This window comes from Lepeophtheirus salmonis, chromosome 1 (assembly GCF_016086655.4).
Source record: "Lepeophtheirus salmonis chromosome 1, UVic_Lsal_1.4, whole genome shotgun sequence".
NCBI lineage: Eukaryota > Metazoa > Arthropoda > Copepoda > Siphonostomatoida > Caligidae > Lepeophtheirus > Lepeophtheirus salmonis.
The window spans coordinates 42,348,718-42,492,896 of NC_052131.2; the positions used below are offsets into that span (position 1 = coordinate 42,348,718).

Here is a 144,179-nt window from a genome sequence, read left to right on the forward strand (position 1 = left end):
TGATGAATTTTGATATAGATCAAGAATAATCAAGTAAAAACCCAGCGATAAATAGAGGGAGTTCTCCTTATCCGGCTACTTCATTGGAAGTCATCTATACTTCGCATTCTACCCTAAGAATATTTTTTTTGATCGATTTGAGTCCTTCATATACCAAAACAAAACAAATAAAAAACAAAAGCAAACTAATCATCTGGAACACATTAATAAGTGATATCAATTCCATTTATAAGGTTGAATTTGTCTATTCAGTTCTTATGGACAATTACAAAACCGGTACACTTCAATTCTGACTTCGAATTCCCTAATAGTTATTACTTCGATTTGTGAGACCTCTTTTGTCATTGAAAAAGTAGAAAATGATATTAGACTCTCAAGGTCATTACTAAACAAATGGATTGGAAGTATTAGTAGAAGGTGACCATTGCATTTTCATGATTAGTCTATTACAACATTTTGACATAGTCTTCAGATGAAATATTGTCAAACTGGATTTATTTTTATTCAAAAGACACTCAAAAGAACAATTAAGCTATGAATGATCTGAATCATTTATGAATAGTGCTCAAAATTATCAAGTTTACGACTCCTTTCACTGAAATTGAAGATGGAAATAAACGTAAAAATAATGTACAGACTCCAAAGTTATATTCATATCAGTGTTGAAATTAATTTAATAATTGAAGTTATTTTTTTTAACTTTTCCTACAACAGGCCTGAAATTGACGACTGAAATTTTTTGTAAATCTTCATTTATTGATTTTCCAATTGAGCCCCTATAAATACTAGGTCCTTGCTGACCACCATCAATTTGTTTGAATGCCTCCTTCAATATCAATTCATTCATGTGAAGCTGACACACCAGCCATTGAAGGGGTCTTTGGAGGGAAATTTCAAGCCTCCTTACAATGCCAGACCAAATTCCTATATTTGTGTTGCAAACATTACATATGATAGCAACTGTGGATTCTAAGCTTTAAATGATCTTCTAGAACCGATAGTATTTCTCTAGCTTGATCCTCCACTTTCTTACTTCTTGGTGAAACATGGTCAATGTAATCATGTTGTGGTTCTTAAATAGGGGAAAGACCAACATTAATTTGTTTATATAATTTTAAATTTCAAAAAAGAATAAACAAGTTTATTCTTGTTAATTTTAATTTTTACTTCCAAAGCATTAAATTTACAACTCCCCACCCCTATATATTTTATACGAATAAAAATTAAAACAATTTCATGTTAGAGTACCTTTAATAATGCTCCACTTTTTCTGTGCAAAATATATTTTTTGGTAGGAAGCTGCCATTGCTTCTCTCTTGATGTTCAACCCTTTTAACCATTTTGGCAAGGTCGATCTTGCCATCAAAACCAACGCATTTGATTTTCATGGATTCTTCTTTTGAAGATTTTGCATGAATTTTCCTGAACTTCTGTCTTTCCCTTTTAACTTTTTGCCTATCTAGTATATTTGAAGGCGCAATTAATTCCCTATATTTGAAAAGAGAATTACATATAGCAGCTACTGCTGCATCTGACAACCAAAATCTGTCCACCATTATTGCAAGGATAGAGTAACTCCACTTATTATGGTCAGATTTTTTGAATTGCCTCACAGATTCTTCTTCAAAGTTCAAGTTCTCTATAGATGGGAGAATTGCTGGATTTAGATCATTGGGCTGTCCAAATGCAGAGTTAAGGGATTTAACTTTAGCAAAAAATTACATATGGTGCAATAACATTTTTAAAGCACACAAAGCTTTTTTATAAATAAGAAAAAAAATGTTTATTTCTGAATTATTTTTTTTTACTTCATACAAAAACCTTTCCGGACCAAAACGAGGGGGGGGGGAGGGGTAATTTTTATTCTCCGGGACTTATTTTTAGTGAAACGGATTTATATTTACCTTCGCAACTTTTGAGGGATCATAATGCGTGATAGCTCAATTTTGTGCTGCCGTGATACCCCCTAAAGTACTGTGCAAAAGATGATATTTTTAAATACCGGCAATTGAATTGTATAATATGAAATTCGAGTATACGAATACCACGCTCTCCATACAATTAATGATAGTTATTGAAAAAGAAAGGAGAGATTAAAAATTAAGACTAAGTACTTTCGTATTGCGCTGCAATAAAGATTGAAGGTGCAAATGTCGGGTTAAAATTGATATACGTCGTACCGGATTTTTGGAAACTTTACCATATACTAGATAAATAAATTTGTTATTGTCCATTCTAACTTTTATTTAATCCATTGCCCTTTACACGCAATTTTAAAAGCTATCTTGAAATGACTTATTTATATCGAATAGTGCGATTAAACGAAGCAACGGATTGAAAAAAAGGTTAAACTGGGTGAAAGATTAAAAATTTATCTACATTAAATATAAATGACATCAAATTGATTTCCCCAATTTATGTAATACACATGCAGCATTTCTACAGGGATCCCCAAAACACTTCTAAACTTCCGCATACGCCTTCTGCAAGATATTCCCACTCCGTAAATCGGCATTATGTAACGTACCTAATTTATGATTGCAAATAAATTACAAAAATGTATCCCAAGAAATAAAGACAAATAAGGTACAAGAATAAATAAAACTTCAAGATCTAAACTTATATTTAAAATAAAAATATCCATAAAATGATTAATACAATGGTTTAACTATGAAATATTATTCATTGACAAAAGAATTTTTTTTTAAATTTTCGTCCTTTAAACTTTGGTATCTATCTTTAAATATTTTACCACCTTTTGAAAATATTCGCTCAACGGTACCTGAGGACGGGAGTGTTGTATTATTTTGTAGAAATATTTTTTGAATTTTTTGGAAAGAGTTTAAAAGGTATTGTGAGTTGTCTGCTAAATTCATAAAATTTTCTAAAATTTCAGGGGCAGTTTTATTTCTTTTGTATTTTGCTTCATTGGAAAGAAGCTTGACTCAATTTCTACAAAATCCTCAGGATTTTCACTAACAATCTCAGTTTGGACGAGAAGTCTAATTTCATCCACTAAGACTTTTTTCATATATTCTTGTAATTCTGGAGAATCACTAAAGCATTCCAAATCTTTGAATAATGGATGAGTAGCTGTAGCTAACGAGTGGATCTTATCCTTAAAAATGTGTCCAAATCTTTTTTCGATTCCAGCTAATAGAGGCTTGCTAAATTTAAGACTGGGTATCACAATTTTTAGTTTTTTCTTCACCACTGAAAGCGAAGGCAAAATGTAGCCAAGAAACATATTCTTCTCACCTTGCAATATATCTATGGCAGCTGCAAAATCCTGAAAACACAAAATGTATTCATTAATTAAGTCTATCTCTGCTTTGGTGAAATAAATCAATCCAAGATTGGCAAATAACTCATGAAGTTCATCACTACTTTTTTCAAGAGCTCTGGAAATGTCCAAAAATTTCTTGCATTGTCGGTAATGGTCCTCAATCACACTTATTTTGCAAGCCATAGTCGAAAATAATGGTTTTTAAGGCTTGGGCAATTTTATCGTGGCTGTCTTTTAATCTAGAGCATGCTAATACTGCTTGACCACGAGAAAAATCCGATTTTATCCAATGGTAAGTTACACCAATATAGCCACGCTTTGCAGCTGACCAACAATCTACTGTCAAACAGAAACAGTTAATATTTGAGAAAGTTTGTTTCATTTTTTCCTTCATGTTAATAAATTGATGATCAATATTTTTCATGAGTGTTTCATAAGAAAGGACATTTAAGCTTGGACCAATTTCTTGAATGAGTCTATTAAAATGTTGACGGCTGAGATGACTTAAATTTAACGTTAAATTCAGTTATTAACGAATTTAAATAATTTTCAGAAATATGAGCTCTAGAACTTGAACCTTTAGTTTCGAAATAAGATTGGAGTGAGGCTTAAGATTCTGAATATACTTTCAACTTTTTTTCCCTTTATCGGATTAAATGATTTTTTCCAATATTTCAAGGACTACTGTACCATGGCGAGACTCTAAATGACGTCGTAAATTGAATTTAAATCTTTCATTCGCAGTTACCTCTTTCCCACATTTTCCAAATTCGCAATGGAATTTATAACTTTTTTTTAACACGTAAAAAATTGTTCAAAGTTCCAGTCACATTTCAAAGATTATTTTTCTGTTTTCATTTTTGATTGATTTTATCACGATTTTTTCAAAATGTCCTCTAATTATTTCTAATTCATACCAAAATTTAACTATATAGACGAGTGTACTATCAGAAGTCTAATAATTAGTATTTTTCACTAAGGGTGTGTTATTAATGTTAAACTCGATCACGCCCTCGTTTAATTTTGTTCTAGATTGATATGTTTCATTAATGAAGTACTTTGTAACAGGGAAGAATAATTATCCATAATTTATTATTACGTTTTTTCCTTTACGGCTTTAGTTGAATTTGAGCATATTTATTCTTTCCTTTTTACAAAGTACTTCATTGGTACAATAGAACAGTCTACATGATTTTTAGGCGTCCTTGTGAAGGGATATTCTTGCATTGATGGATTGATGTACAGCCATTTTAATTAATTGTCTCCTTTATTCACAAATTGATATAACCATATTATATATATTTAATTTTGTAAAAAGTGATGGAGAATGCATACATACTCTTCTTAATGTATAAGTTGTGTAGTTGCTTTTCTTCTCTTCCCAATGACTAAGAATGTTCCTGGAAAATATATCTAAAAACCATGATGGATAACACTTATATGAATTATATTTTATTCTAATATCTGTTTTGTAAAATATTTTTTAATCTTAAAACGATAATAAATAAATTGAATAATTATTTATTATTCATATGAATGTATGTATAAATCAGAAAGGAACGTTTGTGTTGATTAGATCCAAATGCAATTCTGCCAAATATTCAAATTACTATTAAGAACAATTATTAAATTGATAGAATTAACATTACCACAAGCAAAATCAGATAATATTAAGTGCCGAAGGGAAGTGGTTCCCAAGCGGTGTATCTTGAGGCAAGTTCAAGTGTGCCGTACGATTTACAACAACCGTACATTATTTGCAATAGCCTATAATAATAAATATGATTGGTTTAATTAAAATAGGCTTGTCAAAAAATGTTAATCTGTCTTTTGGTGTGCATTCGGCACAAAAAGTTTGGGAACCACTGTCTCAGGGGAAATTTAATTACGAGGTATCGTGAAATTTCTTCCAGTCAAGTCTGATAATTAGTTTGAGATTAAACACAGGGTTCTCAAGTTTTTTACCATAGGTTTGCGTGAGATTTTGGGATCTTATGTCAATTTACAACATAAAAGTACTAGAAAATCGTATTTCAGTAGGGAAAATTCGTTTTACAAAAAAGAAAGATTTATCTTCCAACGTAATTTCCAAACAAGAAGATGTCTGAGTCTTCCTAGAGTGACCAGCTACATGAGAGGCAAACTCGTCGACCGAAGACAGCAGAAAACCACAGATACAGCATAATAATAAAAAATTAGCTTTTCTTGAAACATAACTTTAACCGTATTTTCTTGTATAATCTTTAAAATTATTTTTTAACTCTCAAATTTGTCGATGTTATATTATAAGATGCAGAAAACTGAAAAATTAATACAAATTTATATAAATGAGCGAAAATTCGAGCGATTTTTTCGCTCTTCTAAAATGGTGAGAGCGCTCCTGCTCTCGCTTGTTATTCAAAACAATGAGCGCACTCCCATTCTCGCTCAAGAATTTGGAGCGGCGCTTACTAATGCTTCTTTAGCTTTTCCATGAGGTAATAATATAAACTCTTCCAGCACAAATACATGCCTACATATTATCTACTTATGTACATGCATATATATCTGTATGTAATAAAAACACTCTTACTTATAATTTCACACATGTTATAACTTTTTTTTTTTTGCAAAAAACCTATTATCACACATATTTATTAACAATAGCCATATAAAAATGATATAAAAGTTCATTTGATTATATTTTGTATTTCGTTATAGTCTTATTTATGGATATATGTGGCATGTCAACATAAAAAAAATCTTGAACAAAATTAAAGAAAATGAGAAAAACCCAAAATATAATTTTCCCACATCTTATTTAACTTATTATATTTAGTTCATTATTGGTGACATCAAATCTTATGATACGCCGTTGTAAAGCCACTTGTATTGTTCTTGGCCGGTTCAGTGTCGGATTATCGTAAGTCGAGTATGGAGTTCATAAAGGAAAAAAATCCCCATATTTTACATTTTTACTATCTGAAAAGGAAAAACGTGTCGAAAGTGACAAAGAAAACTTATAATGTATACTGGGCTTTTTCGGTTCCTGTTGCACAGCAGTGTTTCGAGAAATTTTTTAACGCTCAATTTTGCCGTCTACTGTGAACAACTTGACTGTTTGAATATGGCAATCAAACAGAACCGGCTTAAATGATGCGCGAGAGGCTATGAGAGCTCAGATTCTTACCATCCACCCTATAGTCCGGGTTTAGCAAAGTGACTACCACCTGTTCTTATCTTTGGCCAACGTGCATGACGGTGCAAATTTGGCCTCAATAGAGGACTGTGAAAATTGGTTTTCTAGATTTTTGTTAATAGGGACAAGGGCTTCTACGAGAAGGTTGGATTCTCGTTGGCAACAAGTTATCGAACTGAACGGAAATATTTGGCTTAAATCGGATGATTGTAAAACTTCTTATAAAGTATTGAAATAAAGTGAAAAATGATCAGCTATTCACTGAAAATTAAGTTTTTCATAAATAATTTGAATAATGAAATTAAATTTTTTGGAAAAAAATTTGAATATTAAATTTTCTAGTAAAAAAAAACAAAAATTTCTTAATTTGGGGTTCGGATCCTCCTGAGTTTTGTTTGATATTGTAGTGATACGGGAGTAACAATGAATTTAACTGATATTGAAGCTTGTATTTTCAGTTCCACTACTTCAAAAAATTGAACAGCTGATGACGTAACAGCTCAAATTTCGCCTCATCTACACATAATTGTTCTTTATAAAAAGCAAGAATCAAAGTGATATTTTATACAAATAGAAAAATAATCAGATTTCTTTGTTAGACCCACTCAAAAGAAAAAAAAATCTTACGGGCGCCCCTCTATGTGATTGTCAATATTTTTAGTCGAAAAAATATTAAATATCGATACCCATATTATTACCAAAACTGGTATGAAAGGGTTAGTATTTTGACAAAATGGGGAGGGGGATGTTAAAATTAAATTAAATTTTAGTCCTAATCTTTGGATACTAAAGCATATTCCATGTACTCAAGAAAAATAATTTTGAATTTTTTGCCAATTGTATACAATCAAAATCCAAAAATGTCCAAAATATATACATAAAATGAATATTGAAAATACTACAATTTGTTTTTCTTCAAAATTTATCACTTGAGAAAAGAAACTTTTGAAATTCAGCATTATAACTTTAAAATTAAAACAAAAACAGCAATTTAATACTGAACTTTTCAAGCATAACTTTTTCATCAATACACAACAGAAAATCAAACAAATAGATCACTCCAAAAATGGGTGACCCTTTTTCACACAATGAAATCAACTTTTTCTACATTTTATTTATGTGTGTCCTTTGATCTTAAAACTATACTATTTAATTTCAAATATTATAAAGCTACTGTCTGAATAATAATAATATTAACGAACTTTTCTTATTACTATGAAAATTTGTTTAAAAAGGCACGCATTCAGGATCGAAAAAGTAGTTGTAAACGGTTTGCAATCTACTTCAGAAATTGATCGATTTTAAATCGATTTGGCAGTGACTAGATGATGGAAATTAGGCCTATTAGATTTTTTAAATAGGTATAGCATCTCTCTTCCTTAGAGATATCCCTACTCAACGAGGAGCAACGGGCAAAGTAGAACTATCCCTAATTCCCCTATGGACCCTTACTTATTATTTGTATCATTTTTCGTTTTGTGGTCGATTTTTCTAAATGTATTCAAAATCAAAAAAGCTATAGGCAAAAAAGAAAGTGAAAATTGCCGTTTTTTTTGCTTTTTTTTTGAAAATATTGAAATCTGAACACTTACTAGTTCAATCATTAATGAAGGTTGTTGATTCATTGAAATTAAGTCCTATTTCGATTTATTAAAGCATAAACAATTAGTTACAAAACAAAACATAACTAAGCTTTTGCATTCATGCACTCCAAGAAGTGTGTCTCTAGAATCACCTTCAATAAGTAAGAAATGTAGGAGATGAAGAAGGGCACTTTTAAAAAAGGACTAATTGGACCAGGAGTAGTTAATGAAAAAAGTCGACGCCAATCACGTAAAGTCTATAGGGGCTCATGAAAGAGATCTTAAGGTTACACACTCGACTGTCTAGAAAACTATCTAAAAAGTGGATGGAAAAAGCCTTATGATGGTGGAGAAGCCACTTTTGACACCAGTCATGGAAGAACCTATCTCCTGCTTCGCAAAACTCTTTTTATTTCTTTGGAACTCTTTTTTGACACTTTTAGCCCCTCTACAGCCATGATACCAACCCCATTGACTACATCCTTTGGGTGTATGTCAAGAAGAAGAACTGCAGTGTCCTTCATCCAAACACCGAGGCCATCAAAGCTACTATCCTCCAGCACTGGGACGTAATGATAGAGGACTACATCTGCAGTAGTAGGCTATTTATAGTATTAATTTTCTTGAAAGATCTAATTTGTAATTTTAATTCTAATTTACAGTTATATGTTGTTCAAGTTTAAAATTCAAAGTGCTCAGATTTGAATGGACATGCTATATGTGTATTTCCTTCTCTAGGATCAATTTGATATCGAACCCACGGATATTGATGTCAGTAGAATATTTTTACTAAGGTACGTCGCTGTATTGAGAAAAATATTATATTTATACTTTAAATTATGATTGATTAGTAAATCTATTTGGAGGCAGGAGCCCATTTTATATGGTTTAGTGATAACACAATAAAAGTAAGAAGTAAACGGTAGTTGCCTGTGATTTTAAAAATTGACTGTCCCACCATTCGAGCCGAGTCGAACAATCATTAACTCAAGTGGAGTCGATAATTGTTCAATTTGACAAAACACTACTATCGATACATAAGAAGATAGAAAAGGGGCTGAATAGGAAGAAAAAGCTCCTTGCTAAGTTAATATAGTATGAAATGGGTTCATCTGTTTCTGAAATGAACACACTTTTTTTCTTTTCATAAAATAGTATAAATAATTAAATGAAACTTTCCTCAAAAGGAAACAACAGAACTAAAGAAACACTTTTTCATTTTTAAAGAAATGTATTATCATAATTATTTCCAACATTTTACAAATCAAAAAAATTAGAAAAAAATGATAATTTTTAATATACATTTATAAAACACTACAATTGTTCATCAGTAAAAAAATACTCTAAAAAGGGATTTAATAAGGTAAGGTATAAGTATATTTTAGATGATACTCAGAAGACTTTTATTTAAAATGATGTCCACTCCCTATTAATTTCTTACAAATTATAAAGGATTGAAGGCAAAAAAAAAGTATGACTTCAAAATGAAAAAAAACTTTCTTTTAGAGTTTATAACATTTCAAATCTTCAGGAACTTAAAATTCACATAAATGAGATTCATTTTTTCATAATAAATTTTTTTATGTACTTTGAAAAAAAAATCATACAAAAGTGTTTTTTACAACACTTAGAAAATAAAAACTATCTTCCTCATTGCTTTTAAATAAATAATAATTCAATAACAAAAACATACCAAGCAAAAAAATGGTTGTTATCGATAAAAAATAAATAAATAACAACGATATAAGGGGTATTTTGTTCACAGGGTCATTAAAAAGATTTTTTTAAATGACTAATTTGCTAAATTCTCATTGCTTTAGAATAAGAACAAAAAAACAACAACAAAACAATGGATGTATCTCAAAAAAAATTGGAAATAGTGAACACAAAAATCTAATAATTATATTATTAATATTTGGAGAAGAAAAAAATATCAGTGAGACTGTTAAAAAGGAGATAGCACTGACTAAAAAAACAACCAATACATGTTCCTTCTGCTAAATGGAGATGGTTATAAGGTAAGGTTACAGATATTGAGAACAAGGCGTGATTGTACGTACAAACTGTTTACCTAATGAGCAAGGTCGGTTTTAGTGGGATGTAATTTAAAAAATTTGAATTTTTTTTAATTTTTTTAAAGATTTTTTATGTAGAGATTGTGGGGAGGGGAACAGCTCCTCCAACCCAACCCCTGCGGGACACCCTTACTGGGAGTCCCGAACTGGATATATATTTCTAATAGTTTAATGATTATCTGTGATAATAATTTATAAAAATGTCATTAAAAAGGTCATTTATTAAATTTCTTATTCTAAAAAAAAATATCAAAATTTATTTAAAAAAAAAATGAAAATCAAATTTAATAAAAACAGGAAAAATTTATCTTTGCCATGACCACGCCCAAAACCAGGCCTGCTTAGGAGTAGAACTATAGTGGGAAAACATTTAAAATGATTAATGATTGTAGTCACATGGATCCTGCATTTATTCCTACCTTAACCATGTCTCCAAAAAAAAAAAAAAAACACACTATATATATATATTTGTTGACTAAAAACATACATTTCATTTTTCTGCTACACACTTCATTGGTCAATTGAAAAATAAGTATAATGATAGAAATAGGTACGAGATTACGTGTTTATAGTATGTATGTATGTACATAATCAAGTGTGTGACTTTATGTATTTAACTAGGTAGAAATTCAATTATTCTAAGATGCTAAAAAGTAATAATAATTCCTAATGGTTTTATTATCATATTATTAGAGAACTATCAAAATCTTTTGTGGAACTGGAGCCAGTGGATGAGTCTACGCCCGAAGTAGAGTCCGCCTCTTTTTCTTTCTCTGTCAACATATTATCACCAACAGAGGAGGAGTCCTTTCGACTCTCTGAAATATTTTCTTTTTCATCAATGTCAATTAATTCTTCCTCTGTTTGTTCTGGATCTTCCTCAGCATTAGAGGCCGAATTGTCAATGGCAGTTGTTGAGTTATTATTGTTTAGTTCTTTAAGGGCCTTGTTGTTTGAGTCTGAATTGTTTTTTCTATTTGGATTAGCAGCACGACATATTTCTTCCTTTACACGAAGAATGATTCGATGGATATCACGATTTGATGGAGCGATTCTAACAGCTTCAGTCAAATCTGCTAAAGCCGAATGCAGATTCCCTGATTCACGATTTGCTTTGGCTTTAGCGTAGTAAGCTTCAAAAGATCCGGGATTAATTTTCAAAACCTTATCAGCAAGATCAATTGCCTCTCTAAAATGCCCTGTTTTACGTCTACACCTCGTTAGATTTAAGAGCAGATGTACGTTTAGCTGCTCGAAAGTCTTGCGCAACTTGGGATCTGATATACTTGAGACTGTAGGTAAGCAAATATTAGGGATTCTTCTTAGGGCATATTGATAACGATGAGCTGCATCTTGTAGTTTTTCCTTTCTAAATAAGGTGTTTCCATCCTCCAGAAGCTTGTTCAGCAAAAGCAACCTAAATAAATTTAATTAGAAAATAATTAAAACAATATGGACTTCATAGAGAAAATGAAAAAAAAAAAAAATACATTATCTCGGGTTTTCCGTTCGCTAGAGTCCATGTAGCTGGACCAAGCCTAGCTCCTTTCTTAAGGAAACATTGGACTACAGATGCATTTCTACAGGAGATGGCTCTATCTAATGGTCTCATTCCATTTATATCCGTATGTTCCATTGAAGCTCCCTTTTCAAGTAATAGAGTGACAATTTCAGAATTCCCTTTAAAGGAAGCTAGATCTAATGGCGTCCTTCCGGTGTTGTCTGCAACCGATATATCACAACCTTGATCTATTAAATACGAAACGGCTTCACATTGCCCTTTGAGACAAGCCCAACCGATACAAGTAATGCCATCACGATCTGCTCTAGTCATATCTGCTCCTCGAGAAACAAATAGCTCGACAAGACCTAGGTGCCCCTCCATGCATGCAATTATAAGAGGGGATTTTCCAGTGGAGTCTACTTGTTCAATATGAGCACCCTCTCTTAAAAGGAAATCAGTAACATTCCAATGACCATTTTTAATTGCAACATGTAGAGGAGGAGACCCAGATAGATTAGCAGTTAAGGCGCATCCTCCTCGTCGAATAAGTATTTCACAACATTCTTGTTGTCCAGCTGAAGCTGCTGCACACAATCCTGTTTCTCCATTTAAAGTTTCATGAAAGTTAACTCTCACTTCAGCCATATTTAAGAAAAACTCTAATGCCTAAAATAATAATATTAATTTGTACATGTTCAAAGAATATGTATACGCGTGTACATACCTGTGTTCGTCCTCTAGAAGCTGCCATAACCATGGCTTGTTGAGCAGCTTCAGCAAGGGTCAAATCATGGTCATTATCCCAATCATATTCAATGAGAACTTCAATAACTGCTAAGTGGCCGTGTTGCGCAGCATAGACAAGAGCACATCTATCATTCCGATCCGTCTTATTCACAGTTGCTCCAGACTCTAAGAGAAACCGAACGATATCTAAATACCCTTTCATGGAAGCAAACATAAGGGGCGTCACGCCCATTGCGTTTGCACTGTTGACATCTGCTCTATATTCTAAAAGAAGTCCAACCATTTCTTCGAATCCTTCGTGCGCATAAACACCTGCAAAAGAGAAGAGATACATTAGAATCAAGTTTGTCAATGAATCATGATCCCTTGCATACCTATAAGCGGAGCCTTCTTGAGATAGTTTTGCACAAGAAAATGGGGAGATGCACCAGATAAAAGTAAGAGTCTGGAAACTTTGGCATCAGGAGAGAAAATATTCTTTAATGATGCTAATGCATGGGAAATAGTTTCGGCGGGCTGAGCAAGCCAACAGGCTTGAAGTTCTCTTGACGCAGCTCCGGCTAAAGAAGTATTATCCTCACTAGGATCATCACACACATGTGCTTCTAACATGTGGTAGGCTATTTCGAGAAGAGTTTCAGGCTCAAATTGTCCTTCTCTACGAATAAGATTGAGGCCAATTCCAATATGACCCACACGAGGATCACATAGAAACTTTGTAGAATGGTCATCGACGCTTCTATATAGAAGCCACTCTCGGAAAAGTGGGTGATAAAACATTATAGACTCATCACCTCTTCGTATAAGATAACCCGAGAGCATGTTAAACTGATTGACAAATTCGGGCCAAGGAAGAACTTCGTTCACTAAAAAATAAAGCATAAGTATGTAGGTTGTGGAAATCTAAGTTCTATGGAGTAGTTACCTAACAAAGATGTGACGCAAGAGTAAATTTCATCTAAGTTCATGGGATATCTTGATGTTAAACAAACAGAGAGTATATCTGCAATTGATGCAAAAGACTGAGAACTTGGAAATTTAAGATTGAATTCCAGAAGAAATATTTCCGAGAGAGAAACAGGCAAAACCTTGAAGGATGACGATTTTATGACCAAGTTACCTCTTTCCACGAGGTCCAGTGTTAATTTGGCAAAAAGAAAACAACCCGACGTTAGTTCCATCAGATAATCAGTAAATCTCTGTATGGGTGTACCGTCGGAGGAATCTTTCGAAGGTGACTTTAAGGAAGGGGTTACATTTGCTGTTATTTCCTGACTATTGGAAATACGATAAGAAATATAGTCCATCATATCCTTTCGTACTCTTTCATCGACGTCACATTTGTCCAAACTATACAGAGAAATAAAGAAGAAAAAATAACGATGTTTATTTATAAATTCAAATTAATGGGTAGTAGGAATTTCCGTTCAAATAATGAATCATTCCTATCCTTGCTATTAATCATATGAGCAATATTGACTAACAACTTGTTTTAGTGCACAAAAAGAGAAAAAAATCCCCAATATTTAAAAAAGAATAATTACTTAATCTGATGAAATGGCAGACCCCGAGTGCAGCCTGTCATATCGGATCTAACAGTGCAAACAATTTTTAGCCAAGGAGGAAGAGCTTCAAGATGTTTAATTAGGAAACTTCCAATTGTATCTCCATAGTCTGTTTTCTGAAATTCTGAGTCACAAAGACCATCGATTAGAATGATGCATGTTTGACCTTTGATGGCCCCTCCTTGCATTGCCATCATTTCTCCATGAACATAACGCAGAGGTTCCAAAATTCCTTGAACAAATGAAGTATCTGGATCTGATAAACACTCTCCAGGGCTCAGTTTAGCTCTTATATCCGAGTTCAGACTCAAATAATTATTATAAAATCTAAGCTGTGGACTCTGTGCTAGCTGTGCAGCTAAGGAATGGACAAACTCAGGAACTGTACATGTGTTACGATTTTCTGTCTGACAAAATTGATAGGCTACAACCATTGAAGATAATCTCTTCATTGCATTCATGGGCTGTTTTCTATAGGTGTTTTGACCTGAGTTAAAGGCGCTATCTATAAGGGGACAAGATAATTTAAAATACATGTTAAAATACAAAAATATTCATTTTATTCAAAAACCTACCATTGTAAATAGGCTCTGATCTCCCAAAGCAGCTGTGCTCCACCATCTTTAAGATAATCGATGTCTTTCCCGTTCCAGGTGCTCCAGTAATAATCACACCTCTATTGGTTGGAAGTTCTGAATTTAAGTGGTCAATGACCTCACTGTAAAGCCATTGTCTTCCAATGAAGGCTGGATTCGGTTCTCGCTGAGGAATTTCAAAATACAAGGGCTTAAGAGTCCACTGCTCTTTAGACTTCTGACAATATTGAACTACATGTACAACTAATTAGAGTATGAACTTAAAGAGAGAAAAAAACCAACTTACTTTGTTGCAATTCATATGGAACAAATGACCCGGAGCGATGAGAGGAAGATCCTGCAAGTGATGAACGGCTTCCTGTCAAATCTCCATTGGATGAAGAATCGTTAGATCTTTGATCCATCATGACAACAACGCCAGAATCAGCAAAGGATCTAAGCCCTTCAGAGGGAGGAGTAGATCCTTCAACAAAGGAACACGTCGATGCGTTGGAAGATGCCGAATAACAAGACACCGGAGGTTTATGATGTTGTTTCGGAAGTGTACCAAATGAGGGTGATGATCTAATTCCAGAAGATGATTCAAAGTTATGTGATGAGGGAGTTACAGAGGATGCTCTCAGTGAGGAACGGATAAAGGGATTCGGTGATATTCCACTACTGCTTCGTCTACTTACGAGTCCACTATTAGTACTACTAGTACTTCCACCAACACCACGTGTAGTAATAGATCCGGTATCATCTGTTAGTCAACAACAAATGGGAATTTAATAAACGATATTAGAATATGCACACATAGTATATTACAATATATATGTATATGTATATTGATAGAACATCATTTCAGGTAAGGAAAAAAAATTACACAAAACTTCGCAGGCACTAAATAAATACTAAAAGGTTTCAACTCATGAAGAGATGACCTTACTTTAGAGCAACAATATACTTAGGTAGTTACATCTGAGTCATAAAATACGCCTGCCTTTTTCTTCATCAACAAAATGACAAACATTCAAGTAGTTTGGCAAAGAAGACTTTAAAAGGAAGAAAACTTCTGCACCCAAAGGGGAGGAATTTTTAACATTTCTCAAAAAAAACAAAAACAAAAAAAAAGCATTTATTCATTTAAAGAAGAATTTGACAAAAAAAAAAAAATAATGACTCAGAAACAAAAAATACAACATACCTTTTTCCAAAAAAAAACAACAGTTTTATATGAACATGCTATAGCTACAAATCATAATACGAGGAGTTATTATTTGGAAAAAACAAACATTTGTGAATACGAGTCAGTCACACCTGAACATTCATACGTTTAAAAGATTGATAATGAAGAGCAAATAGAAAAGCTGTTAGTATATAGAACGTTATATAAAAAGATATTAAAAGGATAGGTGGAATAAGTGGGTTAAATGAAAATTCAAGCGGAAAATGTTAAGGCTTTTTATAAATAAATAAAAGTATAAGATGAAAATATAGAGTTCTATGAAGAAAATAAGTCTATATATATATATAAAATCATATGAAAAGATGGGGCACCTATTAAAGGTGTCAAAAAGACTCATTTAAGAACATATAAGGGGTGTCCACAAGATTATATTTAGACTGGGGGGGATTTTTTTTTCTTCAAATATACCATTTTATGGGGAAAAAAATTCAAAAATCTATAGCTATTTACAGAAAAGTTGGGTAAAAAATTTCAAAATCTACAGCTGTTTATAAACTATTTGGAGAAAAATTAAGAATTAATTGTCTGGATTTTTTTTGGTGGGGGACTATAGCCCCTCCAGCTCCAACCCTGCGGACGCCCCTCACATACCTCTTAATAGTAAGCCAGAGTAAGGAATAATGAACGAAATGAAGTGACGATTCCCAAATGTCACCCCATTAGTAATATATTGCTGTCAGTAGTCGATTTCTCTCCTAATCGGTACTCTGAATGTTGATTGGATGAAAAATTTGAATTAGGTCAAGTGTTCAGCTACTTTGACCAATTTCGAACGAATATTAATCAATAACAATTTATTGGTCGGGAAGAGGAATTGACAATCAACTGATTTTGGTCCACTTACTCCGCTGTTTCTTTTTGGAGGAGGAAAAGTTGTGAGAATCAATTCATGCTAAGAACGTGTTCTATGTTCATGCATATTTCAAAATTCATTGTTAAATTGTGAGGAGTGGTATCCTTTAGGCCACAATGGGCAATACAAAACCATCATTCACATAGTGAAGAAGGTGCTAAAGCTAAGTTTGAGGGATGTTGATTCTTTTCTAACAATAAGAGTTTCCTTCAACAAAACGAAACAATAAATGGGTAATGACATAAATCATCAGATTTGACTCTGCCAAAAACAAATGTATGATCTCCTCTATTTTTAGCTTTTTTTTTCAAGAGTAAAAGGCTCCGTCCCATCCAAAAAGAATACTGATTACATATACAGATATATTTGGCCACCACAATAGTATATACAAAAGATTGTACATACGCTTATTTAGAAAAAAGTGATTGACTCTCTTTGTCGATAATAATTAAGTTTCTTTTGTGAACTCACTGAAGGATCATGTACAATATACATACGTAATATATTATTATAGTTTTAGAAAGCTCTACAAAAAATGACTTTTTATAAAGAAACATTTATATTTAAGTAAGAAAATAAAATGCAAGCCACTCAAATAATTTCTAACTTGTCTAAAAAATATAAGAAGAAGTAAAATAAAATTTTGTAAAAAAATAGTAGTAAAAAAACACACAGAAAACAAAAATGATTTTTGATTTACCTATACCCCACATTGATTGAAATTTATTTCTCATACTTTGAGGCATTTCGGCCGAATGTAGAAGAGCTATTGGGTTGCATATGATAATATACAATAATAATTATTATTGTGTCAATCAACTATGTCAGAAATTGTCGTTTAAAAAAAAAAAAAAAAAAAGTATTTTATTGCAATTCCTTATTATTTTTAAATTTTTTAGGATGGATAGTCTAAAGGAATTGCGGAACCAAAAGTTTTATGTTTATAGTAAAGACAGTAAAAAAATATATATATACGAAAATGAAAGAATTCCATATTTTACCTGACAAGGTATTATCGTCAATGTTGACAGTTTGAGGCCTTTTTCCGTGTCTTTGCATCCACGAAGGCCTAGAAGGCTTAGGACTGGCAAAGAATCGAGACCTTCGGGGAGGTGGAGTGGCTGAAACTGAAGGGTCAGTAATTTTACTTTATTAACTGTTAGATGAGAGTTGTAGTAGATGTTTAGCCCTTAAAATTATATTCTTTTCTGTTTGTACGTTGAAGCTAAATCTATGTTAAATTCCTTTGGGAGTTTTTCCTCCCCCTAAAAGATTTATGGGGAAGGGGTATGTGTAATTCATAAAAGATACCATATGTTGGGAAAACTCACTCCAAACGGATTGTCATGAGTGATCTTTTATTGTATAATGGTTTTAAATGAATTGATTTATTTAGGCTATAAAAAATTTAAAAAAATGCGATGTAATATAATAAATCAATTGATTTAACGAAATAAGCGTACAGTATTTTTTTTTTAATTTCCTTACTCCAATGTTGATTATATTTGAGCAAAAAATGGAAGTAAACGAACCGGCGTTTCTCTTTACAGCAAGTATTTTTTTACGTATTGAGTAAAACCCCACTTCCATATTCTGCAATTACATCTTATTCTAAAAATATAAAGATTATTTTACAATACAACCGCAAATTCACTACATCCTAAGGAATTGTTACAAAAAAACAACATATTTTGTTATTCTTTTAAGTATTAGTAAGAAAACTGTTTTTAAGTATTAAAGGATTTGGTTGCAATGTAAAGGCCTTTTCAAAACTTAGTTTGAAATAAAAACATTAAAAAAATGACGCAACAGAAATATATATTATAAGCATTAAATGGTTGAAATGGAAACTAGGACAAAGGACATTTTGAGAAAAAAAAGCAACTCGATTTTGGTGCCGAATAAGTGAACTGATCAAATCATGCAGAGCACTCAACTGAAGAATATATAGTAGGAATGAATATACCTCTTGCATTTTGAGAGATGGGTGGAAGAGCATGAGAAAAGGCTGGACTAGCTGGACGTGAGCGAAAGGATGCAGAAATTGTGGAGTTTCTATAGCCATTTGGAGGAAATTCATGACAACTTCTGGCTGGTGATGGAAGACCTCTACTACTTCGTCGTAGAGGACTACAATCTGCGGATCTGAAGGAATCCAATGTTGAATTGTTTGAATGGATTTGAGATGATGGTGTATCAAAGAGATTAGGAGTGTTGTTATAGGGTAGAGGATAGAAGGAGTTGATGGAGGAATTGGAGACGGCTCTACTGTTGTTCATGTGTCCGGATAACATATCTGGAAAAAAGAAAATATAATCAGTATAGTCAGCGGATGGATGAGAGGAAGGCATATGCATCAATCGAGCTTTTCCACACGACAACAGATGCCATGTATGTACATATCAGATAAGCACACATTCATTAATTAGAGTACGTATGTAGGTAATACAGTTTCCTAACAGCTAATTTATTTGAAATAGTAAATTGCATTATAAAGGAAATCTGATAATAAGGAAACACTTGATCAACATATTGACGGATATCGAACATATTTGTCAATTATTATTGACACCCTACTACTTTTCTTAAATTACATACTACTTAGATTCAAAATATACAATGAACTAGAGAGATATCGGAAAAATAAGGAGATTTATATGCAAAATAATACAAGAGTATGAGGCAAAAATATTGTTGGGGTTTTTAATGGAATTTAAGATATTTTTCCCTTCCATTTATAAAATAGTTATATGATTGGTAAATATAGATTGCCTGAGGGTATTGTAATTGCATTGTTTTCATATCAGTTGTTGCAGGAGGAATTTTATGCTCCTAAAAACTTTAAAAATATTACAGTACTACAAAAGGCAAAAAAAAAATCAGAATAAGACTCATTCATGAATTACTCGGCAACAGCTAACATGAAATCTTGCACTAACAGGGGTGTCTACAGGGGGTAGGCTGGAAGGCTATAGCCCCCACCCCCCAATTTATGAGTTTTTTCTTTTTACTAGAAAATTTAATATTTAAATATTTTTTTCCATAAAATTTAAAATTTGAACTTTTTTTTTTCCAAAAAATTTATTTTTTATGAAAAGCTATGAATTTATGATTCTTCTTCCAAAAATATAATTTTTTGTGATTAGCTGAGGATTTAAAAAAAAAAATTGCAAAAAATTTAATTTTAGAAGTTATTTTCCAAAAAATTTAATTTTTAAATAAAATTTCCAAAAACCATGCCCCCACTCCCCCTTCCAAAAAAATATAAATAAAATCCTGGGGACGCCCCTGTACTATAAACGACGCCTCAAAAAACGGAGTTCCATTTTATTTAGGACATATGACATTTTACTTGCTAATAAAGTTTTCTATGTTCCTTTTGTGGCTAAGAATAACAATAGATCCGACAAAATAACAAAAAAAAAACCGAAAGAAGAGACCTAAACTAGGGAGTCATTTAATAAAATATTAATATATTTTTTATATTTGTATAACTTAAAAAAAAACAAAAAACCTCTCATGTACTCTGGATATTATTATAGCATATGTGCAGTATACTCTACTCACTTACAGATGTGGTAAGTTCATTATTTCCTGAGATAAGAAATAGAAATTTATATCTCTCTCTATCCATATACATTATTCGAGATAAATAATAACTTTTTAACGACAATTATATAAACAGAGTAGTACTCTATTACTATGAATTATTAGAGTTCGTTTGTAGGACTAAAACATCAATGTGTCACTTTCTCAGACTCTTTTGGAGTTGTATCATGTGTCTACATGGAGCATAGGACTCAAATGTATTTAAATAATGTGGAAGATGAGTTGTGGGATAAGTGATTTATTAGGTTGTTTAATGAGTTGTCGTCGTTGTTGTGAAGGCGTGTATATCATGATTTGCATACACTGGGATTTCATTCTTTAATTTGTTAACAATATATATACATATGTAATATTTATGTTCGATAAAGTTGAAAAAAGATGTATAAATCATTGTCAATAGCAAATATTGAGCAAGCGATATGAAAGACATATATTATAATGGTTTAACTATTACTATATATATATATATGGGACGGTAGGGTATGGGGGTGTTCCGCAGTTCGGTTTGTTTTTAAGTTCGGTGTGGTAGTACATATATAATCACATATTAAATATTTTAATATTACAAATTTTGGTCATTTTTTAATAAAATAATTGAGATAAGATTTTAATAGATAGGCATTCTATTATATAAGAAATAATTTATGTATTTGCTTATACAAGAAAGAGATAAAGACTTTCAAATGGATAAAATTCATCCCAGTAGACGAAAATCCAGTGTTATGATGAAGGGATAGTTTGAATAAATTTTACAATGTTTCCAAGTTAGCTGGTTGATACCTCACAACCACAGGTACATCAATATCAAGCGAAATCATTTTTTCGACAACTTGTGATATTGGGACTGCTAATCGTTCTTGTTTATTACGGGAAAATGTAGACGAGGTCATCTTTTTCTATATAAAATAATAAATTTATATATATATAACCCGTGTATATTTTTTTTTATTCTTTTTTTTTAGAGAAAGTTTATATGTAACAAAAATAAATTATTAAAGAAGAAATATCGAAAAAAACTTGAAAAACTACAGATATTGCATTAATTTTTTTTATTTATAAAATACCATACCGAACTGCTTACCATGAAGGGTGTACCGCAGTTTTAGCAAACCATGGGTTTAGCGTACCGTCCCAACCCAAGTATATATATATATATATTTCAACTCGTGTTGATTGGCAACCCCGTACTAAAGTACTAACACATTTATAAGGAGACTATACTAAATTGATATTGGAACTGTGTCTAACAGCCCCATTCTTATGTTATAAACAAATTGTCTTGTCAATGATGTAACCCTATTTTTTTACTAGAAAAGTGTACTAGCTAAAACAAATAATTTAATAAGGTCATCAACATTCTGAGTGAGTCCTCTTTCCCAAATAAAAATTTCGAATAAAATTCCAAAATAAAATAGGAGCATGTTAATAATCCATAACAACATTTTAGTTCTATATTTTTAGTGGGGAAAAGTATCGAAACTTCATTACTAACTTTTGTATTGGAACCGATAAATAAATAATGGAAAAACGTAGCTCAAAGGCCAACGCGCTCGGGAGAAATTATTCTCTTGAACTCAATGTGAGTAGGTTAGCACCCCGGTTGTTCCTAGAGAAGGAAATATACTCTATGTATATTGGATATGGACTTCAAAGAAGATTCCTAGGTCAGATGGAGTAATTATAATACTATTATGTTTACTAATATTTAACCAGTGGAAATCCATCAGATCAATTAAAAAAAAAAAACATTAAATATATATATATATTGGTATCGTGACAACACTGATTTCTACCATGACAATGCATCAGATAGACTGGTATATAAAATTCCTACATGACACATTATTATGGTTTCGTTGAGTTTGCCTATGTAAAATGTTCTATTTATTAGACTGTCTAAACTAAGGTAAAAAACACTGTTCTCTTTTTCGCAGACCTGTCCTCTCTTTACATCATTTTTCGGGTAAACTGGATACATATTATATATTTTACTTTTACCACTATTCAGTGTTCTGAATGTAGATTAGTTGAATTCGAATTAGCTCAAATGTTTCCTATTAAAGATTAATTCCATAGTTGGGAAAAATTGGCTAACTGTTATCAACTGATTTCTAGCCTGTTTCTTTTTTAGTTAAAAGGTTGTAAGATGGAATAAAGGTATTTACATATTGAGAGACAAAGTATTACAAGATGTGTTAAGGCCCCGTTCATAGAGAAAGAAATACATAGAGACGACGAAGGTTAATAAAAATACAAGTTTATACCATAACGCTTTCCCAACTCATGTTTGACTTCCATTACGTTTTTTATTTATTATTTTTTAAATATTGTAATTCGTAGTATTATATGTTGTTAATATACCATTTTTATACTCTATGACGTCAAAACCTGTCTGTCTTGCTCAGCAGTGTGTACCTTGGAGACAAACAATTGACAGTTTGGCATAGTACGACAATAGCAGATTAGAATATTCAGTCTGCTGATCATTGAATCAGGGCATAATTATGTCTTATTTCTTCAAATTCCTCAAAAGGAAATATGTTGATTGGTATTCTTTTTATTACACAATCATAGTCAATTAAATTTAAATATAATTTCCTTACTTAGAATTGCAAATTATTATATCATTGAAGTTCGTAATATGTAAATGTTAGATACATATACTAATGTAGCGATACATACCGTTTGTGTCAGCTGAGGTCAATCATTTACACATTTTGTCGCCTCTATGTATTTCTGTCTTTATATTCCCATGATTAGTTTATTAACTTTTGATAGCCTAATATATGGATAGTTATTATAATTTGCGGGCTTTAAAAGACAGGGTCACTCAACAAAGTGTGTACACATATATCTAATATAAAACGCACTGGAGAAACGTTATGCAATAAAAAAAGTTGAGAATAAACAGACTTTCCCCAACTCATTTTCCTACATACATAAATACATACACTAGAGAATAATATGAAGTATCTCTATTCATAGCTGATGTAACAATAGTTAAGTCAATAAATCTTACTCTCTGGAGACGTCAGATCTGGTGGAAGGGGTGTGGGAGGTGGGGGCCGTCCAGTACATAAACTACAGACTTCATGTGCATACAAGCATGAAAAACATCTTTCATGCCCACAGGAATCAATGACTCGTCTCTTCTTTCCTAGATCAAATGGACAACCACATGTCGGACAAACGTTCTGATTGATGAGATTAAGTCCTCGGGGATCTGGAAAAAATAAAAATTAGATATAAATAAATAAATTATAATAATTAAAAAATACAATTTAAATGGTTAAATGTTTCTCCTTCATCCATCTTAGGAGGAATAAAACAACCTATAGTTCGATCCATCTTTTTGTTTTAATTAATAATAATTATGAAACATCTTTTTGAATATTATGTATATACATATAATAAAAATAACAATTGGAAGTACCTCGTTGAGATTTGTTCCTATAAGATATTGTATCACATTTATCTCTATTCACAACATTGGAACTAAAAGGGTAGCTAAGTCCCATTTCATCAGGTTCTGGTAGAATCCAATTTTGATTAGATCCCGCATTTTCGTTTTGCTTAGAACCATCTTTAATGATGTTGAAAAATTGTATTAAAAAACGTGAGAGTGATTAAAAAAACAAAAACTCTCCAAAAAATGGATTGGTTCAGCCATTTTTTTTAATTTTTTAAATCTCTTGCACTATATATTTTGTAGATCTTAGATATTATAAGAAGAACTCATACTTGATGTTTTTTTTTTCATAAAAAGTATTTTTTAGAATAATTATTCACATTAAAGGTTGTTGAGATTGCTTTAAAAAATGATAATTATTTTATAGAGTAAAACGTTATTTACAGCTTTAATTCTTTATTTATGTACAGAGTGCGGGAGGTAATAGTCATTTTCTCGCCATCATCACCTGATTTCAATCCTCTACAGAGCCTACAACGCGTGGAGCGTCGTAGAGGCCAAGGTTGGTAATGCATCTCACTGTAATGTGGACACTTTGAAGGCTCTAGAGCAAGATATTTAAGAAATACGTCCAGAAGACCTTCCCCAGGCTTCGTTCTCGTTTGGAGAATGTGATTGCTTCTTATCAAGGAGGCCCCATTAAGGGATACAAGAAGGTATTAAATAGATAAATATTTTTCCATTAAAATTACTTCTATTTTCATATTGCACACAGCTTCTGAATGATTCAATGTAGCAAAATTTTTCTCCTGCACTCTGTACTTCAAAATAAGTAATTTGTAACTAAGTATTTATATATTATAAATTCACTCTCCGTTTATGGTATGAAGGTATACCCAAATTACGGGATTCAGACTCTGGTATGGTTTCGTAAATATGTTCCAATGACTTCTTCATATGTGCAGATACATTATAGTATGTTGCGTCAGGTGTCTCTTGAGATTCATTCATGTTTCACAAGTAAACCAACCAACAACGTGTCTGTGCACGATGATAATCCACATACAAAAATGTACTTTCACAACTGCTAAGCTCCTTGAAACTACACTCAAAATTTGAAATAACTACCTTAATCACAAGAACGCGAAGGAAGGAGATGAAAAACTGCAAAAAGCAGGCGTGCAATTTCTGTGGTATTTGCAATATATATAATATAGGTATACCTTTAAAAAATAGTTCAACATGACGTAGATGTACAAACAAGATCTAATTTACCTTAGAAAGACCATAAGTAGTGAGTTAACGCAAAAACCATCTTGAACAAATATCAAGAAAAGGAAAAATGCCTAAACATCATATACGGTATATTTGTTGTCCCGATATCAATATTTTTGCACCGTTTTCGGTATCAATATGAGTATTGGTATTTTGATATTTTCCAACTACAAATATAAAACATAACTAGGGTTAAGAGCAATGTACAAGTGGGTTTTTGTTTGAGATGGGAGGAGTGAGCTAGTTGAAAAATTTGGGGGTTACGCCATCGGAGGCACTGCAAGTACTGGTTCCAATAACAGTTTAGTATAGTACCGTACCATAGTACTAGTAAGACTATTGTATACCAAACAATACGTCATATACATAGGCAGGAGTGTAGTTTACTTTCATTTTTTAGGTTAAGAGGGGTGGGGGGTTAGCTCCAAAAATGATCAACACCCTAACACAATTACTTATATATATGATAATAATTTGGGGATTGGGGGATGGAGCCCCTCTAAAAATAGGCTAGCGCCCTACAGCTCAATATTTCATAGATATATCTCGGTCAAGTATAGGCATTGCATTCAAATTTCTGGTACGACTTGAGATACCCAGAAGAATGTTAACTTTATTTCAGAACGTTCATTTAATTTATATGACTTAATTGGGCCCCATCATGTGGCTTTTCAACTAAAATATATAAACCTATATTAAGCAGTCAGACACGAAAAAACTTAAAAAACGACCGCTTATTTAAGGGGCTCTTTTTTTTAAAGTTTTTGAAATATGCCATTTTTTTGATAAAATATGAGACCTAATATTTTGCAAATGACAGTATGTGGAGACCAAGGCCTATTAGACAAAGGCACCGAATCTCAAATCACTCAGAGCTTCCCTTGATGAACATTGGAATGCCATTATAATCATCCCTCAGAGCGTACAGCGGGTCATGAAGGCCATGGTCATTATAACCGATTGTTTTTTTTTATTCGGATGCCTTTTCAACGAAATGTCCTTTTTTCTTACAATTTGAGAACTAGATATGGCCACTTAGTGCAGTGACACGATTAAAACTGGTGGTCATAAGACCAGATTTTACCCTATTTCATAGTGACAACGATTTTTTGGAAGCTTATGTGCAATTTGGATGCCTCCAAAGGATGTATCAGAATCCAGACTCAATTTCAAGAATAATCATTCTTACTTAATTTTGTATTAGTGGGGCTACATAGATGATAGTTCATAAGTTTCCTTCTAGTTAAAAAGCAATCTATACATTATATACAAACATTTTCTACAAAAAACAAATATAATTCAATTTTCAATTTCTTTAAAAAAAATCATCTCCCTCCAAAATAGTCATGCCTTGGCAAAAAGCAAGTCCATTCGATGGTTTTATTACCTGAATTTTTTTTATGCCTACATATGTATTCAAAAATAATGATTTTATAATTTATAAACAAAGTTACGACTTTACTGAGAAGAATTATTACAAGTGTGACATTTAGTAAATCATTATAAAATATATTCGCAAGGTATGTTAGTGCATTCAAAGAAAAATACCTGCTATCAAAAAGGAGTACATGATACGCCCCAAGAAGCCTTCACAGGAAAAAAACGTTCATAATTTAATATTAGATAAATACTTATCAACATGTTTCATTGTACATCATTTATATCAAGTCCAAGAAAAAAAAAAAATATCAACATTAATTTTAAATATTTTTGGACATAACCTTTTCTTTGTGGAATGATTCAATGTCCAGGTATATAATTTTATGGCTGTTCCTCTCATACTAACATTAATGGTTTTAAATATTATTTTGTATTAAATGAAAAACAAAACTCAGAATATTTCTTTATATCAATAAAAGGTGACCCATTATCTACAGAGTTGATTTGATCTAGTGGTACACATTTCATTATTTTCAATTTTTCAAGAATGAAGAAGAGAGGTTGTGTCCGGACATTTATTTAATAAAATCATCTGAAAATAGTGATCGGCACATCCTTTATTCAATATCAACATTCTATAGACTGTTTGCACGGAGCTCTAATAATTGCCTCAATACGAGGCCTACATCCCTTGCAGATCTTAAATATGTAGTCAGACTCGAGCTTGGTCCAATCCTTGATGGAAGCCTCTAGAGACTAGACACTTCTATGAATAGTAGCACACGCACTTAGATAGAGTAGTCCAAAGGGTTTGCGTTTGAAGAAGAGGGCGGCCACATGTTGAGGTCACAAAAGTCTGGAAAGTTCTTTCTCAGGAAGGCCTGGGTCTTAGCAGTGAAGAGACACAGAGCACTGTTTTGAGTGAACACAAAGTTGTTCTCGAATTTTTCTATAGACCAAGGTAGCACTTTCTTATCCAGAAGTTCGATGTAAGCATCTGCATTGAGCCGCACCTTCCTCTTCACAAATATGACGTGGCAGATCTCGCCTCTGCTGGCTACTGGATGCTTGTTCTCAAGACATGTCTCACTGAAGCTGAAACATTGTATGGATGTTCGGTTGTGATGAAGCGGCTGTTCTGCTTATTTACAGTGGCATCAACGCTGAGAATTTTGAGCAAAACTTTGCCTCAATATTTGTTAGCTATGAGAAAATTTAGAATATTCTTTGCTATTTCCAACTGTCGTAGTTCAGAAATCTCTACTCAGAAATAAGATGTCTTGTTGTACTCCTCCGTAATTTTACACCTATGTCACTTCAGATTGAAAGTAATAAAATGTGTACCACTAGTTAAATTAAACCTTGTAGATATTTTTTAAGAAGGACTGCTGAAGAAAGTAAAATCAAAATCTTTGCCATGTAATGAGTCATATAAATGGCATCCTTCTTCTGCTCGCTAAACAAATATTTTAATCATTTGCAAGATTTACCTATGGACAGTGTATGCAAGATTGTTGATAATTGTTCAAAACTACTAATGAGTTTAAAAAAAGTGAATAATGAACGACAAAAAATAATCTTTTAAATCGTTCATTGTTTATTAAGAAAATATAATCTCTTATTCCTATATTTTTTTTTTCAATATTTTCTATAATCCAATTCTTTATTTATTTTTCATGAAAAACTTCGATTTCTCTCGATAAATATATTTTCTCACCTACTTAAATAATTTCTGAGTATGCATATTATTCAATTCCTAAAAACCTAAATACATCTCTTGATGTTGGAAATTTGTCGATTTACTATGATTTAATTTAATTTTTCTGGAATTTGTCAAAACAAAACGAAAAACAATTCAAAAAGTGAATGATTCAAGTGAATGAATTCAAGGTGAATTATTTAGTGAACTAAAGGATCAAAAAAGGTAAACGACAACAAGCCTGGTATGATGTACCATCACAGATATTTGTAATAATTATAAAGCATGGTTAGCAAAGGGATTTCATTGCATAGTTTATCACCCCTTTATATCAGCATAATAATATATTCTTCATGCTTCAAAGATTCGAGCCAATTATCATTACATAACTACCCCTTTTTCAAATCCACTTAGGCAATAATAACATCTACATTCGACATATTATGTAGAAGGGAATGGTACCTATAAAAATAAAATTTTGACTATGTTAAGTTCAAACATATTTAAATTGTACAATTGTATCCTCACACGCGTAAAAATGCGCGCATTTTCATATTTCTACATATGTTTGATGAAACAAGAAAATAGTAAATCATTTAGCACATCTTGGAACTCTTAAATTCTTTAAAGAGAGGTGTAAAATATGTTTACCTGTACCGAAATGACCGTAGAGCTCAAACTTTGCCAAAGTCACTTTTATATTGTCCTCAGCAGAAAATATATTTGTGCAGTGAAAAAAAAATATCAAGCCAAAAAGGGATGTCCAATATTATAATGATATATACTTGGGCCAATATAATGTTGATTATAATTAATGTATAACATTTGGCATCTCTAGAATGATACCCTTACAAACATAAATTAGAAGAGTAGGGTAAAATAAAATAAAATGCAAAAACAATTTAGGAAGAAGCTGCTGATTGTGGCCATGAAATTTAATCTTTATCTCATTAATATGTAGGTAAAGCATTGGTCTTTATAATATATGTATATCTATAGATATATAAAGAGATCGATATCATAGGAAAATTAATATCAAATAGACATGCCTTTTCCACCATGAATCTTAAGGAAAAGGTAAGCACAATGGATATAAAATATGGGGTTTATGAGTTCCCTTCATTCTCCACGCCTCTCATTACCATGGTTGGTTTTCTTTTCTCATAACAATTAATATTTTTTTTAATGAATATCAAAAAACTAATATCAATGAAATATAATATAATATATCCTCAGCGTCTAATGAGCACACCCATTATCTATTCTCAAAAAATAAAAACAAAAACAGACCTCCTTCGCCTAAGTATAAAAAAGGTAGGTAATAATAAACTCATCACTTTTTCGCAACTTTTTTAAACATATCACAAAACCTCATCTACCTCAATGCATATGTTATTTTTTCTATGTAATTTCCGGCCTTTAATTAAAGGATACTGGACACGTCGTTACCTTTATTGTATCACAAAATCTTACATCCAAAAAGGAATAGAAAAACGCCCGAAATTATCTTGTAGTTAGCCAACTGCTATTTATCTTTTCATTAATCCCGAACTATCAATGGTTTTTATTACTTAAATTTTTTTAAATGAATCACATATATATTTATATTTCATAATATTAACATACATAACTACATAGTACTTTATTCCATATATTTGAACTAAAAAATAGCTAATACTACTTAATAGCATTAAAAGTAAAGAGTAGTTATACATTTGCATTTGTATGTGATAGCTACAATTTCTTCAAAGAAATAATAAGAAATATTCAATATATACTTGAACTTTTGGAAACGGAACATAAGTATTAAATTATATATAAAACAACTTATTATGTCGTTTTTTGTTTTTCAAAAGGAATAAATTACTCATGACGCTCAAGTGAGGTGAGTGAATCGACAGCCGACAACCAAGTGCATAAGATAATTTTGTGTTTACGAGGAAACAAAGTGTCAGAAGTATTTGGATGTATAGATAAACAATTTGGGCAATTACAAAATAATTGGCAGCTGTTAATTGGCCGAATATTCATTTATTTTCTTGTAAATACTAAATATAGTTCAAACAAGCAGAAGCTAGTAAGCCATTATCAAATCATCCTGTATGTACAACAGTCTCATGCTTAGTAACTTACGAGCTGCCAGAAAAAGAGCACGGCACATGCTACTTTATCCTTAGAGATGGGCAAAACGTAGAAAAAAATAACAATTAAGATTAGAAAAGGAAAAACGGTTGTTGCTATCGTTCTTTTCAATAGATTGTTGTGGTGTTAACATCTTGCTTGCCCTGTATGACTGAGTAGATACTTGATCTAAGAAATAACAATGCAATCGAGTGTGTGCATCATATTAATAAAGAAAAGAGAAGGGAGTCTATATGTTTAGAGGCGTATAAAAACGGTAAGTAAGATTGAATGGAATATCTCAGGCGTGTAGGTCATCTCATATTATATATAATTCTAAACTGTACAGAGTTGAAGAATCCTTTTTAATGACGAGCGTGTATAGCTAATGCCTTTTTTTTTTTTTTTTTTTTTTAAGAAAGGGGAAAATATAAGATAAACAAAGTAAATGTGACTCTTAGCTGAGTTTTAGCAACGAGTCTGTGTAGTTCTAGATACTAAATACTCCTGGCTCATCGCATCATATTAAAAAAGAAAAGAAGAGGACAGTACATAAATTTAGGTTTTTAAATACTAAGTTTTCTTTAGCATGCCAGTTTTTATTGTTGCCGCCAGAACAGTCAGTATTTTTCTTTTCTCAATCTGTTTTTTATTCATTATTAAGGAGAGAACATCCAAGTATTAAGTAACCACGTGTGAGTACGCTCATAAAAAATGAAGAGTAACAAAGATGATTTGTTGGTGAGTTATCTCCTCTATTAATACAACAAAGTTTGTCTTTTTGTAGACGCCTAATTAATTAGGGCAATGCTTGGTATTACAGGCAGTAAAATTTTTGTAATACAATCTTAGAATATTTTCCCTACACTATGTTGAAGGTTCTCTTTTCTAAAGTAATAATACTTTTCCCCCCTCCAAAGTCATATAACAGGCAGCGGATGTTGAAAAGGGTTTTAATTCAGCAGTATCCAATGTCTTGCTCCCGCCTTCTTCTCGCACTCTACGAAATGCCCCCCTTGCTTGAACTCAGTCTCCATTTCAATTTAATGTAGTTATTATAAATTTTTCTTAAAATCTTAATGCATAATGTTAACAGATTAATTATCCTTAAAAAAAAGTTCTACACGCAGTATTAGCTATACCACACAAACACTTAAATTAGTAGCATTCGCCGATTACGTAATAATACGTGAATCACTAGTAGTTTATACTATTACTTAAATACCTACAGGTTATTGCTTTCTTGAATGGAAATTGTTTTGATGTGTTTCCCCTTTTATTTGTATTATTAGATCACTAATATTTATTGAATATAAAACAAATATAATCATGTTTTTATATTATGTGTATAACTTATTGCTACACGTCTATTGAATCGTGGATGGGGTTCTTTAATTGAATTTAGTTTGTTTTCTCCGGCTCAATGATTTGTTTTTTTCACCTCTTTATATTTGTCGTATATATATATATATGTAGATTTGGAACAGAATCAATTGGCATAATATTCAAAGAATCGTTTGTAATTAACTTCTAAACGACACATCGATTGTCTCCACAAATAGAGTGTAACTAACAGCAATAATGAAGTATTGAAATGTGTATGTACTTAATAGTGTTGCAATTCAGTTTGGAAGTTCTTGATCGGTCCAATTACATTTTTTTTTTTACAGATCTTTGTTTGGTACGGATTATTTTTTGTATGACAAGGGCCCACATTCCATAATCAGTTGGTACCTATTTAATTCTTATTCAATTATTTTTAGGAATGGTTCACATCTGAATAAGAGCTCATTCGAATTCAACCAATCAATGTTCAGAACACGTATTAGGAGAAATGAAGAGGAAATATTGACAGCTGACTACGCATATACATTGTCAGGTGCGTCTGCAGGATTATAGATTTATAATATTTTTTCTGAAAAATATCTAAAAATTCATTATTTTTGGAATTTTTTTTTTTCAAAAATCCATAGCTATTTATAGTATCAATGTTATTTAGATAATGACATTTTTAAACTAGTTGATTTGGTCTGGAATATGAGGAGTGGAGACCGTAACAAGGGCGATCTCAAGAACCACATCACTATCATATGATACTTAATGCCACGTTTCATTTTTCAAATGTTATAGTCACTTTTAAAATTCTCGACGGTCATTAAATTTCTATCCACTATCTGAGAATGACCAAAATATCCATCTAGAAAAAATCCCTAAATATAAAACCTTAATAAAATTGAGTTAGTTGATTGATTCCAATATTTTACAAATGGTTAGAAGTACTTTTATCTCTGGAAACATTTGTTTTGTTTCCTCATAATTGGTTAGTATCGATTGTCAATAGATTTGTATCCTAAGGTTACAAGATTTTAAAAATCAAACCTACCTATATATATTTTGGTGGAAGCGTTTCAGCGACAAAATATATATATATATGTTATTTGAGTTTTAAATTTGGGTTTCATCAATTTGATCTCAGTTAATTAATGTTTATCAAGATGATCGGTATATTTTTTAAAATCCCTTTTTATGGAGGACAAAATTGACCAGCCTTAGTAAAAAATAAATCTTATCTTGGAATTCTTGATCAGGATGAAAAAAAATTAAACTAAAATAGAGTAATTTCATTTCCATTTGTTAATAGTTGTTTGATTTTGAAATTTTGTCTGAAAAGCTATGGATTTCTCCAAAAAAAATTATATATGAAATTTATTTTTGAATTTTTTATTGTATATCTTTGGATTTTTGAAAAATATATATATACATACATATATATGGTGTTTATAATCCTGCAAATGCGCCTATAAAAATTATGTTAGACACTTTTCAAGATGCAATCATTCATTTAACAATGAATTTTCTGTGTATTGAGTATTTCTTGTATAAAAAAATACAAAATCAATTTTTTCCATTCCCTTGTTTTATATGATTGCATCATATAAAATATTGAAATATTTACAAAAAAAATTGATATTTCAAATTTAATTTTAGAATTTTTTTTCCAAAAATTTTTCTGAACATCTTTGAATTTTAGAAATTTTACTTCGAAAAATTAAATATTTGAATTTTTTTTTAATAAATTTTATATGTGAAATTTAATTTGAGTAATTTTATACAAATAGTTTTAGATTTATAAATTTTGTATTATAAAACTTTAATTTTTTGAGAATGCTATGGATTTTTCAAATTTTTTCCTAAGAATTATTTTTTTTGTGAATAACTGTAGATTTTTTAAAGATTATTTAAAAAAATTAATTTTTTTTCATAACATTTATTATTTCAAATTTAATTTTTGTAATTTTTCCCCAAATAATTGTAATTTTTTGTGAATAAATGTGGATTCTTGAATTTTTTTCGAAAAAATTTAATTTTTCAAATTTTTATTTATTTAATTATAATTTTTCAATTGTGTATACCAAGAAATTAAAAAAAACCAAGCAAGATTCTAATGGACAGTTTGACAACACAAATAAATAAAAAGTGATACCAAATTAGAATGAAATGTAAAGAATTTCATTCTTTCTCTTCTTTTCAAGATATGAATTACCCCATTCCTTCACTCACTCATTCATAAAGAGATAAAAATACCCAATGCGTTAATCATTATCAGAGCTTAAAGTGAGAGGAAGAGTGTAGAAACGCTTCGTAACACTTACAGAGGGTTCGAAGGATAAATTTATTTATTTTTAAACTATTTTAATGGGTTACTTAGGCAGACAGGCAGATAGAGCATAAGTGCATAGGGGTCACTTCAATATACATAAATGAATGAATATGTACATAGGAGAAGACGAACGAACGCTCTTTTAGAGACATCTGCAAAACGTGGGATTTTCTGAGAAATTCTTTTTAAATAAAATGTTATATTACTATAATAATATTTTCCTACCGGTTCAGGGGTGTCTGCAGGGGATGTAGTAGCCCCTAAGTTAAGCAATGTTTTATTTTTACTAGACATTTTTTTGATCAGGATGAATAAATTTTACACGAAAATAGGGATAATTATTTTTTATAAAGATGTCTTTTGTAAAAAAAGTCGTTCGGGAAAATTATGCAGAAGAGCAAAATATTAAAATTTGAATTTTTGCCCGTACTTTGTGTCACTACGTATGGATTTCTGATTTTTTTTTTTCCCCACAAAATTATATATTCAATGTTTCATTTTTGAAATTTAAAAAAAAAAAAAATTAAGTTTTCTGAAAATAGCTATAAATACTTGAATTTTTTTTCCAAATAATTAAATATTTTGTGAATAGCTTTAGATTCTTGAATTTTTTTATGACTAGCTGTGGTTTTTTGACATATTTCCACCGAAATTTAATATTTTTAATTTCATTTTTGAAATTTTTTGCACAAAATTAAATTTTTGGATTTAAAAAAAAAATAATTCCAAAAACTAAGGCCTTCCGCCCCCCCCCCAAAGAAATAATAATAATGTTTTCGACGCCCCACCCACAAGGACGGAGCTGGAGTGGCCTCAAATAATGGATTTTTGTGCTTATCAACTAAATAACAAATTAAAAATTGGAAAAAATGGGAAATTTTTATAGGAGCCTAGGCAGAATTTTGTTTGGGGTGATGGCTAGCTTAGAAATTTGATATGGGTTTTGTCACCTTATGCCATTTTTGTATGACGAGAGATAGTTGCATTTGCCAGTTCTTGTATCAATTTAGCGTAGGACCGTTTTAAATGCGTCAGTACTCCAGTCACACTAATATTGTTTGGTATTAACCAAGACTCAAAACATTGGTTCAATTCCCTTCACATAACTAACTAAACAAACAATTATAGATGATGTATTTTTATGTATTAGGGGAAAAAATATGGGAACAGCCAAGAAATATATATGATATGTGTATGTGTGTATAAACATAAAATGATTGTTAAAATAAAAAATATGTAGAAACTCAAATAAAAAGAAATTCAAAAAGAAAATTGTTAAAGAGATGAAAGTTTTCATTTTATCATAATCAAAGAAGGAGAACACATTTAAGCCCTGGAACTTTTTTAGGGATGTGCCGATACCAAATTTTCAACTGATTTTGGTTCCGATACCATCTTTATGGACGATTCCGATTCCATATTATTCATAAAGGAATTTAATACACAAATAAGAAAATTGCTTACTATTTTTAATTTGTAACTTTTTATTAATTACGGGTAGAAAAAAAAACATAAATCTATCAATCCTAATTATTTGTAAATTAATTTTAAAAAGTTTGAAAAGACTCTCTTTACACAGAAGTCAATTAATTTCAGATTGGCTTATATTTGTTAGTTATTGAAAGTCAACTACCTCGCTCTTCGTCCTCTGATATAATTTCAAGTGCCTTTTAAACCCTTTTGTCGTTTTATTGGTCCAGCTCACATGAGATCAAATGGTCTCGAACTGTCTCAGTTCCTAAACAAGTTTTATATGGTTGCCCTAGGAATTAAAATATATATAAGCCAGTTCTCGAGTCCAGATTCGTGTCTTTTTAATGGACCCTGGATGGATACTGATGACTCAAACTTTTGACAATTGGGACCCGACTTCAGTTCTTTTAAAAACAATATTATACAACAAATATACAAAAAAACGAAATATTTAGTGAAAAAGTAAAATAATAGTTTTAGAGTAAACAGCTTTACACAACTCCTATGTTGTTATTTCTAAATGATTACTTTCAAGTAAATTTTCTTTACAAATCTCGGCATTATTCAGCATATTCCGATACTTTAAAAAAGGCCGATTCTGGTCGATAACCTCTAAACTTTACATATGTGTAGCCCTATCAAAAGTGTTTCAACTATGGATATTGTAGATGTATGGACTTTAAACAATTAAATTAACTCTAAGTATAGGCCCTACCTCCATATTGATCAATGTCGTTAGAATACAAATATTTTCGTACTGATTCCGGTTACTGATGTCTTTGCAGAGATTTACCGTGATGATTGTTTGTTTGAGAGTTATACGTCATTGTTCGACTTATCATGGATCTAAGGATTAGCTTATCGCTATATAAGGAGTGGGATTTGTGGTTATTTTTTTTTTCTGTTATGGATGTTTGCAGCCAATCTAATATAAACGTCATGCCAGCTGAGTTGCTTTTCTGGCAAACATTATTCAAATTGTCATGATTACCAGGATCATTTTCGTTGTTTTTATTCTTTACATACCGGCCTGACATATTTTATAGATCAGGAAATCAAACGTGGAATAAGGGAAGTGGCAAAAATCCTTGAGACTTGCGTCCATACTTTGAACATTGGACTTATTGGTGCTACAAGTAATTGTTCTTATACAAAGTTGGTATAGTACAGTTTTAAATGCCTTAGTATCCCGGAACAACCTTATTACCCGAATAATGGACAACACTAACCTACACAAATTCATTCTTAAGGCTTCCGTACTGATAGTTATTTAATAAAAATCAACAACACTTATGTCATAAAATCTACAAAACTCAATATCAACAGATTTTAACTCAAAAAATGTTTTAATTAAAAGAATTACATAATTAGAAACGTCTACCAATGATATAAATCATTCACCTTACATATTATGAGTATAAATATCCTAAAACTAGATACTACTCAAATTATAAAATAGATTAGGATATTTATAAGTAGTTATTTTAACTTGAGAATTGATGATGAAAACTAATGAACTCGGCGATGGGTTTGCGTGGGCACTTTTTATCCAAGAGGATCCCTACAGGATCATTCAACTTTCCACTAATGAAGATGGTTAATTGGATAGATAATTAGTTATAATTGATTCATATAATTGTCAAATAAGGAAAGACTAACGAATTATTTCAAATATTATAAGATATTGTTGAATAAAAATAGAAGTATAAAAGTATGGCCCGTCAATATAAAAGCAAGCTACAATGAATCTTTAAAGAGTAATAATGGATTATTATATAACTATACAAGGCGTCAACAGGATTTGGGATGTAGCCCCTCCAGTCCAAATTTCAAAAACAAAACAAAAAATTCTTCAAGTTTTTTTTCCAAAAAATTATTTTCTTTGAATAGCAATGGATTTTTGAAATTTTAATATTTGTCATTTGAAATTTTATTTCTAAAAATTTTATTCTGAGATTTTTAGTAAATCCCCCCTCCCAAAAAAATTAAATAAATAAATAATATTTTATTCTGCGGATGCTCCTGAGATTTGTCAATTTCTATAAACAAGTTATTAAGATTAATCCTTTGAAGACGCCTTTAAGTGCACTGAAGTAGAAAAAATTACTCTGTTTAATTTAAAAGTTGGTAAATTGAGACAAAATTATGTTTCAAAAATCAAATGAATGCTCTCAACTATTGTTAAGAACTTGTGCCATTAATTGGATTACAAGGGCTATAAAGGACCTAAATATTTCTTCTACTTTTTTTTTTTTTGTTCAAGATTATTTCTCTGATCAACTTCTGCTTTTCTTTAAAAGAAAATACATATTTATGTGAATGACTTATTTAGAAGAAACAAAAATATATATAAAAAACGATAATGTTAGAACTGCAACATTATTAGATATTTTTTCCTCCTAAAACACGTGTTTATGACATTATGTTCTTAAATGATAATAGTCAATATTATTATAAAAAAATACCATCAACATGACTATATCTACGTGAAACTTTTATAAATTGTATTAAAATAATATAAAGTTACAATAATCAATCTGTAGAGTTTCTCTGCTTTTGTAATTCCATATTCAATCAAGATTTCTTTCATAAATACATTTTAATCAAAACATGAAAAATCTCAAGAGTGGTTCTACATTATACATAGGTATTCAACCGTATATTTAGATAATATGTTTACCTTTTACCAAGCCACAGCTAGCTAACTAATAATCCTTGTAAATAATATATTATTAAAAGCCACCCATAATAAAAACCATTTTTATTTAGGAATCAAGGACTTAAAAGATCAAAGTATGTTATGTACTCCTTTGTATTAATCCTACACTGTCATTTCTTCCTTGTTTACCCCCCCTCCATCACTTCCCCTTACTCCAGAGGTAAACATGATGTACAAAGACTGATAAGAGAAATTACAACATTAAAATATAATAAACATAAAAAATTACTTCTTTAATTTAACAGTTTTAATATAATTTTAAAATATGAATCTACTACTGTTTTATGGAAGATCTTTATTTATTAAAGAGATCTGAAACTCTCTTAAAAAAACAACTACTGTGTTACATATAATATATATAATTTTTGTCATCTAAGAATAATTTTTTTTTACAGTTTTTATATTTTGTTTTTTATTTGAGTCTATATGCAAACAGATTCCTTTGTGATTATTGTTCGATTATTAGTTTGACCTTGTTATCATACGTATCAAGGTCATATGTGAATTATATCATGTTTTTATATCTCCAACAAAGGACTGTCAGGACAGGTTTCTCCAAAAGCGAAGCTTAGAGCGAGGATAATTAATAATTGAGCGGAGTCCTATTCTTTTTATTAAAATTCAATTTTGAAAGATAAATTTTTTTATATACCTTTTTTTCAATAAAACACTGTAAAACTATTTTGAAACTATTTTTTATATAATCTACAGGGTGCGTCGTCCCTATTTTCTATAACAAAGTGTGGGGCTTGGGCAAATACCGTAGTTTTATACTGAAACCAGTATTTCTTTTATGTTCACCCCTGGAGAATTGCAGAGGCGTGGAAAAAAGTCGAGAATAACCTCGTACTCAGTTTGTCCATGGAAGAAGTTTTCTATCAAAAAGATTTCAATAGTTAAATTGGATTTGTAAAGCAAACATCAAAATACCTCAAAAACTAAATTCAAGGCCGAATAAGTGCAACAAAACATTAGTTTACCTATTTAGATTTTCTTGTAACAAATCACCATTACTTTTAGTTTCTGATAATTTTCTAATAAATCGTAGGATTCCATAAAAATATCGAAGTACCTTCTTTAGAGCAAAACTTTTTGAGACTTGGTCTTTCTTTACAGTCTACTTAGAATAGCCGGATGTGCCACTAAACATATATATATTTATATTATATATAAGTAAGACTGGTTTAACCGTGAGACGGGGAAAGGGCAAATATTAATGTCTGAGGCCATTTTCTTTCTTTTGTCTGTTTGAATTTTATTCCTAATTTTGTTTTTAAAAATGAAATTAGAATTAATATTTAAAACTCTTTAAGGACGTTTTTTTAGAATTTATTTTTTTAAATGCCCATTTTTAGGAAATTGAATATTTTTTAATCTAAACCAACACTCTCTAAAAATAAAAAATTAAACCAAAAAAGTGTTTGAAATTCCATCAGTTTTGTGGGCTAAATATTACGCCTTGAGATAAGCAAGAGTTTTGGGAAGCAATGACATAGGTAAAGAGTAATATATTTTGTTAGACGTAGAATGACAACATAATATACATAATATTTCTTTGAATTCATCTCTATGCCTTCATCCATCCATTTATGGAAATGAAATCAAAATAGAATTGAAAGAGTTTATCATTATTACTCGTATTATCATAACTATAAAAAATCAAATTAAATTCATCCCTCCCAAGTTTTAATATGATTTTGTTATATATTTGATATTGTGGATATTTACTTACTTAAAAGCAATTCATGCCTTGAATAACCCTTTAATTAGAAGATAAATATAGTATAAAATAGGGGGAAAGGAAGTGAAGAAAGACAGCCCGCCCTTCCTTTTAATCAAATCATCAGTTAATGGGTCCTAAAAACGGAAAGTCCCTAAGGACTCTTCCCTCAGTGCTTTTTATAAATGTAACTTGATTTTCTGTTTATATATTTACACATTTACTGTGTAATTTTGTAAAAGTAATTTCCGGTCAATAATACTCTTGGGACTCGTACAGATACAGGGTGGTCCATTGAAGTCTGAACATTTATTAATACAATAATTAATTAATGTTGAGGGATTGAAATTAATTCGTATTTCAATATACTAAAGCCTAAACAGTTAGTTACAAACATGAGCTCTCTAGCTTATGTTCAAGTTCAGAAAATGACACTTGAACGTGATCAGCGAATTTCCATTCGTGCCCTCGAAGCAGTTGGGAGTCTTTAGGACCACCATCTACGCCGTTAGCAAGTCTGACACGTTGTTGAAGAAAATGTTCTGTCAAGAAGGCCAAACTGGACCGAGAGAAGTTAAGGAAAACAACCCATGCCAATCCCCTCAAGTACATGAGAGCTCATTCAAGAGATCGTGGGGATTCTCACCAAGCCGTCCTAAGAGCTATAAAAAAGTTGGTGGAAAGAGATTTGTGAGGGCAGAGAGCCCACTTTTGACACCAGATATGGAACAAACCCATCTCTTCAGTTTCAAGACACTTTTGAACTCTTTTTCTACACTTTTGGCCCCCATCAGCTTTAATACCAACACCCTCCTCGACTATACCTTTTGGGGACATGTCGAGAAGAAATTCTGCAGTATCTATCATCCAAACACGGGACCCTATGATTGAGAACTACATCCGTAGTGGGTGCCAGGCCTGGAAGGCATAATTGCTGCTGCTAAGGCCGACTACATTAAGATCAAGTGAGCCCTATCTATTTATAGAATTAATTTTATTGATTAATAAATTATATCTTGTGTAAGTTTGAAATTCAAAATGTTTTGATAGACCACTCCAATTTATATGCAAATTATAAAAGTTACTAGTAAAAAATGAGATGAACAATTTAAAGTTCTTGTGATGAGGATAATGCAATAATTGATAATGCATTATTAAAATTTGAATGTTGTAACCTTTGACAATTTTAATGAAAACTACTAACGGATAAATTATATTTTTTGACATATTATAAAGTTCAAATGGCAATGGTTATATTATTCATTTGAATGAATAAAAATGAAACGATAGCATCCATTAATAGCTGGTAATTAAAATGACTGATGTTGTCATTAAATACTTGGTGTAATGAGAAGTACAAATTGTGAGTTGTACAATTTGCTTATACAGGTTGTACAAAATAGTATATTTACAATAGTATGTCAAAATACCTTGTGTATGCATTGTACATTGAACAATACCATTGGATCAAAATGTCACAACATCACGTGAAATCTTCGACCTATTGTCATATTCCTACATGGGGGGTAGTAAAAGTCAAAAAAAGCCCTAAAAATCCCCATTTTTTTAAACAGAAAATAAAACTGATGAAGATCTTTTAAAAGGCCCACATAGTACTATCTCCAAAAGGTCATTTGAAAAAAAAACTAACCTCAAATACTTACAAATGCGTCAATATTCGAAGGAAGGAAGAGAAAAAACCCATAAAAACAATATGCATTTTGTAAAAGAAAAAAACCCTATAAATATTTGCAACTGTGTTTTAAGTACTTAATCCAACCATTTAATATTTTTGACGCTAATCGCTTATACATCGCATGTATGCCCATATATATATATACTTCCTGTTTATTAAGTAGATATGTAGCCATGTGTGAACTGCATTTGAACAATATCACATTTTAAATATTCATTTGTAGATTCCTAAAAATTCATAATTGACATGAGTGTCTAATTTAAAAAAATAAATATAGTGAAGATCAATTCAAGTTGGATTTCTTCAATTCCTTCCAAGTTTCAACAGAATGTACTCCAACACATTTGCCAAATATCCACCTACTAGTGATAAATTAGTTACAACTATTTGAGGATTATTGAGTGCACCCCATGCAGAATTGTAACACATTTTCTGAGTTTACAGACTATGAGTAATTTTTTATATATGAAATTCAATAGTTAGTTTCAATTTTCAAACTCTTACTTGCAAATTTAGAAGTAAAATGGAGTTAATCAGTTAAGTGTTCAAATATACAGTATTGTTTGAAGTCAAAAAGTAGATGGATGAGGCAAGTGGGCTTTACAATTGCAGCTAATAATACGGTTAAACTATTATTAGCTATGTAATGAAATGATAGTCAAGAATTACATACTGTTTTGAAATTTTCAACAAACTCAAATCTTAATATCCATGAGTCAACTATCCCTCTCTATATCTAATGACCGACATCCTTTTTTTATATCGATTTTTATTCATAAATGATTGATCAAGGATGCATTTCAAGATGTGTGTGCCCCCCCCAACCCTTACTTCTCCATAAATCACAAAATGGGGGCGGGGTTAAAAAGATAATTACTATCTTCAATTCTCATAATTACATATTATAGTTAAACATCCTTGAGGCTCCATGACAATCCCCTTTTCCACATGAAAAGGAGTGAACACAAAAAATAAATGATGTCACGAGAGATTCATAAGGTCAATGAAACAGCTAATAACCCAATCAAGACTCTATTTATAAAGCATGAATCCCTTCAATTACTTATTCATAGTAAATGATTCAGCAGTTTATAGCGTTTAATATATAAGACGAGTAAATGAAGAATATACTGTTTATTAAAATGACATTTTTTTATCGACAAATGGAGCTAATTTCGTTCTAATTTTATTTGTATTTTACAATTGATTAAAGATATACAAAATACTATATATTAAATTTATCAAACTCACAAAAAGGTATTTATATTTAAAAAATATTATATTAATAATAAAAAAATTACGTCATGTTAACATTCAGCACACTATTTCAAAAAAATAATTTCTTGAGAATAGCAATGAATTCTTAAAATTTAATTTTTTTGTGTGAATAGCTGTGGATTTAAAAAAAAATTGAATTTATAAAATTTTTTCCAAAAAAAATATTTTTTTTGTGAATAGCTATGGAATTTTGAAAAAAAAAATTGAAAAAAAAAATTATTTTCAAAATAAAAACTCCCCTCCCCCCAAAAAATATATGTATATATTGCAGACGCCCCTGAATATGGTTGAATGTGTGGACATAATATGTATATCATAAAAATAGTTCATACAAAACTCCAAAAGACTCGATACAATACAGAAGTAAAAAAAAAAAAATCATAAAAATTTCTCTCAAAGATAAGACGGATAAAGAAGAAGAAAAAACACATTGGATTTTATTTCTAGGTATTCCAAGGACATACATATTTGTAAGCTTACTTGAAAAATATATTATTGTAATACAAATTATTCTAATTTATATCATAAGGAATAAAAATATTTGACAGAAAAGAATAAAAAAATTGTTATTTACATCCAATAAAAAGAGTCATAACATATTTTATTGTATAGAATCATGTAATTATCGTGAGTTTGGCATATTTGACAATATTTAGGCAGTTATAACTGCAACGCTACTGTTTTGGTGTATGAGTGACAGTTTGAATATAAAAATAAGTTCAAGGACGATGTCAATAAAAAATTATTTTCCTTAGTCAAATCAATCGATTCAACTGTATTTGGTTAATAATATCCTTTTCTTCCACAATTTCATACTTTCACAAAAATCAAAAATGCCACGAATGAAATTTTTTATGAAAAAAATAAAATATTATGTATATATTAAATTCACTTTTTCATAAGGAACAGAAAGAAAAGAAAACCGCACATTTATCAATGCTGGTCCACTTATACTAAAAATACTTTCACCTCACTTGTTAATCATTAACTTTATCTCGCAATGGTTAAGATCATCACTGACATTGTCTAACTTATTTCCTTACAACATTACAAATTTCGTAACAAATTCACTGAACATTCTTTTATTTTTACTCAGAATGAAAGAATAATTAATATTAAATTTTACCAAAAAATATTTTATATAATTATTTAATGACATAGGGGAAAAAATAACTAATAAGACGACGGAATTTAAATTAGGGGTTATGTCAAAAAAAAAAAAAAATTATAACTCTTCCTAATACGAAGAAAAAAAATATTTAAAATATGATTAAAAAGAAAGAAAAACTCTTCCCGGAAGAGTAACAAAAAAATTATCTTCGACTTGAGTCACGATTTTTCCCCTCTCTTTAAATTATATTCTTTATACCTCAATATCATTAAATGTTTTTTATTATATTTTTACCTCCTTCATTGTTCAAAATAAGACGCATGTGTATAGGTACATACAATGTATGTATGTACAATACTTGTTAAGTCACCACCCTCAGTACTAATGTAAATCAACATAGGTGACGAAAATTTACAAGCATACAGCATAGATAAGCAAAGTTTACAAGGAATCAGTTGTAAAAAGCTACCATTTTGCATAGTTATAAAAACAATCGTTTCAAATAAAACAGACAAAATATTTTCTTAATAAAATTTGAAAAATTAGTGATTAAATAGTTTTTTTATAATTCAAATGAAGTTATTATACCTATTTTATATAAAATTTGCTTAACAATAATAAAGGTAATTTCGCGTTCATATATAAATAAAACTCATGGATTGACAAACAAGCGTAATATGAGGCAAGAGAGTAAATCCATCGTTATTCCAACGGAAAGCAAACATTTCGTGCATTTTATACTTACAAATATTAATAATTTTGATTTAGAAAATTCAAAGGGAACATAAATTTCAACCAAAAAACAATAACGATGTATAAACATTATTTATTTATATATTAAAGCGAAATAGTTTAAGGCAAAATGTCCCGGGGCAAAATAGTTTAAGACAAAATTACGGCCACGAAATAAAATATCTGTCATTTTTAATTTTCTTGATTTAGTTCGAGTTGGTTTTTGTTAGATCATAACGTACATAAAAACCTTACAATGGTTTTTAAAGAGTCATTTTTTTTTTGCATAAAGTATTTTTTATTAAAACATAGGTATAGTTAGAAAATGTTTTTTTTAAAAACAATATATATTTTTCATAGAATGTGATTAAACCATTTAAAAATTACTATATAGAATATATTCCAATCTATCTTTTCTCATAAAAACTCAGTAGAATATAATATAATATATATTATGTACATAATAAATAAAACGTAAGAAAAACTTTTACCCACTAAATACAAACACAGAACACCCTTCCACTCATAATTCAAATGCCCAAGAATCAGTTGGATATCCCCGTTCCAAAAAAGGATTCAACCATTAGTCTTAACTCAATACACCTATGCATGTATGTAGGGGCCCATAAACATACCTCAAGAATATCTTTTTACCATATAATGATTTTGTCGATTAATTAAAGCATTTCTGGGAAATCTTTAAAAGGGAATGAACGGCCTTTTCCATCCCTTCTATTAAAACCATATCTCTATGTAAATTGAAATAGGGTTTTATATGTCGACATGGGTACGTACACACAAAAGAGAAACTAAAGAGTTACTTTTGGATGGGTTTTCCTATAAATAAAACACCATGTTTTTTATTTATTTATGCCTTAAATACGAAAATGGGCATTCGATAACATGATTTAGATAATTGGATATGTAGTTATAAAATTTACCGGATTTTTTTATGCCTATGTATATTGAACATAATTGAAATAAAATCATGAGAGGACGTTCATTATACTTAAGTTAGAAAATTTTACTTTAATCACCAATTGATTTCGTAATACATATTTCTGGTGGAAAAGATCGTTAATTTATGATAAAACTTAATCTGTCAAATATTTTCACAACAAAATGCCTTTTAAATTCACCTGTAAATACGTTATTTGAATATTAAATGAAATTACTTGCCTGGCTAATTTTTACTATAAAATAACGATTATTCAGTTTGATTTTGAGCATGAACTTGATCTTAAATTTTAATAATCGATTTGCAAATGATTGAAATATGATATTTTTTGTATTGCGGTTCAAACAATCACCGAACTTTTACTCTGGAAATATGTTTTGCTGAATTGCTCATTGGACAAAAAACTCAATAAAATCAAAGCCACAATTTCAATTTAATATTTGAAATTTAATTTTTCAATGTTTGTTTTTGTAATTTTTAAATTATAAATGATGACAAAATTTGAAATTTTTTTCAAAAATAATTGAAATTTTTTTAAAAATAATTTAATATTTGAACTTTTATTTTTGAAATTTTTTCCAGAAATTTAATATTTGATTTTTTTTTCAAAAATTAACATTGGAAATTAAATTTTAAATTTGTTTTTTCAAAAAAATCAATTTTTGAAATTTTTGTGGATAGATATGGATTTAAAAAAAAATCAAAAAAAATTATTTTTTGATTATTTTTCAAAAAAATTCTGCGGACATCTGTGAGTATCTCATGACTTAAATTCAAGGAAGTACTTAAAAAATAGCCTAATGTACCTAAATACTGATTCTTGGTGAGTAAATACAAAGACAATCTTGACCAAAAATCATGAGAAATTTACCAAAAATTCAAAAAAATATATGCACAATATTTTTTTGACATATTCCGGTCGATTAAAGTATATAAATTCAAATTTTCGGGATTATTTGAGATACCCAGCGAATTTAATTGTTGGTTAGAGGCCTTCATTTAATTTATGTCACTATAATTGTCCCTTGAAAGTATTAATTAGAAATGGAAGATACGATTAATTTAAAACTCTAAAATGTTTTGAAAAAATAAACTTTTTTTGATTTTGTGCTGACGAGTCTCATGTTTGATTTCAAAACCACTCTAAAAAATTATATAGAAAAGAAGATAAGTCCATGTCTTGAAAGCCACTTTGCATAACCATTGGACTATACAAAGTAGATTAATTTCTTTGAAAATGAAGCAATATAATTCAAATTCATTGATCTCATGGTAATGTTCATATTTAAAATATAAGATATTCAAAGAAAAGTAACATGAATAAGTTTTTGTGATAATTTTATTATCGTCCCAGTAATTTTGGCCAAAAATTAAAATCAATTTGCTTCTAAAAATGGAACAAACGCGGGAGTTATACATAGTCCTCCTATATATCCTAAAATATACAAATAACTTTAGAGAAAAGTTGTTTTTTTTCAAAATTTTGCTGATTATATCTCCGAGTACAGGATGATGATGACTCAATAGTTGGAAAATTTTAAAAACCGTATATTTTTATTTTGTAGCATTTTTATAGCAAACTTTTGCTAGCAAAAGTTGGTAATTCAACAATTTTCTACACTTTTTATTCAATATGTTCCCCTCTATTCTGAATGATGGCTTCAATACGGGAACAAACAGAAGCACAGCAGATTGCCTGGATAAAGTTCGAGGACAATTTGTTCCACTCCTCCAGCAGGATCATGGTCTTCAGGGCATCGACATTCGGGTGACATTCTTGCCTTCTAAGAACACCAAACAGCAAAAGTACAGGGGGCTCACGTTGGGTGAAGACGAAGGCTAGACGTCTGTCGGTCAGAAGGCAGCCAGTTCCCCCTGTAAAAATGCTTAACCTTCCTGGACGTGTGTGCTTGGTGCCCCCTTGGGTAAGAACATAGTTGCCCCTACGGAACGTGCTCTTGAACCATGGTAAGACATAGTCCTTGAGTATCTTGTAGTAGACGTCTGTGTTGACTTTCTCGTTGGCCTTGAAGAATTAGGGAGACATCTTGCTGCTGTCGGACTGCCAAGGACCATCACCTGAGCTGGATGTTTGGCCCTCAAGGTTCTCTCGACCCGAGTTCTTGATTCAGCCAAGAAGAGATCATTTTTCCTGTTCCGAACAGCGTCCACTGTGAAGATCTACTTTTCTAGTGCGCTGAGGAGATTGCACAAAAACAAAACAGATATCAAATTGTAGCTTTTTGTTAGCTGTTTTGAATGGCGCCAAGTACAAAACTGTCAGAATTTTAGAACTGGGGCTACCCAGCCTAGAAGATGATTTTAATTTCTTAGTCCTCATCCTGTACATTATACCTACAATTCAAACCCATAATTTAAAATATTTTAAATTTTGTTTTGTTAAAGAGATATTCATTTTTTTAGTCATTTTAGTCATTTTTAATTCTCAAAAACTGTCTCAAACCTATCAAAGAAAGGTCAAAAATAATGCAAAATTTGAAATCACAATTACATGACTTGATTTTTTTTTTTAAATATCTGAGTCAATTCCTACAAATCAATTTCATTATTACATGTTAACACGTTGTTACGTTTATTCTATCTTGCAACCTTTCCTTCCAAAAAGAAGGAAAATAAATGGCCAATAATCAGTTAGGCCGATATTGGTACCCAATAATTTTTTTGATAAATAGTTCTTTTTTACTGTCTATTAAGGGTGAAGTTATCTATAGCCTCCCAATAAAAACATCAGGTCTCTAATTGCAAAACCATGATCATGGCACTGAGTGAAGCAATTCTTCCCAACTATGGAATTATTAATAAATCATTTTTAGGAACGGTTCACAGCTTGACAAGACTTAATTATTCCATACATAAAGACATTGTAAATCGTCTTCTCCGAGGCTGTAATCTGCTCCCCGATGGCCTTTAGAGACAATTCTGCACGGAGAAGCGCTGCTATCTTAATCCTTTTCTCGTACTATGTGCTCAAGTGGCGACTAGCACAATGTTTATCTTAACAACCGACAGCTAATTATGTGTTCTACAACGTTTCTCATAGGAAAACTGTGAAAAAATTACTAGATTTCTTTATATGTACAAATTAATACATTAATTTTCCAGAAGACAAACTATTGGGTTTTTTTTCTCTAGGTATACATACATACATTATTAATATTTTTATTATTATTATTTATGAAGATAATTTCACGCTATTCAGAAGAGATTTACTTACTCAGGTAGAATGTTGTACATACTTAGATAAGGGAACTATGAATGAATGAGTTATTAATAAAAATAATTTATTTTTCAAATAAACTTTTAACCAATAATAACAATTATTATTATTATTCAAATCGTTCGTTGGTAAATGTTTATTTGATTCACCAAATTACAAAGTATATTATATTCTTGACACACCTTTGGGGTGCATGTTGAGGGGAAGGCCTGTAGTGTCCATCATACAAACACCAAGGCCCTGAAAGCTACTGTGAGTCAGCACTCGGACGCCATGACAGAGGACTACATCTGCAACGGGTGCCCAGTCTATTGCCATCACCTTAAAGCCATGATTGCCGCTAAGGCAATAATGGCTTTACAAATGGATCGTATAGGTCATAATGACATTTTTAAATTGTACTTTTAGTCGAAAAAGTATCAAATATTGGTATTTATTTTGTTACCGGAACCGATACAAAAATATTGGTATCATGGTAATATATATATATATATTTAATATATGTAATTCTTACTTGGAAATTACACTCATCACGAATACTTCAGCTTGTACAAGACAACGATGTATATAAAAAAAAGTGAACATAATTATTGAAAAAACAATCGATAAGAAAGGAGGGCTTTATTTATGTACGAAACTTATTCAAATTGGATGGCTACATAACATCTTATATGTAGTATGTTATAAATTCATTCAGAAAGATTTATGATCCCTAAAATAAAAAGGAATACAAATAGAAAAAATGTCAATCCCTATGATGATGCCACCAAGTTCCTTTGGCATACACCTATTTATATATATACATTTATATACGTAAAGTTTCTTTTGTAATAAGGGACCTCTTTAGACCTCAAAAATTACTTTTTTCTTCAACACACATCTTCTTCCTTTTATTCAACCTTCAAAATATACATTAATGAAAAAAAAGTTGGTGCCTGACGCAATATGTTGCCGTACGCAGTTGTATGTATATTTCATGCCACTTTTTAATAGTAGACAAAAACTTGCGAGATGAAACAAATACGAACAACAATGAAAAAAACAAAAACTTATGTTCAACTTTTTGTTTTTGAGGGATACTGAGAGAAAATGGATTAAAAAAGGATGTTTTTTCAGAACAAAAAGGGTGAATTAATAGCTTTATTATTGTTATAAAACTATGAACAAAGGATCAGAAGAGAATACTCTACGTACAAACCAGATGTATTAAAAAGGGACAAGCAACCCACATTGTTTGTACCCTATTACTTAAGTATGAGAAACATACATGTAAAATAAACAACTATTCACTGGAGAGTTAAAGTCTTTATTTATAAGTAAGATACATTGGTTATCTTGAAGACCACTTATCAGGGGCGTCCTTGGGGGGGGGCAGACGAATATATAATTTTTTGCTCCGCTGACTATATTTTCAAATAAAATTTTTTCTATTAAATGAGATTTTTTTATAATAAACTACAAAAATTCTTTTTTTTTTTTTTTTTGGGGGCTGTTTTATTATTCAGACGCATACTGAAAAGGTTTTGTTGATCATCGAAGCAATAATCAGTTCTCAATTTAGTGGAATCCGAAATATCCAATACCTCCTTCTTTCCCATCATCATAATTTTTTTACATCAGTACCCCCCCTCAACTGGACATCATAAATGTATGACCGACCAGTTATTCTCAACCGGATCTCTGCGACCATCATCTAGGACTCAACAATGTTATGAAGGTGATAAAAATTTTTTTGTTTAAAGTTAAAACTTTCGTAGAAATTTTTTTTCAAAAAAGGTATGTGCAAAAAGAAATTTTATACTCAAATTGCTTAGGAGCTACGCAGTGATGAAAAGGTTGGAAATCACTGGTTCAAATAATATTAACCACTATTGTTGTGTTGTTCCTTATTTATTCGGTCCATTCCAGTTTTAGGACCGGCCTTCTGTCCTTTGGACCGATCCTTAGGACTGTTGGTCCTTAACTGCCTATATGTATCATTAAAAAATCCTATTTTTGAAAAAAGTTATTGGAGTTCTTTGTCCAAGCCTTTCATAAATATAAATAAATGCTGAAAGTGTAACACCGGGTATTTATATCCAGCAAAAATCAAGGGCAACGGACTTAATTTAGTAGGGTTTTATCCGTCCTTAAAATTGGATGTCAAATCCGTAGTATGTCTCCGTATTACAAGTCCTTTAAAACTGTTCTATATTTTAATAAGCTCTCTTCATGGCATTATTAGCATAAATATTGAATGAAAGTAGTACCTACACCAGTTTACTAATTGAATTAATTCATTAAAATATCCTGACGATCTTTCATGATTTATAATTATTATTCTTAATAAGGGATATATTAAGGTATTTATCCAAGCCTAGAACTGCACATAGACATTACGGCACTTTTTTAAATAACTGTATAATAAATTCCTCATTTGTATTTTTTTTTTTGTGAAAAATAAACATACCGACGTAGGACTTTGATTTCTCTCACCACGCCAGGTTTGCTGAAAAAATGATTCATTAAAAATCTCATGTTGTATGATTTAACTTTAAGGAATTGGAATTGTTGTGGAAAGATTTAATTAAGAACCGTACATTTATCATAAAGGGTTTATAGTAGTAATATGGACACAATATCATATATAAAAATAAGTTGTATCCCTAAAGTATCCAAAGTATAATTCTTAACATGTATCATACTTATAATTGTACATTCTAAGCCCTTTTGGTATGTATAAAAAGTGAAACCGAAAAATGACATGGTAATCCCTACAAATTTGAAGAATATTTTGCAGGAGAGTAGCCTTGTTGTCATGACGTTTCATTAGATTAGCTACAAGATGAAGGAAATAAACAAAAGTCCTCCAAAATATCGAGTAAGGACATATGTAGGCATATCCGTTCTCACTTCTACGCCGAGTCCAACAAAAAATTCTAAGCATACTCCCTAGTCAACAATCTGAGGATAATTTATCCACTATCTACGCCCCTGATAGTAACATATATTTTTGACAGATACACGATCAAACTATAAAAAAACATTCCCTGTTATATTTTTCTCATTCAACTCCTGTTTGTCTCTTCCACTCTCTTCCTCTCAAAGTAGATCTCTGAGCTTGAAATGAGGAAGAACTGGGAGAGAAAGAGAGGGGGCTCCCCCCTTCTCAACTACTTACCTTCAACTTTCTTTATAGATATAGCCTACATATACTTATATTTCTCTATAAGCAGTATGTGACTGTGCACATATATTTTTGGAGGAAAGACGAAAATTAATGAAGTGTAAATACATAGAAAATTGAATTAAAAAAATTTCTTCCAAAGAGACGGGGTGGGGGGGGGATGAATGAAAATATCATCTATATACATATTATGAAAATGAAATGATAATAACCTTGAGTTGAGAGTAGTCAAAGACCCACCCTCATGAGCTCCTTTACATATTGAACTAAGTATAATTACTTAATTTAAACTATGTTCTAAAAGTCATTTATTTTCAGTGACTTTTATACAACATATATTTCGAGCCTCCCCCTTTAGATTACAACAGTTAAGGGCTCAAATTTCCTTTGATGTTGTAACGACTGACTCATCCTATGAATATTCCCCCCTCCCACAAAAAAAAGAAAAAAAAAGATGAGTTTTTCAACAGCACACTGATCAAATTTAAATATGGGTTAAAAAATATTTTTCGTTCTGATTGACAAATATTTGTTTGAGTAGACATAAATATTATAAATTTTAAGCTCATAGCTTCTCCATTCTACTCATATTTTGAAACGCACATAAGAATACAAAATACAACTCAAATCAACTATTTCATCATGTTGTCTAATTATAATAAAAATACATGCGGAGAATGAAAGAGAAGAAAAAACATCAACAAGGAAAGGGTAAAAAACGGAACATTGTGTATGTACAGTTCATCACACTCTTACGCACACATTTTCAATCTGTTTATATAGGTAGTTATATATATCTACAGAGTTGATCTTATCTAGTACTGCACATTTTATCATTTGCAATCCGGAATGACATTGGTGTAATATCACGGAGGAAGGGAACAAGGCATCTTAACTCTCAACAGAACAAGCTGAGACGGTGGGAAAGAGCAAACAAAATTATAAATTTTCTGAAGGGCGCCGAAAATTTGGGCAAAATTTTAGCTCTTTTCTCCCGATTTTTTTTTTTTTTTCAAAGTTGATGCCACTGTGAATAAGCAGACCAGTCGCTACATCACAGCCAAACCTCCAGACAATGTCTCAACATCTGTGAGATATGTCTTCAGCACAAAAAATCAAGTGGCCGGCACAGGCGAAGTCTGCCTTCCAATTTTTGTGTAGAAGAAGGAACCGCTCAATACAGATGCTTTCATATCATTTCTGTATAAAAAAGTGTCACATAGGGCAGAGAAACAACTTTGTTTTTACTGTAGACAGAGGTCCGTGTACTTGCCTTCCTGGGAGGAAACTTTCCGCACTTTTGGGACCTCAACAATAGGCTGCCCTCCTTCCTAAAAACAAAGTCCTTGCACTACTCTATCCGGGGTTTCCAGGTTTCTTATATATATATATATATATCTGTATATAGAAACCCGGATTTAAATGAGAAATCCGAGGTTCTACGCCTTTTATATTGGAGTCAAATCAATATGGGATATTCAATAAAATAATATGTCATAACAAAAACACTTTTCTGACAGGTGTGAGATATTATATACGTATTATGTACGTCTACGAAGGAAACAAAGTGAAAATCAATAAAAGGGGCATTTGATCTTCAAAGAAAATCAAGTACGTAGTAGTTGAAGAGTCAAGTCTTACTCTTCCATACTTTACACCTCTCTTTCTAAGGCTTCCTAAGACGTTGAACAAGCTATGTTTATACATACATTAGAGTGATTGTGCAATCATTAAACAAACAATTTCAAGTCATAAAGTTTACTGTTTAATAAAAATATGCACTTTTTCACTACTATGTGATTAATATTTGTACAAAGTTGTGGTCTGAACGACACTTTTTTATGGGCTTGGGGGCTTTGAGTAAACCTGAATATTTGTTTATTACTAACTAAGTAGACTCCATGAATTCGTTCTTTTAACAAAATTAACAACTGAATGTGTGTAAACTTGCACCTGGATCGTTTCTAGAGAAAAAATATACTTCCTAGGATTCCTAGGTCAGATGGAGCAAAGGTTAATAGAAAGACAAGATTAGACAATCATGTCATGGGGAATTGCTAGAATTATCAATTTGATGTAGCGTACTGACTGCTGGGCAAGACAGACAGATTTGGACGTCATAGACTATAACAACAGTAATTAACACCAAAGTATACTAGTAATTACTTGATTATTAGCAACAATATACTATACTCTTAAATAAGTAATTATACCTTTTAAAAAACGTGGTGGAAGTCAAAAATAAGTCGGAAAAGCGTTATGGTATTGACATGAACCATGCATTTATATTGACCTTGAGATGGAGTTAATGCAGTACTATAATGTTTACTTATACTTAATCACTGCAACTCCATCTGACCAATTAAAGGAACATTAAAAACAAAACAAAACAAGGATAACTCTTCTAAAAGTTGTATGACACAACATGATGGAGTGACGTAATCTCTGTGTGCTATGATAAAAAACGACAATATATGTAGAATTTTTTTTATAAGAACGACCAGGACAGAGGCGTCAACAGGGGGAGGGCTGGAGGGGCTATATTTATAATTTCCAAAAATATTTAATTTTTCAAATTTTTTTCCAGAAATATATAATTTTTCAAATTTTGTTCCAAAAAATTGTAATTTTGGAACTTTTATTCAAAAAAGTTCGAAAAACTAAGCCCCTCCCTCCAAATAACGTCCTGCGGAAGTTATTCAAACTAATAGTTGCGTTTATCCGCTTTGTTTTTGTGTTTTAGTGTTTGAAGTTTGATCTTTCGTATTTTTGGCATAGCACCATGTTATGTAAATCATTCATTATAGTAAAATATAAAAAGAAAACTCAAATAGGATGGAGTTGTTGACCCATTCTTTATACAAAAAATTTCACCCCTACTATTCATCATTGTCTCCATTTAAATAATAATATACGTACATATCTGTCATACAATGAAATTGTGTGTTATTTATGTCGAAAAAGGGGGACGTCACTTTCAACTAATGGAAATGACAGAGAATTAATGCTCATTTCTTCTTTCCATTTTCATTGTACCTTTTAATTACTCTTAGCAGTTTTTTATATAATTAAAAAATATACAATGTATATTGTCCCTTCCCCCCCCCCCCACCCCCAAAAAAAAAGTAATAGGGACGTCCGCAGGATTATATATATATATTTTTTTAAAAATTTTTTGGAAAAAAAAATCAAAAAACCATATCGATTTTCAAAAAATTAAATTTTTTGAAAATAATCATCAAAATCATTTGTAAAATTAAATGTTTTAGAAAAAGATTTCAAAAATCCATAACTATTCTTAAAATTTTAAATTTTTTGGAAAATGATTACAAAAATCCTGTCTAAAATTAATTCTTTTCTTCAAAAATACACCGTTGTTTAACAACATTTTATTTTTTAGATTTTTTTTTTTTAAATACAGTTGTCTAAAAAAATTTTTTTTTTTTAAATACACAGTTGTTTAAAAACATTTTATTTTTTTAGAAAGAAATTTCAAATTAAATTTAATTTGGGGGGGGGGCATACCCTGCGGACACTCCTGAGTAATAATGGAAAATTGGCACAGGGTACAAAGAGGTTTCGTGATATTTGTCTTGTTACAAAAAGGGGAATAATATGTTCGTTCATAAATTTAAAATAAAAATTGTGACTCCACTTCCCCTTACTTATACAACCGACTTCCCATTTCAAAAAGTGACGTAATTAACACGTTTATTGAAGAGGGATTTTGTCATAATGTATTAATCATAGAAAATTGAGTAGGCAGTGTGAATACTGTTATTTATAGACTGATGAATTAAAACAAATTTGAGTTGATTCGTAAAGAAAATAACTATTTGTTTTTCTCAATTTTAAATAAAAACTTAATATTTTGCAATATGATAGATCAGGTAGAAATATACATTTGTTGTAGACAAAGGAATAATCTACCTATCAAAACATAAAAGCTTGTAAGGAGATATTCAAATTTCTCCATTTTAAATATGAATAATTCAAAACTGTAATTTGACGACATGATACTATTCAAAGTGATAAAAATTATTAGTCTTTAAGCAAATATATAAATAACACTTCATTTATTTTATGGAGTAAATTATGGTAGCAAATGAGTCACATAATTGGTATGCGACTTGAGTTACATAACTATGAATGTAAATAGTGTTGAAATCCCGGCGAGCGTAAATAAAAAAAAGGAAGTATATGTTTATAAACTTTAAATTGTTTCTCCCTATTTTGAAATATAAATATATTAGGGAGTAATGAGCGTTTATAGTTTATAGTGATCTTTGTTAGGGATATGTCATCTCTTCAAGTTACTGTACTTTCCTATGAAAGTATCTCCGATATGGTTTGTGCACTCACAGGGATTTGGACCCTTTTCACCTCTCTTAACAGAATATCGTGGGGCGAGGGCCAAATTGTCGTAACTCATAGATTAATACAAAGATTTGTTTCTATTTTTGCAATAAAATTATCTGATAAATTTATTTTAAGAGTTTGAATTACCATTATTTGTAATTTTTGAGTGAAGACAATTTTGCCCTCCATATGTTCAATGTCACACCTATAAATAAGTTTAATTCAGTTTCCCCTGTTTTTGGAGGTAACAAATCTCTTATGGGACTACTTCACTGTGCACATGTGTTATTTATGTATTGAACATTCAAATAGATGTATCGATCGAAAAAATAAAATAAAAACATTGGTCTTACCTTGATATAAGCTCCTTAAACTGGGTGCTGCACTGATTGGAGGCTGTGATCTTGCAAAATAGTTATTATTAGGAGACTTAGGAGTTACATGTGGCGAGTCGTATCTTTCTTGTTGCTGCAGTGGTGTTTGATTAAGCGAGGGGCTGTTTTCATTGTTCTTAGATTTGGATTTTGTTTTGGATGATTTAAAGCCTTTCAATGATTTTTTTATCATATCCATGTCTAGAAAACAAATCGAAAAATAAAATTAGTTTTTTTATTACTTAAAATTATTTCTGAAATAATGATTGACATGAGTCGTTTCAATGTAAAGTCTCAGTCATAAATATGTATATAAATATAAGTACAAAATACCATCAATGATTCCCACGTAGATATTTGCAATGACTCAAAGACAGCAAATACATATACCTTTAATTTTGCTTGCGCTTTTAAATCAACCCCAGGTAAAATAACTGCCAAAAAGGTACATGCACTCTACTCGCTGTATGTAGTATACGTTGCTTTTAAAGAGAGTCAACGTCCGAACTTACTTCGGCATGTGGCTTATACATAGAGTTGCATGCATATGAAAGTTCATTCGTATGTATTTGGCCTGAATATTGACATTTGTAGACAAAAAAAACAACGATCATTTGTTTTAGATGAATGAATGAATGCAGAAAAAGGTGTGAAACTTGAAGTTTTGCTCATTTTAATTAATGATGTGTAACTCTGTCCATAGCTATCAAATCAACAATGACAATAACATCGTCATCAAAAAATAATTATTAGGAGTATAAAAATGTTAGTGTTGAGACTTGGTCTAAGATCAATTTTGTTTCGTCCGGTCCGAAGGTTTTTTTAAAGGAATTTTATGAAATATCTTTTCGAAAAAAAGTCAAATGTTTTTTATGGGACCGAAAAAGACTGGTTTGTTTGTGAAGACCAAATTTTAGAACAAGACCCGGACTGAACTTGGATCGGGGGCGTCCTCCAAATGAAATAATTTTTTCTTTTTACTAAAAAATTTTATGTATGAAATTTAATTTTTTGAGAACCACTATGGATTTTTGAAATTTTTATTAATATAAATTTAATTTTTGTAATTTTTGCAAAATAATTTAATGTAATTTTTCAATTTTGTTTTCCAAAAAAATCTAATTTAAATTTTTTTTTTTTTAAATTTAAATTTTTGATTATTTTTTTTTCAAAAAAAAAAAAAAAAATTCTAAACAAACCCTCCCCCCACCCTTTTAAAAAATGTAATCCGGCGGTCGCCCCTGTGGCTCAAATTAGTTCTGCATTTCAAAAATTATAACCGTCTTAGTAAAGGACTTTTTCTATGGCGAACCCCAACGCTAGTAAATATGTATATATAGTATGGAGCTTTAGTCTGATCAAAATATCACAATATCTATGTTGTATATATAATATGAGTAGTAACTCTAAGAAGAACATATGTGACCTAATAAAACAAAAGCCAGCCACAATTATTTTTCCCAAAATTGTATCTGAATTACAATTGTACTCCTCAACGAATTATCTTTTATTTTTATAAATAAAATATTCTGATGAATTAAAGTCGCTAAAATTATCCTTCATAATTCTATTTGAAAGGCCTTTGTTGGGGTCAAATTAACCTTTTTAATTGATCAAATGAATTTTTAAAATATAGTAAATACCTATTCTAAGGTAATTCATCTTCACTCAATAAATTCATACAATCCAATATTTCTTGATATGTATACAATATTCGTTTTATGTTGATGCACCAAACATTTTCCTTTCTACGGAGCTCTTTTTTAAAATATGTTTAATCAAAGGTTTAGTTAATTATGTACAAGGGTCGTTTAAAAGTCCAAGAAATTACACTGGTATCGACAAGTATCGAGACTATGTTTAGTTAGTAGCATATCTTGGAAGAACACACACCAACTTTTAGCCATATTGGTTCATTTCTTTCTGTTAGGCATTCGTTTGAATCATGGAGTGATTTTTCAAAAAATGGACGAAAAAGAATTTCGTGTGTTGATTAAACATTACTTTATGAAATGCAAAACGCCTTAGGAGACGAATAAGAAGCTTTATAAACATTATGTGGGCACTTCCCCTTCGATTAGAACAGTTTAAAAGGGGTATCAATTTTTTTGAGTGGGCATATACGCACAAGTGACGCTGAACGTTCTAGACTCCACGTTGAGATTACTACTCCAGAAATCATTGATAAAACCAATGATATGGTGATTGATGACAGAAAAGTGAGGGTGCGTAAGATGGCTAATGCTGTGGACATCTAGAGTTCGAACCCTATTTACATTAATTTTGCGACCACAACTGCTGAGGTGTGAGGTGGTGTATTGTTGTGATGGAAAATGACTTTTTGGGTGGCCTATCTTGAGCGTTTTTCTTGCAGATGGATTTCCAAACGGCCCAATAACGATCAATAATATGTACCTGTAATAGTTTTACCTTTCTGCAGATAGTCAATGGGGATTATTCTTTTCGAATCCTAAAAAAGTCGCCATAATCTTTCGAACCGATTCCTCAATTCAAACGAATGCCATACAGAAAGAAATAGACCGATCTGCCCGAAGGTTGGTATGTGTTCTTCCAAAAGATGTGAATAACTAAACATAACCTTAGTACGCGCAAGCAGTGCCATCTCTCGTACTTTGCACGGACTTTTCAAACGACCCTCGTATATAGTATAGTAAATAAAGTAAGTATATATGTTTTTTTGCTGTCAACTGTTGATCATATTTCAATCTATATAATGTATACGGATGGACCAATATTTAAAAAAATATATATGTATAAAAAAACAACTACTCATTAAAACTATACTGGTATTTGTGTTGTTTTCTTCGATTTAGATTTGAGATTCATTCCTACAAAAAAAAAATCTTTTTGATATTTTTCCCCAGCCCCTCCTCAAGGGAAAAGTAAACAACTTGAATAAACTTTCGCACCATAAATCTAAATAGAGAGAGTTCAACTATCTCTGGAATCTCATCCTTCCTTGTAGTATGTACTTAAATAAATAATAAATACAAACATCTATGATATATGACCCCAAAAGATTTCCTATGAAAGCATAGTGTACTCTTTTATTATTTAATATTATAGGTGAACTAATGAGCTATAAACACAAACAGTGATCGACCCCTTCGTATCTCTATGGTGAAGATAATGGAAATGGATCACATGATTGTTTCCTGAATCATACAAAAATAGAGATTTTGTACATAGATTTTTGCAATGAGAGGAGGAAGAGCTGATAGAGAAAGAGAGAGAGAGAGTAATACTAAAATATTATGATATTGAATTTGCAACGTCATGAATTACATAAATATATATATATATATAATTAGTGATGAAACGGTCTAATGAGTCTTTCTCCTCCTCATAACACTTTATATCATCCGGCATCCGCGAGAAACATACACAGACAGGAAAAGAGAGACACATGCACATGTTCTTTTTAATATAAATATAAAAAACAATGCATTTACAAATATTTCTTGACACATTGCCAGGGTCTTTTTATTTTTTATTTATTACTTTTATAATTTTGCGCAAAATAAAATAACATTTAATTTAACGAACTACAACTTGGGAGTGGATACATCATCATAATTAAAAAGTTGATAGACCAATTTACAAAAGAGTTACCCTCATCCCAACAAAAGGGCCCCATCTAGACTTTGGCATATATAACTTCTTCTTATTTTAAAACCCATTCCAGTCGAACTTAAACCCAGGTTTGAACTTAAATGATTTATTTCTAGTTTGAAACCGTTGATTGAAATTCAAACAGTATGATCCTATCTGAGACCAATTTTTTTTTGTTCGATATTAATCAATTTTAACCAACCCGCGGTTTGATACCCTGGAGTAAAATATCCCACCGTAAACCAAAATACTTTCCTTTACTAAAATAGGTTTTTCTTTTTATTTATATAAAAAAAACTACACTTATTTATCTAATTGTGTGTCCAGTCCAGACATAATTTGGAAGGAATGAGTTAAAATTACAAGAGTCTTAGTCCGGTACAGGACTTCCATATCCAACTTGAGCCCTAATATCAATACATGTGCGGTCCCTTTTTATTTTACCTATTTATAAAAAATGACACACGGTCCATGATAAAATACTGTGCAAAAAATGGAATCTGTTTTTCATGAAAGTTACCTGTATGACAAGTTCCCAGGTATTTTTTATTTGTCTACTCCCCTCCTTCTACTTAGAGCCCCATCTCTCTGTCTATTCTAATACTACAAATACCTTCAACATCATTAAAAAAAAGAAGTAGTTTAGAGCATATGTGGTATTAATTAATTATAATCATTATATAATAAAGAAATTGCAAAAAAATAAAAATTGAAATGTGATATGAATGAACAAATCTTTGAGCTCTCTGATAAAAGAGAAAAGTGAATCACTTTTCTCTTTAGTGCACAAAAGTATATATATACATATATTTAATAAAAGATTGCCAAGCATTGCAAATCTTACTGTATGTACATATATTGAATGTACTAAAAAACGTGCCTATCTCTAGAAATTTTTTGGCCTTCTGACAGAAATAAACACATGTACATATATTGTATGTACTTAAATAGCGGCTCAAGTATTTTGGCACTGAAAAATTATATCCCACAAATTTATAAAAACTTACTTTAAGATGATATATGGAATTTGTGGTCGTCACTCATCCACATTAAACTTATTGTATCACAAATTATGTATTTAAAAAAACTAAGAAAAATGTCACACTTTGGAACTAAATCACATTCGTATAATATTATTTTTTCTTATATTATTCATAAAATTTATAAAAAACACACGATTAATGAAATAAAGAAAAAATATTTATGTATATTTAGAGAGGAAACGAGCTGCTATAACACTTGTGTAATAAAAATCAACACGATGACGTCGATGTTCGTATCGTTACTGATCATTTTTTTACTTCTTTCTCATATGATTACTACTATATATAAAGTCGTTTCTTCCTCCTTCTCGCCGGCTCTAGCAGCAGCAATTGCCCAACGTAAAAAAAAACACACAAACGTAATAAGAACGCAAGCGAGAGTGAATTGCGCACACGACTCCCTCTAGGAAAAAAGGCACCACCAACAACAGAGCACGAATTTGATGCCTCTTTAATCCTACTTGTATTTAGTGGGACCCTTTTTAATGAACAAATATATGTAGGGGAGACCAGGTACGATTGCAAAAGCCACTTTTTCTAGAATATTATAGAAGCTAAATACATGTTTAATAATGTTTTGCAGATAAGAGGGGGGAGAGTGGTCTTTTGAAATTACGAATAGAAGTTAAATTAAAGTAAGTACATTATGGTAACCAAATGGGATCTTCAAAACTTGCGCAAATACCGGGTGTTCCTTTAAAATCTGAAAACTTTGGATTTTTAACTTCAAAAAGATATAATTTATTTATAAATAATAGAATTTATAAATATAAACAGATGTGTATCTCATTTCTCTTAATCATCAGTATAGTCTTCCTTAACCGAAATGATTGATTCTAGGCGGCAGCGGAAGGCCTGGCACCTGCTGCGGATGTAGTCTTCTTTCATGGATGATGTTAAAAGTGCCCTTTCCTCTCACTTTTTTTTATAGCTCTCTGAACAGTCTGGTGAGCAACCCAAAGATCTCTTGCATTGGCCAACATGGACATGAGAGATTAGACCGCCGCTGTTTTCTTCAACTCCTTCGGATCCAATTTGGCCTTTTTGATACTCTATGCTCGAATGGAAAATTGTACATAACGTTTAAGTGTCATTAAACACTTGTACGTGACTCAATGATCAATTCAATCATTGAAAATAAATGTGAGATATTGTAACCCTCAGTACAAAAACAACAGCTATTGACTATAAAAAAAACCTTTAATCACATAAATTTAAAGAATGGCTGACACATTTAGATATGTTGCATTCAAATAAAAACTAGCTAGGAGTATTTGAGCCAAAACAAAATTTCCCCGGTCTTCCTTAGATAGTGTTACATAATATATTTCTAATGACATTAAATGAATGAAGAACTCACTCCCCACACACACTACTACTGTTGACCTCTTCATATATTATTGCACATATGGATGCATCAGATTTTTTTTGCGAAATTAGCGATTTTTATATTTATTTTGTTTTTTCTTTTATTAATTTCGTTTTGCAGTGTGTATGTTGTGAGGGGTTACTCAACATTTACACCACGTTGTTTTGTATTTTTATTATTAGACACATGTTTTGTACAATGTGTGTGTACTTTTCACAAGAGCACTTCCGTTCTTATTTAAAAGTACTTCAATATTAAGAAAATATGTACTTTCTTGATTTGGTTTCCATCCTTTCTCTCTGTTTTTGTTAAAAATCTGAACTAATGTAAATTGATCAGTTGTAATACAAAAACAAAGAATTTGAACTCGATCCAATAGAAGCGGAATGTCTATTTTGATCATGGTTCAAACCGCTGGCGAGATAAAGATGAACTACCAAATCAAAAATCAAGTTAATTCTATTCTAGAATCAAATTAATGAATTACTAGTGTAATGTTATATATTTTTTGCAACATTCGTCTAATTTCTAATAAGTTTGAAAATAGGATCATTGATTAGGTTTCATTTATAATTGAAGGCACAGTCCAAGGTAGTGTAGTAGTCAAGGCTCAAGACCACCTAACCCGAGAACAAAAAATTAGAAGATTGAAACCAATCCAGTTGCTTTGGACTTGGTTTTGACACAGATACCAATACTTTCAATAATTATAGACTAAGACAGGTCCAAGGATTTTGGGAGTCGAGACCGAAACGTGACCATGACTGATTTCTAAAACCACAAAACTGGTCCAAGGACCTATAAATATATACAATTTTTATTTATTTAGGTACATAATTAAGAATAGAAGATTGCACATTAGTCCACCATTTTCTAAAGTGATGAGTAGTATCTCAGTATATGATGTCACACTTTGGTTTCCCACTCTAATCCTGTTATATTGAAACTCAAATTATAAATCGTTTTTTGTTTCTTACTCCATATTCGAGTTTTGTGTGAGTACTAGATTATTTTTTAAGTCCAGTCTTAAGATCGGTCCTTAGAACTGTCAGTCTTTGATTAGGTCCTAAAATATCGATTTCATAAAGCACATTGCACATATCTTGCAAAATATATATTTGTGTTTTCATTACAATACAATAAATTACAGACACATTTTTTTACTTAATACATTTTGTTATTTGTTCCATGAAATATATTGAATAATTTAAAAGAAAAAAATTCCCTCAACTACATCATAAGTGATTCATTTTACATATTTTAAGGCAAACAAATGGGATTAGGCTACACTGCGATCCTCATTCCTGAATAAAAAACTGGAATGTACATATTGGGTCATTTTTTTATTGTTGATCAAGTACTTGTTGCTATTGTATTTCAGATTTTTCTTCAAAATCAAAATTGAGACCATAACAAATTTAAATATTCTAATTTTGACTTCATTTTTATAATTCTCACACTTGAAAATAGTTAAGTACCAAATTTCAAGACGTTAGCTCCTTCGGATAAAAAAATACAGAAGAAAAAGAAGCGTCCGGTAAAAAGTCATCAAAGCGACGTTGAAAATTTAGGTCTGAATCGCGTATCTATATCTCAGAAACGACTCTGAATTATCTCCTAAAATTTGACAGAATTAATCTACTCATGCATTTGAGCTTGTGTGCCAAATTTGAGAGAGTCGGGCCAGGATGATTTGTCATGGATTGACCCTACAACGAATCTAAAAGTGAAAAATTTGTTAAATGACTTTTTAAGAAGATTTAAAAAAATATGGACTTGTAAAATTATGTCCTTTTAAACATATTACATTTGACTAGAACCATTCCTTTCAAACCTGGAGGGGATTTGTAAGATAAGGATACAACCCATGTTTTAAATTTATTTTATTTCACGACAATTTCTACACTTCTGACCTTTACAGTTTGTCATTTCTTCATAATGACGTACATAGTGACTTTAAACTGATGAACTTAATGAAGCTGAAAATAAAAAAGCTGTAGAATTATCTTCGTTTTGAAGTTCTCCGCCCTACAAAAGCCTGGTCTTTAAATGAACATTTAATATGTGGATAAATTACGTCAAATAAATCCTTCTTTATGGCACTTACAGAATTCTGAAATGTACTCGTATGTACATTTATTGAAAATAAGGGTATGCGGTTACATAGGTTATTCTTATTTCATTTCTTGTTACATTCATCCATTGAATGACAACCATACCTACAATGGAGACAGGTTATTCAAAACACTGCTTTATCTCTTTTAGGCCATGATATTCAATAAATACTCCCCCCCCCCTAGTTAATATACATACCTACATGCTAAGGACATACAAAAAGTCATTTTTTTTACACAAAGAACATAATATTTGTTACAAGGAACCAAAAAAAACACAAGACAGAATAAGTGATAATTCGTTTTAGGTACTATCAAATTCAATGGTTCCTTCCAACCGTAACCAAGTAACCAATACCATGAACCATATCCTTATTTTTACCTATAAAAATTTCCAGTTTTTAAAAACCATATGAATGTTTAAAAAGACTGAATCTTCACTAAATATTTAAGTAAGTACGTGCATGAGTCAAACGGATACAGCAGAAATGAACTTAAAAACACATCTCATTTACAGAACGTCATTACTAATAATGTGTCAACAATGACGTCATATGGACGACCCACAGCGTGTTTATTTTTAAGTGAATGTTTCTTCGCTATTTATAATACTCTCCGATACAGAATATGAAGGAATTATAAATGAGTAATGTTTAGTGGAAAAAATAACCTATAATGAATGTGCTGGAAGTCATAGTGAGATAATCTATACAAGATTTATTCACATTATCGAAAAAAAACAACACACTTTTCCATGATGTGTATTTGAAGTAATAGACATAAGACATTTATATTCAAAATTGGAGTAACATGATTATAAATCATAATTACATAGTATTACAGCTTGAATCATCATCAAATGTATATATTAGTTTTTCATATAAGTGTCTGTGCAGGGACACGCAAGTAGTACTTATGTGTTATATGGCCTAAAGTTAATAGTGAAAAAAAAAAGTATTAATGTTGTAAACTCTTATTTGAACATTCATAAAGAACACGTCATCTAAAAAAAATCGCAAAACAATCCGTCAAACATGTCAAATTCAAAAAAAAAAAAAAAAAAAAATCAACAAACTTACCAAACATAAGCATGTAAACATTATCAAATGTAGTTAGTCTCTCCAAAAAGCAATTCTAGGCCTGTATGGTCACAAAATTTGGTCTTTACCTCAGCCCTTGCTCACGGTAAAAGTGGCCCTGTATATGATGTAGTTTCATATATCCAAGGCCAGTTCTAGGGAAGGATTTGTTCCGTCCCGGAATTAAATTATTAAAAAATAAGTCATCGCATTTGGGTAGATTCTATTAAAAATATAAATAAATAGTTTTTTTCCAAAAAAAAGATGATTGAAAAATAAATTATTCAAATTTGTAAAAGAAAAGTGCACCACAATTTATATTTGATGTAATCTCGCTTAGGGGAAGATTTGTACCGTACCGCTCGTAATTATGAAAAAATAAGTGTTTGCATTGGGTTCAAAATATGCATGATTGTTCTAAAAAAAAGATCATGGAAAAAAACCAAATAAATAATTCAAAGTCAATTTTATATATAAAATTTTTAATTATTTGCCACAAATTGCTATGATTAAGGGTTGATGATCAATCGTTGAGGTTCAATGGACAATACAAATTGATCAATCGTTTCGATCAGATGTTTCAGAGTTCATATGTACCTAGCCAAGCCCTGATCAGTGGCGTTTGCAAGATTAGATATATATGTATATAAATATATGAATGACTATGAATTTTTATTTTTTTTTACAAAAAATTTAAGATTTAAAAATTCATAGTCATTCAGAAAATTTTTAAATCTTAAATTTTTTGCCCTGCTGATAATTTCCCTGAATGAACTTTTATTTCAATTAAATAAATCTTAAAAAAAAGTCCCCTATTTTGGATTAAAAAATTTCATCTTGACCAAAAAAATATTCTAGTAAAAAGCAAAAAATCCTTTATTTGGATGGGGGTGCTCCAGCCCAACCTTTGAAAATGCTTTGCTGATCAACAATTATTTATTTCGAAGTCTTCTCTGACTCTAATATTATCTAGGTGTGTTGGTCATTCGGGTAGTCTTGTAAATATTATTGCATCATTTATCATCATCAAATATACTTTTTTTAGGCAAAGTGACTTTCGTTAAAGTGTCCTTAAACCGTGTTTTTTACTTTAAAACTTGAGACCTTGAACAAAAAGTCCAAATATACTTCCTTCCTTAAATCCCACAATGTTTATACAAACACGATGTATTAGTTTAAACGTTTGGTCTTCTAAAACATAAAATTGATAACTGTTATATAAGAATTAGAAAAAAATATTTTTAGTCAACCATTTTCGGAGACGCTAAATACATCATCAATGATTAATTAGCCAAATAAAGAAATAAGCTATTCATCTATTTATGCAAAATAATTATTATTTTGCCGAAAATAAAAAAAATTGTTATTGACAAACTTTATTAAAGTTTAAAAACAATTTTATAGCTTCATGGAATATGAGTCAGATATGTCATATGGAAATCATCTAATGCATGATTTTGACTCCCTGTTTAAGAAAATAATTAAAAAAAACAACTAAAAAAACTCATCAACTTCATTTTTCCAGACATTTCTTGCAATTTTCTAGATAATATTTTGTATATGACTGACCTAAAGAAATATTTTTAGCCCGAAGCACATTATTTTTTGTACGTTGACGTTGTAAGCAATATGTTTTTTAATGTACAAAGGAAAATAAAATTAGTTATTAAATATTAGTTTAATCTTTTAAAACTCTCAAAAGAGACGATCATCAATTATCTTAAAGAACATTTCTAAATGTTATTGACCAGTAACAGAAGGAAAACCATTTATGTGAATGAAAAAAATGGCATGAAGTTAGCGATTGGTTTCTTAGCACTTTTTTTTTTCAAGAGGCAAGCCATGTATGAACATGTTATTACGTCATTAACCAATGTTTTTTAAAGATAAAATAGTTGTTTCTTATATACCGGGCGGTCCATTGAAATCATAACACTTACTAATCCAATAACTAATAAAGTTTGAGTCATCAAAATAAATTCATTTTTCGAAATATTTGTACCCATAAGCAATTAGTTTAAAAACAAATACGAGCTCTGTAATTCAAGTACAAGTCAAGAAAATGACACTCAAACGTGACCATTTGCACACTCCAAGTATTTGGGATCTGTAGAACCACCGGTTTTGTCGTCAGCAAGTTCAAAACACTCTCCGTCACTCAAATACTGAGGTCCTCAAAGCCACTGTCAGCCAGCAATTGTACGTCATTATAGAGGATGACATACGCAGCGGATACCTGGGCTTCTACCGCCTGGAAGCCATCATTCCCGCTAAAGGTGACATCATCAATGATTAAGAGAGCTCAGACTCGCATATATTTATAGTATGAAAATTTTGTTGAAAGTCTATATTGATAATTTTTTATTAATGTTCCTTTAATTGGTTAGATGGACTTACACTGATTAAGTATAAGTAAACATTTGAGTATTACAATTACTCCATCTAACCTAGGAATCTTTTTGTGAAATCCATATACAATACATAAAGTATTATATATTTCTGTCTCTAGGAATCACCGGGGATCGAACGCACATTGAGTTCAAGTTCTATATTGATAATGGATAAATTATATTTTTTTGAAGTTTAAAGTTCAAAGTGTTGATTTTTTAAAGGATCACTTGGTTTTCTAACTTATAAAGATATTTTATGAATGAAATAATTTTTCCCCAAATAGAAATTGCATTTTCTACAAATATTTATTGGTCGTTGTTAAAACTAACTATTTTATTTTTGTATTATTATTTTATATTAGAAATATTGTTCCAATGTATGCATATTAACCCATGATAACAAAACAATTACTGAAATATTTTCATAATTACAAGATATTAATGTCATAGTGTTACTACTTACTACATTGGGAAATTTGAATTAGAAAGTAGTCTCAAAATATTTATGGATCAATTTTCAAAAATGGTCACAAAGAGGTACGCAGAATTATATATATATTGTTATTGTTTTTTTGAGGGGGGGGGGAGGGATTGGTTTTTGGAATTTTTTGAAATATAAAAATGCAAATTCAGTTTTTTTGGAAAAAAAATTTGAAAAGTTAAATTGAATATGCTAATTTTTTTTGAAAAATAATTAAAAAATCCACAGTTATTAGCATAAACTTAATTATTTTTACAAATAAATTCTAAAAATTAAGTTTCATATTTAAAAAATTTTCGAATTTTTTTTTAAAAATCCAGACTACTCGGAAAAAATAATTTTTTTTGAATAGTATATAAAAAATTAATTTTTGAATAATATATTAGATAATACATTTTTTGAATAAAAAATTCAAATATACCATTAGGTATTTAATTTTTTTACAAAAATCCACAACTATTCAAAAAATGTTAAATTTTCTATTAAAAAACAAAAATCCCTTAATGGGGGGCAATTTTTTTATCACTTAGAAAAGTAATAAATGATTAAATACTAGTAATAAATAAGAATTGGAATCGCTAAATAAACATTATTTTCCCAATGCTGACTCTGATTCTGGTTTCAGAAAAAAACCCAAATCTACGAGTCCCGATTTTGATTCATCGTCCCATTACTAAAAAAATTTATGAGCTCAAACGTAGTCAGATTATACTTGTGTATTCGGAAGATGTGAGGGTGTGGGGATGAAGGATATTATTTTCTTTTTAAATTTCTAAAAAATTGAAATTGTTTTGTCAATTCTTTTAAATATTAATCAATGGTTTAATATTTATGATTAATTATAAGAAAATTAGGCCATGTTACTTTTTGTGCAAAATATCAAAGTAATTCACAGAATTAATCCAGAATATGGTTCATATTGATATCCCCTGCAGTTTTTCAACTGTTTAGACATCTTAAGATACTCTAGAATTAGTTTTAAAAAATTAGAAGAAAAAAAGAAGCCTAAAAGGCCTTCGGAGATACATGATGTCATGAATTAACAGCGCATTATTCACTTATTCAATTATTTTTAAATTAAAACGAAATTCGTAGAAACACAAACTTTTATTTTAATAATATTTAATTTTATTTTTTACTCTCTTATGGGATACTTAGACTCGAAAAGGTAATTTCAATATGCCAAATACAAAAAAGACTCATAATCCCTGTAAGCAAATGGTGTGTATCATCTATTTGAAAAAGAAAAATTGTTTAAGGACCGTTTCTGACAATGTAAAGACTCTTAACAACAACTGGTGGAAGGAACAGTTCGGATTTCATAAAATGTCAGATTACTAACATCTATTTACTCTAAATGCAGAAAGTACCTCACAAGTCCAAGTTCTCCCTCAGGTAAATGGTTATCATACGGCCCTATACATTACCATATGGAAGTTTTTGTATCACAAGACTACCACTGTCGACAATATTTGTATGACGGCTCTTTGTCCCCTCACTCCTGGTTAGTGAAAAGAGGTAAAGTAAATTACATTTCACGAGATTCAAAAAGTTTGTCAGGTATGTGGTTCAAGATATGGCAGAGCCTACTCACACCAATGCACTCCTCATGCACTAACATACAATTTTTCAAAAACAATACCACAAGGAGCAATAGAACAATTAGCTGCTTCAACTATCCAAGACAACTTTTTTATGGCTTAGCTCAACCGAAAACCAATGGCAAGATAACAACGGTCTCCTCAAAATATATCAATAACAAGAAGGGCTCAGATAATCATGAGGAATCTTTCAAAAAAGGTCAATTTGATCATTTTTTTCTTCAGGGTATATACTTAAGCTTGAACCTTGCACGATCGATGGACACCCTTGGTTCTTTAAGTATTGTTTCACCATCAATGCTTGATCCCAACAGGAAACCACAAGACACAATGAAACAAAAAATGTCAGCAGGGGACATTTTCATTGTGACATGCAACAAAACTTGAATCTCAGCCAACTTAAGAGTAATCAGCAGTCAATCAGGAAAGTCTTTGGAAGAGGCTCTGTTAAAAGGTCAGGCATGTTCAAGGTTAGTGGTCTAACCCACACTTAAGATTTTTTTTTATTTCGCGAAAGCCAACACTATGTCTACAAATGGAAAGTTTCAGGAAAGATCTATTGTTTGCGCCAAGGAGCTTACTGACTATGTGATGAGAGCTCTTGATATCAGACAGATTGATATATCAGAATCTATCTTTAAATTAGGAATGGACTTAGGTATGGACGTAGGGCAACAATTCTTCAAGATATTTTCCCACCTTATTCCAAAAAAACCATCTGAGTTGGATGCATCATTTGATCCAAACAGTGTCAAGAATCTTTTGCTCTTTATAGTTTTTTATGACATCAAGGATACATATGACAGCTTGAAGATTTTGTGGGGAGCTTCCAAACTGAGTGATGTAAGTAAAGATGGTACTTTCATGTGACTTAAAGGTTGCAAACATTGTTTTTGGTCTTCAGAGCTATTGAACTCCACATCCCTGCCATCTTTGCGACGCCCAGAATCAAAAGGAAAAGATTGGAAGCAAGGAGAGCTCAGAACTTTAGGAATAATTTGGAAGAACTGTTTTACATACTGGAACTGCGGCTCTGTCTTGAAAACAGCAATGAACTTCAATAAATGGATATATCCCCCACTTTTTGATGAAGATGACTCAGTTTGCATCCTCGGCCTGGCCTGAATTGGTGAACTTCATGGCTTTTCAGGCCATGAAAACTACCTGTAAAAAAATCTTCTCCATCTCTGGTTTTGTGCAAATCAGTGGCCTTTGTCGCTATCTATATCTCAGAATACTCTACATTGAGGCGAATATGTAGGCTATAGAAAGCTTTTGACTCCTTTTTTATTATATGCATTGGAAAAAATGATCCCTCCTTATCTTGTTCTGTTTGGCATTGCAATGAAGTCATTTTCATCTATGGTTGAGGGGTACTACTCTTATAATCTAAGCCAGACAATGGGAAATAATTCAAGATTTCAGGAAAACTCCCTTAATCTTATGCTCTAATTAACTCCAAAACTTCATATAGTATTTGTTCATATCCTACAAAATATCAAAATGCATGGAGGGACTATTGGTCATGCTATCTACAGTGAACAGGCTTCTTGAAGTTTTGCAAAGGTTCAAAGTAAATTTTACTAATCTTAAATTTGACAACCTCTTGCTCAGAGATGCCTGCTACTATAACAGCCTACATGAGATTATGTAACTTATCAACCCCTAAAAACCATTGTTTGAAATATGATGATGTATATAATCAAGCTAATTACAGAATTGTCAATCTCATAAGCCGTTGTATATTAGATATACAAAATAACTCCTGAAAAATATAGTACTGAAAGAATAATTTCGAATATTCAATATTTTGTTAACTATAACTAATTTAACTAAATAACTTTTTAGTTCAGTTAGCTTTAATAGTTATTTTTAGAAATTGTCTTCCATTGAATATGAAAATCAATTATTTTCATTACAGATTTTTAAATTATATATGGCTTTTAAAATATGATAGATCTTTAATTTTGTCTGTGATATATTTTTGTATTTTGTAAATGAATGTTTACAAACAAGAAAAACAAAATATTTTTCTTATAAAATTCCCTTACAAAAATAACGCATAATATAAATAGTTACTTGTGTTCAATATATTTTTAAGGCGACCATATAACAAAATGAATTATTTGTTTAGAGATATGATAGTATTCATACTACATATAAATCCAAACTTATCCCATAATAAAAGAATCCAATGCTGCCACAGATTAGATGATATCAAGAATATCTACTACAATTCAATTATAAAATCTTGATATTAATTTAAATATATATATTTATTCAATAGGTATACCGGGTGGTACATTGAAATCTGGGCACTTATTAATTCAATAATTAATGACGGTTGAGTCATTGAAATTAATTCATATTTCTATATATTAAAACATAAGCAATTAGTTGCAAAACAAAACAGACATGAGCTTTACGTACAATTTATGAGAAAATGCCACTTCAACGTAATCGACAAATTTCCATTCGCGAACTCCAAACAGTTGGGCGTCTTCAGGACTATTGTTTACGCTGTCAACAAGTCGTTAACGTTGTAGAGAAAGAAGAGTTCTATCAAAAAGGTAAAACTGGATCCGGAGGAGTTAAAGAAAACAACCCACCTCAAGTTCATGAGGGCCCATTTAAGAGATTTTGGGGTTTCACAACCCCTGTACAGAGAGCTACTTTTGACACCAGCAATGAAATAAACCCATTTCCTTCACTGCAAGACTATTTTGCATGAGTCTTTTAAGTTCTTTTGACCCTCCTACAAACCTGATGCCAAGCCTCTCGACTACATCGGCCTGTAGTGCCTGTCACCCGAACATTGAGGCCCTCAAAGCCCACGTTAGCCGCACTGGGATGCCATGAGAAAAAACTACATCCTTAACAGGGGGTCAGGCCTTCTCCCACCGACTGGAAGCTATCATTGCCACTAACATTATTGATTAAAAGAGTTCAGACACACATCTATTTATAGCATTAATTTGATGTAAGTTCTATTGAAAATTAATAGATTATATTCTATAGAAATTTAAATTTCAAAGTGTTCAAGAATTTAATGAACCACTCGGTATTATACGACCTAATATTTACTTTCAGTCTATGTTTCCATCTGAGATAAAAATGATGATACTTTTAATATATATATATATCCTCACTGGGGATCCATATTTGCCCATAGGCACATATTTGCAATAACGATAATAATTAATTATAATGTATTATAGTAACCAAGACTCTCATTAAAGTGCAAGACATTTAGAATACTTTTCAAGGAATGCTGATTGCCTCATTAGGAATCTAATAAAAATAATATCCTCTTAAGAATGACAAAGAAGGATATTAAGTTGTGTGAGTGAAAAGAATAATCAAGGTCACGAATTGGATCATTTTTCGATTCAGCATAACATACTTACATATATTAGTGCTGTTCCGTATACTAGTACTATAATTAATGATTAGGCTTGTTTTTTTTATTATAATAAATTTCAATAATTAAAATGTTTTGCTCAGCTGCATAGTTAGGTCAAACGACCTTATTATTTTTAAGAAAATAAATCCTTAATTTTTTTTATAAATTTTGTCTTCCAAACGAAAAATATATCGACATCAATTTTGTTATAGATACAAAAATATTGGTATTGTGACAATATGACAACCAATAATAATATACACATATCACATATTTTTACTAGTTAATATATATATTTAAACAAATCCTCAAAACAACTATTGCATAAAGCTCCTATAATCTCAATACAGCAAGATATAATTTAACAATATGGAGATATTATTTCATAAATACTTTTTTTCGTCGATGAGAATGGTTACAATTTTATTGATCGTTCTACTTATATTCAATAGGAAATTGAAAATTCTGTCAATATCTCTAGCACTTGAAAGACGTATTCAAGTTCTTCTTCTACTTTTCTACTTTCCACTAATATACATTGTTTAAGAAAAAGTTTATTTATACTAATACTTCTAATAAGGAGAATTGTTTTATGATCTCCCCCCTCCTCCCTTGCACAAGGCGTCATGAAGAACAAATATTTCATCAAGTGCAGTCTGAAAATCTAGAAAATTTAATTTTCTAGAAATATCTATGGATTTTTAAATTTTCTCAAAAAAAAAAAAATTAACAGTGATTAATTGTGAACACCTAAGGAGTTATGAAACTTTTTCCCGAAAAATTTAATATTTGTAATTCAATTTTTGATATTTTTTTAACCAAAAAATTAATTTTTTTTTTGTCAAAAGCTGTAGATCTTCCAATTTTTTTTTGTGAATAACTGTGGATTTTCCCAAAAAGTTAATATTATGAAACTTTTTTTCAAAAAATTTAATTTTTAAAGTTGATCAGGAAGGCCTGGGTCTCAGTGGCGCGATGATACAAAGCTCCGCCTAAAGTGAAAAGAAATCCTGATCCCTTCTCTGCCCAAGGTAGCATTTTCTTATACAGAAGTTCATAGAGCCGATTCCTTCCTATCCACAAAGTGAGAGGGAATACTTTCCCTGAGCTGTCCACTGTTTTTTGTTATGATAATATGTCTCAATGAATATGAAGCATTGTTTTGATCTTTGGCTGTAATGTAGTGGCTGTTCTGCTTATTCATAGTAAAGTTTTTTTTTCCATCACATAAAAACAAAATTTGCTCTTTTTTTTTTTTTTTTTGGTGTTCTTGATAAAAAAATTTACAATTTCCTTTGCTCTTTCCAACTGTCTACGCTTTCTCTGTTCTGAGATATGATGTCTTGTTGTCCTCCGTGATTCTGCCAGAATGACAATTCGGATTCAAGATACTACAATGTGTACCACTAGATACGATCCACCCTGTATGTATGTATATCAACTACATTATTCATCACGTCATGTTGAAGGTATTATATAATAACCATCATATGTACTCTTATGTTCAATATTCGAAAGTATTGGATGGTGCTCTCATTTGGCAGATTCAACAAATGTTAATGAACCTTACATACTTGTATAATATGTAGATGATGATGACGTAGGGTGTTGTTGTTGTTTTTGCTTTTTTTATCTTTGGCAACAGTCGAATGCATTTATTTATTTAGTAACGGGATGTTACGTATCATAATTTTCAAGTTATCAGGTGATATGAGACTTTATTCAAGGATAATTATGTATTTGTATGTTTGTTGGAGTATGAGAGGAGTAATTCCACGAAATGAATGCCTTAATGTTCTACATAAATATGAATGTACATAAATAGCTTAAATATACTGCCTACATACGTACTCCGTCAATACAAAAGCAAGTTAGAATGATTTTTCTCAAAATGATGTCTGGATTACTTTTTTGTACTCAACAAATTATTCTTATTAGTCCTTCCCACTTAAAGTAGCCATAACCACGATAAAATAATTATAATATGATCAAAAAGGGCATATCATGATGGCCTATATAAGTCTTATAAATGAAATAAAAGTTCTAAACTATAGCTAAAATTCTTAACTACCTTAATTCATCCTACAAATTTGAATAGAAAGCATATAATTGGCTCAAATATGCCAATGAATCATTGGGCTGTGTACGAGGTGTGTTCAAAAAGTAAGGTGACTTTTCAAATTTTGCAGGCATGAGACATTTGTTATGCTCGATTTTATTATGTTAGTATACTCACCATGAACATATATTTACTGTTTCAGCTATATAATGTTTAATTTTTTTTTGTGAGAGGCATAACGGATAAAAGTATTTTGCGATATCGACGATTTTTTTCTATTGGAAAAAATGGGTCAAAGAATGGCATCAAATTTTTGTAAAAAATGAAATAAGTACTCAAAAACACTTGAAATGTTGACAGTAGCAAACAGTAAAACTTTTCTGAGGAAAGAACAAATGTTTACAAGTTGTACAAACTCTTTGGGCGGGAAGATGCCAATCATGAGCCTCGCATTGGACGCCCAAGAACGTCAGCAACCGATTACAACTTACCTGTCACTTTCAGAAATATTGGTGAGGATCCCGACATATCAGTTGGCGGTGCCTTAAATTTTTTCCAAGTTTTTAGGCATGAGATGAGTGTCAGCGAATTGTTTTCCAAAACTGCATAATTTTGACCAAAAGAATCGTTGCATTTATTGGTACAATCATGCCTCAGCCACTATATTCACCAGATTTGGCCCCATATGTCTTTTCTTGTTCCCAAAACATAAGATTCCTATGAGAGGAAGCAGATTTGCAACGATTTAAGAGCTCAAGGCTATACATTAAAGTGCGCTTTAAGGACTGAAAAAAGCGTTGACACAAGTGTATTGTATCTGATGTGTATTAATTTGAAGGGGACATTATAAATATTAGTGAATACATTAATATTTTCCTCTAAAATACAAAGTAACTTAACTTTTTGAACACATCTCGAATGAAGTAAAAACATAGGGATTTTCTCCTTTAATTGATCTTCGTCTAAGAGTGTACTTATGTTGACACACCACATATATATATGTTTTGCATATTTATACACTTCCTTTACAATGTACTCCTCCCTTTGAGTGCATACAATATATACATAGGAAAAACATTGTTAATATAGATGATGTTCGCAAATTACAGCTTTTCTAATTTGTGTTCTGAGTTGTTATATAGAGTATCGACATACATCAGAACTTTAGAAATCGACCGCTTTAGTCAAAGTTGGTTTTAAGAGGACATCGGGATCATTTGCTTAGTGTTAAAAGAAGTCATTCATAAGCTATAAACGAGGATTGAAATTAATTTCATGGAAAAATAAGATTCGAAATTTCTTTTTTGAAAAATCCAAATTCGAATTAAATTCAAATTTAAAAAAAGGTTAATTAAAAATGGCTAGAAAACATTGCCTCTAAACTTGATCAAAACTTCGAAATCTTTATTAATAAAATCCAGAATGTAGCTTCTTATTAATCAAGAGTGTCCGTTGTAGCCCCACTCACAAATGAAGGACTTTTTGCCTTTTACTAAATTTTTTTTTTGATGAGGATTAAATTTTTGAAGGTGACAATAGATATAAATTTTATTTTTTGAAAGATTACTTTTCTGAAAAAAGGTTATTCGGGAAAATTAAAAAAAATAATATTAGTAATTTTGTTTCCAAAATTTTTTTATTTAAAATTTAATTTTCTATGAATAGTTATGGATATTTGATTTTTTTTTTTTTGCTAAAAAAAAAAAAAAAAAATATAATCCTGCGGACTCCGCTCTAAATTAACAATTTTTTACAAAGAAAAAACTCACTGCTATATCCCATGGATCAGAAAAACAATTTAAAAAATTATAAACCGAGTTACTGTTTCGGAGATTCAAGACCCATCATTTTTCCCCCGGTTCAGTTGTAAATGATTTTTTTTAAATACTAATTTGTACCCAACATCATGTACATTGTACAAACTGTGGATCGAAATTTTTATGCTGTGGAGTAAAATTTCTTTCTCTAAAAAAATTGTTTTTTTTTTTTGGTACCAATAAAAACATTAAAACCCGTTTTTTTTGTAGGTCCAAATTAACTGAGATATCTGTTCAGAGTCTATCCCCAACATGAACTGGATGAAAAACTTTTAAAATTATTATTAATTAAAATTATAAGAGTCGTAGTCTAATCTATAAATTCAATAGCGAACCCCTAACACAAGTAAACACATAATGATTGAGAAGGAATTCATCCGTTTCGGGTATTCCTTACAAGGAATCGTGGACTGGAAACACGACAGCTGCTTCGTTTTTATGAATGAACTAACGCCGTGTTTTGAGGGCTTACTGTATACTTTTAAATATCTGTAATTTAAAGACGTAGAAACATCAACTTTTCATTTTTGTCGTTAAATTTTTTTGATATCATATTTATTTATTTATACAGCCCATTAATGAAGAAATTATCATTCAAAGTTTATTCATAGACTGTAAATGAGTCATTTTTAATGTCTCTGTTTTTGCAGTGTATGTATTAACGTTATTATGTGAATGTATGTTACAGAATATATGTATAATATGAATTAAACTTGTGCATCCAGAGAGTTTAAATAATGTATTCTACTCGTAAAAGTGTTAGTTATAAGAACCCTCAATGATCTCATCTTTTTTAGTATAGTTACAAACAGGGTGCTCAAAAATGGGACACCCCTTAACTTACACGTCATTAAATTAAGAAAGATAGTACGATAGAAGTTACACTGTAAATTAAATACAATTTTGAGGACTTTTGGACTCCCACTTTATCTGATTTTAACCTTCTAGACTTAGTAGATAATGGTGTATGGGGAAGCCACCTAGCTCCAAACTCAACCACGTAGGCCAAAAATTGTGGAAGACACTGAGCGGACTAGCTGCAAGTAGTGTTGTATTGGTTCGTATAAAGGACTGAGGACCGCAGTCAATTTTTTGAGTGTACGGTAACTTCGTATAAAACATTTTCGTATTAGGACATTTTGTAATACAACTATTTCGTATAAAACCATTTTGTTTAAATTTATGTGAGACTTTTTGAATTGTCATTTTGTACCCCAAATGTTGGGAGTGTTTTTCAGTACCACCGTTACTTAAGTAACTACTAAGAGCCCCTCACAACCCACCACTTGTACCCCGAATGTTTGGGGCTATATTTGGGTACTGTCATATCCCAAAATGGGATGAAACTTATCGCCAATACTTGAAAAAACAACTAATATCCCCAATCCCAATTGTACCACGAATATAGAATGTGTTTTCGGCACTGCCGTGTCCCAAAAAAGGACATAACCCACCGCCAATAATTTAAGGAACTGCTAAGATCCCATTACACGCCCAATTGAACCCCAAATATTGGGGATTTTTTAGGTACCGCCAGGTTCCAAGACAGGATGCACCTCACTGCCGACATTTAAATAACTACAAAGATCCCTTAACATACCGACAACTCTACCCCGAATGTTGGGCTGTTTTCGGGGTTATGTTGTTTTTAATTCTTATTGACTTAAAATTATAATCTGCTATATGTTCCTCCAATATGTTTGGAGTACAATTGGTGGTTTGTGAGGGGCTCTTAGTAATTTCTTCAAGTATCGGCAGTAGGTTGCATCCCGTTTTGGGACCCGGCGGTACCCGAAAACACTCCCAAGATTCGGGGTACAATTGGGGGATTGTGAGAGGCTCTTAGTAGTTTCCTCAAGTATTGGGGGTAAGTTGCATCCGTTTTGGTACCCGCCGGAACCCAAAAACCCCCAACATTATGTGTACAAAACGACAATTCATAAAGTCTATCCCCCATTTCCTCATAAATTTATACAAAAATGTTTTATACGAATTGTCTTTCTACCAATATATTGTATACAAAGTTACCTATGACCATATTTTTGGGGGGAGGTTTGGTTTTTAAAATTTTTTGAAAAAAAACATTCTCAAAAAAGAAGTTAAAATTTTTTTAAAAATCCATAACTAAATTTAATTTCCAAAAGTAAATTTCAAAAATTAGAATTTGTGATAAAAAATTTCAAAAATACAGAGCTACGAAATTATTTTTTTCATCTTGTACAAATAACGATTTAGTAAGAAGAATAAAATTCCTTAAAAATGGTTTCAAGCGAGTTGAAACATTGCTCAAGTGATTGAGGGCCAAGATCAAGGAAGATCCAACAGCATCAATACACCACTTGCCTGATGAGTTCATCGTGGACGAGATTACCATCAGGAGGGTAGTTCATCATGACCTCGGCTTTAAGAGCTTTTTCAGGACTCCAAAACATCTCCTCATCGAGAGGATGAAGGCTCCAAGTCTTGAGAGATGCAAAAAGTCCTTAATTATTTGAATAATCATCTGTCGATTGTGAAGATTTTCTCAAACAAGAAGATCTTCACAGTCGACTAGGTTTTGAACCGCAGAAATGAAAGATTTAATAGCAACATCCCCTGAGGAAGTCCAGAGCACATTCAAGATAAAACCTCCGGCCCAAACAGTGTGTTTGGGAGTCGTGCCCTCTAATGGTAAGAAAATGGACCCCTTCTTATTCAAGCCCATTTAGAAAATCGGGGCTGATGCCTACTATAAAGTCCTGAGGTGCAAAGGCTAACTATCCTAAGAACAACTATGTGTGTACCCAAGACGGTGTCCCAGCCATACAACCTTGAAGACACATAACTTCTGCAAAGAACCCTTTGCTGACTTCTGGCATAAGAAATTCTTACCCTCTTCCAGTCTTGATCTCAATTCCCTTGACTTCAGTGTGTGGAACGTCTTAGAGAGCGAGGTTGGGAAGACATCCTATAGAAATATGCAGGAGCTCAAGGCCAGCTTGAAGAAGCAACAGGCATACATGTCTGCCGATTATATTGTGGCAAACTGCACCATGTTTGACCTTGTGTGGATGCTGTTATAGAGGTGGAGGCGGCCATATTGAATAATTCTTGCTAAGATTGATTCCTTAAAGTAGTTCAATAACATTTTTTGTTATATTTGAAATTGACTCCTGAGCACAATGATGGAGTCACTTTTTTAATGATTTTAATTTTAAACTATTTACAACTAATGATAATTTCTCGTCAAGCCCTAATTTATAAAAAGTTATATATTAAAACTTTTTAGTCAATTGTTATTTCTTTAAGTAATTCAATTATATATAATATTAATATCATAATAGTCAGTACCGGGCCGTGCAGAATTATTTACCGATTTTTGTTCAGAACATATTGCGGACAATAATGACATTTGAATGACTTGAGAAACAATTTATTCATACATTTTTAGACTAATAAAATAGTTTGTGATCAAATTTAATCAATGTAGCCACCATTTGACTCAATGACACTGGTCAGGCGACGTTTGAAGCTCCCACAGACTTGTTGGATGTAATCGGCGTCCATGGAGGCCCAGGCCTTGTTGACAGCAGCCTTTAAGGCATTTATGTTCTTGTGTCGTTTTTTGCAGGCCTTGGTCTCCACGTGCGCCTAGATAGATAAGTCTAGTGGGTTCAGATCTGGGCTCTGAGGGGGCCAGTAGTCCTTGGCCAAAAGTTCATATTGTCCTTGAGCCACTCCTGAGCTTTTGTGGAAGCGTGGGCGGGTGCTCGATCTTGTTGAAAACCCCAAGGAGAGTTGCCGACTATGGATTTGATCCACGGAATGACCTTGGACGCCAGAATCTTCACATAATCCTCCGCTGTTAATCTGAGCCAGTGGGGAACCATACCGGCTTCATGGCCTTCCCGTTGGATCTCCAAACATCTCCAAAGCTCACGACACGGTCATTTTGCCTGTTGAAAACAGGATCGACCGTAAAAGTTTTCTCATCTGAAAAAATGATGAGCTCTTGATATCATTCAAGATTTTCTTGACACGCTCAAGTCTGACTTCTCGCTGACGTTCAGTTAGCAGAGGGCATTCAGTACGCCTCAGGGACTTTCCTCCAACCCTTTTCAATTCCCAAACGTTTGCATCTTTCTGGCCATGTCGGCAATGGACCTGTTGGGAGTCCTCTTGAACACTGCCTTTACTTGCCTTGTTGAGACAGTGGGCTTCCTGCCAGCCCCAGGAGAATGCTTGAGATCACCCCCAGCCTCCAAGCGCTTGGAAACGTTGTAAATTGTCTTCAACGAGGCCCAACCTGTTCCTTAATGTTGTTATGAGGCACTCCCGCTCGGAGAAGTGCTGCAATTTCGATCTTCTTTGTTTCCTGATTGGACATGATCTCACATGTGGAAGTTGTTACGCTCTCACAGGAAGGATTTTTGTTTATTTTAACAGTAAAAATACAAAACAATCAGATTGGTTGCCACCAAACCTCTTAAAAAGTATATTTACATCATTGGTAAATAAATTTGCACGGCCCTGTATAGTAAAGGAATCGTGCATAAAGATGGTATGAGAATCTGAATAGGCAGAAATAATGGTATGGCACATCGCTAAATTTAATATAAAACCCTGATTTGGGAGTCATTTATTTATTAATTCTGGACCATCGCGTAAATAATGTTTTTATTAGCAGGAGATAAAACTTAATAATACAGTCGATCATGAAGTTAAACGTTGACTAATTTTAATGATATAATCTTTAAAAAAAAAATACTCAGAGAAATAAATAGAATTACAAATAATAATGATTACTTTAAATTGCATTACATTTCAGCTTAATTCCAAAGTCTTATCTTATTCACTAGTTTTGAAATGCGGCGTGTAATGCGCACATGGACGCTTCTACAACAAGTAAGTGCAAGTTGGATATTTGACTCATCGACTATATTTTTCAGACATGTTAACTTCAAAAAATATTCAGGGATGTACCGAGTGGTCAATTGAAATCTGAACACTCAATAATTAAAGAAGGTTGAGAGGTTGAAATTAATTCATATATTGATATATTAAAGCATACAAAATTAGTTACAAAACAGCACAAACCTAAGTCGTCTAGTTTTAGAACAAGTCGAGATAATTACACTTGAACGTGATTGACTTATTTCCATTCGCGCACTCCAAGCAGTTAGCCATCTGCTGGACAATCGTTTACGCTCTCAACAAGTACGAAATAATAGAAAGGAAGGATATCTTTGTCAAAAAGGCCAAATTGGGCATGGAGGAGTTAAAAAATATAGCCCAGACCAGCCCTATAAGTCCATGAGGGTTCATGCAAGATATCTTAGGATTTCAAACTAGACTGTCACGAGAGCTATGAATAAAGTGGGTGGAAAGATATTTTTTTAGGGTGGAGAGGCCACTTTTGACGACAGTAATGAAACAAACTCAACCCCTCCGTTGAAAGATTCTTTCGAATGAGTTTTTGATTTCTTTTGAACTTTTTTTTGTTGTTAATTTTGGCCTACCTGCAGCCCTTATGCAAAATCCCTCGATTACTCCTTTTGGGTACATTTCAAGGGAAGGTCTGAAGTATCCGTCATCGTAACACAGGAGCCCTCAAACCCACTGTCATCCAAAACTGGGACGTTATGACAGAAAACTACATTTGTGGCATGTGCCAGGCCTTCCACCACCACCCGGATGCCATAATTGCCGCTAAGGTCACCTACATTATTGATTAAGAGAGCTAATACACACATCTTTTTATAGTATTAATTTTGATGAAATTATATTAGTAATTAATAAATTATATCTTTTTGAAATTTACTATTTTAAATGCTCAGTATTTAATGTACTACTCAGTAGCAGGGGTAATGACTACTGACTAAAGACTCGACTTGGACTCCAGTGCGTCTTTTGAATACATGAAACTTCATATAGACTCCAGAACTAAGACTTGAAACTGAACTGAACTGAATTATCATTAATATCATTCCCATGAATTATATGAATATAATAGCGAGGAATATTAAATGTATTCCAAATTATACATCATTGTTTAATTTGCTTATTTTAGTCTCAATACTATTCCACGGCCCATTTTGTATATCAATGATCAATTGAAGCATTTTTCAGCTTTATATAGAATCTATTTTTCGGTTAAAATGTGTTGTTCTTTAATAAAAAATATAATGCCAAGCGAATATAAAAACATGATACTTTTATTGGACTTATTGTTGAAGGCAATTTTCTGATGAGTTAAATAGATAATTATTTCAGTTAGAATCATACACTATAATTTGTATTTATATATATAAAGCGAAAAAAGTTTAATCATAAAAAATGGTGAATTAAAAAGTATGTTCCGAATATTTCAGAGGTTATCTAGTAAATACCTCTTCTTTCCTTTAGCACTTCTTACTTTATAAATTCAACATCCTATGGATTTTTTCTCACAATCCTTTGGTCAGAAAAAGTCAAAACAATATGAAGGGTTTCGAGAAATGTTGAAATAAAGTAGAATTAAAGGAAAAAACAAATAAACTAATAACCGTTGTGAAGTCACAATCCTCAGAATGAATAATTATTAGAGATGTGAAAAATGTCATAATAATAAGGAAAAAATATATTTCACTAATCTAGAAGATATCAGTTCTTTTATTAATTATTACTTTCTATATTGTAAAGTTAAAATGTATTAGTAAGCAAGGATCACTAAAGTTTATATAGGGATCTTTGTCAGCAGATATGTCCTATCACAAAGTTACGAGCATATTCTTTACTTATACTGTTGATGATACATACTATTTTCCCATCTTTAATCACTGCTAATCAGTTTTAGAATTTTGAATAAACAGTCAGGAAAATTTGAAATCTAAATTAATTTATAAGGTCTGTCTGTCGACCCATTGATTTTGAATGGACACATAATATCTATGAGTTACATCAGCATGATTGGTTGATCTACATACAAAATAGTAATGTAAGAACGAGTGTATAAAACTATACATCATAGTAAAAAAGAAAAGGGGAGGGTATATTAGTGTTGAGACTCCTCCAAGACCTATGCTTATCCCAGTTCGGTCTAAAGAGATTTTTATAGACCGATGTAGACATATATTTCGACCCAGACTACCATCTCAAACCGTGAACCAAAATCTAATCATTTTAATCCATTGACCAATTTGTTCCGTCTCAAAATATAAATGTTTTTATGGCGGCAATCTATGCAAAGATCCCCCTTCCCCCTATCCATACTGGGTTGATCTTATCTAGTGGTAGTCATTTTATTTTTTCATTTTTTTAAAGAGTAAAATTTAAACGAGAGGTATTGTGTGGACGTTTATTTAACAAAATCAATTAAAAATAGTGCTTAGCATAACTTTTATTCAATATGAGAGCCCTAACCTCTAATAATTGCCTCAATACAAGGCCTAAAGACTCGAATTTGGTGCAGTCCTTCTTGATGGATGCCTCTAGAGTCTGGATACTCCTGTGCACAAACCCTTTCCTCCACACGCGCCTAGATAGAACAGTCCAAGGGATTCGCATCTGGAAAGGAGTACGGCCAAATGTTGAGGTTCCAATAGTTCGGAAAGTTGAATCTCAGGAAGGCCGGGGTCGACACGAAGGTCCGTTTTAAGTGAACACAAAGCTGTCTCCAAATTTTTCTTTGACCCAAGCTAGCACTTTCTTATCTAGAAGTTCGATGTAAGCATCTTTATTGAGCCATTCATTCCTCTCCGCAAAATGTAAGACAGACTTCGTCTGTGCAGGCCACAAAGCCAAATACCATGGTATTGGTGAATACTTACCTGGCACGATAAACAGTGGTCCGAAGCTCCTTGGGGGATATGCCACGTTAAAGAAGTTTTAAAATTTCCCCCCTTTGTAGCTCCATTTTACTCGTTCTCATTTGTTACGTCTTTAATTTATTTGAAACTTAATGAATCTTGAGGGATAAAATCTATCTTTCAATAAGTTTGAAAGATAGATTGACGAATAAGTTTCCGATTGATTAATATTTAAATTAAGTGTAACACTAAATAAGATCAACCCTGTATTTATGAGTTGCACACATATGTTTAAGCAACACATTTAACTTCATATGAAGTTATTGTAGGTCGATGCTTACCATTTTGAAACACACATGACACGTCATCAACGACTCATCTATAGTATCGGGTTTTACCAAATTTTGAATGATACCAATCAAGACAGAATTTTTATTTGAGACTAGTCCAGACCAAACTTTCATAAAGGACCGAACTTGTTCGGCCCACTAAAATTCTTAAAGGATTTTCAAACCTAAGCCCAATACTAAAATCTATTTTATTAATTCAAAGTTTGTGTGTCTGTTTGTCGAGACCTTTGAGTAATATCAGATACTCCCCCTAATATGATAATAAAGATAAATAAGGAGTTACCATTGAAGGAGAAGGAAAAACGCATGTCCAAACATCCTAAGAAAAGTATCAGAAGATACACAAAGAATAATTAAAATTTTGTAAGTAGATAAGCTATAAAGTCATGGCAAATTTTAAGTGACCCCTTTAAGTATAATAGGTCGGGGAAAAAGTAATTACTCACTAGTCACTTTATTTTAATGCTTTATGAAGTATTACTCCGATTTAAGACAAGTATGTCCTGTTTTGTTTGATAATTTGTTGCCAACATAAATCCAACATCATACTGCACATTATGTCCCTATTGGCAAAAAAGTCAGACAAACAATTTTTACAGTCCTCTATTGAGGTCAAATTTGTACCCCCAAACGCATTAGCCATAGACAAGAATAGGTGGTAGTAGTTACTAGGTGCCAGGTATGGACAGTAGGGTGGATGCATAAGAACTTTCCATCCGAGGTCTCGAAGCTTCTGGCGCGTTATCAAAGATGTGTTGGGCTTATAGTTGTCTTGATGACGCCTATTCACCAATACTGACCGCTTCTGTTCATCCACCAGCTTCAAACTATCGAGTTGTTCATAGAAGGGAGCATAGTTAAGCGGAAAGAATCGTAAAAATGTAAAATATGGCAAATTTCTTCCTTTGAGACCTCTATACTCGATGCACGATAATTCACGAATGAACCTGCCAAGTGCCATAATTACTGTTGAAAAGGCTTTTGAGGTATACACTCACAACTTTACAAGGCTTTATGAATGCGTATGATCTGATGTGATGAATAATGAAGAAGATTTATTTAGTTAAAAAAAGAGCAAGAAATATGAAATTACTTTTCCCTCAGCCTAATATATGCTACATATACAGGCAAGTGAACGACTGCATGAAAAGGATGGGGGTGAAAACATTGTCACATCTTTTAATATAATTGATTTATATTACTATTATTATCATTTTAGCATTGCTTTTTGCAATTGTCTGTTATTTGTTAGTTTCACTCTTTCTATATAAATATAAATAAATACGAGTATTAATAAGTTCTTTCAAAGAAAAATTAAAGCACCTCATATATTAAGTTTTGTTTGTATGTGTTTATGCTGCTTTGTTTTGCGTTATCATGTGGTTGATTATAAATGAACTCATTTTCGTTGTTCTTTAGTCAGTTATAATCTGTGTAATATATATATATATATATTAGGGTGGAGCTGGTACCCAACATATCATTAAATTTTGCCAAATAAAGCTTCAATGTTATTTGGTGCCTAATGAACAAATGTTCTTTTCAATATTTAATTAAAACACAAATGCGATGTAGTTATACGAAAAAGTGATAAGTAACCATAAAAGTTATAGTTTATTTGGGAATTTTGAATAGGTCAAAATTTTTATAGACTAATGTCTATTTTAGATTAAGAAACAACAGTTAGAAAATATTGATACCATTTTCTCAAAAACATAATACTTATTACCAAAAAATGGATGAAATTTTCCAAACATGTCAATATTTACCGAAATTGACTAGGTGCAATAATATTCATAAGATATTTTTCTTTTAAATGTCATACCAGGCTTGGGTATTGAGCAGGAAATGAATGCTGTTCAGTCGTCCCGTTTATTTTTGAGCTGCGGAATAGAACAAATTAAAGCGTTCATGGAATAAATCTTTGAACGAATTTCATTTAATCACTAATGTCTTCATTCTTTTTGTATTGTTCACCAATTATATATTAAACCCCAAGGTAAATAGAAATACAGGGTTATACAATACCGCTTTTCCGACAGATGTTTAACTTCTGCAACACCTTTAATAAAGTGTATAACTGTTACCAAGAGTAGCTATACCAATTTTGCCTTCCTTGGCTGTTATTGTTAGAGTGCCGCGGTTATACTCTATAATGTCATATCTGTCTGTCTTACCCAGCAATCGGTACGGTACATAAAAGTGAAAATATTATTATAGTGCTTTTTTACGTCATGAGTTACTCTAAAACTCGATGAAAAAATTTATAAAGTCTCATGTAAAGTTCTTACATACATTCTTAATAGATATAAATGCGATCAATGTCTCTGGTAGTACACAAATTGTAATTATTGCGTCGATTTTTCTGTCGTTTGCTGTTAATAAAAATCATTTTTAGAAAGTTGGAGGCCAAATTCCTCTTCAATTATGATTTGTACGCCACTGTAGATTTCCGTCAATGTGTTGCATTCCCACAGGAAGGGGTCTGTTTCTTCTATTCTGTACTAACAGAGACTATAATATTGATCGCATTTATCTATATTAAGAATGTATTTAAGAGTACCAGAAAGCACTTTGTACTTAAACCATTTCTCAGGAGCGGTTAGATACTTATTTTAATGGTTTTGATGCATTGCTGTGGAGTTCTTAGGATTTTTGTGACGGCTTAAATAAGCTATGAAAAGAGTAAGTATAGGTTGTGTTTGACATCCTCCAAGGTACCAGGTAGAGAAAGTACTGATCTTGATTTCAAAAGGAAGTATTGGTCACTATACTCGTAAAAAATGTCCTAAGACTCACTTATAGAAGGAAAAAACCATCTAATTTAAAAGAGAGTTTGACTCTTTTAAATCTCCGGCTACTTCCAATGTAAAATCTCCAGTAAAATTGTAGCTAATGCAATTTTTCAGAAGCATTTCCCATCCGAAGGAGACTTCAAGTTTTTTGATTACTTCCCAAGAATCATCACAAAATCCGTTGAGCCTAGCCAAAAATTAGCAGAGTTTTTCAAAGATTTTGGATAGGCCCAGTATATTTTATTGCTTTTGTAACCAGGAAGTGGTTCAATTGGGCACTCCAAAAGTGTTGTGAGTCACACAATATCCTGATCCAGTAGGAGTTAAGGGATTTCTAAAAAAATTGCAAATAATAATACGTTTAGGCCACAATATTTTATTTGGATGATTTATTCTTTGAGTAGATATATTTTTCTTCTTTAAGATTGTAAGGAAAGATTCTTCAATTACATTAATCTTAGAATTTATATTCCGACAGAAAGGAGATATTCGTAACAAATTGCAAGAGTTTTAAATATTTAATTTTAAGAAAAAAACAGTTTAAATATTAAATTCTTTGGAAAAAAAATTCAAAAACCCACAGGTGTTCACAAAAAATTAAATTTTTGGATTTTTTTAAAAATCCACAGCAATTAATAAAAAATTTCACAAACTTAATTTTAAATATAACATGTTTTGATAAAAAATATATAAATCAATCAAAATCAACAGAAAATTATTTTTTTTCATAAAAAAAAATTGAAAAAGAAAATTTTAAATTAAGTTTTTATTAAATTTGGATAAGAATGAATGACGCAGTCTTTTTTTGTTTAAAAAAATGACCTAGTGAACGTAATTTTTTTTTTTCCACAAATGAACTGATAATAAAAAAAAAAAGTATTTTACGACACGTATTTTTAATTTTTTTATATTAAATCTGTGCATATTATTCGAAACATATTAGTACAAAGAAAAAGTTTAAACCTGTTTGGACAATATTAGGGAATCAGCATCACCCTAATATATACATATGTCTATGAACAATATAGATCCATAGAATTTATATAGAAAATAATGACGTAGGATTATTTTTCGATCTATGTAATATTATATATATATATATAGTAATATATTGATATAAGAACGAGAGAGATTTAAAGCCAAAGGATGATAAGAAAATATTCATCCACATAAATAAAGCATTGAAGCTTTCCGTTAATTACACCCCAACCCCTCCATCCCTATGCCTGTGTCGTTTTCTGCGTGTGCAATGGGTAATTTAAAATTTCATTTCAATTTCCTGCTCTATTAGGAAATGTAACAAAGTTCCTATTTATTTTTCCTGCCCCCCTCAACTCACTCTATGACCAAATTACCAATATACATATATTTACATACACTACACTTATAAGCCAATTACTACAACCCAAAACAAAACAAAAATATACAATAACAAATTTCTTTCATTTTTTTTTTTTTTTGTTTAAAGTGTGTTTTGTAAATAAGGGGGAAGAAGACTAAAATTCCTTCACATACTAAAAAAAAAAAAAGATCTATTTTATATGATGGTATTTGTCGTTGATATCAATCAGTAATTGGGTTGGAGCCTAGTTATGTGTGTATATATATAATACATTACTATTATACTAGCAGCTGTACCCGGTATTGACTGGAGTTAATAGGCGTCAACAGAAATGCAAATATTGCTTTCATTATATTGAAGATAACTCCCCAAAAAAATCTCACTGTTCCTCTCCATTTTTCATAAGCACACTAACATGGTGTTACTCAATACTTAAATGGGAGTAATTTAGTCTATAGTACTCCGTGTCTAAGGTTTAGCTACACATGCTGGTTAGTGGATTTCATCAAGAGTCACATTCATTATTTTTAAATTTGATATAATATTATTTTTAATATGAGTTTTGAGCTACGTACAAGGTAGTTCAAATAGCCTGGGAAAATCTTTAAAGGCTTATAACGAACAAGCTAGATGGGTTAGAACTATATTTTTTTGATAATTTGAAAGCTATATTTAATGACATTAAATTATTTATAATTAGATCTACTTTCCTTGATAACTCCTACCATACAGCGCCAAAAGCCATGGCCATACCGGGTATTGTACAGGTAATTGAATTCTTCAGGGCATGCTCTACCCTTCTCGAGAGATAGAAATAATTTAGGTTTAGGCCCAAGCTGTTTGCAGCCAAAAATCCAGGCTCCCAAAATGAGAACATTTAGTGGCCAAGACATCCTGCACTTGGCTGTTGAAGTGTTATGTTGGAATGTTTAATTTCTTTCTTGTGCTTCTCCATCCATCAAAGGAATGTAAATTAAAAGTTCAATACAAGAGCCTGTACACCGGTAAAGCTGGATCCGAAAGAGGTAGCAAAGCTTCTGTCACCAAGTGGACGAGGTTATCAGAAGAAACAGATCTCATATTGAATTTCATTAAAAGTAGCTTTGATATAATAAAAAAAACCTATCTAGTTCGTTCGTTACAAGCCTATAAATTTATCTGGACAAATTTTTAGACAAGCCCGTTTTTAGAAATGAGTAGTCAACTTTTATTATTTCATGGATAATGTATCTATGTAGTCCTTAAATAATGATTTTACGTAGTAAATACAGATAAACTTTGCTTTATTAGTATAAATACTTATTTTTTTCGAGTAAAAGTCTAGTTTTGTAAAGGAATTCTTATAAAATAATTGAAAAATTTGTATTACTATTATACTAGCGGGTGTACCTGATATTTCTCGGAGTCTTTTCTTAAATTATAACACTTAGTTACAACGTATAAATGAGATGAATAATTTTAAATATGAAAGGTTTATAGTACTAGGGATGATGATGAAGCGATATTTAAATATTTCATGTATGATCGAAATATTATTGGTATAATTGTTGACTATTTTAATAAAAATTACTAACATAAGTATTATGTGGCACATTATAAATTTCAAATACCCAAAGTTATAGTACTCATAAGTACATAATGGACATGTGACTTTAATTGATACAACTGAAATAATAATATCAAAGTACAGTTGGTTATTAGAATGACCAATGTTGTATTTAAATAATGCATCTTAAGACAAAGAAATTGCAACTTGTAAAAATTGATTATACAAGTTGCAACATCGAATCGCACATCGCAACTTTTACAAGAAATTGAAAAAATATGTCCTTTACAGACAGATATACACACTTTGCTTAATAAATATAGACGACATATGTGGCCCGTTCAAACAACGATAAGTTAGAATGGTTACGTTTGTATTCTTTGACGAATAATTTGTATACCTTTCTATGAACAAAACATTCTGATTAATCCTGTGAAAGCACAGCAAATTGCACTTAAATTAGAAAAATACGTCACAATGATAAAATTAGAAAGTAATAGATTTTATTGGAGAGACTATATCTGTGATGAATTAAGTCACATATGTAAGTCAAATAAAAGATCAAAACTCTGCTCTCAATAAAACGTAATCTAAGAGCTACATTGAGTGTTCATGAAATGTTTTTCTACATGGTTATTTGTAAGTGGAGTCATTATAACACATCGGTCAATAATTCTCGGGCCTAACAACCAGATGGCGTAACTAACAAATTATTTTTTGGAAGTTCAAGCATTCAAAAGGTTACTGTCAAATTTTTATGACATGACATTTTAGCAAACAAATGTTGTTTTCCTATCTAGGCCCGGTACATATTGACCAATGTCCTAAATTTTCCAACTCCTGACTCAGACGTCACCAAAAAAAGGCATCAACTTTGACTACAACTCTATAGCCCTAATCTCAACTTAGCGTAGAATTTTGAATACATTATTGAAATAGGTCCCTAAAATATTAAGTAAATGGTAAATATGATGTAAGAATAATAATTTCATTTCTTTAATTTTTGTTCAAGATTTTTTGTGTGTTAACTCATCTCGTAATATAAAATATTTCAATGCTTTAATATAGTCAACTTTATTTTGAGAGAAAAAATATTTTGAATAAATTAGGATATAAACAAAAAAATAATTTAATTCAAAATACATCTCCTAAAAGGATTTTTTAAAAATGAAGAAAAATGTGACGATTTCATTATCTTGCATGCAGTAATGTATGTATATTCTACTTCATTAGTCAATTATGTAGAGCTCCTTATTTTATCCATAGAATAATCGTATATCCAACTCAAACTTAATTTAAATAAAGTAAACTCTCAATGTAATAAATTACCTTCAACTGTGAATAACTTGAATAGTCATATCCTGGACATAAAACAAGTTTATTTGCTCTAAACCCAGGTAAATACCCAGTAAATAAAATAATTTGTTATTTTTTTTACAAATATAATTTTTTTTTAAACAACTGCAGATTTTTGATTTTTCCAACAAATTAAATATTTGATTTTTATCCCCAAAAAATTAAATTTTGTGTAAACAGTTGCAGTTTTTTGATTCCCCCAAAAAAAAAATTAGTTTTATGTGAACAACTGTGAATTTTTGAATTTTAAAATGAAAATTAACTTTTTATGAATAGCTGTAGATCTTTGAATTTGTTTTACAAAAAATAGAATATTTGAATTTTTTTTTTGAAACATTTAATTTTAAGTAAATAACTGTAGATTTATTTTTTTTGCAAAAAAATTAATTTTTGTCAATAGTTGTGGATTTTCGAAATTTGTTTCTAAAAAATTTAATATTTAAAAAAAGTTTAGTACATTTAATTTATTATTATAAATTTTTTTAAATGTATTTTCAAAATAATTTAATTTTTCATTTTTTTCGGATTTTTTATTTATTTATTATTTTTTTCAAGCAAAAACCAAGAATCTCCTAAAATATAATCTGTGGGCCCCTTTGAAGCCAACCTCAAAAATTCCAATATTTCTAACGAGTGGAAAAATTTCCATTTCATCATTCAAGGGAGAGTGCCATTTTAAAGCACCTGTGGAGAATTTCCCGCTGGCTGGGAATGACAAAGTTATCAAGTGTGGAATGACCGGTCGGACAATGCTTTAAAATTTCAATAATTTTTCTAAATTTTTAACCAAATTTCAAAATTCCTGTACAGACTGTTTCAATAACAAAAACAACCAATATATGTGAGGTATTGTGAATCATGTTTGGGTAAAAGTGGCAACGTTGCATTTTCGAGCATGGTTGAGATCAAAACCAAATAGCGAAACCGCCTCATTCACTTTAAATCTAATTTGTGCTGCGCCATTTCAAAAGTGGAAACGAACATTGAGGCACTCGTCAAGGAAAACAAGACTTATTACCTGTATGCGTCGAGCCTTGTATTTACTTTATGGGCCTCATAAAAAGGGATCTAATGACACTGACGATGAATCTTGTATATTCCCAGAACCACGCTCAACTTTGTAAATGATCGTCATGATGAGGTATTTAGTGATGAAAAAGTAATAATAGAAGATGGTGCCCCTCAAGTAATTGAACTCTTGTGCAAGACCCAAAATCAGCCGTCGAATGTTTATCATATTGAAAGGTGGAGATACAAAGAACTTTCAGCTTATAGTCAAATTTCTGAAGAATCATTTATCGACAAACTTGATGATATATAAAACTCATTTTCAATACATTAAACAATCTTTTTAATGATAATCTTTTGGAAAGCATAGCTTATCATAAAAATCTTTATAGCACCAAAAAATTTGGTTTGTTAATACGACTTTGAGGAAATTTCGATTTTTATAGGAATTCAATAAAAAATTGGCATTGTATAACTTCCTTCCACTAATGACTATTGGAGTAATATGGAGCGTTATTCTGCAAAGTTATTATGAAAGATACAATTACAACATGAATTTCAACTGATCAATTTTTGCAATTTGTTGAAAATGCATCTTTCACTAATGAAAGTGGAATCCTCTTCAAGATATGACCAGTTATCGTGGCTGTAAGATTTTAATTTTTAAAAGTGGAAGACGAAATATTCCATTCAATAAATGAGCAAATAATTCCTTTACAAATTAAATTTTCTAAGAAAAGACAGTAAAACCGCCCCCCAAAAAAATAGCAAATGGGGATTAAAGATATATTTTAAGGGGAAATCATTTAAAAGAGTGTCCCTTGAAATCCCTAATACAATTCAAGAAGCAAGAAAAATGATCGTTCAACTATAGAACTGATAGTAATTCAGACATGATAACATGGTTTATAAAAAAAAATATTTTCATATAATCATATGTATACATATACAACCAATAATGCTATATGGACTCATCTTTAAAAATATAAAAAATTATTTAATCTCATTTAGAAACCTCAAAGGCTCGATCTTTAAAATAACAATTTTTTTTAACAGCGTTTAATAATTTGCCCAATAGAGGGTTAATAAATTATATCTTGTTGAAGTTTAAAACTCAAAGTGTTCAGATTTTAAGATATCACTGAGCATGTATGTACTTAACACGGTATGGGTTAAAATAGAAATAGTCAAAGACAGAGGCAGCGGTGGGAAATTGAGAGTTGGCTCACTCAAAGTGTGGAATTTGATATAAAAGGTTAAGAACCCCCGTTTTAGATATTAATTCCAGGAGGAAGGGAAGGGTTCTCTTAAGAAATGTACATCGAATTATTATCAGGTGCAAATTCTCTGAATGGGATGATTTATGCATAATCCAAGAACACAAGTTACCAAACTACAGAGAGCTAATCAATTCATCCTGACAGTATTTGAGTTTATTTGTAATAATAAGAACCCTCGTAGTTTTATACAATTTACAATTTATATAAATCTAATCAATCTTCCCTTCCCTTTTATACACTTGACTACAAAGTATATGCATTAGAGAAGAAGTGTCACGACTCACAATACTAAAGGAAAAGATTTTTGAGTCTCATTGTGTTTTTTTTTATAAATGGGGGAAAACGTATCCTTTAAAAATATGTTGGCATATGACCAGTCATACGCAAATGTATTGGTACCCCATTTATTTTTATGTTTTTCCTCTGATATTTTAATTATTCCAAGTTACATGTTGGGCCAAAATAATTACTGCTTATTAAACAATATCAAATAATGTTTTAAAGATAGCTTTTCCTCAAAATGTGTTAGATTATTTAGATACTAGTAAGTGTATGAGCAACCTCAAAAGTTTCAGCTATTTTGACAGTCAGTTATTGATATTTGTTTCATTTGAGCCTAGAATATCACTTTAAATATGCTTTTACTCAAACAAGAAGATCATGAGAGTCGAGAGCTTCTTTAATCTGAGTACTTCAAATACTCTCTTGTGAATCTTTTTAGATGTGATGAACTACCTCAGTACTGTCTAGTATGACTTAGTACAAAGAACATTGTGTTCAAGTCAGAGAGAAGATTGTTAATATTTGTAAGCAAAGCAGTAAATATAAATCGATTTCCAAGAAATTGGATGTCCTAAATCAACTGTTCGATATTTAATCAATAAATTTGGAGAAGTTTGAAATCAAAAAAGAACTGGGCAGTCATTAAAAATATCTCCTTACTTGGAAAGAAAAGTGGTGAGGGAAGTCAAAATCCATCGACATCGATTCATTCTTATAAAGAATTGAAATAAAGCGAAAAATACATACGAACTACTTTTTCTCCAACCTAATATATTTTTTAAAGTTTGTTCATGACAAATTGTATTTTCTCTTCCAAGGACCTGGGATACAACTCTGTACATTTGGAATTTCTGGATTCTGACTAGTGGCGCAAGTTGAGTTTCCATGGGTTACACCATACTACTTATTTGAAATTGGTATTGTGCTGCAGAAACTTAAAACTAATAACTCACGGGCTCTGCTTGTTAGTTCACTTTGCAATTTTTTTGTGACTCCTGCTATAGCTTAAGACCAATGTGAAAGCTAATAAACAGCTTTGGATTATCGTTGAATAGCACTAACTTTAGAACTAAGCTCAAAATTGAATTTTGAAAAAGTTTATTTCAGTTCGTGCTTATTATCCCAGATGTTCATACAAATTATATGGTTACTTTGAATTTAAAAAAAAATCAATGTCATGTTTACTTCATGATTAAGATGTGAAGATAAGTTTTATGAATTTATTTAATTTGTATAAAAAGATTCAATATTCGGTGTCTAGTTGATTTATCTTTGTGCTTTACGCTTAATAGGACTAAAATAACACACCTTACCTTATTAATCTATGCCAAAATTGAACCGTTCCTATATCGACTATATACATCGTGCAGCTGTTACTTAAAACAAACTTTGAGCGTTTGTTGTCCTGGCAGCTAGCAAGAAGTATTTGGCATTTGTTTAAAAATGGCATCGAGCAATGAAATATTTTTTTACAAAATCGTGGAAAAGGCAGAGTGTACTTTTTGTGATAACCGCCGGACGAGACAATGTTGAGATTTCAAAGTTCTTAAACTTGGACAGGTCTTTCTTTGCAGAGGAAGGATGGAACTGGAAATTCTGGAGGTCCCATCAAGACTCTGTTTCATGATAACTGTAATGGAAATATATACCTCTGATTGTGATAGGACCTCAACCCCATGGACTTCAATTTTTGTGGGGCTTATTTGAGCGACACACCAACAGATCCTCTCACAAAACAAAATATCAACAAATTACACGGAATCTGATGTCCTGGATCCAGAAAGAATTCCAGAATCTTCCACAAGAGACTGTCATCACGACCTACTCCGCTTTTTCAGGTCGATTCGAGGCAGTCATAGAATCAATTATTGATAATAATATTTTCTTAATATTCAGCTTTCATTTGGTATTTTTTTTTTTTTTTGGATATTTTAATCGGATTATTAATTTAGGAAAAAATACATTTAAAAAAATCGCGTTGATTGTTAAAGAGATGACGCTTCCACTATAATATGATTTACAATAGAACGGGATTCGGTCATACTCCAGCCCGAAAGCCCATTGTCCAACAATTATTTTGCCAAGCCCGAAAATCCAATGTCCTGACAATTATTTCCAATGTTAATAAATCACTAAATCAATCTAAACTTTCGATTTGCCACCTATTCAAAAATTAAGCTAACGATGATTTTTGTGTTACACATACCAATAGGAATGATACCATTCAGTACTGTCCTCCAAAAATGGTAAAACATTACGGAGACATAGATGAAACTAAAATTATTACAATGAACTAATTAAAATATCGTATGTGACATTAAATTAAAGTATGACTAATTAGCAATATATTCTTGTTTAGATTGTATTTTGATGATTGATTTCGTATTAACATACGTTAAACATATAAAATGTCTAAGTAACCAGCCTCCAACATAAGAAATTATGTATATATATATAAAATAGGCGTGTTTGTTGGATCAAAAAGTTATAAATCCATTCAAACAAATTTATCAAAAGGTAAAGTTTCAAAATTAAAAACTTTTTATTAAATAGAACGGGATTTGATTTAGTGGTATTTGATGAATTAGTTACTACATGCGGATGTTTGAAATATATTTAGGTCTCATGAGTATATAATGGATTACCTTTATTGTATGGATTATCATACTTTCATCTAAAAGCCCGTGGGCTGGCCCAAAACTCGACACCTTGTAGTGTGACATATTCCAATATTTTCTTGTCTGATCCACCTCTAGCTTACACACTATCATAAATAACTTTAGAACAAACTTAATATTCTGAGTTATTTTTTTTTTGATTTACAGAGTGACATTGTACATACATGATCAACTTTTAACTGGTAATGATTTTGATTTTCATTATTTGGACAGAATGTCAAATATTAGAATTATTATAAGTACTTAAACATACCAATGCGAACGGTATACGTTTTCAAGGAAACAATGGAAGTTTTATGCAAGCGACGTGATCACACGACAAAATATTATGTACATACAAAATGGAGAAAAATTGACGTTACCAAATGTGATCGTTATGTGCTTTTTTTGGAAATTGTGAATACATCTTCTATTTTGATTCACTTTTCATACTCACACACCAATCTGCATACCAATGAGATGCTTTGCTTCTAAGTGAAATTGTCAATTTTTTCATACATCATATGATATTTACTGTTCAAATATTTCTTACAATAAAAAATATACCTGATTTTGATGAGTGGCTCACAGCACATTTGGAAATAAAATACACGTCACAAAATTACATATTTCAATATTTGAAGGGATAAACAACTAGTTTAAAAACAAAATAAACTTGATTTCTGTTGCTTACGTACAAGTCAAGAAAATTACACTTGAACGTGAGTTGAACTATGCAGTTAGGTGTCTCCTGTGCAATCGTCTACACCGTCAGTAAGTCCAAAACATTGGAAAGGAAGAAGAGCTCTGCCAAAAAGGCAAAACTGGGCCTTGAAGAGTTTAAAAAAACAGCTTAAGCCAATCCCCTTAAGTCCATGAGGGGTCCATGCAACATATTTAGGGATTTTACACTAGGTTGTCCGGATGGCTATCAAAAAAGTAGCTGAAAAGTGCCTTGTGAGGGTAGAGAGGCCACTTTTGACCCGAGCAATGAAAATAACACTTTTCCTCACTTGCAAAGACTCTTTTGAACTCTTTTTTGACACGTATGGTCCCGTATTGCCCTCTCGACTACATCTTTTGGGTGAAAGTCGAGAAGAAGGCCTGCAGTATCCGTCAACCAAAACCGATACTCTTAAAGCCACTGTCAGCTAGCACTGAGACGTCATGGTAGAGGAGTACATTCGCAACGGGTGCCAGACCATCTGCCGCCGCGTGGAAGCCATCATTACCCTACAGTGTGGCTACATTAATATTTAGTGAGCTCAGACACACATATATTTGTAGTATTAATTTTGTTTAAATTCTAATGATAATTAATAAATTATATTTTGTTAAAGTTTAAAATTCAGTTTATTTCATATTTTAATGGACCAAGCTTTATATAAAAACATAAAAGGCATTTTAAATGCGGCAAAATTTTCAATAGACGAAAATCTATGTGGCAAAATTACATTTTATTTTAACCAAACAATTAAAGAGAGTATAAATGAAAATATATACTTATCATATTCGAATAAGAATTGATGTAATTGAAACAAAAAAACTTAAAGGCCTCATCCAACCTTAAAGTCAAAATTAATAGCCCATTTTTGTCTTCCTTATTATATACAGTATTTGACAACAAACATGAATCACAAATGGAAATTCAAATACTCATTATATATCAGTTTACTATCGTGTTAGAAAATATAAACTCAATCATGTTTAAAAACTTGATAGCCTATAGCTGAAAATTAAATGGTATTAACAAAAAGTTTTATTATGTAATCATGAAATGTTTTATCTTAATATGTTATTTTTTGAAAAATCCTCAAATGCCTTGAAATACTTGCTATTATTTCCTGCTTATATATGTATATATAGGCCTTAATAATATGCAGTATGAATAAACGTCTCCTCCCTACATACATTTTGCACGCAATCAAATTCCAATTTGTTCTGGAAATTGAAAATTAGTAGGATGCCAATTTACGATGTCAAATAATATCTATAATGTAGGGTAGACAGTTGTGCCCCTAAATGTTTTTCTCAATTACTCAGCGTTGGTTTGACTTACATTTTAACACAACATACTTATATATAAATATATTTATATTATAAATTTGAAACATATTTAAAGATAATAAAGTCAATAGTTTTTATACAAATTCCATTTGAATTCTACTCATCCAATGTTGCAACTGTCCTCGTGGCCAGAAACAGTTGTAACTGTTAAAAAATATAAGCATTAAACAAATATAAATATAGAAGATTAAGATAGACAAGAGTTGTATAAAAAAACACAGACCACTATTATAATAGATCCTCAGAGCCTTATTCTACTACACATTATATGGTTGATATGAAGTGTAATTATATAAAACACTAAAAAAGAATAAAAGATGTAGGAAACCGCAGTACTTGATGCAAATGTCCCCATTGTACTGACCGTACCCTAATTGTCTCATAACCGAGGATTTTGAAATTTTGGTAAAATTATATCAACTGAATATAAAGTAATCAATAATTCAAATTATATCCGTTGCAGCAAAAAAATGAAAAACTGATTACATTATTCCAAAGATAAGGATATTCAAAGAAAATACTTGTACACCTCATAAAATAAAATTTTATCCAAGGTATTTTATAACAAGAGTTGACAAAAAATATTAATTTTATTTCACAATAATCTGGATTATAATTGGTGTAGTAAAGCGAAATCTTTTCCAATAGATGGCTTTACTAATGTGTATCTCGTGTTGTATTTACGTGGATCAGATTTACGATGGATGATCTGTTAGAAATATAAGATTTCGTACAAAAAAGCAAAAACAGTTTCGTGATTGTTAAAGTCAGTATTGTTTGAGCACTCGTCAAAGATTAACACGGGTAAAGGGAAAATACAATATAGTTTTTAGTTTTTCTTCAATAAAGGTGAAAATGAAAACCAAGGAGCTAAAATGTAGATGGTGTTTAGGGCCAGTGATGGAAATCTGGTGTATTTTTTAGCTAGACCGTTTTTTTGAAATTGGTAATCTGAAGAAGGAATTTTCTTTTCCTTAGCAGTTGTCATTATTATTTAATTCTTGAGTAGTGAGCATCCTTTCCTAAATAGATACAACTATATTCCAAACCTGATGAAACATTCATTAGCGCTCAAAAAAGATGGAGAGTAACACTGAGGATTTGCTGCAGTTATAATTGGAAGTCCTAGTTGGACTCAGAGTATAATTGGGGATAAACATCGAGGTAATTATAGCAAATATCCTAGTTTATTTCCCTTTTCTCCCTACTCACAGCTGATTGTGGCTGATCTAATGAAACATCATGAGCATTATTCTTTCTCTCCTCCAAAACGCTCTTCAAATTGTTAGAGTTAACCTGTTGATTTTCGGTTTTTTTTTTAAAATTGCTCATTCTATACTGGATTTTCATCACTGTTTATGGTCCTGATACTGTAGCAGCCAATCACGTGCAATTCTGGTTTTTCGATTATGTTACGTTAATTTTGATGTCAAATATGCCCCGCTCTAGAAGGTCAATCGTCAATTTTTTTTTAATTCCCAAGGAGTTACAAACGTGTAGAAAAAAATCTATTCATAATAATAATTTTTTTTACTACATAATATATTATACAATGTGGGATGTAAATTTTTGTCTGTAACATATTTATGTTTTAGAAATAGGGACTATTGTAACTGCCCTGTGGTGCAACTGTCTCTGGCTCCCCTAACTGCTGCACATATATGTTGGCATTCAAATACTCATTTACTCTTCATCCATCGCAATCATCATCTATGACAGAAGCAACGCGGCGAATGAAGGTAGAGTTAACTCACGATATTAATTAATTTTAAGGAGTTATTGTACAAAATAATGATAGTTAATATCTATAAGGCATGAAATGTAATCAAAACGTATATTTTTAACACTTTATTTCATGTAGGTAACAGGTACAATGTACATAGATATCAAAAATATTAAGATGAAGAAGGAATAGAATGATTATTATCTGAGAAAATACAGGTATGTATATGACGATGATCATTAAGAGACAAAATCAAATCTGCATCAACAAAATTCCTACTGATAATAATTCCATGAAAAAAACAAAAAAAGATAATATTTAATATAATCACGATCAGTAATAAAACGGAATGACAGAGCTTTAAAAATTGCAATGCATTGACAAAGGCGAAAACGATTCTATTGAATCTTTGATCATCACCAATTGATGAAGGGCTATTTATTGTACATATTTATTTATACAAATAGTTTCCTTTTGATGAATGATTCACTTTATGAAAAATAAAATGGAATCTGATCAATCGTATTTTATTGCGAATTTATGTGCCCTTAATTGACAGAAAAAAAAGATTGATTTACGGTTAATGTGATGATTTTTTAACAGATAAGAATTTTAAGTCCTCCACTTTTGTACAAATAAAGGCCTTAAATATAGGTATTTGTGGCAATCTGGCTCCACTTTCATGGGGGAAGGATCCACAGCTATTCACAAAAATCCATATTTTTCGAAAAAAATTGAATTAAATTAAAAAAAAAAAATTCATGGCAATGCACAAAGAAGTAAATATTTTTGTTTGGTCCATAATTTTTCCGAATGACCTTTCTTTCTAAGAAAATAACTCTTTATAAAAGAAATTCAGCCCCATTTTCCCATAATTTTTTTTCATTCTTACTAAAAAAAATCTTGTAAAAATGAAAAATCATAATCTTTCGTGATATTTGAACTCCCATAAACAATACACATTTTAAATCACAGATTCTCATCATTTTCAAATGGATAACTTTTGAGATTTTAAGATGATTATTATAGGTATGCAGAGTTATTTGAAATAAAGTTATCATTCTCCAACTCGTTGTTTAAGTGTAAATGACCAATGAATGTTGTTTGAACCGAAGGGGAATTTTGAATGTGCTGGGAATTCAGAATTTTCTTTAAAAAACCTTAATCGACCATGATCAAACTAATCAAATATATTATCCACAAGTGGGTGCGACAGTTTGTAGTTTGAGGGATCAACATAAATAAATTAAAGAACAAAACACAGGGTGAGTAAGTTATCTATGAGGGGAAAATTATATTTGAAAAAATAATCAGATTCGGAAAGTTTGATAAATTCGGATTTATTTTGTTCAATAAAATCACCTCCAGCCTCAAATAAAGTATATATGGCAGGCCGAAAGCGCCAGCCGGTCTCTACCACTTGGTCCCTTAGCTATTACTGGAATTCCTTCTGAATATGACTGTAAGTTTAGTGTCTGGTTTAGCAATGGCTTCAGTATGTAAGTAGTTCGATCTCGCCCCATACACACAAAAAAAAAAAGTGTGGGGAGAAAGTAACTTTTATATTTCGTATTTCCCACCCTTTTTCTTAACTAAGCATATCTTGTTCATTATTGTTCACATCGGATCATGGCGCTTGGTTTGTTCAGTCGTGAATTATCGTACTACTTGTTCTTGTCTATGGCCAACACGTCTGAGTGTACCAATTTGGTATCAATAGAGGCATGTGAAAATTGGTTGTCATAGTTTTTTGCCAATGCGGACAATGGTTTCTACAAGAAGGGATCTATGATGTTGGATTCTTGTTGGCAACAAGTTATTAAACAGAACGGGAACTACTTGGCTGAAATTGGATGATTCTAACACTTCTTATAAAACATTGAAATAAAGTGCAAAATATGAAAATACTTCTTCCCTCGGCTATTACTTATATATCAAAATAAATCAACGACATCTACCTAGTGTCTTCATTTTTAAAAACTAAAATCAATAAAAAGAAAGAGAGGATCGCTTTAAGAATCCATTTGATGGATAACGATATAAAACTAAGAATTTGATAGGCTTTAAGAAAAATGACAAAAATTATTACAGGATCTAGGTATATACATTATGTAGAAGAAGAAAATGAATTTGGATCAAGAGGATCAAGGAAATGTAACTCAAACAAACAAGCAAACAAAGATGTAAAATTGTAACAAACACCATCATCCATAGAATATAAGATTTTTTTTTCCTTGGATATTACTTTAATCTGCTATATTTCTTTTTTTTATTTCTTTATTGCTGCTGCTCCTCTCGTAGCCCATTAACTAAACAATTGCTAATACGTGTAAATGAGATATTTTTAATACAATATTGGTGTTTACTTATCTTTCTCTCTCTCTTTATCAGTATCTCTCAATATATTTATGTATTTATAGAGATATACCTACTCAATTTTCAAAGGGAGGATAAAAAAAAAGTATAAGAGTTTCTCTTTTCTTATGTTTAGATCCCTATATAAAGGATACATCCATTCATCCAATTCATTTCCCTTTCTCTATCCGCTCCAATTGTTTGATTAGTAATGAATGACCTATAGGACATTTATCCGTCTAGATTTTGTACACATATTGGTCGCCCCTAATACTGAGTAGACCATTAAAATCTGAACAATTGTAGACTTAAACTTTGACAAAGTATTACTTCAAAAAATATGTTTCTGAGCTTTCTTAATCAATAGTGTAGCTGGTTTTAGCAATGATGCTGGCTTGCAGGCAACGCACAGTGCTTTATTTCACTAAAAAAACGGTCAAAACTATACAAATTGACATTATTTTACTCATTTTTACAATTCCAGTTGTAATTAAAGTTTTATATAACTTATTTATAAAAATTATATGTATATACAGGGTGTCCACAATAAATTGGAACTACTTTAAACTTCATCCAGATCCATAATGTGGATATTCGGGGTTAAATCATACTAATATAAAAGGTTGCGTGAACAATACACTATAACTTCCACCACAATTGTTTTGACAACAAACAATAGTCATCATGGAACAAGCAAGGAGAGACGTCATCCTTGAATTGGCTCGCGCGAGACACAAGCCCTCTGCTATCTACAAGCTTCTTAACTACACCAAGACCACGGTGTACCGGGTCTTCAATGCCTGGGAGGTTGAGGGGAAGGTCTGCCACAAGGCCCATAACATGAGAAGTGCCCGAATCCGCACTCCCCGCTTCCTTGAAGGCCACCGGAAGTCCATCAAGGCTTCGCCCGGGACTTCCTCGTCCAGGTTGCCCAAGAACCGTGGAGTGAGCAAACAACACTTCCTCACGGGATCCATGAAGGGCACCAGGCTCACCAACGGTAAGCGTCTCCTCAATGACCTGAAGAGCCATGGAGGAAGAATCATCTTCTCCGACGAGAAGAACTGGACTGTCGACAGAAGCGACAACGTCCAGAATGGCAGGTGGCTTGCCAAGGAGAGAGAAGAGGTCCCTGCGGTCTTCACCACAAAGTTCCCGGCCTCCGTGATGACCCTGGGTGTCATCTGCAGCACCGGTGAGTTGATACCTCCTTTCTTCTTCAATTCCAAGGAAAGGGTTAACGCGATAAGGTACTGCGAAGTCATGGAGGAGTTCGTCATCCCCTGGATGAAGGATACGGCCACTGGGAGGGAGTTCATATTCCAACAAGACTCCGCACCCCTACACATCGCCATGAGGACCACTAATCTCTTCAACTCCCACGACATCACTTTCTGGGATCGCAACACCTGGCCCTCCAACTCAACCGACCTCAATCCGTGTGATTACTACTGGTAGGGGAAGTTGGAGAGGGAGGTGTGCAAGGTCAGCCACAAGAGCATTGCGGCCCTGAAGAGCTCCATTACGAGGGAGTGGAATGCTGTCGATTCCGCAGAAGTCATCAGGGCATGCAAATCCTTTAGGGGCAGGCTGGAGAAGATGGTGGCTGCTGAGGGAGGACATGTTGAATAAATTTATTGTTTAATATCATGTTTAACTTTTTCATATTAACAAATACACTCCAAATTCCATTTTTATCAAGCAGGTTGAATTTTAAGATAGTTCCAATTTATCGTGGACACCCTGTACTTCAACAGATATCATAAATTTTTTTAAACTTTTATCTTTATATTTATAACTATAATTTAAATATAATTTATTCGTTGATACAGGGGAAATAAATGAATACATAAGTTTAAGCTATCTGATCGATTCATCGTTTACTTTATCAATATAAATATTGATTTAGTATCTGCCAATAACTTTTGTTTATTTTCTTTAGTATTATATTTTCGAAAGTGAGATATTAGGGGGTCACTGCTTATCAGAAGATGGTGAATCTGATCTGTAAGTTTTTTAATTCTTAATTATTTTCTTGAGTGATTCAGTCTGGTATTTCTAATTTCTTGGTTTAATGCTATTCCAGCTTCTTCAGAATAAAGCCCAATTGTAAAAACAGATGACTTTATTACTTGTTTTTCATGCATAAAAACTTAATTGATTGATGGAGGCATACTCTTTATAGAAATATTGGTTAACTGACTAGAAGAGGGGAACATGTTCATTATAGAGGGTATCTTCCCAAAATAAAATTAATAAAGGAAAGATTTAAACATGACGAAAGTTGTAGCAGGTGTTGTGTTGCCAAAATATATTTGGGGCACCTACTTTTTTATCAAAAAGCGCGCGCAAGCCTTTATTGCTTCTTAAACCCTTGGGAAATCCCTTTATATTTTTTTTTAATATCATAAGATGTTCATTACATGATAATACGCATTGGAAAAAGAAAATAACTTCATATGGAAACTTGTGAGTGCAATGGAGAGGTCTGGGAGGGTACTATATTTATCTACATTCCATTCTTTGATCACCTTCAAGTGCCATTTTCTCCTCGATTTGTACGTAAGCTAGAGAGCTCAGGTTTGTTTTCTTTTGTATCTAATTATTTATACTTTAATGTTTCGAAATAGGAATTAATTCCAATCACACAACCTTCATTAATTATTAGATAAGTTAGTGTTCAAATTTCAATGGACCACCCGGTAAATGTCGGTATGTAAAAAAAGAAACCAAAGACTCAGACGGTAAACTGACAATCTGTAGAATGTTTAATAGAAGAACAACGTAACTGTCGTGACGTTGTATTAGATAAGCTATAAGAAGCTTTGAATATAATAAAATAAACACCAATCCCATTTTGTATCTACCGAGATAATATGCAGGAATTATTCAGATGTCGATCTTAAAGAATAATTATACCAGCTTTGGAAAAATAAAACTACTCAAATTTCCTGCACCAAATTGTTTACATTTACATGGAACTGTTTTTATTTTACAACGCTTTGGGACTTTTTAATAAATTCATATAATGTTCGGTTTTGGAGAAAATCCAAAAAAAAAAAGGTGATGGATATTTAACTGTAATGCATATTTGACGTACTTTTACTGTTATATCTCAGCTGTTACTTAAAAAAATGGAAACGGGAGTGACAAAGTAATGAAATGTAAGTCAAGTTGTAAAGGGTTATTGTCTGAAAAATATATTAGTTGACTATTTTTTGGAACGTCTGCTGAGAAACTATCGACCTCTTTAGATATATTAAAATGAGATCATTCTTGAAAAATTCTGGACAACTCGAATTTAAAACTTACAGACTGGAAAATATATTATTTCCGTTTAATATGCTCTTATTGGTCGATTTATGTGTAGCAAGAGCAAATCAAAAATGAATTCATTCTTCCTAATTGATTAAAAAGTTAGTTAAGAGGGTTATTAAATTTGAGAAACTCTGCTGTAGCTTAATTGGGGTACATTGTACAAATGTGTCTGTACTTCATAATTTCTCTTTCTATCTTGAAGTGAACAATGAAAGCAGGAAGTTGAAATTCAAGTATTGTAACCTTTAATAACAAGGAAAGAACTTCGACAAATGAGGCGAAGCGACGCATGATAGTTAACTGATAATTAAATATATTAATATTCTTCACTTCTTAAGCGAATCCATCGATGCCCAACAATAAAAATGATGATCAAATTTACATACTTGGACTCTTGTGAAAGTTCTTTCTGAAAGTAACTTAACTGTAATGATTCAAGGTAGATACAAGAAAAATCATAGTGCATTATATGCATAATGAGATGTGATCTCCTCCGGCTTCATCCTTCAGTCTATGGATCAACTCCAATACTTCATTGGAGACAAACTCAAAACTTCTTCTACCAAATGATACCTTCCACCTTTTTCCATGATCCTCCAAATTTCTATTTGTCCGAATATCTAAAAAAAAGTAGAGATTTTTCTACTCCTCCTCCAACAGCAAATAATGTATTCTTCTCTTTGCAAAGTTATTTTCTTCATATTAGAAGGTTGCGATAGTTGAATTTCAACTTTCTGCTGTCGCTGTCTCAAATTTAGAAATTGAAGTAAAAGGTATGATTTGTAGTAAACTTATGCATTATACCCAAGATACTTTTTCGAAAGTACAATAACTGTAACTTAATTCAAACTCTTAATCTTATCAAATAGAATCATGTCGTCTCCTTAAGATTTCTTATACAGGGTTGATCTTATCTAGTGGTGGACATTTTATTTGTTTCAATCCAGAATGAAATTGGCGAAAAATCACGGAGGAGGACATCAATGCGTCTGATCTCTGAACAGAGCAAGCTGGAAAGAGCAAAGAAAAATTCTACATTTTCTCAAGGCCAAACGAAGAAATGGTAATTTTTTTAGTCTTTTATGATGAATTTTTTTCACCCTGGATACCATTGTGAATAAGCAGAGCAGTCGTTACCGAGCCTCCAGACGATATCTCAGCTTCAGTGAAACATGCCTTCTGAAGAAAAAATCCAGCGCGAACCATGGTTTTGGGTCTTGTGGAGTATGCTCTCCCATTTTTGTGGAGAAAAAGGAGTGGATTATCCAGATTTTTTCATCGAACTTCTGGGTAAGAAAGTGCTACCTTACAGACGCAACCCCCTTGGAATACTCTATGTGGGTGCATCTGGAGGAGTTGTTATGAGATACTCCTCACAGGAGTATCTCATTTTCTAGGTCTACAAGTGATTAAGGCCTTGTATTGAGAAAATTACAAGAGTTAAGGGTTCACTTTTTGAATAAAGTTTGTGCCAATCACAATTTCTATATGACTTTGTTAATTAAATGTCCTCACAAAACCTCTTGTTTAAATATTACTCTTGAAAAAATCGTAGGCTGCTATATACATTTCTGGCCTAATAATGAAAATGCCAATATTTATCATCAAAAATGCTTGTATTGTGTTTCAAAGTATTCTCCAGCATGATTTATATACTTTTGCATGTGCTCAATCCAATTGCCGAAGCTATTTTTCTACTCCGATTGCTACAACTCCAAAACATTGTTTTTAAACACTTCAACACATTTTTTTCTTGATGTGCGAGAATAAAAAGACGTTCTTGGGTTCCAAGACAGAGCTTTACGGCGGATTACCCATCAATTCGACGTTTTGGCTGGTCAAAAAGGCGCTAGTTTGAGCGGATGTGTAAGAGATTGCATCGTCATGGTAAACAATGATTCGTCTTCTACCCAAGGATGCCTCTATCCCACGGTATGTCACATGAAGATCTTGCATAATCACTTCACGCACGCCATTAATGTTCCCTGGCACAGCGGCCGTTTTTGGACGACCTTCACATATTTCGTGTTTGAGCGAGCGTCAACCACGATTGAATTCATGAAACCAGTTTTTCACAGTGCTATAGGATGGTGATTCATCGTCATACAAAGATTTAAGTCCATTAATGCACTCTTGTTGTGATAAATCACGTCCAAAGTTGTGAAACATGATCGCACGAAAATGTTCACAACTTCATTCCATTTTCAGGGCAAATTAATTTTTCAAGTCCCTGTAAACAACAGAAATGATGGTCGTACGTCAAAACATTCTGAGTACTATTATTCTATGAAAATGTGAAACTTACCAAAGGAAATGTCAAATTGCACCTGGCAACACTAAGTATAGCCTAGGCCAGAAATACATATAGCGGCCTACGTATGTACAACTGGATCAGATTTACCTGTACTTAAAAGTTACAACGCATATGTATAATGCCACTTTAGTTGTACACATACATTATAAAATTATATAACATATATTTAATTAGATGCATTGATATCTTTAAATTATTTCTTCTATTTTATAAAATAATCAGTGTATATATATGTAAATGGTTTTGATGATCAAAGTGGACACATAAAATCCTTTTTTCTTCTTCTTCAATAAGTCATTGCTAGGCAAAATGAATTTTGGAGAACGCGACGAGAATTCTGGTATTACTAAATTAAGACACATCAGCTGTCTTTTTTATAATTTGGGCGTAAGATAAAGTGAATTACTGCTGTCCACCATTGATCTCCTTCCCTTTGAAGTAGGGCTCAACTTTATAGTATTAAACATATTTTACTTTTAGAGAAAGCACATCAATTCTTTACACAACATAACCATAATAATAATAACAACAACAAAGTTGATGTCTGGCTCATGTCAAAAAATGAGAGTGACCGAATGCCCCTTGAGAAATAGCTATATTTGCGCAATATACCTCCCCGGATGAGCAACTCAGATTGAGTTCTCAGTAGCAAGCAAAATAAGAGATAGGTTATTTGAAGTTCTACAATAATAAACCTTACATTTCGAAAGACGAACATTGACGCATATTTCAATTTTTTTACTACCGAAAAAATACCTATAACCATTCCAACGGACCCATTTTTTCTCCACGCACCTCATCAATAATTCCACGTTTGATGATAATGACATAAGAAGCCTACTATTCATGACTGCTTCAACCTCAATCAATACAGTCAATTCAGGCGTAAGAAGTGATTGTTGAAATTGGTTATAGAAAATATTCTTCATTATCTTGATAACACTCTCCCAGGGCCCTCCTTGATAGGTGTTCTAGGTGGTTCCAAGTAATCCCAAATTTAGATATTGAATTTATTATTTCATCCTTGTTTCATTTCATAAATTTATTGATTGTCCTTGACGCACAAGCAAAATTGTTCCCATGATCACTCCACATGACTTCTGGTATGCATTTACCATATGTAAATCTTCTGAGAGCTATAAGAAATTCGGGCATAGATCATTATTCCACGGCTTCTAGATGAACAGCTCTCGTAGTCATGTCTGCAAACAACTATTCTTTGGAATTTTTGTTTGTTTATAGAGTAATAATTATCCTTGGAGTAATGCACTGAAGTTTGAACAATAGGTCCTAATAATTTCATTTAATTTGAAATTGAGGTATAGGAACAGATTTTAAACATACCACATATTGTCTACAAGTTAAAATAACTAATATTCTACAACTAGTAATCCAATAGTGATGACGGAGAGGAAGATGTGCAAGGCTATATATAGCGTTTGGTAGCCTCAAATGTTTGTATTCAACTAACAATATGGAAATTTTGATTCATGTGACATCAAAATTGGATGATTTACTTCTTCAGATAACTCTACCATCTCTTGGGGCCTTTTCAGTTCAACCTTTTGATCCTCAATGTTTTTTTTTCTAATAAATGAACGAATCATTTCATCACCATGGAATGCTCTTTTTCTAATATATTATGCTTTTCTTATAAATTTAAGAAGTCAACTTCTTTTATACATATTTCAATTGATGGAAATAGACTTGAACTCTCGTAAATTTATCCAGTAGCTTCGATTCCACGTCTATAGCTTCCTAAAAATTCAGTCCAGTGCACACAAGACCAGCCATTGCATCATATTTGGTACCTAGGTAACTATCTTGATACCCTTTCAACATTACCAAACACTTTTTTAGGCATGTTTTTGTAATTTGTATTAGTCTCTGATCCAATCTCTGAAAACTCCACCGACGAATTCAAATATGAAATATCACTCTTGTGTTAATTTAGTCTTCTTCTTATAAACCCTCTTGGATGCTACAAATATCGAAACAATCAAAAAAAACAAAAAAACGATACCAAACTTAATAAATCGGATCACCTCTCATGCTCGAAGGATATTTATCTATTCCCCTTAAAAGTTGGGCTAAACTATATTTTAGTACATTTATTTTACTTATACAGGAAGCACATCAATTCTTTACACTGCATATCAATAATGATAATAATAATGCCTAAGAAATTGATGCCGTGCTGATGTCAACAAATGAGAGTGACCCAAAAAGCCTATAGTAATAGCTATATTTGCTCGAACAACTGCTAAAAATGCATTTAAAATAGCATACGTGCAAAGGAAAACTTTCAGTCTTAATTAAATATATATAATAGGTGTAGTAAAAATAAATTTATTATTTGTAATGGATTGTGTATTATTTTTATATTCTTTATCTATTATTCTTGATCTCCTTGACAATCAAAACAGTCCATAACTGTTGGTCAAACTCGACAATTTCCATGATTTTATCCCCATTTTGACAATTGCCCTTCAAGAGCCTGCTCTATATTTTAACTCAAAATTGCAATAATGAAATGGACGAAATCAAAAATTGTGCATGAGTAGCTGCTTCAATATCAGGACCATAAAAGTTATTTACATTTCCAGTCACCTGGCTTGAGTTTTTGCCTTTATCAAGGAAAATCTAAAAATTATGCCGTTTTTTCTCTTTATAGATGTCTCAAATAATGCATAGTGAAACAATCATAAAATTGTAGCAATTTTTTTTTTAGTTCAAAATCTCATCTTTCTAATGACAATGTCATACTTTTACAACGCGAGATACACATTACTAAAGTATGCAATCTGCAATACTTTTATTTCAAAATTTTACCCCACTCTACACAAAGTAAGGCAAGGATTATTCTATATATGGAACATATCCTTTTTTTTATCTTCCCTTTTTTGACCACCTAAAGGCTAATTTTTCTATTAACATAATATTGATAAAATGAAAGAGAGAATTTAATTAAAATAGTGAATAAATTAAGTAATTTAATTAACTTTTTTATTAATCATTATTCTAATGACATAAAAATATAGATCAACCAATAAGTATATTTTAATTCTTTATAACATTAATTAAGCGATAGATTTAATTCAATTCCCTCTTTGATTTAATATCTATTCATCTCTCAGGGCGAAAAAATTAATTTTCAATGTACAGAGTATTCCTTGCCTATACCCACATACATTGGCTCTATATCTTTTTTTTGATGGCATTTTATCAAATAAATTATAAAATTACTCAATTTTCCTTTGATTTATACATATTCTGGACTTTGGATTCTTCAAACAAAGTTCAAGACTTTTTTCTCTCTTTAGTATTAAATACCATCATTAACTGATTTCATGATTAATTATCCAACATACTAAATCTCCTCAATATATGGCCATGTCCTTTGTATTTCTTCATATAAATATAACAGGCCCATACCATCTCACTCGTAAAAATTAACCTATGATCTTTATAATTTTTAAGAACAAAAATAAACCATTTAAGGGATGAGTCATTGAATGGACGATTGAATTTATTCCATTCGAGGAAGAAAAGTTTGAAATAAGCTATAGGGAAAAAACGCAATTTAAAATTATTAAAAAAATTACCAGTCGATATTTATTAATTAAAACAACAGTAATTATAATAAAATATTATCTACAAAGAACGAGTTGTTTTTATACAAAATAAGTTTAAAGTCAAGGTCGTCCTTTTGACCTAATAGTGATAAATTTTAACCATATTAATTTTATTATTCTTTATAAAAATATAAATAATCGACGACCTTTTTACGAATTTATTTATCTTAGATGACGATATTGTTTATGGGCAAACAAACTTTTTATATCCATTTGCAACACTTTCTTTTACAAAAGAAAACATATGTAGCAATGTGAAGAATTGGCAAGCTAAACCTTCGGGTAAGCAAAGATATATCGACATTCTATCGAGCTTATAAATGAGTCAGCTGTAAAAGAAAAAAATAGTCAACTGATGAAACAGCGGAAGACAGACTATATTATATATTTGTATTTCCCCTTTTTTTGCTACTAAAGTTTAATTCAAGATCTTCCAATTTGATCTTACTGAAGGGTGAAATTATTCAGTTATATCATGTATTCATAAGGTACATATTTATATATTTTTTTAAATAATACTCTTGTTTTCATGCAATGTCTCTTTTATGTAATAAATATACATTGGATTTAATCTTAAATAGCGTTAGTATCCGGTGTTATCCTGAGTTATTAGGCGTCGACGAGCACACACTTTTGCTTTAACAATATAAAAAATAACTCCCCAGGAATTCCTCTGTGTTACTTACCATTATTCATGATCAAATTCATACAAAGTTACTCAATACTAAGATGTTCTCTCCTCAAGAATGAAAGAAAAATAGCAATGATTCTGAAATATATTTAAATGTCGTAATGAATGATGAGCCAGGGAGAGTACTTTAGTGTCTAGGGGGCTACCTGGCTGAGCTTTAGCAAACACAATATCAATGCTTAATGCGAAATAAATTCCCTATTTTATTAATATGACTATAATGATGTTTTTTAGGGAAACAATATGTACATCAGGGAGCACTATAGCACTAGAAGTCTTGGAAGTAGAAAGATGCTTCAAGAGCTACAAAAACTTATGGAGGACCTCAAATTATATATTTGAGGATGTGGGTGACCCTTTCAACATCCCCCAAATAATTCCAGAAAACGAGAATTTTTCATATCTCCGTTATCTCGGAGTTGGATAACAAACCCTAAAGGTGTTTCATATTTGGTCATTCTCGACTTAACTGCACGGGGAAAAGACACCAAATACTTGAATACAAAGCAGTTTTTGAAGAAAAACTTGAAAATATTTCTGGAGATAATACTGAAGTGAATTTGGAGCCTGCATCGCCTGGGGTAAATCCTATTGTTAGGGAAGAACCCTTCCCAAACGAAAAACCAACAAAAGATGATACAGAGACATAGTCTACACAACAAATCTCTGGCGCTCCTATTACTGATGTGTTGGACGCTGAGCAGCCTGAGGGGTACAATAACAAAATGGAAAACCTAGATACAGTTGGTTCTACTGAATTGAGTGAGACAAACGAATTCACTCATATTCAAGAACAAATTATAGCTTGGCCTGAAAGAAAATACAAAATACCATTCAAATATACAGGAGGAAGCAACCGATTCCGTTTCCAAATCTACTTACGCTATGCCTCTTAGAGATGACTGGAAAAAGGTCCTGAAAAATCGAAAAGAGGAGGTCCAGAAGCCCACTCAAAGTCCTTAACCACTAATAAAAAGTAACAAAAAGATCATCAAGTCCAATTGAAGATTCAAAGAAGACAGTGTCTCTGAAGATGCATCACAAAGGGGTCCACCACATGTTTATTAAATAAAAGGTATATTATGTTTTAGTAGGAGCAATAGAAATAAGCTTGTTCTTTTATGCATTCACCTCTATACTAAAATGAAGCTTTCTGAGAAAAAAAAATACAAACCAAAATTTTGGACTTCTTTCCAGTCAGAATTTCCAATGAATTAAAATTAAACATGGACATTAACCTGACTCTCTGAATACCCGTGGGGGTAAAGATAAAAGATCCAGTCATGTACTTATGAATCATTTGATGTCATTGGATCCTGACATCATTTAAGATGGTAAATCAGTCTTAACTCTGATTACGAAAATGTCTTGGATCCTGACATCATTTTTTATGACATTCGGAGAACTCTTTCCGTGTAATAGTAAAATTTGTTTACACAAAAGCTTCTTGTTTTTTTACTGGGAATGGTTCGAATACAAGTCTTAACTGATTACGAGGAGACTTGAGGATGTTGCTTGTATCAAAGAATACTTCAACAAAAGTGATTGGCACAAAATTCGAATATACCCTCATGGATTAAAATGTTGTCTTTGAAATGCTTATGGCCCCAGTGAAAATTATCTTTTTTCATTCAGACAATTATTAATAACAAGGGAAATATATGCTGCTTTTTATTTTGATTGGTGCATAAACGTTGATTCCTTTTAAAATTTCTCCCCAACACCCAAATATTGCCGAAGTTGCTGAGGCAGAAATGGAGGAAAAACTTAGTTTGGAGAGTAATGCCCATTTCAAACTAACGCTACTGTCAGTAAAAGATAATGAAAATAAAATACATGGGTAAAGTTCTCACAAATATGGGTGATATTGTCAATTATTTTCATACTAGATTCCAGAAAATAGTAGGCACAGAAAGAAAATGCTTTCCTTAAAGAAAATCAATCTCAAATAATCCCGAGCAACTATGATATCTACAAGGGAAAATATCGTTTATTACAATTAATTTCATATGAAGGATAGTAAAGCATCAGGTCCTGATGTTATTTCGGGTAAATTTTTTACACTTTTTTCGGATGAGGTTACACCGTATCTACAAAAAATGGGTTACTCCATTGAGAGATTCAGGAAAATGCCAAAAATGCAAACGAAGGGAAGGATTACTCTCGTTCCAAAAAAAAAAAAAAAAAAAAAAAAAAAAAAAAAAAAAAAATGGAACAGAATATCATCACTGGAGGCATATTATAGTTCTCAACAAATCCTATAGAATTCTCTCCGGAGTACTAGCTCGTCAAATGTAACCAAATTCGAATAAAAATATTGGAATTTTTTTAAACACAGGAAAATATCGGATATTTCTCGCCATATTCAGGCTGCTATCGACTCTGTAAGGAAAAGAGATACATTTGGTGCTATTTTAGCTGTTAATTAAAAAAAAAAAATTGATTCAATTTCTCATCGGCAAATTCTTAGAGAAGTAGGGGTTTAGCTCCCAAAGCGGTCTTTTAATCCAGTTTGGGTACTACTATTTAATGGCAATTCAACAATTGCTATAGATGGAGTAGAGAGTAAACCAGTTGAATTGAATAAAATCTGTAGACAGGAATGTCCTTCTGCTTCATTTATTTTTATTGCTGCCATTGAGGAGCTTGTAGTAGAGATATCAAAAAAGTATGGGGGGTTTGGAGTATGTTTTGAGGGAGATAAGCGATCTCATTGATTTATATGCGGATGATGTTACCATCACAGTGGAACAGGTAGGAAGGCTCAATTAATAAAGAGGCTGGAAGTACTATTAAATTTCTTTGGAAAATTAAGGAAGACATCCGGTCTAGAGTTGAATTGGAGTAAAACTGTAATTATGCCTATCGAGAGCTCAAAGTTGGGAGTTGCAATATAAAAAGAAGATTGATATATTAGACAAGTATTGAGTAAGTCAATAGTAGATCAAAAAATAAAACTCTGGAGGAGGTTAAATATACAAAAAGAATATACCCATACAACACTAGTGTTATTCCTGGAGTAATTTATAAAGCTACAGCAAGTCCTTTAGTTGCTGAAAAGGTGATTATAGAGGAAGAGGTAGACTTTTCTTTAAAAACTACATCAAGGTCATAAAAGGACCAAAATCTCATCTGGGGGAGGCATAGCCCATTTATCAATTATCCTTCCGCGTATATACTGTAAAATTTTGTAGACAATTCGGGGAATCCCTCGCTGGAATGGAGAAGGACAATTACTGAAACCAGAATATATGAAAAGCTTATGATGCGAACCAATCTTACCAACGATGTAACCATGGCACTGTCTCAAGTATGGGATGTGGTTCAACAAGTTATCTGGACTAATGATCCTGTATTTAATGATGACTCAACAGTAGATATTGTTCGGAAAAATCTGAGTAAGAAGTTTTTCCTTAGTAAATTAAAGGATCCATCAATTTGGAAGAACATGCTATTAGCAACGGAATTTTAGCTAGACACGATATTCACTCCTCAGTTCTATTCAATGACGGGAGATTCAAGTTTCCTCTTGAGAGGACTTCAGGTCTCTATATTAAGCCATGCCCTTGGCATTTGAAAATGGCAATGCCAAATTTTGAAAGTGAGACGGATATACTATGTGATCTACATAGAAAACGATTGAGTCTCCCTGAAAAGTGGAAGAGCAGAATCAAGTTATCGTTGAGTGGAATAAATGAGGTAAAAAAATTCACAGACCAATTACAGATTTCCATTAATTGTATTTTTTTCTGAAGGCCTTGTAAGGACTGTGGTAAGATATTCAATGACACAGTCCATGTTTTTGTAGATTCCCCGTCTTTAACCATTCTAAGCAAGTAAAATTAAATATAAAAGGTTTGGGTGGAGATGAAAAGTTTCAGAGAGTGCTGTTTGGACTTTCAAGAAGAAAACAAGGAGCTTCACCCGAAACCAAAGCAATTAACTTTGCTCTGCTAAACTAAAGAATTCTTATTGCGATAAGGCTGACGTCATATGAACCGATTCTTTTGGAATAAGTGAGGGGTATAATTTTGTCCTTCTCGCTGAAAATTCCAAACATAGGAATGGATCATGGTCGACAGCATCAGAAGTGATCAAGTTTATTCCATCTATGGGATTCAACACAGGAAGAGTTTTTAACAGAATAATCAAGAATTTTAGGAAAAACTTGCCATAGTATCATATTTTATTGTTTTAATTTGATGTATTGCACATAATTTAGATATTTTAGTTCGTTTTAGTAAATCTGCTCTGCATGTATATTTATAGTTGATATGGTTCAACCCCAGGGCATTTAATTTAAACTACAATGGTTGTTTTTTTGTGTATCTGTACGTAATTGCCCTGGACTTTATTACTATTATATTTATACTATCTTTTTTGTTTCTATATACATTAATATGAAGGAACCGAATTAAAAAAATCCACAGCTATGCACAAAAATCATTTTTTTTAGAAAGAAATTTCAAAAACTCAAGTGATGTTTACATAAAAATTAAAAAATCCATAGCTACTTACAGAAAATTAAATTTTTTTCTGAGAAACTTTCAAAAATCCATAGCTACTGACAAAAAATTGAATTTTTTGAAAAAATTCAATTAAATTAGAAATATTAAATTTTCTAGTAAAAAGTATCAATTTCTTAAATGAGGATGAGTTACAGACTCTCCAGCCCACTCCTGCAGCCTCAATTATAAATATTATACAGTTTTTTTTTTTTTTTTTAATCCATTACAACCATTGAAATTTTCCGTCACACAGGTTTTAGAAAACCTCTTGATAATGTTGTTATCAAACATTGAGGAATGATATTCCATCTACGGTATAATATGTATTTCTCTTTTCTACAAAAAAAAAAAAAATATATATATTCAAGACAGAACGAGTGCAAACTTGTTTCAACAACAAGAAGAGGGGAAGAGAAAAATACAAGCACTATAAAGCCATTACATAACTTTTTCTTTTAGAAAAGAAATACTTGTTTAGTTACATTTCGTCATATACCCATTAGTCAAAATTAATTAGGATCATTGATGAGGGAAAATAAAGGAACATTTTCTTTTTAAAATTTCATTATTTTCTGTGACTACCTCAAAAAACGTTTTTAAGTCGGTTTAGAACTAAGACCAAATCGATATATTCTCCGATTTTAACCAGTTTTTATATTAATCAGTATTCAGTATAAGTTGCCAATTATGACCGTTATTTTACTCCCAAATACAGAGGTTCAATTATTTTTTTTGTTAATAACAAAAAAAAAAAAAAATAATGTTTACTAAAATAAATTCGATTTTTTGTGATGCGTCAACAAAAAAAAAATCTTCAATAAATATCAAGTGATGGAGAAATATATTTTATAATTCATAAATGAGTATAGATAAATATTTTATGACATTTTCAGTTAATTATGACCTTTATACTAAAATTTCTAGGATGAGATAAAACACCTCTAATAATGTTAACTATTATTTCAAAAATAAATTTGATTCATTAGACTTAATTTATATTCTGAAATATTTTGATAAAATAATTGATTGAAAAAAGATGTGAAATTTCTTTAATATATATGATGATTTAGATGAAGTACTTTAGTAAATCTTTAGCATAGGGCAATTAAATTTACACATGAGCTCCCCTGAAAGTAATGCTACTCCACCACCGCCTATGGAGCGTATAAGTTACTGTAGTTAACAACTCAACTAATCTCAAAGTCACTCTATCATGAAAGGCCAGCCTTTTTGTGAGTTCATTTATTTTATTTAATTGAATATTATTATTTGTAATCAAGAAGACTTATTAATGATCTAGAGGCTTTTACAATCACCTATTTATAAACCTCGAATAAAGAACATGAAATAACTTTTTATTCTACTTGAATGTGTCTATTAGTCATGATTTAAACATTTTTCATATTGGAATAAAAAAACTGTTTATAATTACCTCTGCATTCCTACTAGTGATGCCACGGATTAAAGGTCCAAACCTGTTTGCAAACAGCTAATCAGTGAAAAGCAGGTAACCCTGAACCGTTTTTCATAATACATAAATGAACTGGTTCGTGAACCATGAATTTGTTTTGACCAATCAAAAAGAATGAAGCGTGATCATTGATTAAGTGGGTACTTCCCTACCTTCAGACAAGAGGAAACCAACTCAAACATCCTCCATGTAGGAAAATATATAACCTACCTTTTACCAATTAGAGGAAAATGACAAAATATTTTATTGACAAAAAAAAATCCCTCCTTTCTGAGGATGCCGTCCTAGGCAACCCCTAATAGGTATATAAAAATAGAGACTGGTCGCCCTGAACGGCTTCTTGCTTGTTTCACCTATTATATAGGTACATTTTTTTTACAGAGAAAGGGTGAGAAAGAACCGGATCTTCAGCCTAATCGATATCGGATCAAAACTAATAAAATTTAGATGATAATGCGTTAAGACCCGGTAATCCTGTAGAAGAAATAACCACATGTAGACTTGATCCACACTTAAACATTCTGTTACATCACTAGTTCCTACTACTTATGGCATGATAAACCTTGATTTTCTGTCTCTATTTATTCTCTATCACACTATTCATCGATATGACTATTATATACATACGCATCATTAAGTAAAGAAAGAGAATAAGCTGGAAAAGGGATAGAACACTCCTTGAAGAGGACTTGCCTACATTTAAAACAATTGTCAAGCATGACTCATTAGAAAAAAACCAATATTTTTTTCTTCTTTTTTGATTAACTTTCGGATTCTCATTAAAGAAATGAAATATTTTTTAGTAATATATGTATGTATGTATTTTCCAGACAAATTATCCGTTCATATCTATCGGAGGAAACTCAAAGGCAGATGATACTTAATTAAGCATTTATGTTTATAAAAATTATGTATATTTACATATTTGCAAAATACAAAAATTGAGGAGCTCCAAAACAAAAAGGACAAACCTCGAAATATGAATATTTTAATTTTTACTATCCCCTTTAACCAAGTATTACGAATAAAATATATTCCTAACAAAACTGACAAAGCTTAGAAGTTTCTACTAAAATTATTTACAATATCCTAATAGGGTTTGTAGAAATTTTAAATGTTAAAGCTATGTATCAAGTACAAGTTGATACAAAGGAATGAGATAAAATTTTTAGAATAGTTTTGAATAGGATAACTCAATAATGGAATAAAATACCGAGTATTTAATTTTAAACATATCAAACATACAAAATATTATTTATTAATTAACAATAGAATTTCGACAAAATTAATACTATAAATAGATGTTTGCCTGACCTATTTTAACCATTAATCTAATGTAGTCCTCTGTCATGACGTCCCAGGCTGGCAGACAAAGGATTTAAGGGCCTTGGTATTTGGATGACAGACACTGCAGGCCGTCTCCTGGACATGCAACCAAAAAGTGTAGTTGAAACGGTTGGCGTCAGGACTATAGAGGGTCTAAAAGTGGGCGAAAAGAGCTCAAAATACTCATTCAAAAGAGTTTTGCAAGAGAGGAGATAGATTTCTTTCATTGTTGGTGTCTTACAGTATTCTCTCCAACCAACCTCCCAAGCTCCTTTCCACCGACTTTTTTCACAGCTCTCTGGACAGTTTTGTCTGTAATACATAAATCACTTGCAATTTTCAAGGACTTGAGGGGATTGGCCTAGGTGATTTTGTTTCACTCCTCTGGGTCCAGTTAGACCTTTTCAACAAATCCCTTTTTCCTCTCCCAATTTTAGGACTTGGTGACAGCATAAACAGGGATTCTGGTCGTTCTTGGAGTGTACCAATGGAAATTCGTCGATTTACGTTCAAGTGTAAATTTTCTCGACTTGTATGTAAACTAGACAACTCAAGTTTAATTTGTTGTGTAACTAATTGTGTATTCTTTAATATATCGAAATATGAAATAGTATCAATCTCTCAACCTCCTGTGATTATTGAATTAGTAAGTGTTCAAATTTCAATGGACCCCCTGTTACTAAATTATTTGATTTTGACTACTTTGATTAAAAATTGATAAGTGCTATGTGGCACATCATAAAGTTTAAGTGTCCTAAGTGATATTTTCGTAAACAAATCATAGTCAAGTAATATTAATAGATCAACATGGAATGATAACAACCATTAATAGATGGTAATTAAATGGAATGGTACTACAATTAAATAAGGGGTATTGAGATATGGGAATTTCACTAACAATTTTACAATCTGCTTATACAAGTTACAACTTGTACAGACGTTGCAACATTTAACCTATATAAATAAAGGATATTCTTCAAGAAAACTTCCGAAACGTAGATTTTTTGCAATATCTTTATAGGTTAATTCTCTTATGTGGAAAATTCAAATGTTTGAGCTACAAATTTAAAAGTAAATTCAAAATTAATATTTAGTTGATATGTGATTTTAAAACAACTACAGATATTTGTAATTTTGAGGTTTTAATGTTTTTCATTCATTTATTATGACATTTAAAAAAAAATGACATAATTTCTTGTCATATTCTTTTTAAAGAACAAAAAATCAAAAGGTCAATTCTATCACATAATATATTGTTGATCTTTTTATTCTTTTCTAATTATGTTCCTCCTTGTTTTTCATTAAATGTCATGTAAATATTCAAAACAAATCCTGGCACAAATACATTTCTTTTGTTTGAGTTTATCTGACAATGAGTTAATTTTTTTTATAAATTTATCTCCTTATTATTATTATTATTATCGGAAGGCCTGCCAAAAATGTTAATTAATTCCATTCTTTTGGACTTTGCAAAGAATGGGTGATGATTTAAAAAAAAACATGTATTTTGAAATTTGAAAAAATAAAAAACACCACACGTTAAGGAAATGAAAATAATAGACCATTAGTTTGTAAAGCACCCCAAATTAATGATTGTTTAAATAATTTAATGACATTCTTTGTTGTACATAATGTGGGCCTTTTCAATAACAAAGGAAAAGTGATCAAATTTGGGGATATCTGTATAAAAAGTGAATATATGTACTTATCTTATCCTAAGCCAAACCTGCATGCCTTGGAATGATTCAACAGTATTTGGAATTCAAGTATTTAACCTACATATCAAGGCTATTCATCTGGAAATCTGCAATTTGTATCCGGACCTTCCGAGTGTTGTAGTTGGATCTCATGTATAGAAAATATAATTTAATAACCTGGTGGCAGATTTCATGAACTATGCATGCATTGGAACGTGTCTAACTATGTAAATGTTTGGTCATAATGGTTGTTATACTACTCTGATAATAATGGAACCGTTATTTTCTTATAACGAATTTAATTATCATTCAATTGTTTTCACCATATCTTCCATTTTTTCAAATTAATTATTAACTTATTTCACTTTAGTATATCAATAATTATATATATATACCGAGTGTTCCATTAAAATCTGAACACTCTGAATTTTAAACTTCAGTTAGATATAATTCATTAATTACCATTAGAATTTAAAAAATATTATTACTATAAATAGATGAGTGTCTGAGCTCTCTTAATCATTAATGTAGCCTCGCTTAGCGGCATTAATGGCTTCCAGGCAGCGGCGGCAGAAGACCCTGTTCTGATGTAGTCTTTTGTCATAGCGTCCCAGTGCTGGATGATAGAGTCTTTGATGTCTCGGAGTTTAGATGACAGACAGGTGTAGTGGAGGAGGTTGGCATCAGGGCTGTAGGGGCAAAAAGTATCAAAAAATAGTTCAAAGGAACTCAAAAGAGTCTTGCAACTGAAGAAGTGGGTTTCTTTCATTGATGGTGTCAAAATTGGTCGCTCTACCCTCACACTCACTTTTTAATAGTTCTCTGGAACATCTCCTTCAGCTGAAAGGGTGTTCTGTCACTTTGTCTAACATCTTTGGCGCACAACAGTTTTATAGTCATGGTTCTGGATAAATTTTAATTTGAAAGTCTAACTCAATTCTTAAACTTGAATAACGCCACATTTCGTAGATTTACGGCTGGATGCCCCCCAATAAATATACAATCCCTTACTTTATGATTTAGGCAGGGCTCATAATTCACAATGATAATAAAAACAAAAATAACATATGATTTTGCAAATAAATAATTTTCTTCTCCATTACCTCATCAGCGTAAATTGATTCTCCAAAACATGCCATTTGTAGGCAATGCCTTACTGCATTCCAACATTTATAAAAAGGTAGTTACTCATGTATTAAATTAAGGAACTTTGTTCAAATAACAACGAATCTTATGCATACTAATGAATTACTTCAACAGGAAATGAGTCCTCCTCACCAAAGTACGTAGATGGGTTCTTAAATTGATAATTTGATGTAACCGACGATTAACTAATAAATTGCTCACATCAAGCTTTTAAGTACATATTATGTACCTATGTACAAAAAAAACACGTTTTGAATTAGGTGTAAATATGTACTTTTTTTAATGATCACTTAGATAAAGCTAAATGGTTGTACACTTTACTCTACAGTTATAATTATTTATCTTATCAATCAAATGAATAATTTGAATTATGTTACTTTGTTTCTAGTAGTACCTAGCACGGAGTTGTTAATGATTCCATGTAAATAAAATATGCATTTCGTTGCATGCTATACATCAGTATCTCTGAACCATTTTATCTCCATGAACCAATTCCAGATTCTCAATAAAGCCGTTTACCTAGAAATTATAAGCTCAAATAATTCCCCTACCCTTCCGTTTCAGAACCATTGCTGTCAAGTGTTCACATCAAATTAAACGCTCACGTTCATGTATGGTATTAAGACTGAATAGAGTGAAAAGTAAAATTAAATTATTTATTTGTCAAAGTTTACTGTGATAAAATAGTAAGGGGAAAATGACAGGTAATAAAGTAGACAAAAGAAAAAAACCTCTTTTTTTATGTTATAAGTAAAATTTGCAAATATTTAACAAATAATAAATCCATAAAAACGATTATATTTGACCAGACATAACTTCTAAAGAACTTAAACACGATGCTTTTGAACATAAAATTATTTCTGTTTCAGCCTTGTATCCCTCTGTTTTTAACTTATTGATATATTGTGATACAGATTCAAAATGATTCAAATAAATAAAAGTAATAGTGAGTTGAATAATTACAATGACCTTCAAAGATGTGTGATTCATGGCTAATAATCGTGTTATATCTTCTTAGAAAACCACTAAAATGAGTAGAGTAAAAACAAAATAAATTTAATTTCTTAGTATAAGATTTCAAAAGTATGTTTCTAAGAACAACTAGGTCCGGTTGTAGTTCTGGTAGAAATTGGGTCAAATATAAAAATGAAGGGCCCTTGTCCGTCTTCTTTTTTATTATTATTCTGGAAACTTAATTTTAATAACTTAAGTTAAACATTATAAATTTTATTTCCTAAATGGCATATTTTGCATAATATTATTGATATTTTGTTGGATTTTTTTTTGTTATATTAAGTGACCTTTAAAAAAATCAATTATTTAATAATCGTTTTTCTCAGTATATTCAGAGGTGGGCAGAAGTATCCGATAAATATGTTCAAGTAAGTTTAAATACTAGAAGTTGTCATTTAAGGACAAAATTGATTAAATATAAAAATTAAATTGAACATTTAGCTGTAGTATCATTCAATATGATCACCATTGGCATGGATGACCAGGCGCAAACCCGAAATAAAGGCTGAACAGGCCTTTATTTCAGCTTTCTTGTTGAAGCAGGACATTTTCCTCTTCGCAGAGAGCTTCAGAGATCTCAAGAAGCTGTGGGGATGTTCGTTTACCATCAAGAGTGGGTCCTGAAGTAAGTGTCCTCAATGTCCCATTAAAACCGGAACTGGTGACTTTTTAACTCCAAGGAAACTACATTGATATGGATTTTTAATCCAAAAACATCAAAAATTGATAACTGATTCATCGGCCAATTTTTGATACAATAACATTAAATTTTTTAACAATAGGGCATGAGAGAACTAGAAAAATATTTTATCCGGAATGTGGGGTGTGAGTATGTAGTTAAGGGGGCCCAACATAAACAAATTTATAATGGTATTCCTTTTGAAGTTATAGTTGCTTTGAGTTTACAAATAATACATACCAATTGAATACTATTTTATGCCAGGGAGTTGTACTACAAGATGATGACACTATAAATCATGTTGTAAACAAAATCCTGATGCAAATTCTATTTGAACAGGTATTGTTCAAAACTAATTGCTTGAGGTCCGAATCTGCACCTTTTAAGTATTGTATTTGGGCTTAGGACCACAGTTTGATTTATGGAAATTTGTGCAAAAAATTGCAAAGCGTTTTATAAAAACTTCATGTCTTGCATGGCCTCTTTCTTTTGAAACCACCTCTACTCACCAAAGTAGCTGAATTGAATGTTTCCTTAATTTATTATTGTACTTTTTTATTACGATTAAGTCAATTTAATTGGTGACTATAAAGTAGGTATATAAATAACAGTACGTCTCAGCCTGTGAGAGACGTCACATAAAGGGTTCTTGAGGTACTTCAAGTGGATGGTGGAAAGTGTATGTAGAAAATAAATTTCTCTTTATTAGAAGAGTGGATATGCTCAAATACAATCTGAAGGGAGGCGCACGCAAGTCAAATTTTTTGAAAAGCACTGATTTAGGGCATAACGACTATAAAGCAATTCCTTATTATTATCTTGGAGAATCCTAGTTTTTAAGGGGGAAGTGATACCGATTTTAATCAAAAGACGAGATTTGTGCTCTCAGTGTTTTGTTACATCATTATTAAAGTTGACATATTTGTAGTGAAAAAACTACATTTAAAAATTTAAAAAAAGAAGAATGGTTATTGTGAGTACTTTTTAAATTTTTTTTTAATGAAAGTATTTAGTTGGCCGTCGTGTTATTGACTTCTCCCTCTGAAGTAAGCTTTGGTTTAAATTGTTTTAAGAATGCATAATAAAATAAATATATCTGAATCGAAGCATCATTACAATATTTGAAAATGCAGAAGGATCTCCTCTTAATATTAGAAATTCATTTCCTCCCCCAACAAAAAAATCATATATCAAACAGGTGATATTGATAAAGTTCTTAATTCAGGTGTCACATCAACTCTAATCATAGCAATACTAGCTTATACAAATAGAGGAGATGTATCCATCATTTCTCTTCTCATCCATATACATACAAATTAAGATTTAAATCTTCAAGTCTTATCTGAATTTACTTAGAACTTAACTACAAATGAAATGAACATAGGTAAACATACTTGTATGTACATATAAGTTCTGTATTACTTAATAGAAGTAAGATGATCACGTATCTTTGTCACGAAATTCAATAAATTAATTCAAAAAAAGTTTTTCAATTTATTAGAAAACATACTTTATCTTATTGAAAGGCATAAAAAATAGTCTTTTTTGTATTGTAAAAAAAAGATGTGATATTGAGATTTTTTTTTTTTTTCCGAGTAGAAATAACTCAAATCCCCCTTATCCAAAATTGTGTTTGAGTTCAGTATCATACTCAAGTAAAACTCGACTTGATTTTAACTCAGAAAAGAAGGACTTGAATACAACTCTGGCTATAGATTACAATTCCAGACTGAGCCCATAAAAAATGACTCTAGTCCGGAGTCTCTTATAGCAATCTACTTCAAAATGTAATGGGTAAAGCATAATAATGAATCTTTCTATTGAATAACATCAAAATACTCAGAATCTAGATTTTTCGATTAAGGACTGTAGGATTACTTTTTTCTGTATATTTATACAAGTTTTATAATGCCAAAATCAGTCATCACCCTATAAAAATAAAATTAAGTAGAGTTCCTCAATTTAAACTGCACTAAGAGTATAATTTTTTCTCACTTTACGACCCAAAACACAAGCAAAGACATAGGTAAGTATAAAAGCCTTAAAAGCTAATAAAAATAAAATTATTTTTTTAGTGCAGAAGAGGTGTTATAAAATCTAAATGACATTAGGGGAAAAATCTTTGAAGGTTTGATTCATTAGGTGGATTTAGAAAATTAGATATAAATCTCAAAAAGCCATACTAGCGTGTACAAAGTCAACAAAGTTTTACTGTATTTTTTTCTTTTTAAAGGAGCGGTTCTCAATTTTTTTTTCTCCATTACCACATTTCTAAAATATTTTCAGATTGATTTTTTTACTAAGAAATTGAACGACTTTTTTTATAAAGAACAATTTTTATCATCTTCAAGATAAATTAAGCAAAGTTTGTCTGTATGAGTATGTAAATAAAATTAAGACATTTTTCAACAAAAGATAAGATTGAAGTCATATTAATGAAATATGGAAGACGTTTTGTATTCAACATTGAGTGTGTATACAGGGTACACGGTAAATAGTGTTCCTTATGATATATCATATACATATTTTGATCTAAGAAATAAAAATGTAGTTGTATTTATGAAATATTGCAAACGTTTTGTATGTAGCACCAAGTGTGTGTACAGGGTGCACTGTATATAGTGTTCCCTTATGTATATCATATATATATACTTTTGATCTAATAAATAACAATGTAGTCGTATTAATGATTGAAAATTGCATCAAATGTGTTTATAAAGGAGAAATGTTACTGTTATCCTTATGTAAACTAAAAAATATTGAATGTGAAATGTAATGTTGCTTAGTAACGAGCTTAAGAAAGGTAAAGCGCAGTCAGTGAGTGTTCTAAAGACTAAATTACTCTCTGTCTTATTATTAATATATTATTATTTTTTCTTTAACTATTATTTTTCTTTTTTCTTGCTTGAGGAGAGAACATATATGAATTGATATAGGTATTGAGTAGTTACGCGTGAGTGTACAAATGAAAAAAAGAGTAAAACAGAAAATTGTTTGGAAGTTATTTATTATATTATTAAAGCAAAACTTATTTTTTAGTCGACACCTAACTACTCTTGGCAATGCCGGATACTGCCATTAATATATGTATAAATTAATGTATATTTGACTTTCTTAAACAAGATATAAATTTTCCCCCTTCCTACAGACATTTTTGTAATTGATCTGTTGATTAGGTATAATAAATACATTTTTCTAACAAATTTAAGAGAAACTTCATACAATTGTTAGAAAATTTGAAAGAAAATATTTAATACTATAATACCAAATTTCTAAAAAAAAACAGTGATATTTGAATAAAACCACATTAATGTTTTGTATAAATCCATATGGTATTATTATATTTGATCAAGTAAATCTCTTTTGGATGGATTAGGCATCAGACAAATAGGGTAATTGAAGAAAAACAGATTACTGTTGCAAAAATTATAGCTAATTTATAAGCTATAAAATGTAAATATATAAAAATTATGTATTAAATAAATATTAGAGTTTGAGATATAACTAAACTATACCGTATTTTTATAGTCAGTGTTAAGGTTTAAGTCCGTCCCTCTATGACATTTAATACTCGACAATAATTCACCATTTTTGAGCAAGATGATCTATTATTATAAAATTCGCATTGTATGCTTATTCCAAGATGCCATCACGTGATAATAACTTAAACACAAGCATATTTAAAAACATCTATTTCTCCCTTCAAATGGTGCATTACTTTAAACAGTCTTAAAATAAGTATAAATGTGCAAACATTAGAAACCAGTGTTTTATGGGGAAAAGAAAGGTATTCCCTCTACGGATAACTTTTATTACAATAAGCACTCTAATTAACTAGTAAAGAGTCACAGCTGTGACTAGGGTTCAAAAAGGAACATTAATCATTTAGATACTTCAACATTATAAAAAAGGAGTTTGATAGAAGCATATTTATTACTCAGACATAAAAAATTTTTGGAACATAGTATTACGAGAAATAAAATAATATGGATGGGTGGAAGTTTTGATTTTAGAGCATCAAGTGCTTCGTTACACAAATATATAAGGGGTTTTTTAACAAGTTAAATATAGGCACAATTTACTACTTCATATCATCTACATCTTAAGAGCACATGGCCCTCATTTTTACATTTAATAGAGCAACTGTTGGCTTTAGTGATTTTCCTTTCTAAAGTCGACAGATAAATAGTACCGAGGCGTCCGCCTGAGGTGTGCTTGTTATTCTGTAGCTACCCTCTCCAATTAAGGAATTTTTGCTTTTTACTAGAATATATTTTGGGCTTAATGAAAAAATTTACTACAAAACTTGGGTTATCTTTTTTTTTTAAAGATCTCTTTGCTTAAACAAAGGTCATTAGGGCAAATTATGCTGCAGAAGAAAAAAATGATTTTATGTGAATAGGTATGGATATTTGAAATTTTTTTGAAAAAATCTGAAATTTACTAATTCATTTTGGAAATACATTTTTTTCCAAAAAATTAGAATTATTTTTGTAAATAGCTATGGATTTTTGAATTTTTTTCCAAAAATGTAATATTAAATTTTTTTTTCAAAACGAATTCCAAAAACCAAGCCCCCCAAAAAAAAAAAAAAAAAAAGAATATATAATCATGTGGACGCCCTTGTAGAAAGATAAGTACCCCTCCCAAAAGATTGGAAAACTTCCATAAATATAATCATCATTTAATCTTATAAAACTTTCGAATCTTCTTTTGGAACTATTTGACAAGTTTTTTGCTCAAAAACTTTTGGGATATAATGATAAATATATGTTTAATGGACAATTATAGATGAAAAAAATGAATATTTCTTATATATGACCTTTCAGAGTTTCAAAAGTTTTGGGTCATAATAATATTATGTTTATTGTTATTATTTGAGATACGTCTTACCTGGTTTTGAATATAAGTATTATACGTGATATGTATATACCTAGATAGAAGGCTCCTGTAAATATTCCAAGACAGTCCTTGATTAAATTGGATAACGCAGCCATCGAAATAGAGCCACAACCACGTGTATTTTCATAAATTCCAAATTTAATTTTAGATTCATTTCTGTATTTAGCAAAAAAGAAAAGTGAATCAGTCACTGTGAAGACAATAAAACATAAAAAAACAAAAAATACTAATTTATGATCAAAAATTTAAATATAACGATTTGACCGATTTTTAAAAAGAAAACCAAACATTCAAAGGATTTAAATTTCAAAATCCGTAAATTTGTACCATCAATTACCAAGTGGGCGCTATAATTATTAAAAACAAAATAAAATTCTGAAACTAGTGGTTCTGAAACTTATTCAACTGCATACCGAATAAAAAAAATAAACGCTTTAAACTATTAATTGGCAATCTTTTTAGTATTTAACATATTAACGCGTATCACAGTTACAGAAACACTGTCTTAAATAATTTCAAAAAATATATAAATCACAAGAAAAAAAATTAAGCGAAACATTTCAGCAACAGATTAGCTATAAAATATCATTTGAATTATTCCAAAATAAATATTTGGTTTACATATATGTTTATAAATATACATCTACAATGAAATTAGTATAAATAGAGCAGATATACTAACAAGCAAAAAAAAGGAATATATATATTAAATATTTTTTTTTGCATGACTTTCTTTAAAAAGACATGATGCCCTCAATTAATACTGCATAAAAGGAAGGAAAACAGGAATTTTCTTTGTTTTAGAAAAAGCTCATAATTATTCTATACACATAAAACTTGCAGTAGAATTTAATTACGAGGTTTCGTTACATAACCTGAAACGACAGCTTAAAAAAAAAAGGTTTTTTATCCAATATCTCTTGGTGTAAAAATTTCGGAGAAACAAGAAAGAAGGCAACTCTTCAGGCAAGAAAGTTGAAGAGACCATTGGTATTTCCAAACGAACTCCCCACTATCTCATACAGTCAAGATACACCAAATGTTATGCACCCTCAATATGTGTGAATTCTGGCCTACCTCTATGTGGCCCTCCTCCAAGCCCGACTTCGACCCTCTGGACTTCGTAGTTTGGACTGTCTTGGAGATGAATGTATGTTGCAGCTCTCATCCAAACAACTGCAACTCGGGAAATCACCCACTATAAAGTTATATTTATTTTGAAGCATATCTAATACTAAACTTCTTCCACTTTGTGATACTTTTTACTTATGATGAACCTTTATGAATAAAACAATGTATACCAAGTGGTACATTAAACTCGGAACACTTTGAATTTTAAACTTCAACAAGATATAATATATTAATTAATAATATAATTTCAACAAAGTAAATACTATAAATAAATATGTGCTTTCTTAATAATTAATATAGCTCCTATTAGCGGCAATGATGGCTTAAAGGCAGCGACGGAAGGCCTGATACCTACTGCGGATGAAGTCATCTGTCATGGTTCCCAAATTTTAGCTGACAGTTGCTTGGATAGTTCTCTAGACAGTCTGGTGTGAAAACCGGCGATCTCTTGCATGAACCCACATGTACGTGGGGGGGGGCGAGGATTGGCCTGGACTGTTTTCTTTAACTCCCTTGGATCCAGTTTGACAGAGCCCTTCTTTCTTTCCAGACTTGCTGGCGGTGTAAAAAGTGGTCCTGGAAACGCCCAACTGCTTGGAGTGCGCGAATGGAAATTCGTCGATTACGTTTTTCTCGACTTGTACGTAAGCTAGAAAGCTCTAATTTGTTCTGTTTTAAAACTAATGGTTTATGGTCTAATATATCGAAATATGAATTAATTTCAATCTCTCAACCTTCATTTATTATTGAACTAGTAAGTATTCAGATTTCAATTCCCCATCCAAGAAATACAACCTCGTTTTAAAAACGTGTTCATGTTGAGCCAGGAGTTGAGTTAAAGAGAAAAAGTGTTGCAAATATCTCCACATCCATAAATTCATGTTGAATATTATTACTCTACTTTTGCTTAAGACCTTGATTTAGATATTATGTAGATGCCGATGAATATACTCGTAGGAATGAATCATTTAAATCATTCTTTTTCATACTTATTTATTAGGAGCTTACTTCATCAGGTAAATAATCATTCCACTTTTGTATTTATATGTTAATGTTAATCTGATTCAGCAATTTATAGCAACATTGTACATGTAAAGGTAGGCAAATAAGTAATCACATACACATGTGTATAGTTATAAAGCTGTAATTTCAACGTTCGTATGCGTATATTTTGATGGGCTCAATTAAAATATCTTCATTTGTAACATCATCCAATCCCTACTACTTTCAAACAAATCAAACACACAGCATCAATAATTTCTTTAAAAAATGCTTGGTCATTCCTTGAGTTATACATACATAGCTATAAAATATGCATATATTAGAAGAAATGCTTCTTTAAGTTATAAGGCCTGAACATCCCATTTTGATTTCACTTTTACTCACTGATGACAAGAAAAATACTACATGGGCTCAAAATAAGGTTAAAAGAAAATACAGATCCACTATAAAGAATTGTATGAAGGTCTTTTTTTAAATGTTACTTTAGTTGCATTGATAATTTACTCATCTGACTTAGTAATGGTCTTTGAAGTCCATATTCATTAATTATATTTCCCTCTTTAGGTACGATCGAGACTCGAACCTATGCAAATTGAGTTCAAGAGAGTAATTTATCCCGAGTGTCTTGCCCATTAATTTGAAGATTGTTGAACTTCCAGTTGTATTTTTTTATTATGCATGACTTTATTTGTTCTCAAGTATATATACCTGTAATTAAAATTAAAGAAAAAGTTCCTTTCATATAGATATGAGTCATTCCCAAAATGATAAAGTGATATATACCCGTTCATCAGATTCTTCATAAATTAAACAACATGGACTGAGAGAGTCAAATATCACTATTAAAATTTTTATCATGTGAAAAAATGGAGTATGCTGTGCAATAAAGACAAGAAACTATTTTACATCTATATATTAAATGGGAATGAATGTGTGTGTGTCCCAGATTCCCGGCCAAACCAATGAATGGATTTTGCTGATTTTTTTTTGTGTGGCTTTTTGAAGATCTAGAAAAAGTTATGGAAACATACTTTTTTTTTTTGGCTTTTAAGGCTATGGTGGCCTTAAAATCGCATTGTTCTAAAAACAAATTTATTGACTGACATACAATTACTTCATATCAAACAAAAAATAAATACCGTAAAACACTAAGAATTATTCTTGCTGCATCTTGGTATGAATATTTGAACACTTTTTTCTTATGAAATTATTAACAGTGTTAAAAATCCTGTTTACATATAATGGCAACGATAAAAAAAAACTGAAAATCAACATATTAACCCTGACAATTTGAGTAATGTCTTGGAGAAGATAAGATACAATCAGCTATGACAAGGGAGGAGGGGGAGAAGGAAATAAAAAAGGACATTGGGAAGAGTTTCGGCATCGACACCCAATTTTACTCTGTGTCCAACAAGGAACAATTTTAACTCTTCTTTATGAACGCACACGAATCTTTAATCAAGTTTGGAATATAATTGAAGTTATTTTCGAAAGGATTTTGACTAAATAGAAAATAAATCATATTGACAACTCCTAAGGAAAAGAAAAATCCTTCTTTAGATTACCAATTCCCAAAAAACCAAGCGAGCTAAAAAATTCACAAGATTAACCTTACTAACTATAAGGTTTAGAGAAGAGAAAATAATACAAATACTTTTTGACAATAACATGAAAGTTAATCGAACAACAATTCAACAGTCGGCGCTCAATTATTTACAATTTTGATATTCAATAGTTATTTTCTTTAAAATGTATTCCTTTAAAAAAATCTTTGAATCGTTTACTAAAAAAGAAAATATCAAGATACGATATTTTTTAAAATACTTAAATATATTACAGAACAGCATTAATTAATGTCTGGCAACATCAGACAACCTACTCTAGTAACTATTAAAAAAGAAAATTATGTATATTTTGCAGAAAACATATATTGGCTGAATACGGTATAATCCAAAGAGTTACTACACAAATAAACATGGTGTTCATTTCAATTTTATCTACTCCAGCTGGTGTCTAAATATAATATTGATAGTTAACATGATGGAATTATATTCTTGCCATTATAACTACGGCAGTGCTCATCTCTCACTTATTTCCTGACTAAAGATCCGTTTTCGTATAGTATAGTGACAACTTTAGATATGGTTTCAATTCTCACCTGAACAGAGCTGATAAGTCAACGCAAGAAATAAGAAATATGTTACTAAATTACACTTGATGCGGGTCTTGCAACCCCGGCCAACTTTTGAACAACTCCTTTCTTTAAAAAAATAGAAAATCAAATTTTTCCTCCTAATCCAGCTCGTATGTTGGGCAATCTTATCTCAAGGTATTATGTTTCTGGCCATTCAAATCGGCAAGGAAAATAATACAAAATATCATCTGATCATTTCAGAATTTTTATACAAAATATATATGTGTTCATAAACTATGCATTTATTTTTGAAGTCATACTCCGTTCCGAATTTAACAACCTCTATTAAAGATTGTTAACTTTTCAAATATAATTTCAAAATAGTTGTAGGCATAAAATTTGATATTTGCCCATTTTATAGAATAAGAAATGTAAAATGTATTCTATAAAATCAAGAATAGATTTGAATTCTATTTATCCACATGATATTTTTCAACATGCAGACAACATTAACCATCTTATGACTTGATATATAATTTCTATTTATTATAGTTATAAAATATTTATACACATTTTTCAAAAATATACAACCTAACATTTGGTTGAGTATAAAAAATATACAGTGAGTCCTCGTTATTCTTAGTTGGTACAAATCAGGACCTGCTGCAAATTTATGAAACCCTAGAATAATTGACACTCTAACTATAATTACAAATGCTTTATGTGTATGTATTCTCCATCTTTAAAACAATTCTATTCGGAAAACTGATGAATTCATAACATTACTGTTAAGATAATACTAGACAAGTTATTTTTGATTTCTTCTTCATAATGTATAGCACAGTCCTCTAATTGACAGCATAGTAACGAGCCATTTCGCAAATGAATTTACACACTTGAAGATATTTTAAAGGTGATTAAAATAAAAATTTATTAGATAATGTGGCTTAAATATATGAAGTCATTTTTATAAAACTGCATCCAGTTCCTCATTTTTGAATTGATTACAAGGGAACAAAAGAATGTTAAAAACCATTAATGATTTTACGTGATGAGTCAAAATTACCCATTCTTAGGAACCCGGGTAAAAACGGGTACCTGCTAATATATAAGATCCGAATACTTCCTTAAATTTTATCCAACGGGTAACCACTTTTGTGGATAATATTCAGATTTCAGTCCCTATTATAGAGTTTTGTAAATTATTATACAAGAAATTGTATCCATAACAATTATAAAAACCTAATTTTTAACACATTTTCTTAACGGATTCAATATATAAGTGTCTTTTTTCAAAGCCACTTTGAGGCAAATATTTATTTAGGGAAAATTAAAGTATATATATCATATATATGTATATAAAAATGTTACTAATTCACGTGCTCTGATTTAAATTTGAAGCGTTGAGTTATTCATTAATTAAGTGTTGATGTGTTGATTTTCTTAAGGAAATAAAATATTATGATAATATGTACTTTAAAAATGGATACTTAAATATTTATTTAACTTAACAAAAAAAAAATGAATCCTTACATGTTTCTTTTTTGGATTAAAAAATATTAGAATGTAGAAAAAATGATTTTTTTATGAAGTAAAAAATATGAAATATTACTTCAAATGGATTTCTTATGCAGTTTTGCAATATACATAATATAGAAGGATATTACAATTTGACATAATTTATAACAAAACCGTATAATAAAAGAATCGTCATAATTACCAAATATCAAAGAATCATTAAATCGTCTTTAAATACCATTATATTGATTAGTTTATAAAAGTTTAGGCTTTTGAAACAGGCAAACATCATAATAGTATCATTCACTTGTGACATTGAAGATACTAATTACCTATTTATTGGGTGTGCTGATACAATATCACACAAATAAGAACTCAAGCTTTTCAAAAAGGACGTTAGAGATGTAAAACAAGTTGTAGGACAACACACTTTTCTTTAACATTAAATAAAATAAACATTTTGTTGGTAGGGTTCGCGAAACATGATTTTCATATTGACTATATTATTAAATTGTAAATATCTCAAATCACGTGATTTTTAATAATTAACTTGGCTTATGGCTTAGGTGACAAACCATTTTTTTTCATAAATACGCAAGCTGCGATTACTCACAAGTTATAGATGAATATTTTTGATTTCTAACAAATATTATATCTCTTAAGGTGTATGTTTCATATATGCAAAAAAAGTCATTCAAGGGTAAAAACCTGAATCAAAATAATAAGCAATGAATATTAAGGAATATGTTTCTATGAACTCAAAATGGTACAAAAGTGAAATTTTTATTTATTTATTTTACTTTTAAGAGAATTGATGGATAGTTGTACCTAAACCATATTGAAATGCTTTACCTTATACATCAAACGCTCTTTTCCAATTTTTTTTTTTGGAGAAAAAAACTTTTATTTTTTTGAAAAGGAAGAAAAAGTTTATAGCTTCTTAGCCATCTTTAAAGAAATAATATATTATTTTCTTCTATAAAACCGAGAAAATATCTTCTACCAATAAAAAAAAAGCCTTAGGAAAAATATGAGACGAAGTAGAATAGAAAGAAAAAGATTAGACACTTAAAGGTAAGGTAAGTAGATGATGACATTACATCCAAGTTATTATTGAGGAAATGCTACCTATAAAATCTTAAATGACTTATGGACTATCTTAGATTTATATATATAAAGGTCGAATAAACGATAATAAAAAAACACTTCTAAAAATGTGTCAAAAAGTATTTATCAAAAGACACTTAAAAGAGTTTTCCAACTACCAGGTGGAAACTTGAAACTTACAAACTTGTATTATATTTATTTGAGAGGTTCTACGTATAAGTAAGGAAATTAGAACTCTCTTTAATTGGATAGGTGGACATGTATCTCAAGCACTTACTGCGTTTTGAATGTTTTAAATCGGACGAGGAATATCATTAAATCGAGATTCGAGGCTTAAGGAGTCAATTCTTCTTCGTGCAGGTCAAGAGATGGCCAGGCTGACTTGTAATATCATCTAAAGAAAAGGTTGGATAACAACGAAACCATAGAGACGAAGGAGGGCTCCAGAAAAAGTCAATGCTTGTCGCCATCTGTGAGGCCTATGGCGGCAGAATAGAATAAATCAATTTTACATAGCTATGTATAAGAAAATATTAATAAATTGTTTTGGTAAATGTATAATTAATGAATGACAGGCTTTCCAAGTGTGTAAGTTTCAAGTTTCCGCCCGGTAGAAGGACTTCCATAAAAGTATGTAAGGGAGGATGGGGATAGTTGATTAATGCTTTTATTTTTAAATCACAAACTACGCAGAGCTGAAGTTCCTAGTCAGGGGGTGGGGGATGGAGATCTCGTATAAAACCGTATCTATGTACAAAAAAAGTAAATGATATATCTTCCCAAAAACATATTACACGGAGTTACCTCACAAACATAAAAATTTACATTCTACATTCAGGGGCGTCCTCAGGGATGGGCTGTAGCCCCCCCCCCCAATTTAAGGAATTATAACTTTTTACTTGAAATTTTTATATTTCAATTATTTTTTCATAAAATTAAATATTTGTGATTTAATTTAATTTTTCAATTTTTTTCCCATTATTTAATTTTCTTTGAATAGCTATGAATTTTCGAAAAAAAAATTCCAAAAAAAGTTAGTATGTAAAACTAAATTTTTCCAAATAATTTTTCTCCAAAAATTATATTTAAACTAAATTAGAAAATATATTCAAAGAACATTTTAGTAAACAATTATAATCAAAAAATAGTAAAGGAGATATTAAAACTTGGTTATTTTGTGTAATTGCATTCATATTGGAATTTTTTGGACATATTATACGTTCCGCCAATTCTTTTAAAAACTGTTGAAACAAAGAGTTTTTTCCTTTGATTTATTTAAGCTAAGAAAAAATCCCAAGAAATCTCACACTTAATTAATTCAAAATATAAGCTTCCTTTATGCAAGAAATTAAATAAAAAGTTGAATCACATTAAAAATTCACTTTAGGTAAAGTTTTTATCGACTAACGGTATGTGCATCAACAAAAAATAATGCTTAAAGAAGTAACTATACAAAATCGACAAATGAATATTTAATTATTACTTCACCTTTAAATGTAAGAAGCACATTTATGTATGTATTTTAATTTTGAACCCTTCACTATTTACTTTTATATTGTGGGGTGGGAGATAAATTCTCATAACTGAAATTTTTATTCTACAGAATTTAGAAGAGTACATATCTCTATTCTATTATAATGAATAATGGTGTTCTCCAATTCTTATAATACAATGGGTATGATAAATTCAATTTAATAGTCTAAATTTCTCTCTTTTGAAGTATTAACATTAAATACCGGGGGTTGATCTTATCTTATTTTATTATATTCAATCCGGACAACAGGACATCTAACATCTGAACAGGATGGGAAAGAGTAAAAAACATTCTAAATATTCTCAAGCCTTAAAAAAATCCATGCGAAGTTGTACTCTTTTCTGATGAAATTTTGTTTACCGTTGATGCCACTGTGAATAAGCAGAGCAGCCGCTAAATCATAACCAAGCATCCAGAAAATGTCTCACTTTTAGGAAAATATGTCTTCAGTACAAAACATCCAGCCTTTACCATGGTCTGGGCCGTTGAGGAGTCTACCGTCCAATTTATCAGGAGATGATGGAATATCTCAATGCAGATCCTTACATTAAACTTCTGGATAAAAAAGTGCTACCTTGGGCCGGAGAAAAGTTCTGAGATAACATTGTTTTAACTCAAGCTGAGTTCCACTCAGTAAGTTTTTCAAATTTCAAAACGCAGTAACTGCTTGAGATACATGTCTACATATCTATTTACAGACAGTTCTAATTTCCTCACTCAGAACCTCTCAAATCAATATAATGCGTGTGTGTGTAGGTTTCAAGTTTTTATCCGGTACAGAATGGGGATTTTAAATCTGTACATGATTAGACCTCAATATATTGGCTAACCTGAGATCTTTGTTTATGAAAGTGTGCTGATTATATTTTTTTAAATTCCCCAATAATTGGTCAGATTGATTTCCACTAGTATAACAAAACATTATATTATTACATTTACTCCATCTGACCTAGGATTTGTCTATGAAGTCCATATACATTCAATATATAACCATCAATAGGGAATACTGATACACTTTTAGTTCAAGATAATAATTTCTTCCGAGTAAATTATCTATTGAGATACGAAGCTCCATCCCATCAGATTTAACTGATGAAACTGTATCAGGAAAAAATACAAAATTATTGAGATATTCTCCGAATACAAACGCATTGCAGCCATTATAGTGTGCCTCTGTGGAGAGTGCAGACCCAAGGAGATTATTGAGTTTATGAAGTTCTTCCAATAATTTGTTACGATGTTTCCAAAGTATCCAAGGAGTCTGATGGGTCGGGAACAACTGCAAGTAAAACTCATGATCGTTATAGGAGCAAAAAAACACACTCTAGAATTCCTGAAACATAAAGGCAGAGGAAATGAGGCCTTCTAGCTCCCCGGATCTAAAATCCTTAGATTACTATGTTTTGGGTGTCTTAGAGATAAATTCCAATAAGGAGGCACATAATAATATTGACTACTTGCGTGCTTCCATTCTTGATGCAGTGATCAACATGGAAAAGGTGTTCCTCATCAAGGCACGTGCCAGGCTCAGGACCAGGCTGGTGGTTGTGATTGAAGCCGAAGGAAGTTGATTTGAATGATTACTACACACAATAATTTTTTTTTTTAAATGCATAATAAAAATCCCCATATATCCCCATGTTGTGTGTCAGTCCTTATTTTGGACTGAAGGCTGCAGACATGTCCTGTACAGTCCTAAAACTTATAAAGATCGGTCCTTGATGAGCTCATTCAACTTTATGTCTTCTTTTTTAATCAGTTTTAGTACTAAGGACTGATAAGACCCGTCCTAATACTTGACTAGACTGAACAAATAAGGACTGATATAGACTGCACACCATATGTATATGAATTAAGTCCGCATGAAATATTTTATCATTAATAATAAGCCATTTATATCATGTACTATACTCCAAAAACACATTTGACTGGAAGTAGGTACATAAGTGTATCGAGTTACAAAAGTTTTGTATATCTTCTGGGTGGTCGTCCTGGATATTTTTCTCATTAAAGTGAGGAACTGCTATACCTTAGGAAAAAAAATATTTTTTTATTCTCTTATTTCTTTATTATTATAAAAAAATAATAATTTGAATGCAGTCATGTCATGTAATTAGTCAAAAAATGCACTTATTTTCTATACTTTGGTTCCTTCAAAATCCTTTTTTTCAAATAGGGCATTGGAAATCTCTAAATAATGTTTCAACGAATAGAAATTGATAAAGTGTGTGAATCTTTGGATTGATTTTCTGGCAATTACTTTTATATGTACCAATTTCATCCACCTAAATTAATTATGACTAAAGTTGTCAGCATGTCTGGATGAAGATTCTACCTTTGACTAACTATAACTATATAGAGTCCTTTATATAGAACATAAAATTTGATTGATGCTTTCAATAACTCCACAATTTATTAAAACTTGTCGATAGACAAGTTTTGAAGCTCTTCTATCCCTTTGTCCATTATACTTGGAAATATGTTCCTCCCGTAACCATAATAAGACTAACCCTCTAATCCTCTTCTTCCCCCTTTTGAATTCTTATTCAATAGGCGTTCTCCTTTTCCCCGTGTGTACATTAAAATTTGTTTTTGTGATTTTAAACTTTTTTTGTGAATTTTCTAATCAACAAATCAAACCTTAAAAAACTTTGAGACACAGGGAATCGATCTTGTTTTATGAAAAAAATAATGTTATTCCGCAAAAAAAAAAAAAAAAAAAACATGTCCTCCAGAGCCCAGGAATCTGATGTGATCCAAGAAAGAAGATTTGACGATGTGAGACATATTAATGTGATTACTTCTTTAATAAAATTTGTTCAAAGAGGGGCTTTCTTTAATGTTTCTGTAATTGGTCAGATTGATTTGTACTTGTAATGTATAAGTAAACATTAAAGTACAACACTATTTCTATCTGACCTAGGAATTGTTTTTGATGTCCATATACATAATGCATATTTACTCTTCTAGGAGCGACCATGAATCGAACCTATCCATATATAGTTTAAGAGAATAATTTATCCTCAACACTGTATTGCACGTGTCCTGAAGATTTAGTACTGGACATGAAGCCAAATTTCTGCGACAGATACATACTTACTATCACCTAAGGGTATGAATACATGATTTTTTTTTAGTAGGAAGTAAAGGAGGAATGGCATTTCAGAAATTGCACTAAAAATGTATATACCGGCATGGGAAAAAGTCTTAAGAAAGGTCACAATAATTTTTTTTGATAAGTATTGGGAGTTTAATTAGAAAGTTCAAGTTATTAATTGAAATCTAAGGTTCTCAACTTTCATTATAACGTATTTAGTATAAATAGAGGATTAAAGTAATCACGAAAGAAGGAATAAGTGCTTCGATTGGCGTTTAGTCGCTCCGGGAAGTCTGAAATCATGAATACCCTAAAGGTTTATAATACTACTGTATATCAAGTGAAAAATTGTTTTATCATTGGGAAACCCCTTAAGAGGAAGCTAGAAATTAAAAACCAAATTAGCTGAAGAAAAAGGAAGTTCGTAGACAACTATGGATCGCTCCACAGTTGGCAAATCCATCAAAGAGTCTGGTACAAGGTCACTCAAGATGATTGAGAGCCTCATAAACAGCAAAAACTGCTTCATGAATGTTGTTACCAACTTCTGAAAGATTTAAAACACAGTAGAAATCGGAAAAGATGTACTTTTTCTGATAAAAATACGTTCACTTTAGATCCTGTCTATAACAAGGCAAATATCCAGGTGATTTGATTTAGTAATCCGCATAGCTAGATTAGGACTCCCAAAAAGACCAATCATCCAGCCTCTGTAATGATGTTAGATATTGGTGCCTCAAAAGAAGAAATAATATTGGTTTTGCCAGTGTGGACTACTAAAACGTCAATGTAAGCTATTGCTTCTTCCACTCTGTTTATCGTACCTGTCTTGTTTATGTTATATATGCCAAATGAAAGATGATAATTTAAGCTTTCAGTTAGTGACTGGAAATTTTTATTTTTTATTTTAAATTAAACTCACTGAGCTTATCAAAAAAATACGATTAAAAAAGGTTTCAAAACTTGTTTTCGTCCTTGTATATGAAAGCCTCACTGATATGGAATGTTGCCCCTCTGACAGCTATATAAATATGAAACTATGGATTCATTAAGAGATATCGGGATTTAACAACAGACTGTCCAGAGGGCTATAAAAGTGGGTGAAATAGCCTTTTGAAGGGTGGAGAGGCCATTTATGAAAGAAACCCATCTCCTTTTGAACAAAACTTTATACCATTTGCGGCGCTTCCAAATGATAAATAAGATTTTTTTTTTACATAAAATTTAAAATAAGATATAACATATATTAGGTTGGGGAAAATAATTTCGTATTTCTTTTATTACGCCTTTTAATAAAACTAAGTATATCTTCTTCATAATTGGTTAAGTCGGATCATATAATTTAACTTTGCTAAGGTGGATTTGTATAACACAAAAGCTTTTAAGACAGTATTGAGCTTGGTTGGTTCAGTCTTGAATTATCGTGCAACATGTATGGAGGTTGCAAAGAAAGACATTCGACATATTTAACATTTTTACTAACTGAAAGCCAAACCTGTGTCCAATTTATGAATTATTATAACTGGCGATGAAAAATGGACCATTTAAGTCAATATCAAGTGATGGTGATCATGGTCTAAAGCCAACGAAGGGCACCCGACCGTGGTCAAGGCAGTATTGACTGTCAGATAAGTTTTGCAGTGTTTTTGGTAGAATTGCGACAGAATAATTTACTATGAGCACCTTCCTTATGGCAAAACGCTCAATTCTGTTATATACTGGGAAGAACTTGACCGTTTGAATATGAAGATAGCGTAGAAGCGGCCAGCATTTGCTAATAGAAGCGGAATCGTGTATCATCAAGACATTACCAGGCCACACATATCTTTGATGACGCGTAAGA

The 144,179-nt window shown here is 31.2% G+C and overlaps 1 protein-coding gene and 1 long non-coding RNA gene across 7 annotated transcripts; one reads left to right on the forward strand and one right to left on the reverse strand.

Annotated features, from left to right (window-relative positions):
- Positions 1-9,258: 9,258 nt before the first annotated feature.
- LOC121129327 (protein TANC2) lies at positions 9,259-61,588 on the reverse strand. 6 transcript variants are annotated; one of them, XM_040725046.2, is made up of 14 exons: positions 61,234-61,556; positions 56,573-56,794; positions 23,244-23,447; positions 18,582-18,911; positions 17,617-17,742; positions 17,316-17,381; positions 14,821-15,276; positions 14,514-14,765; positions 13,918-14,443; positions 13,299-13,723; positions 12,748-13,239; positions 12,351-12,685; positions 11,613-12,292; positions 9,259-11,539 (listed from the first exon to the last, which is right to left on the reverse strand). In XM_040725046.2, exons 2-14 carry the CDS (start codon positions 56,790-56,792, stop codon positions 10,804-10,806), a joined length of 4,848 nt encoding a protein of 1,615 aa, XP_040580980.1. In that variant the 5' UTR covers positions 56,793-56,794; positions 61,234-61,556; the 3' UTR covers positions 9,259-10,803. The 6 variants fall into 6 exon arrangements, with proteins under 6 accessions (XP_040580980.1, XP_040580973.1, XP_071749345.1 ...); XM_040725039.2 differs by lacking the exons at positions 56,573-56,794; positions 61,234-61,556 and adding exons at positions 23,658-23,807; positions 24,530-24,732; XM_071893244.1 differs by lacking the exon at positions 17,316-17,381 and having other exon boundaries at positions 61,234-61,588.
- On the forward strand, positions 24,222-24,663 carry LOC121129354 (uncharacterized). The gene is made up of 3 exons (XR_005868430.2): positions 24,222-24,349; positions 24,409-24,465; positions 24,524-24,663. It is a non-coding gene; the product is annotated as an uncharacterized lncRNA (long non-coding RNA).
- Positions 61,589-144,179: the final 82,591 nt, after the last annotated feature.

Bases quoted from the DNA above. Each gene is read 5' to 3' on its own strand.
- LOC121129327 (XM_040725039.2), bottom strand. From the start codon at position 24,644: ATGAATGAATCTCAAGAGACACCTGACGCAACATACTATAATGTATCT. The intron at 14,766-14,820 runs GTAAGTTGGTTT...TTGTACATGTAG, and splicing joins TCCATATGAATTGCAACAAA to TTCAATATTGTCAGAAGTCT. The intron at 12,293-12,350 runs GTATGTACACGC...TTATTATTTTAG, and splicing joins CTTCTAGAGGACGAACACAG to GCATTAGAGTTTTTCTTAAA.